We start from the raw sequence: 127,764 nt of genomic DNA on the forward strand, positions 1-127,764 counted from the left end.
GGTCACTAGTTACCATGGTTTCACCTCAGTACCTCGATGACCTTTAAAACCAAAGGTCGGTCAAAGGAAAAAAATGTTTTGGCAAGATAACTCATATAGACAGACACCAAAGTGAGTCAGACAAGTGCTGAGAGGGTGAACTACCAATGATTTTCCAAAAAAACTGTTCTGAATTCCCTTTACTTGTTTAGGATTATAATAGATCTGATCCGATGCATCTGTTGCTGGATTTAACTGGATTAACTGTCTAATCATTTTAATTGAATTTCAAAGTCTTTCAGATGGTTTGGGCAGGAAACCAAATTATCAGTGTTAATCAAAGCAAAATCCTGTGAAAAGAAATGTCCATTCTTCTTCAATAAAGAAGCAACAACTAAAGAGACAGAATAATGACTATGCAACAATGTTTTAGTACCGTCACTTCTTCTTTTTCAACAGTGTTTCTATGTCTGTAACAATCACAAAGTGCATGTTCATCACACAGCTATCTGAAACTGGAACAACATGTAAACTACAAAAAAAGGGTTATAAAGCGGTGTTGAGCAAATACTGCAAAACGTATGTCCCTTGTGTTTTATAAAGTGTGACGCAAGTTCTACTCACTTTACGTCACATTCTTTAGAAAGTGAATTGTCACATGTGATTGACAAACACTGGAGATTTGCACTGTCCCTCACAAATCAGGCAACAGCAGTGGAAAAGGTGACAAAGCCATTTACCCAAACCATCTGGGTGATAAAATATATAATGACAACTGGGTCACAAGAAGTTTTCTGAAGCGATAACATTACCCCAAAAAACCTTACAATGTAAGAAATAAGCAGAAGATTACTCTAGAAATGTGTTGTACTGTATGTGACTCAGTCAGACAGACCTCTGCTCAAATTTGACTTTTTGTGTTTGTCTCCATGTGACATTTCCCCCAAGTAGCAGCCATGCAGTAGTAGAATGAGCAGAAGCAGGTGAAGGTCAATCTCTAATGCTGATTTTGTCTTCTCATAGACACAGAGACTAAAAATTATGTGCAGGGCTGACCAGCATGCATTATCATTAAAAAAAACCTTGGGACTGCATTACTATGTGCATAAAACATATTGGCCCAAACTAATCTCAGAATTGTATCAGGCGTAAACTGACAAAACAGGGGACAAGACATTGACAGCCTAGTAAGCTAAAATCCACCTAGATAGAACAAACTTTCATGGCTTTTTCTTAGTGAGATTTTTTTTAAATACTGTATATCTATATATAAAGATATCCTAAATATGTTATTTCTATGGCAACGCAAGGCAGGGCAAGGCAAGTTTATTTGTATAGCCCATTTTTACAAACAGTTTGTCTCAAAGGGCTTTACACAGCATCATACTGTAACAACATCCTCTGCCTTTAGACCTTTACATCAACTGAGGGAGAAACCTCAGGGTGAGCAACAGAGGAGGGATCCCTCACCCAGGATGGGCAGACGTGCAATAGATGTTGTGTACAGAAAAGAAAACAGTTTGCAACATGGCATCTTACATTATTTTTTAGCCGACATAGACAGATATCCACATTCAGTGCGTGCAATATCAACCTATGACATCAAGTGATTAAGAAGCCTATAGGTCTTGTATATTTTTCTAATATTACTCAAGCAACTTATTAGCAAGTCTTGAAATTGAAATTGTTCAATTATTCAATTAGTTTATCAGCAAATCAAATCTGCACAAAAAGTTTTTGACAACAACGCAATCCAATGCAATCCGGCAGTGATCCACAGTTACAAAGTGAAATGCAACACCTCTCTAACAGAGCCTCAAGCTTCTCCAGTAATTTCCACTTCCTGCCTCTTGTGCCTTGCACACAGGCTGCCAGCAGGTCTCTGTGTCTGCTCTGACAGAACATAAAGCCTGAGACATCCTCTCCTAATGCATGCTGCGATTTTTCCACACTACGTGTCTTATTAGTGAGAGCTACAGATTGCATCCATCCATTGCCACCCACCATAAGACACATCTGTCCCAGTGTCTCAGCTCAGGTACATTGGCGTACAGAAAATAAACCATGAGTGAGAGATTTGTGGTGGCCTCCCAGGCTGTTAAACCCACTGCCCCAACTGCCGCTTGGCGAGTACATTGAAATAGTGAAGAGCTCTCAGCTTAACGTTTGAATCTGTGGAGGAAATAATGTAAACCAATGACATGTGCGTGGGGGAGACAAAAAGGAAAAGAGGTTAAAAGAGAGACAGGAATAGACCTGAGTTCAGAGAATAAAACAGAGTGACAAAGACAGTAAATGACAGAGGACTAACAGTAACATTAACATATACAAAACCACACGTATATACACATACTGTACACACACCTCTTTCCAGCAGCTATATGTGGTCCTGGGCAAATAATCCAATCTGGGGGGGCACCAACCAGCCACTTTCTTCAGGACCTTTCAACTCTCCCTGAACTCGGCCAGAGCCTGGGATGAACTCCCAGTGAAATATAAACCGTCTCCAAACAATCCCAACATCAACATCTGCTGCACTTTGACTCACGGGTTGCATAGCTCATTAAATAGGCATTTCCATTTTGTGTCTAGCAACAAGGACAAATTAACAGTGATTAAAATTCCTCAGAAGATTTAGGAGATTTCTTGAGACAGTAGTGTACTGTGGAGTTGCATGAGAATGAAAGCCAATATTTAACAATCTAAAAAAAAATAATATTTGGACCAAAGGAAATGCTTTGTTAGCCATGTTGAACTATTCAAGTTATTTGAGTTTCCTTTGAAAGAACACTCATCAAACACGCTGCAGTCCCTGCTGCTTAAACTATTTGATTTACTTCACGTTCCTGAAGCACACACTTGAAAACACAACACAGAAACGTGTCAATGAATTTGAATTCCTTGTGATATGCCTAGATACATAATACAGAGCATGTTTCCTCTAAATTACCTCTGTGTTCAGTTTCATAATTTCTATGAAGCAATAAAGACATGTGATGTAGTACATAATTGCCAGAGACAAATAGCAATCGCTTCCTGTAATTACATCATTTACTAACAGTGAATTCATTGTTAAAAAGCCAGATTTTCTATTTACTTCATAATTGTTTGGATCCAGACTAGTCCCAGATTACTTTCATCATCTGTTGTTAGATTCTAAACAGTCAAGTAATTGTTAACATATCAACACAGTGTTAGGAATTATATGTATATATACTGTATATGTGTGTATACAGTATACTAATAAATATGAGGAAGAAGAGTATGAAAACAGAAAAAAAAACACTTCATACAACACAGATAACTAAATTACTTTCAGATCATAACAATGTGATTTACTTGATCTGTGTTCATTCCTTCCTGAACCGAAAACATGTCAGCAAACAAGGACTACATGAATGACTGTACTCAGAGTGCCAAATTCAACAGTGAATGTCTAAACTTTATAGTTCTCAGAAATCCTCAAAGGGACTTTGTCTAAACTAATGAATAATTAATTATACTGCATCAAACTCCTAAAGAAAATCACTAAAAGTGAATTTGGGATCTGAAACTTTAATGTATAAAAGTATAATATTGACCCTAAACAAAAAGTAAAGATACAACTTTAATATCTGCAACAGATAGGCTATATGAAAATACAGGTTTCTAGATGTGGACAGAACAACATGACACATGGCAAGGCACACAGAAGATGTTGAACCCTCAAACTGCAGTGCCACACACATTGTTGACCGCAAATGTTTGCTGCAAAATGTTGTTGGACTGTCCTTGTAGACTCTGAGCCAATCATGGTGAGTTCTCTAAGGCGGCATCGGGTGTGTGGCCTCACCACATGGCAAAGGACTTGAAGCCATTCAGCAGAGTCCGATGCCAAGAGCCAGCAGGCCGACAGACTAACTGTTAGTTAAAGGCTTTCACTGTGTGATCCGTCTTTGTTTTGAAAGGACTGTGTCAAACCTCAATATAAAGTGGTGCTGAAACATTTCCTACCACTGGAAGAGGAGGTGCATTTTCAGGGAAGGCAAAGGATGAGTGTGACAATAACACAAAGTGTAAAATCTCAACAAAGTGGTGCAACCACAGAGCCATTCTAGACAGACCCCCTCTGGACAAAGAAAGACTAACAAGCATGCACACACAATGCACTGCCACTCAACCTCCCTCCCACGCTGTCCCCTGTAGAAAGTTTTTCCATCTCTCTTTGAGGAGCCAGTTACTTCTCTTCCGCTCATGTCCATCTCAGTCCCTCTGTCTGTCTTCTCTACACTCCTACAGTGGAAATATTTCACAGATACTGTGAATGTGCGTATGCAGACTTCCCACCTTGTTCAGGGGGATATCACACTTTGCCATACTGTGACAAGCTGTCAAACAGCAGGTACTGTAAGTCTATATGATGTCATGTATTCCAGGATAGGTTTATGTTTTCAGTTTTTTGCAAATCTCAGTATCGACATTCAGATCACCATTCAAACAGGCTGCAAAATAGAGAGTTCCAAGTATTTTTTGGGGAAAACAGCATATCAGCCATTAAGCTAAATCCATCTGTAATTATGAAATAAGCATGTCTTGTAGGCTATAGCATCTCCTTGATAGTCTTGCTTTGTAGAGATGGAATTTGCCACAAAAAAAGCCATAAAGGTGGAAGAAAACAGAAATCCACACGGTCTGCAAACACGCAGCCATTCTGTGAAGTTTGACATTCTTCAACTTCCACATGCAAACTGTTTGAACAACAGTGAATCAAGATTTTGGCAGCGCTATCTACGTCCAACTGGAATCACAGGTCATTTACAAAGCTCATCTTAACTTCACTTCACTCGATGAGGGGCCACATAGATAGATGTGGTTGGACCAAGAATTCTTAAAGGTGTTTTGAGGTGAGATATTTTTTATTAATAAAGCAAGAAAATGTTACTAAAAACAGCTGGTGTGATGTGGGAGTTTTAGAGAGTTTCTTTCTAGGTCACATATTTTAGATGTCTGACTTTGTAGTCAAGAAAACTGCTATAGCAACAAATAACAGATACAGTCATAAATAGAGCAGATGCACTGAGTGTAACCAACTGGCACATGCAAAGTATTAAGAATAGTAACTATGGCACACAACTCAGCCCACCCAGTATCACCATAACTACGTAAATTAGCCAGATTTTAGTTGAACTTCAAGTTAGTGTACTGGATTTCTCCACCTAGTGTCTTTATTTATTTTGGCTAATTTCACCTCCTCTGGCATGTCCACACAACCGGCTGCTCTAATCAGCATTAATAAAACAAAATAAATGAGAGAGAGCTTGAATATCTTTAAACATGATCAAGTGAGCTGCATTTGGATAGCAAAGGAGACACAGCAACTAGCAAATACATGCACACCACATTATCACTGCAATCAAAAATGCTAATACCCATCTATTATATTAGATTATCACACAATTAGCAAGGCAAACCTTATGCAGTCTAGCTTCATGCTCTGGTCATGGTCATGAATATGTCAGGTCCCTTGCTCATTTCTACCAACTTCGGCTTGCCCCAGTTTCTTCTTCTTCTTTCGTTAGCCAGCCATCTAAAACCTGGCCACCCAAGTGAGCGCTGTGGACGACGAAAGTGAAAAGCACAAGTGAGCAGTAGCCTATTTAGACATACAACCATAATATGTGTACATGTTTATATATTTCTATCTGATAGCATTTTAAAGTTAATCGATAGTTCATCTTATTTTGATAATTCAGATAACTACCAATAGGGGGCACCAAAGTGGAATAAATTCTCCACACACACATCACTGAGTTTTATCATTGCATTGTTTGCTTGTGTTTGTAAATAAAACAATATTGCCTTATTAACCTTACTGCTAAAAGACACATTCACATGAATTGGCCTGAGAAAGCCTCATCTGCCATTCAAGAATTGCTATCATGTTTTCCAAGTCCAAAAATTTTGAGCTTGGATTAGGAGTTGAATATTTGACTTTCATGCAGCAGATGATCTATTCTTTGATGTCTGATAATGTTTGTAGCTTTTTTTATGGCCTTGAAATTCAAACTTACTTGAAGGACTGAAATGAAACTATGCAGTCAGCTTCACCCCGAAATTGGTCCAACTGCCTCTGCTCTGAAGAAACCGTAATATGCCAGATACCACTGTGACACCCCCCCACTGATCCAAGCTGCTGACGAACCAAAGTTTCCACTGTGTTGCTATTTTAGGAATCAGAAACGATTCTATGGGGAATAAGAGGGTTTTCCATTGTGACCTCCCAGGTGGCATTTGGGGAGAGAGGTCAGGGGGTCACCACCCCGTTTCAGTGGGAAAAAACACAAGGGAACCCCCAGGTGCTATGTGATAACGTAAATGCCACGGCCTCCTAAGTATCATTTAGTAAGAAATAATGAAGTGTGTGAAAGACAGAAAGCTGATTATTGACTATTTAACTAATCTACAAATATATAATTTTCAGTGATTTATATAAAAGGGATAGAATGTATTATATGCATATAAAAAGAGACGTAATATTAGCAGAATGTTAAATTACAGAATCTGAGGTCTCTCGGTGTGTTTGTGGTTCTCTCTTTGACAGGATCTCACAATAAAATGTGACTCTCGTCTTCTTCCAACACTCTGGGCGATCTCTCCAACATTCCTTCTTGTTTGTCGTCATGGTGCCAGCAGGAAAGCCCCGCTATATAAGGTCCTCCTCTCCGGGGTCCTGAGCCAGAACGACAAAGAGAGTACAACCTTCTGCAAGCTACGCCACAGCACAACGGAGAGGAGGGAACATTCAACCCTGAACCAAAGGACTGAATTCAGCTCCTGAAAAGACAACTCAACACGTCCTTGACTGCAGATATTTTTTACTCTGCTCTACTTAACATGAACATGTCCAATTTTTCAGAGAAAGCTCTATTTGTCCTTCTTTTTACAGCACAGGTAAGAATCATAACCTTAACTGAGGATCATTGTATCACTTTCATTTAGACAATTTTTATATTGTATCAAAAGGTTTTATTTAATGGCAGCTAAACAACAAATATCTTTCAGCAAATAATTGTTCAGATTGGAAGACATAAGGACAAAGTTTCATGAATTATGACCATCTGTAATCATACAGTAAAGCTTTAAAATGTATCCTTATTCAGTAGAAACATAATTTCTATACATTCTAGTCTTTTTGTCCTCATTGAACATTAACAAGTAAATATTTTTTATTAGTTTAAGTTTAAGTTTTTGTTTGTTATTCTGCTAATTCTAAATCTTATTTCACAAAATAAATGTATGTAATATGAAACTACTTTACTAAGCCAGTTGTCAATAATCATTACCATGTATTGCTTTACTGAGGATGACATCCAAGGTCTATAGTAAAACATTGATATTGATTTTCTTCCCCACCCAGGTGTTTACAGCAGTCTGGTCCCAGATGTGCCCTCGGAGATGCCAGTGCCCCAAAGAGCCCCCCATATGTCTCCCTGGGGTGCCTCTGATCCTGGACGACTGTGCCTGCTGCTTGGTGTGCGCCCGTCAGAAAGGACAGGTCTGCTCTGAACTGAACCCCTGTGACACACGGAAAGGGCTAAAGTGTGACTACACAGCCGACGTCCACAAAAGGACTGGTACCTGTGCAGGTGAGTGTCTCTGTCCTGGTCACTAACGACAACAGTGATTGATATTTTAATAAGAAACCATTCTGAAAAAGATAAAAACATTCTCCCGTCTTTTTCTATTTCCTCCAGCTCGTGCGGGAGATGTGTGTGTTTTAGATGGCACTGTCTATCAGGACGGCCAGACCTTTTTCCCCAGCTGTAAGTACCAGTGTTTTTGCCGTGATGGACAGATCGCCTGTTTGCCGCGCTGCAACGTGGATGTGATGCTGCCGGGGCCAGACTGCCCGATGCCAAGAAGGGTCCAGTTACCTGGAGAGTGCTGCGAGAAGTGGGTGTGTGAGCCCCAAGCAGAGTCCAGCGCACTGGGAGGATTTGCCATGGCAGGTGAGAAGACTGGAGATAAGATGATGATGATGATAAGATATGAGATATGAGACCATAAAGACAGATATACACACAATTGTGTATTCATCTTTGATGTTGGTGTCACTCCAGTGTGAGGCATAAAGTTAAAAGGTTGTGTACACTTCTCTGACCTTCAGGCTGAGGGAGCAGGACTCTGAGTGAGGCAAAAGGAAAACAGATAAGGCATGATAAGAGGAGAGGAGGAAACACAGAGGAAAGAACCAGTGTTGTCACTTAAGTTTGTGATATGAAAAAAATGTTGCACTTAGGTTAATGCAAACACCAGTATGTCAGAGATCATGATGTCTTCAGGTTTTCTCAGAACAGCTTAAGAGAGGGTTTGTCTTTCGAGGGAAAGGGAAAGTAACAAACACTTTACTGATATGAGCATGTGAATTACCCTAAATATCATATTATTATAACAATTGTAGATTAATTCTTGGCCACTTTCACGCTTTTTTTTTACTTTACTTTTCTTCACTTTTTTACTTATTTGAGTTATGTGAGCTGATTTCTTTCTCCAGTCTAACCCATATTCCTCTCTCCCTCTGTGTGTTCCTCTAGCTTATCGCCAGGAGGAGACAGTGGGCTTTGACAACTGGGACCCCAGTCTGAACTGCATTGAGCAGACCACCGAGTGGGGCGCCTGTTCTCGAACCTGCGGCGTGGGGGTGTCCACCAGAGTGACCAATAAAAACCGTCGGTGTGAGATGGTGAAGCAGAGCCGGCTGTGTATGATCAGACCCTGTGATGACCAGCAGGATCAGAGACAGATGACACTGCTCTCACCAAAGGTACTTTTTGGGATGTTTTTTTTTTGGTTACTGTATTATTTATGTATATATTACACTTTTTTACTCAGGCTAATGTAGTTTTTGTTAAGTACCAGGGCCAGAATAACTGCACCTAGTGTCATTCCTTTTTCAGAGATATTGATATTGAGTCAGTAAATAAATCTTTCTCTCCTCACAGAGAGGCAGCAAGTGTCAGAGGATGGTAAGAAGTGACACAGCCATCCACCTCTCCTATAAAAACTGCACCAGCGTCCAGGCGTACAAGCCTCGCTACTGTGGCACCTGCATAGACGGCCGCTGCTGTACCCCCCACAGAACCAAGACCGCCCTGGTGGATTTTCAGTGTACCAATGGTAAAACTGCCAAGAGGCCTGTCATGGTGATCCTGACCTGCGCTTGCCACAGTAACTGCCCCCGGGACAACGCTGTGTGGCAGCCGTCAGAGCTGGGATACAGTGGCATGAGGTCATAGGTCAGAGAGTCAGTGTGTAAATTCAGGGATTCCTTGAGTTGGGATGAAGGACGGGACGGGACGATCCTCTTCTTCATAATTATGAGTTGCATTGACTCTAAACTTTACATTAAAACAAGACAACAACATAATATATCAGCATGATCAGTCCTAAAACTGCACAGTATATCATCATATAATTTATAACATGTCCACATTGCAATAAGTTCTGATTATTATAATCAGAAACAAGATAGTCATCTTGTATTAATACAATGAACATCTTCTTTTAAGGAGGAGATAATGGAGAGGTAATAATCTCTCTATTGACAGAGGGATTTAATTGTGTAACATCCTGTGGACAAATTAGTGTCATTCATTCGTTAAGTAAAGCACTTAAACCTTGAAATAAATTGACTCTCTCCGCTTCTGGAGATAAAGTAGAATAAACCATGAGCCACTCAGAACAGACTTTGTTTGGACAGTGGTTTGTAGGGGTTCATCTTTCTGTATTTACGGGAGATTGTGGGAGTTTAGCTCATAAAGTTGAAATTGGATGAAGGTGCACAGGAACTGGAGACATGCAGCATCACAACCCAATGGTGTGAAATGCATTTGAATTGGCCACTCAGCCAGAAATGTTTTTTTTTTTAGACAAAACACATTAAACCGCATTTTGTCAGAATTTTGCTGAGCTTTAACACTTTGTCAAACAAACTAATCCTCTTTTTTGCATGAATAAAGTAGAGGGCAGAAGAAAATTGAGGATTATAAGGTGAGCTGTTACCTTCTACTGCCGTGGAAAAGTTCCAGCTATTGGACACATTTTTGAAATAAGTGGCCTGTGTATTTTGACCTGGTCTGAACCAAGGACTCAAGCTATGAAAGAGAGGTCACTTTGATGACTTGGTGTAATTTCTAACATGTACCTGACATCTCCCTCCTGGTGCGAAATGTGTAATGTCTAGATTCCTTCAATAAATGCAAATGTATGTTGTTTCTTTGTTGCTCTAGAAATGACAATAGTTCTCTGTCTGTTAGTGGTAGTGCACATAAGAATGGCTATTTTATAATGACAAAGGTTTTGTAAATACTTGCTGTATAGCTTATTTGATTGAGTGTGTATCAAATACACAGCGATAATCGGTAACAATGTAAACATGAATTGTATATATTGGTTTTTTTTCTTACTTATTTTAATTACGTATATACTTAAACTTCACACTGCTTGTGTTGAAACAATGCTGTAAAAGTCACGTTTGAAAATAAATGTATATGTTTTTTTCTATCAAAGGTTGAATCTCTTTATTGACATAAACTATTTTTTTCATTTATGATAGTGATGGTACTTTAAAGTGGTATCAAGCAAGAAGTGCATATATCATGTTACAGTCCATTGGGCTGATAAAAGGGGGTTGATGATTTGTATGTAAATGAGTGGTAGCTACAGACTGAGTTTATGAAGTGAATCAATAAGGAAATACCACTTAGATTTTCCACAGGATAATAGGAAAATTAAAAAATAACATAGCTTTAATGAAGATTTAACTTTTGTTTGCTTGGTGGCTGATCATACATCACACTGCTATGTTACAAATGTAGTTCTCATGGATGTGTTATGTAGGTTTTAGGTCAGTCAAATGTATGACAAGTGTTACCTAACACTAACAACATGGCTGCTCTACATTTATCAGTGCTGGAGACTTGTCACCTTTCTTAGACTTTGTGTGGCCAATGTCTTTGGTCCAAGAACTGCTATCATATTGTTGTCCTTTCTAATATAATAATAGATATATAATCCCTTTCACTATAAATGAATGCACATCTTGTGAGTTTTTCACATCTGCATTTGGAGTAGACCTCTTCCTGTGGTTTTGCTTTTAACAGTCTGGGATGGTCATGTCTTCAAATGGGACCCAGGAGCTATGAAGCCCACAAGGCCTCACTGAGAGTGGGTGGTCACCTTTGACCTCTCTCAGTGAACCCCACCTAAAGGGTCACAGAGGAAAACTCGTCAATCCCCAGTAGAATTGCTCCTGCTCCCTAAAATAGATCCTCAGTGGAAAGATTTAACTCATCAGAAGCTTTGAATCAGTGGGAGACTGACACTGTGGTCCACACATCTGGTCTGTTATGGTTTCATGCTAAGCACAGGTGTGTGGTCACGTTACATTATGGTTATGTTTGTGGATCTAGGATTTGAAGCTTGTTCTCATGTTGCACTTACTGTTAAGATAATACGTTAAGATTACAGAGTCAGCTATAGTATGTTGAAAACATGAGAAAGACAGACACTTGTGGCGCGGCCTCTGGCAGTGATGGTCTGTCTAACACACTGGTCTAAACTGAAATATCCAAACAATGGGTGGAATGCAATGGAATTTTGTACAGACGTCAAACATTATCTTTGAAACACCGGCATGGTAGCACCACCACTATAAGCTCTTAACATGCTGACATGAAGACCTTTGTCTTCAAATTTGACCATCTCATTAACTACTTAAAACGTCATACTGTGGTGAGGTATATCTGAGATAGTATTGTATAATGCATCATTTGTTTAAATAATCACTGATTTTTGGAGACACTGGATTAAAGAGTTTCAGTCAAACCACCCGTATGATTATGTTAAAAGTGTATGTGTGTGTGATACGTTTCATTTTCCTTAACTGTAGAGCTGAGTATCAATCCGGCTCAGTGAGGCTCAGTTAGGAGCCACACTGTGGATTTTTCCAACTGCCGGACTGAGAAATGAAATGATCTGAATGAGCTGCAGTTTAAACTTACCAACTGTTGTGTTTCTAGGCCATGTTTTCTTTGACGCCTCCCTGTCTGAATTACGGGCTGCTGATTGAAGCTGAGACAGAATACTGTGCAGAGACATTTTATAACTCTCAGTTTGTCTGTTGAATTACTGAGGAGGAATGTTAAAACTGTTTTTTTGGTATGAGTGGGATGACAGATGTGCACAGATGCTGGCACTGGTCTGAAAAAACCTGACAGCAGGTTTGTCAGTTAAACCACAGACAACGTGGTATTGGAATTTTTTTCAAAGATTATTATGTTCAGCAAGTAATATCATACGGTATATCCTCACAATGCAGAGTTGATACCAACAAGTTGAGCAAACAAGATTTTAAACTCCATCAGATTCCAGGTTCAAATAATTCTATTATATAACACATGTGACCAGCTGGTGGTGTTTACTTGGTATTTAGTCTATTTACATATGAGCACTAATTAGCATTGATAGGAATGTGTTCACAGGGATTTATTCGGGAACAAAAGATAAAAGTGTAATTCTGATGGTGACTGATAAAAAGTAATTTACATAGACTTTGCATTGATGTAAATGCTTACAGTAAATCATAAGAGGGGCATGACTCCAATGCGTGATTGTGACACAGTAGCTATACGGGTTAATTTATCCAAGATGTTTTTATCTTATTATAACACTTTAAAGTCTGATATCATGTCCTCCTGCAGCAAAATATATGTTTTTGTGTGCACAGTGCCTGTCTGTCTGTCTGTCTGTCTGATTCAAACACTAAAAGCGACTTAAATGTGAAATTGTCTGTAAAGTCTCAGTTCTGGGTTAATGGGTTAACCTTAATGGGTTAAGATGGTATCAAAGAGTGCCTAAGAGTTGGCACATATAAATGTTTACTTTTTGTAATCTCTGTCTGTATTGACTGGGGAGTGAACGCTTTTTGTATGAGATGAATAGATTGCTCCCTCTAGTGGTGCATTTCAATAGAGCCTCCGACACCATCCTCACTACATTGATTCTCTGTAACAAAATAGTGAAATCTCACTCTGAACACTTCAGCAGACAGAAATAAATTAGATCTTCTAATTGTTTGAATGCACTTCAGAAATGACACAACACAATCTTTCTATTGAAGCAAAACTTTATGTAAATCCATACTGTGTCTCATACACAGAAAATTTAGCAGTGGCAAAACAAGCACACAGAGTTATAATAAATGATTAAATATTGTCATTTTGCTACACACAATAACATATTGTAAATGGAAGGAATCACTGGTTTTAACCATCCCTGTTTCTATAAGTACTGTACATCCACCACTGTACCAATCTTTTTAGTCAAGTCAAAAGTGTTTATTGTCATTTGTACAGTGGAAAGGTGAGTTTCCCTGATAATGACATTTTTACTTTGCTATCCACATCACAAAACGCCAGCAATTATAAAAACTAGGTATAAAAACAGACATTTAAAAAGCAACAATAATACTGTATAACAACAACAAGATGTGATGAAACATTTTTTTTAAACTTACTTTTCTGCAAGGCTTTTGTTAAATACAAAATAAGTGCACTTACAAAAATAAATGCTAAGACAGGTATAAAAATAAACATGCAATTTCAAATATCATGTCCAAAAAATCACTTTAAAAGAAGGTAATTATCTCCAGTTGAACTGAGCTCTTACTCTGTAGGTCATTTATGGGTCTGTAGGCTGATAGCTGTACATGCTGTGGTTTTCTAAAATATCCCAAAACTGGACTTATCATAATCAGATCTTACAGACCTCATCTGTTTCAACTCTGGACAGTGTGACAATCATTTTTAAAATACCCATATCAGAAACAGAGCAATGAGAGTAAAAATCAGGCTAAAAAACTCGCGAAATTTTTCCCACTTGGTTGAGTCTTTGGCAGGTGAGAGGACCAGAGGGGCACAGTTCACACCACCCTCAGGGAGGCCAGGGCTGAAAAATGGGTAGATTTTCTGATTGAATAAGCAGCCGGTAAAAGAGTAGATCAGAGTCGCAGTATCCACGTCATAGAAGGAGAGCAGTCTCTTCTCATAATCTACAAACACTCCGATCCTCTCGGGTTTCTTTGTCAAGGAGAGGTTCACAGTGGAGTTATTTAAAGCCGTGAGTTTGGTGTTGTTCCTCAATCTAATGATCCAGACTCCATTCTTGGGGTTTAGTGTGAGCGTCTTCTTCCCTCGTACCGACTCTCTGACCACTCCTAAATCCCAGCCAGTTTTCCGAACGGCCTGAACCTCAAAGTAGAACCTCCCTTGAGAAAAGCCCTTCTTTCCGAGGACGTAGGCATATCTGTTGAATTTGTGTGGGACTTGATCGCAAAACCACCAAACATGAGAAGTCTGCACTTGTTTCGAATCCGCTGAAATCAGGAGCAGATCGCTTGCACTGCACGGGTCAAAGGTCACGTCCACTGTGTACTGCTGTCGGATTGCATCCAACTTAACGCCTTCAGGCAGGGCCTCCAGATCGACGTCCGTGTGCAGCGATTTCTTCACTGTGTCAGTTTCTTCATCAAGGATTTTTCTGCAGCTCAGCCTGAATTGTTGACTGGCTCTCTCCGTCTCTTTGGTGAGCGTCACCTCCAGGTTCACTATAGCTCTCTTCACATCCTCCACATGGTGCTGCTGACCACCGACACTGACGTCAGACCAGCTCTTAGTATGTGGAGAAGCAAAAGACAGGAAGTTCTTGATGAGCTGGAGGTGGTCTTCGGTTTGTGAGATCTGCTCCAGCTGACTGTTGCTCTTCTCTAGCTGATTGATTTCCCTCTCCAGCTCCTTGAGCAGCACATCAGCCTGTCTTTGTGCTGCTCTGTGCTTCTCCTCAATCGCACTCACCAGCTCAGCCATGTTTCGCTGTATCGAGGCTACCATTGTACTGAAGACCTGAACAGCATCTTCCACTGCTTCTTCCTTATCTTTCCGCTTGGTCTCCCCGACGTCTTTTATCTCCTGAACCTTCTTTCGTCGCTCTTGTATCATTGCCTGTAGTTCCAACTTTTTCAGCTCAAGTTCAGCCTTCTTGTTTTCATACTCCTCCTCCAAAGGAACGATATGATGAGTGCTATGTTCTGTACACATGTCACAAACACGCGTCATATCATCCCTACAGAAGAGCTTCATAATCCAGTTGTGTTTCTTGCATGTCTCATTCTCCAGGTTCGGCACAGGATCAGACAGTTTGTGTCTTCGTAAGGCAGCAACTCTCTGATGAGACTCGAAGTGTGTCTCACAATAAGATGCCAGACATACCAAACAAGTTTTATATGCTTTGAACTTGTTTCCAAGGCAGACGTCACATGGCACCTCTCCAGGTTTAACTGGGACATCATTTGTAGAGATGACTCGATGCTTCTTGAAATGCTCCACAACCTCTCTGAATCCCGTGTTGACACAGAGTTTGAGCCCTTTGTTGAACTTCTTGTTGCACAGGGGACAGAGACACTGGTTCTTGCCTTCCCAGTGTTTGGTGATGCATGACATGCAAAAGTTGTGGCCACATGGAATAGACACAGGCTCGGTGAAGACATCCAAGCAGACCGAGCACAGGAACTGATCTTCAGACAGGAGAGTATTGACTGAAGCCATATCTGGAGAAGAAAACATTCAATGACTTATTCCTTTTGTGTCTCCTATAGAGTTACCAGTATGAGTCACACGGAAATCGTACTGTAGTTGACACGATTCACACAGGACAGAACCTGAATAATTTTAATACACAGCATCAACAAATGCCCTATTTAAGTCTTGTTAAATTCAAGAGTCACTTCACCTTTGTAGTAGATGCTCAGCTCTGCCGCTTCTCTTCATACACGAATGCACAAACAAAATGTGTTTACCAGTTGTTGTGGTTTGTGCTGTAGTACAAGTTTCACTTCTCTGTAAATGATACAACAGAGCTCCTCCTCCCTTTGATACTCCTCCCATCCTACATGACATTAACCCTTTAGCACTTGACCCTTGTACGAAATATGACTCAAAGAAATATGCAAAATAAAGCTAGCAATTCGTAATTACTTAATGCTGTGGTCCATTTAGTCAGTTTTGTGTGTTACAGTGTAAATACAGATCCACTCAACTAAAACAACATCTGTCATGCATTTGTGCCATTAACTCAAACAATCAAAGCAAAGGAAATTCATCTCTGAATCAAGTCTGCTGGTGCAAAGGAATCTGTTAGGTCTCTCAGGAAGTGAGGAAGATTCAAAGGAATGTTATCTCATTGTTTAGCTGAGACACAGTAAATGACAATTACAGGCGCTTTTACCAGAGGAGTCACCACAACAGCTTGGCCATGTTTTAATGTTCAGTCATGAAAGTTATTAAAACAGCTGAAAGCAGCTAAAGATAAAGATGGGATAATTAAATGAATAGCCTACATGTTATTCCAGAGAGAGGACGGTCAGAAGAAATCCGATGCTCAAAGTAAAATGTAGATGAAGGGATTACAAAGGACTCAAAAACTAAAGTTGTGTTTTTCCAAAGCAGCATCTGTCATAAACCTAATGGTCCAAATGTCTTTTATAAATGACATATTTTGCTGACACAGCGGTACCATCCACACATCTTGGATGACTGCAGGTCATATAAGTATGTTTAAATTAAAAGAAAGTGACAGGCCGAGGATGAGGCATTTGGAGAAAAGTTTTCCACTAGAAATGAAAGCTAAACATGGCGGAGACCTAGGCCCTGTCCTTATCAAATGCATTGATCTTGGAAAGGAATTGAAAAGGGCAAGTGCTGGTGCAGGTGGATGACTTCAGATACCTTAAAGTAGTAGATGAAGAAGACACTTTATTTATACAGCACATTTCCTGTCAGAGAAAACTCAATGTGATTTACAACATACACAAACCCAAACCCAGCAAAGCAGAATACAAAAATACAAATAAACAGAGCAATATATCAACAGAAATATGTATGTTGGTGAGTCGACACTCCTTTCTGAACAGTGACTTGGTGTACAATAGTACCCAGCGGCGCCTCTCTCTCAAACTCATCAATCACTTTCATTTCATGACCAGCTGGAACTTTCTCTTAAAAAGAAACAAAATTTTTCTTGGAGCATAGAGCCATATAATCATGCAAGTAAGATAACGGACACAGCCCAGCCCTCATATCAGAAGTGTGCAGGCAATACAGGACTCTTCACACACCCTCCATAACTCATTGCAGCTCCCACCATCAGGCTGCTGTTTATATTTACATTCATACTTTTGGCAGACACTTCCATCCAAACCAACCTACAAGCGATCACTTCAGCTTTAGTGCAGTAGGAACCCTTGCTTTAACAAAGTAGAAGTGCAAGGAGATCAGATAAAGAAGAGCATCGAAGGTGTTGTTATCAAAACCCACCAAACAGATGTATTGAGAAAAGAAAATCTAACATAAACTGCATTAAACACGATGAAAAAGCTTTGAGGGAGTTGGCACCTAATGACTCTCTACAGCAAAACTGTTCTTAACTATAGATTTTCATCTGATACAGTTACACAGTACAGTACAAATTTCAATGACCTTGTGACAGATATGGTTCTTTTTTTTCTCTCACTCTAAACCACACAAGATAAAGCTTGTCTCTAATAAATGAAACAGGCTGTAAGCTTCTGCAACACAACACTTACTGTTTCACATTCAAACTAAAAGGAGTTAAGTAATTAATTTACCAGATGTGACCAGGTGTTGACTAATAGAGTTCCTCTCTCCTGACCCTCTCTGAATCATATTTGTATAAAAAGTGAGTGAATTGCTCCCTCTAGTGGTGTATTTGAATAGAGCCTCGGTCACCATCGCCACTATAGTGATCTCAGTTAAATCTTCTTAAACCAGTAACATCCTAGTAAAATCCCACTCTGCACTTGGGTGTAAGTAAGTAAGGGTGAGAACACACTGATACCACTTCAGCAGGCTGAGGCAATGCAGATCTGTGAATTTTTCATTTCAGAAATGATTAACTAATATAAAGGAATGAGGAAATGTAACTCACTGTGTCAGCTGGGATTAGAGAAACCACAGGTGGCTTCAGGGGCAAAACTCTGTCCATGGTGCTGGAACAGGACAGACACAGTAAACCATCACACACATGAAATTCACTGGTAAGTGTAACCTCCTCTTATCATCTGACAGAGCATCTACTGTAGTAGCTGTCTTCATAAACAAGAAAAACCACATATTAGCAAACATCCTGCTTCTATCCTTTGACCAACAAACCAGCTTTAACCAAATTACTATGAAAACATGATTGACATTATGAGTCAAATGATTACAAAAGATTATCCCAATGAACAAACATTAAACTCATTGATCACTTTAAAAAAAAATAAAATTATGCAGCAATATGGCAATGCATATTTGAGTTAAAGATCTCCCAAAAATCATGTATCATGCTGGAAGCATTTGCTACTTTAATACACAAATTGTCCTTACAGTATATGTAGTGGGGGAAAGTATGCACTAGTAGCACAAGTATAAGTCTGCTTGTGTGTCTGTTGGGTGTATTACTTTCTAGCTTTGTGTTGCTGTTTGTGCAGTTACCAGAGTTTGGATTTCTGCCTTGTTGTGTGTGTGCATTTGGGTCCTAAAATCCTCTGAAACAGTAGCAGATTGTTTGTAGTGCATGGGTCAAAAGTCATGTCCACTGCGTACTGCTGCCGGATCAGGTCCAACCTTCAGGCAGGGTCTCTAGATTGAGGTCTGTGTGGGGTGTTTTCTACTTTAGCTCTGTCTTCAAGGATTTTTCCACAGCTCACCCCGAGTTCTTGACTTGCTCTCTCTCCGTCTCTTGGGTAAACACCGCCTCCAGCTTCAGGATACCTCTCTTCACATCCTCCACACAGTGCTGACCACTGGTACTGGTGTCAGATCAGTTCCTGTGAGAGGGAGGTGAAGGACAGGAAGCTCTTGATGAGCTGATGGTCTTTGGTGTGTGACATCTGCTCCAGCCTAGTGCTGCTCCTCTGGAGCCCACTGACTTGGCAGGCACCAAACTTTGTCTTCGTGCTGCTTTCTGCTTCTACTCAGTCACACTCACCAGCCCAAGCCATGCTTCTTTATGTCAGTTCTAGCAAAGTACTGTTTGACCTTGACACTAACTGCTAATGCTCCAGTCGTGTCTTTTCTTTTGGTCTCGACTTTCCCTGAATCTTCCTTTGTTGTTTTTGTATCATATCCTGCTCCCACTGGGCTGACTGCTGGGACACATTGAACACAGCGGCCCAGGTGCGTCCCATCCTGCAAACTACCTGGTCTGCAGCCCTAGAGATGGAGAGCACAGCAACAGCAGATTGAACCAATCAGAGGGACCATCAAAATATCAAGAGGAGACATGTTAAAGCTAAAAAAACAAAAACCCTTTGATGTGTTGCTTTTCTCTGTGCAACAGTTGTTGCTATGAGTCTGACAAAGAAACCAGTAATGATTTTCACATAGATTTCAATGGAATTTGATTGTTTAGTCAAATTACATGAATCATTATTTTTATTTTTCTTCCTTTAACTCTATAAATGTTTGTTCGTGTTTTCTTGGATTTTAAATCAGCTACAAACTGAATGCCAGATTTAGATCAGGGATGTAATCTGGTTGTTTTTTGTTATATGTTATGTAATGTTAAGCATTTCAACCACTTTCTTACTGCTATACTCTCAAAAAGGTGACTGCAGATAGTGTAGACCTGCAAATATTGCTAATAATACTTTTGTGCATTATTTTTGTAAGACAGAATCAGTGTCCTAAACAAAGCTGGTTAATCTTTTCCTATGTTTCACTTCATGCAGATCAGTTGTTGAAACCACAACAAAAAGAACAGGAAAGCATTAATGAAGAGTGAGAAGGGACAAGGAAACAAAGAATTGTGGAGGTAGAGAAAGAAGCCAAAAGAGCAAAGATAGAATAAAGAGGATGACTGAAGGTGGAGCGGAGTGGGTGAGGAGACAATATTACTAAGGGGGAATAAAGTTTCTCCTATTTTTCTTTACACAGAAATAAATTGGGTCATGATATTCATTAGTAAAGCAATCTCATATGAAAACCATGTAGAAAGGAAGCCTGAATCCCCTCCTTCAGCAGCATCGAAGTGCTCTTGAGCAGGACACTTGACTCTCTTAATTACTCCAGAGAGCCTGTTCATGCACTAACAACACAAACATGTGTGTGACTGTGTGTTTCTGTGTTAGCACTGCCTGTCTGTGCAGCTGCTCCCTGTTGCAATGAACAAAAAATGTGTAATCAACAACACGCTGGCTGACTGAGGATTTAAAAAAGATTCATTAACAACCTTTAAATACCATCACCTTTAATAAGATTACATTCTTTGTTTGTTTGTTTGTTTGTTGTGAAGGTCATTACCACAACAAAGAATGTGCATTAAATCCAATTGCTCATTTCCATATAAAAGTAAAAAAAAAAATCAATTGTAGCTCCTACACCTCATTAAACCAAAAACATTTTTCCTATTTCTGTTTCTCTCTCAAAATAAATAAGCTAATCCCCTCTTCAGTGTAATTCACCAGTAATGATTCAGTGGTTTACAGGGCAGGCATGTGGCTCATTGCACTGAGATCCTGTATTAGCCTCTTTTCCCTTGATTACATAATTTGATTAATTATGACACATGCACTGGCATACACATATAAATATATAAATGTACAGTAAATGTACAGTAAATATATTATGTACAATCCCTTTATATCTCAAAATAATTACATGCATCATTTGATATAGGATCAAACTTAGACCAATCTTGCACTTTGTTGTTGATGTTGTTGCAGAAGCTGTAGCTACATGATTTATTTAATTTCAGCATGTTTGTTTGAGCCTTTTCTTCTTTTCTTTTTTTTTTTTATCAAAATACAATAATACACTACTGCACATCTAAATACATCCCAAAACCTTTTGGTAAACAGATTAATAGAAGACTGATAATATTTAGATTATTACAGTAATTTGATGGAAAAACTTTATTTCCCCCACGACAAGACATTAGCTACATCACTGCAGACATTAATGTGCAATATGTGATAGACACTAATAACACGCCTAGCATTTGCTTGTGTATCTAGAGAATGGGCTCTTCTTGGCTTCAGTGCTATGCCAGACAGATAAACATCCATTTAGTGTCACCAGTAGGTGTCGTAGCTACATTTCTAACAGATCAGTGTGCAGCGTGGTTTATCTCAGACGTTTGCTCAGTGAGGATCATGCCATGAGTCAAAGTGAAAGCTGTTGGAAGAAAACTCAAATGTAGAGCCAAGTGTTGCTGCATGCAAAATACTGAAGCCATACTTGAAGTCCCAGCAGCTGCTTGACGAGGTTTTTCCTCTAATATGACCAGCTACATGTCTCCTCTCAGCCACTGACGCACACACACACACACACACACACACACACACACACACACACACACACACACACACACACTGAAGGTGTCCTTATCATTATACAGTACACTAAATTACAGTACAGTACAGTACAGTACACTGTCACACTCTGAGTTCACTTGCGATCCAGTAGGACTGACACAGGATAATGATGTCCTTTGTAATAATAATAATAATGGCCTACTTATAATTATAATAATACAGAGAAAATATTTAGATATTCCATGTCAGTGCACCCCAACATTACAGACTTATCTGTGCTATCCTCTCTCTCTCTCTCTCTCTCTCTCTCTCTCTCTCTCTCTCTCTCTCTCTCTCTCTCTCTCTCTCTGAAACATCAAAACCGGCACAGGCGCATTCCTGTACGCGCGTAGCCGTTCTTACTTCTACAACGTGAACGCGAGCAGCAGAGAGGGGACTCGATGGGCATTTGACGACTAGAAAGTCAGCAGCTGTAGTGTCATCTTAAATTTGTCTATTTTGTATATTTAGCATGTTTTAGAACAGGAGCCCTTGTGAAGAGGTGTGGTTTTCTTTCACATCTCCAGCTCCAAAGAATGCACATTTCAAATTCTTTAAAAAAAAAATCTTTATATCCATGAAACAGATTTCCTTTTATGGCAGGCATTCATCACTACATTTTAATATCTCATGTGGCTGTGTATCATGGAACATATTATCATCATGATGCAAGTGAAAGTGATGATTTATTTTTTTATTTTTATTTAACCTTTATTTAACCAGGAATAATCCCATTGAGATTCAGAATCTCTTTTGCAAGGGGGTCCTGGCCAAGAAAGCAGCACAGTACATCCACATTTAAACATCAACAAAACAAACATAAAAACAGCTAAAACAATAACAGCAAATCGCATCAATACATTATAATCACCAGCTGCGTTCGGTGAGAGAACATGTGCATTCAGTAGTTAAATAGTCCTTGATCCTAGCTTTAAAATCTTCCATACTTGGGAGATAATCCAATTTAAGATGACTCTGTAATTTATACCAGGACGAGGGTGCAAATGCTTTGAAGGCACTTTCCCCAAAGACAGTCCGTGTACGAGGAATAGTATACATTATCAATCTATCGTGCCTGAGACGTGCTGGATTTCTGGCGCTTATTGTTACCTCTGCATCACTTGTCACGTCTCATAGTTGTGGGGAAATGATGAAGACTCTGTGTGCATGCAGGATCTGATGGGATCGGCTGACAGCGGGGGGAGCAAACTCCACCCAGCAGATAGGATCTCAAGCAGGCGGAGCGGAGGGCAGCCTGTGCCCAAAGGGCTCGGGCTGGTTGGTCCGGACGCTTGACAAGTCCCGCAGAAAACTTCTGAGGGGCAAAGTCCAGCCTGAGCGCGAGGGAGACGGGGTGGAAGTTAGTGTGTGTGAGTGTGTGTGAGTGAGCTGCGAACTAAGTCGCGTGTTATTTTAAAGACATGCTCAAAAGATGGCGGTGGTAATAGCGACGGGAGTTTCGGGCGCCTCTGGAGTGCAAAAAAGTGGATTTGTGGAGGTTTTGGTGCGGGAGCGGTGGCACAAAGTTTTGGTTAACTTGAACGAGGAAGCGCTCACGTTAAGCTGCGAGGAGAGCGGAGTTAACGACAGCGTGACCGACAGTGTCAACTCTAACGGCGTGGCCAATGGATCTTACCTGGACAACAACAACACCAACTCCAACAACGGACCCCAAACTGTGCGCTCCGCGTTCACGGAGCTCCCGGAGCGAGTGCCCGAGGCGATCGCCAACAGAAAGCGGTGCGTTAAGGTGACCAAGCAGGAGATCGGGGGGCTCGGCATCAGCATCAAAGGGGGGAAGGAGAATAAAATGCCCATCCTCATCAGTAAGATATTCAAGGGGCTCGCAGCGGATCAGACCCAGGCTCTGTACGTCGGGGACGCCATCCTGTCAGTGAACGGCATGAACCTGCGAGACGCGACCCACGACGAGGCTGTGCAGGCGCTGAAACGGGCCGGGAAAGAGGTGACTCTGGAAGGTATGGAGACTGAACAGGCTGGGTGTGTGTCTGTGTATGTGTGTGTGAGAGTGTGAAAGAGAGAGAGAGTGAGAGAGGGTGGCAGAAAAGAGATGAGAGTGTGTGTTTATAGGGAATCCCACACTTTTTCCATCCCATAGGCATGCTTTCATTCATCTACCCTAGTGAACTTCCACGGCATGAGGTGCTTTATCAGGAAGCCCCCATGTGACTGTCAGTCGATATGTTTTGGTGAAGGATTGTCCTGCATACCTGTGGAGATAAGAGCTCAATCTCAGTTCAGCTAAGCACACACTGTGTTTGGGAGATAGGTAGAAATGCTGGTGGATTGCATTTCATTTACTTTCTTTTTTTTATGGAGACCTCTGGCAGAGATCCCCAAGATCCCCTTACTAAGCCCGGAAATCTCAGTCTTAAGAGAAGGAGTGTTGTGAGTTTTCACCCTACATGGCAGCCTGTTTCAGAGACTGCTGTTGGGGCTTTTAATTCATATTCTCCAGCAGGTCAGTGGCTCTCAATCCTGGTTCTCAGGGCATAAAGTAAGCTACTGCAAGTTGTTCTATCCTACCTGCCAGATGATTGGATCCACTTAGCCTCCCAGGTATGGGTCGCCCCCTGATTAGACAAACAATGAAAAGTAGCACGACTGTGGGAATGAAACTCTCTACAGAGCGATGCAATTTATTTTCTATTATAGAGAGAAGCTACTGATTATTAACAAAAGCTAAGAAAATACATTTTGCATTTTTTCCCCACTAGCTTTTACTGTTCATATCTCATTTCATGAAATCTGTTTTCTTTTTATATTGATTAAGTCACAGTTGGTTGACCTCAAGCAGCCATACAGTCCCAGGGAACCAAATTGAAAGAGAAGTGAAACTGTTTTTCTCAGCAAAATGCACTCAATTCTCAGCAGAAGAGGTGAAGACACTGTATTTAAATTGTGTATGTGATGCAACTTTGCTGTCAGGACACACTTGCTTTTTTGCCATAGTTGGTAAACAGGAGGCTGACTGGCTGCATTTTGCACAAAAGAATAGTTTGGATTTCTAAGGAAACAGTTATTATGCAATCAGAGGTGCCATGGGAGAAACATGCGAGATCAAACCCATATCATCTCCCTTTACCTCCTCACGCACCCCCCTCAGCAAGGCCAACAAATACAGCCCAACATTTCCTCAAGCGTCTCTCTCTCTGTCTCATACACACACACACACACACACACAGGCAGTTGCATACACTCTACTTTTAACCCATTCACTAGAGCAGTTTGTCTTTTGCAGTTGTTTTTAGCCAATTGGAGATGAAAATGAGTGATTGCAGGCAGATTCCTTACTGAAGGTCGGACAGCAGTTTAGCCCCTTAGCACATACACATGCACACACACGTGCACACATTTGCACACAAACACACACGCCTTTACACATAGAAAAACATGCCCACTTCCAAGTTTTTAATTTGTGTTCCTGAGAGGACTCTTAGACCCAAGATAGCAAGAACAAAGTGCCCCTCACTTTCTCTCTCTCTCTCTGGCTCTCTCTCTCTCTCATATAAATACACACACATACAAACACGGTGATGGGTCTTCCCTAGGGGGGTACAGGGGCTATACTACAGAAGGGAAAACAGGTCCCAGCTAAAAACTTACCAAGATAAGAAAATGAGGGAGGAGAGAATGAAGCAGGCATGGAGGAACAGAGAGAGAGAGAGAGAAATGGGAGGGGGTTGAGATGAAATGTGAATTTAATGGGGAAAGAGCCGAGAGGGAGGGAGATACGGTAGCATGAGACTGGAGCAGACGGAGAGCTAACGAGGGAGGCTGTGAGGCTGATGTACAGATGACAGTATGGGTTAACTTAAGGGTAGCACAGTTGTTCAGCACAACTGCACTCTGCCTCCCCAAATGCAAATGATCTCAGTCAGTGAAACATAAAGGAGGAAAACAAAGTGCATATCCAATGCGCATTTACAGATCTTGCGGAGCATGAAAGGTGCTTTACATGTAACCAAGCATGAGAAATTTCAAATAAAAAGACATAAGCAGTGAGATGTAAAGCTTAAAAAACTCATCGTTTTATTCCTGCGTGTAAGCCACTCTCTAAAGATGTGAGAGATGCAGACTGTTACACGAGGAGAGAGATCAGGAGGAAACATCTGATCCAACTGTTAGGAGATGGTACAGGTCTCGTGGGAGAGTGAGTGTGCGTTTGTTTGCACAGAGTGCACTGAGTTTTTCTGCATTTTCTGTAAGTGGGTCTGCAGATTTTGCACGTGCATGTTTGTTGTCAGCGTGTTTTACTGTAGCACTGACAAGCCATATTGAAGCTCATTAGGTAGATGAAGGACGAAGATGGTGCCCACTCACTCCCACCTGATGCAGGAGGTAAAAGCAGATTGACCCACTGGGTAGAAAACAGCCCCCGAGCTGGGCACTATATGGTTCCTATATAAGTCTGGGCAATGAGTCTCAAAACCACTATTACAACTAGTTACCTCAACTATGACTAATGAATGATTGCATTGTTGAGAGGTTGAGCATCTGTGTGACCCTCTGACTCTCTGCTGGTTCTGTTGAGTGGCTCAGGGTGCAGCCTGACAAACCAAAAGTGAAATTTCCTTTGGGGATCAATCACAGCTCTGCATTTATGTCCAGTGCACAAATGATGACTTGAATTACGTAGGCTACTGATGGAAAATAATAAACACCACGGTTAGAAGTTTGTACTTGACAGATTGTTCAGTGCATTGTAATTTCACATTCTCACTAAAGATTCTTAGGTGAGCTAACAAAGACAACAAGCCAGTCACAAGATAAGGAGGACTTTGAGGCACTTCAGCAACAAAAGCAACAATAAAGCAGAGGATTTTCATCTGGCAAATATCCGCTTGAAAACAACAAAGGTGTAACTTATAGTCAGTCAGTCAGGGACAGACATGCACGTTGTCGAAGATGGCCTACTGCCAAAAATAAGGAACAATAGCTTGAGGAAAGAAATGAAGGCACAAGATCCAAGCTCCCTTTGAAGAGCTGTAATTCCCAACCCTAATACCACGGCCCTGAACTCAAATCACAAACAGAATTCAGTCGTTATTTTTCCATCAGTGGTTTTGCTACTGTGACATGTCAAAATGTCCTCTAAAGGCAGGACTCACAGAGGTGAGAAAGAAGACTGTTCCTTTTTTTCCACACAACTATTTTCCATCACTTGTTACAACACTGCAAATGATGGAGCACCACGGATGCCTCAAAGCAGAGATTGTCCCATTTTTATGATTCATTTTTGTCAAGACAAAGACATTAAAAAAACACACACAGTTCTTAGAGAGTTCTTGAAAGAGATCAGGAAGCAGTGTAAGCCAAGAGGAACAGACTTGGAGAGATGAGCTGAAGAAGCTGAAGAATCTTTTACTGAAGAAAACACACACGTAGCATCAAAATAATTTGCAATGATAATTAAGTATACACCCTCTGTGTCATTATTTATGAGGTTAACTTAATACTCGAAATATCGATAGAGTAACTGTATGAGGCATCAGAACAGTTTCCCCTTATGGTCAGACAACAAGTATCAGTCAGTTTGTCAAATATACTGAAACCTTATGTGTCTCAGAAGACATCATACTTCCTTCTCCTGCTTCCTTTCCTTAATATGAAGCACATATAAAGAACCTGTCAGGAGACACAACCCCTTTGCCTGTCGGTAGTCAACAACAGGTAGTGAACTTTACAGGTGCCAGTCCTGGCTGTGATGCTCACAGCTGTTATTGTTTTTCTGTCCCCCAGTTGCTCTGTTTGGTTTTCCTCCCATTGTTTTCATTTTTCTATTGTTGTTATATGAAGTGATGATTGAAATATCACGTCCACCAAGGGACACTGACAATGTTAAGGTTATTCTCTCTTATAGCATAAATAGTCATTTGGACAAGATAAAGAGAGATGAGAACAATTCCCATGGATAACTGCCCAGTTCAATTCACTTGTGTTTTATAAATAAACATGATCCGTATAATGTGAAAAAACTGATTCTGGGTGTTTAACAGCATGACAGAGAAACAGATGTGGTCCACTCACGCAAGAAAATTGAGATTATTTATGTAGAATATTTGTATGGTAGGATAGGATAACAATAGCTGAATGATTATTCATCAAGCCAATTGTTGGCTGAACATAGACTTCCCAGGGTGCAGCTAAAATACAATATTTAGTACTGTCATGGCACACATTTTGTGGCCTCTAGATATCTTATTTTGTTGAAATCTGTCATAAAAGAGACTATGTTGTTAAGTGTTTTTCTATTGGTCAGTTAAGGTCATGTGACCATAAGTTACAGGAAGTGCAGCCATTCTTTCTCCATGCGGTCAGGCAGACAGCTCCTCTCCTCTTTTCTTCTACGTGAGTGCCTTGGAGAGCCTTTGCTTGTAAGTTTTGTTAGTTTTCTGTGTTTCTGTTCAACAGAGCATATAAATAATTTAAAAATGCTTAAGTTGGATTTAAAAACGATTGTTTTGGAACAAACAATGACGGTGATAATATAGTTCGCTAAATGCTAAGCTAAGCTAAATGTTAGCTTATTGTTATGGCTTGTGCATTGAGACTGTAATCAATGTAAATTCATTCTGGATTGTATTTTGTGAGTTACTAAAGTACTGTAACTTTATATTCATTTCAGTTTTACAAAAAAGGATGGAAAGAAGAGTAAAAAGGATTCAGTAAACATACTCCTGCGTCCGACTTTCTCTAAATCCTGCTGTTAGCTATCTGTCAGTTTGTGCGTATATGATACACGCCTCAGGGACAGAATAAGTACAGCATGTAACACTGGAAAAGGTAAATAGGCCTTCAGCCAGGGGTCATAAGCTACTTTAACGTGTGTTGGACTTGTTAGCTGGACACGATATAGAGTAAACAAACACACTCTTCATCCTGTTGTGTTATGGGAAGGAAAATTAAAGAAAACACAAGCCTCTAAACTCATTAGATGCAAAGTATTAATACTAGAACCCAGAGCACAACACTTCCACACCTTGACAGCCTTGCTGTGCCTAGTTACGGTTGCTAAGGTATGTGAATTAACGTAATTTCAGGACACCAAAAATAAAATAATGGAGATGATTTTGGTCAGAATGGATAAATGGGATGTGGCATGGGGAGAAAACAGCCCAGTTTGAAACTGGGATCCTAAGGGAAGTATTACACCAGATGGATTTCAGGGTATACACAGCATCAAACTGTGTAATTTATAAGCATCAAGTCCAAATAGTCTAAATGTGATGAAAAGTATAAAAGAACATTGCAAAAATACAGCAGACAGGAAATGAGTCAATGCCCCAAAAGCTCCTTTGTTGAACCCTTGACAAGCTGTACTGTACCTGTCATCAGCTGACATCTGGATGGCTGAGCATGTGCGCGTGTCAGCATGTGCCTGCTTGAATATATTGACATATGTCATCAAGTTTAGTCAGTGGAGTAGTCTAGACTGATACTACAATCAATATGTGCTTTGTGTGTGTGTGTGTGTGTGTGTGTGTGTGTGTGTGTGTGTGTGTGTGTGTGTGTGTGTGTGTGTGTGTGTGTGTGTGTGTGTGTGTGTGTGTGTGTGTGTCTACCAGCTGACTGTTTATGTCATTAGAGAAGCTATCATCTCTGCTACTGTTTGTGGAGACTGACTCAGAGCGGATGATGGCGATGAGAATAACAACAACTGTGGAGTTGCAGTAGTGATTGTTGTGGCAAGGATAATAGATTGAATCATTCATTCCCCTCCTCTGTGGATGTTTACACAACCAAAACAAAAGCCGAGACGGCGAGCTTAGGCTCATCTGTTTTTCCTGTCAGCTTTGTTTGAAGGAGACAAAAACTTCTTTCCCCCTCCAGGTGTAATCATTGTGTTTTTGTAAACTGTGTTTGTGTCCTAGTTTTTCTTATGATGGCCATCATTAAAAGCACGCTCGTCTACTTTGGAGAAACTCCTCAGTTTCCCGCTGCAATTAAGAATTTCACAGCTATTTAATAGGGTGACCGCAGATGACCCAAAATATGGCGTCTGTTAAACTCCTCTGTTGCTTCACTGCTCTCTCCGCTGAAACCATGACACTGCCTGTGAGTCAACAGTGTACTGTAAAAACTGCCATCTGCTCATACTTTCTGTGGTTGTGGTTTTGAGTAAGTGTGGTGGGTTTTGTCAGCATTTATGGAAATAATGGAACATGTAACACATAACTCCATGGTTTGATGATGATGGTGATTATGAAAATAAGTTTTATGCTGTTCACTTTTTCCAAATTTTTTGTGTTCCCTTTTTGCAAATCAGTCTTTGTGCAAACATCTTTTCAGCATTAGGAAGAGTTGCCTTGATGATGTATAGTTTAATTCGGATGAGCAAGATGGAGGAATATAATTTTTGCTTTAAAGATGATGTACTTGCAGTTTTTGGTCTCTTATTCAAATTTTTGTATAAGAAAAATAGAAATGTCACGTCTAACATTTCCTTCTGTTTTCATTTCCTGTAAATCTTCTCATCTTTCCGTGTCCATAATTCAGTTGTATACTTTTTTACTGGATTAACTTTGCACCACATATGCTACCACACTCACATTATCATGTCCCTTTTTATAGCCTCAACACTTTATAAAGAAGCGCCACTATTAATTTACTTTAATCTACAGTTTCCTCAAATAGGATGTCAGGCAGCTCAGTCTTACTGTCTTCAATCCAACACGTTGAAATGTTAAGAAGAGTGAAAAGCAGCTTGAGGCTTTTCTAAAATATGATATCAAACTTCTTCATCAGATCCAACTGTTCTCTTATGAAAACACATTATTCACACCTCCTCTTATCTACTTGTTGAGAGTTGCGTGCCTTCAGAGAGTTAGTCACTGTTTGACATAAAGTTCAAAGCTCACTGGGAGTAATTGTGCCTAGTATGCACACTTGAAATTTCTTTGTCAACTTCCCGCTGTAAAAATGTACTTACTGTTCAGTCGATTGAGATGATATTTGAATTATTTGAGGTATTGGTCCAAACTTTACAAAACATGTTGCCTGAAGCTGGAATTTTAAAGGCTTGTTTTGATGCTGTAGTACTTACCTGTGCAGTGAAAGTTTTCATTCTCCTCTAGGAGCCTTTTTCTTTCTTTTTCTTGGTCTGTTCTTTTTCCAACTTTAACCAATGTTAAACCATCTAATCTTCTCACTCTGGCTTAATGAGAGGACGTTTAATTTTGGTGCATTTTCTCACCAAACAAACAAAACCGGCCTCATTCGTAACATGTGACAGAAAGTGCAGTCATTTCAGACCTTATTTAATATCGTTGAGACCATTTAGAAACTGATACAGTAATTACAACTGATGGTAGGCTATAGAGCAGTGTGTTTGTTTGTGTATGCAACGCAGGGTTGGTGCTGTGCAAACACACTTTGAGGAATATGACTGAACAAGTGTGTGTTTGTCTACATTCATTGCAAATGTGTGGTCGATACAGTTGAAATCCACGGGCCGCTGATTTCTCCGTCAACACAACCGACTCAAACACTTGTTAGGAAACAAATTGCCTCATTGGTGAATTGTGTAAGTAACTAGAGGTTGAGTGCAGTTTGGAAATAAGTCAACAGCTTTCAAGGGAAGTGAATTGGGTTTTCATTGGGGAGTTAAGCAGCTGGTCTTTGGTGATAGTGAGATTCATGCACCTGCATCACAATTGCTGTAATGATAACCTCTAAATGGAAAAAAAAAAAAAATTGTTGCGTATGTATGTGCATGCACTTACTTTCTCTTAGTGTGAGCCAAGAAAATAAAATCAGACAGATGGTGGAGGGCAGCCCCTCATTTGGGCATTTTGGTTTAACTAATGCAACGGCAAACCAGCTTGAAACTTGGATTCAAATGAAGACTCAAATAGCAGGAGACATACCCTCTCCAAGTTCTTATCGTGCTATCGAGGTTATTGTACGCAGTTGGCTGCTGTAATGGAATAAAAACATCACCCAGGGGAATGCACACACAATTTTACACACTTCCAGTGTAATGATCACATGGACTCCACCCCATTTATTTTCCCCTCTGCTGGAAACACTTACAGCTCTATTTCTGGGCACAGTGACGCTTGTCAATGAGTTTACATTTCCTCTGTCCAGGCTGTCTTCATGAATGTTAGCGGAGGCAAATTACCGGCTAAACATTATATTTATGTAAAATGTGCATTATTGCTTTTTTCAATTGAGTTAGCTCAGTAACTTCGGAAAATAGATGTGAAATTGTGGCAACATACTGTAGCTAAGCTGCAGTATCATTTGATATCAATCTTGTCAAAGGTAATTTCCCCCTTATCTCTTTCTCAATCAGGCTGCAACTGTTTGAAGAAAAGTGAATGTCTATCAGACCATCAAAGACCTCCAAGAAGACAACTTCAAACAGCTGACTTTTGTATGATCAACAGTGAAATGCTAAAAATATTCCATTTTTAATAACAAAAGGAAAACAACAGCCTCACTTATAAATGCTATTCATAGTGAATATTCAATATTATTGCTCGATGATCAGTTATGGCATCAGTTTTAATTGTGATTAATAGACATATGTCTTCTTTGTCACTTTTTTTTTTTTTTTTTATAAATGTGGCCATGTTGTCTGGAACCAGACTTGTGGTTGATGCAAGAGGTTAATAAGTCATAGATTGTGATTTATAATTAATCTGATTTCTCCTGTTGATTCGAGCCCTGCAATGCTATATGGATGTATTATACCTGATTGGGTCTTATCGTGCTTTAATTACACTGCCTACAGGAGGCCAAGTATGTTTACATGGTTTCATTGCTTTTCCGATTAGGACTGACTGTGGGTGTATTCATCTCGTTTCATTTCTGAATAGGGGGCTCTTCCATACAACTGCTCTGTTTACTTTGCATTGTCTCTGTATTTACATTGATAGTGAGCAGGGATCTCAGTGAGCAGAAGGTTTACAGAGGACATGGCTTTGCTAAACATGTGTTACTGCAAAGGAGATAACTACTGACGTCACAAAACACAGGCAGCTGTGGTGGCCAGTCACAGTTTGACTCAAGAAGAGGATGTTATACATTATTGTGCAAACCAAGACTAACGTAATACAAACAAGTGCAGGATGGGAGTTCACAGATTGAAGACTGTTTTTCTCTTTTCAAATCTGAAATCAAAGCTCATCCTCATTTACTCCTTACTTACTTCTTATCTGTGCAGCACCTAACCACAACCTACAGTAATCTGAGCCCTAACCCCAACCACAGAAGGTGGGAGAGACACTAAGGGGAACACCAGCACGTGTTTTGTAGCACAGAAGATGAGGTGTGGGTGTGTCAAAGTTGGATCGTTACGTTTTTCTTTTGAAATGTGGATCCTACATGTTGCTTTTTTTTTTCTTTGTGTAATGAAAGACAAGGTTGTCACCAGACTGTCTTGGACGCCCCAATGAATTTGCTTTTGCTGTTCTTTGTGATGATGCGTTATAACAAACATCAGCATCAACATTTTCAGCTCTTTAATTTGATCTGACTGTGTGGGCTTTTCTACTGTGCAACTGGATCATGTCGTCTGTGTGGGTCCATTGAGGACACTCTCACATCACCCCCGTCTTCTTCTCCTGTGTTATGTGTCAGCCTGTCATCTCTCCTCCACAGGTTGGCGGTTAGGCTTGTTACGCCGTCTCATAGGGGTCTATAGCTCTTCTCCCAAGAATAGTTCACATGCTGCATTACAAATGCCACCAGCCATATTCCAATTATACGCGGCTTGTACAGTGGGATATGCCAATTAAACATCCAGGGCATACCAGGAATTCAGAGCATTCAGGACATAGAGCGGGTGCTAAGCGCCCATTTTATCTCTGCCTCTCTATTTCTGTCTTCCATTGAAACATGTGTCCTGTCTTCACTTTTCTTCTCCCCTTTTCAAACCTTAAAACACTTTGTGTTTGAAATAGTTCTTAAAGCCTCCAGTGATTCAGGGTTTGACTTTTACAAGTGAAGGTTTCTGTTTTCACTGCCCGGAAAGTTCCTCAGGTGGCATCAGTTGTGACCACGCTATCTGGAAATGTACCCACCGCTCTGGGGGTAGATACTGTGTTTTTGGTACCTTAACTCTCTTCTTTATCCTGCTCGCCTGTAGCAGCAGAGACGAGGTTTGAATCATCACAAAGAATACTTTCATTTTAACACATTAACTGAGAAGCAGAGAAGAGCCCCTTGAGTCTGTTTTGGCTATTGGCACGACATTTGCTGTGATCGTTTCGAGTTGACAGCAGCAACGGCTACTTCATTTGCATACTATTCAATGATAAGGTAATAGATTGTACATTTATTCGTTTTTACTATGAAACTCAAAGCCAAGAATACCCATTCACTTTTTCATGTAAACCTGAACTAGGAGGATGACGCTGGTATTGAGCCGTAATCAAAAGTTTTGTTTCTGAAGAAGGAAACGACACGCTGTCAAGTTTCCATTGACTACCCACACATCCTCATGGGTCTTTGCAGCAGAGTTCAAGCATCATTAATACAGTACACACAGCAGTTGCTAAAACGTATCTTGCTGTCTGCAGCCACATGTAATACTCACAAATGCGTCAGTGGTGGTATGATTTCACATTTAGGATTTCTGCTGTGTATCTGAACATCTGTGGTATCGCCACATCCTTCCTCTTACCTTCAACAACAAAGTAACCGAAATTTCAAAACAGCAAGTTACCCGTGCTGAAATGCGTGTGAAAAGTTCCCACAGTTTGAAATATACAGTAGATTCTACTTATTATAGATGTATCTTGTATGATATATTTAGTATGTTGTGAGAAAGAGTACAATGAGCATTCACATTGCCAAACTGGCCTTGATTTGAACTCGATTCATTTTTTTCACCAAGCTTTTCTTTTATCTATACTCCTCTGTGTAAAAAGTGGGAATTGGCCTAAACCTTCTATTTACTGAGACCTGTGATAAACTGGACAGATTTTCTCTACCTAAAAAAAAGTGGATGATTTTGACCTTCATATTTTGCCAATTATTGATTTAAAATCTCTTCAGAACATTTGGATCTCAAAAGATGCTGTTGAACCTACACTGTGTCTTCAAGTATACTGACACTCCCTCTTTCTTACTTTCCTACTTAGTCAAATACATGCGCGAGGCCACGCCATACGTCAAAAAGGGCTCCCCCGTGTCAGAGATCGGCTGGGAAACTCCCCCTCCTGAATCTCCCCGCATTGGCAGCCCCCCCATCTCCTTCTCCTTGACATCAGACCCTCCAAGCCCCCAGCCCCAGCCATCCCTGTCGCTGCAAGGCGACAGAAGATGCATACCACTCAAGATGTGTTATGTAACCCGAGCCATGACCACGCCAGACCCTGAAAACAGGTAGGTGACACACACATACACACACGCTCATTGTCACGGTCTGCTGCTCTTGTGCTTATTGCTTTTCTTTGACAGACTAATATCATTGTTTCACTGATTAACCACTCACATAATTCAGTCAGCCAATTCACGTATAATAGTTTTTAGGGATTCACATTTTTTGTCAGAACAAATTGGCTCCACAGACAGGGTCAGGATGTTGTAAAACTACTAAAGCCCCTTTGACAATGACCAAAAACCCCCACTAATACCTGATATTTGTATCCAGTGGGAAAGGGTACAATCAGCATTCATTCCTGGCCACACTGACCCTGCTCTAGTCATGAGTATATATTGGCTCCAGCTCTGACTGACGGTCATGACAAAATGGGTGGACTCAGCCACAAATTCCATCGCTCTCCATTCAAGCAGCACTTGAACATTGTTCAACTGGCAGTGAAGTTAAGTGAAGTGAGTGAAGTAAAAGCTTTAAAAAAGTAAAGGTAAAACAAAGTCGCTGGCTTCCATGCTGCTTTTTCCACTGTTACCAACTGAGTTTGTGATGTCAAACAAGATGTGAACATGATGTAACAGGTTGTTTGATTTGGTGTTTTGATAAGGTTACGGAAAATAACAAGTTGAACTAAAAATTGAAACAAAAATTGTTCTATGATTTGTCACTTGGCAGCATCGGTCAACTGCACAAGGAAAAACATTGTGATTTTATATTTCCTTACATAGCTGAGCTGAAACTCATGCACACCGGCACGGACGGACAGGTGCGTCGGAGACGACCTACGTGGTCAAGAAACATGAAGAAAGGCTCCCGCACACTGTCTTCACTCGCATAGGTTTATTAAACAACATTTCGGTCCTGAGAAGGTCTGGCCGAAACGTAAGTGAAGATAGTGTGCGGGAGCCTTTGTTCATATTTCCTTACATTAAAAAAAGTGAAAAGGAGGGCGTCGTGTAGCTCAGTGGGTAGAGCAGGTGCCCCATATACAGAGATTATCGTCGTCACCACAGTGGCCCTGGTTCGACTCCACTGGTGGCCCTCTGCTGAGTGTCATTCCCCCTCTCTCTATCTCCCTCATTTCCTGTCTCTACTGTCCTATCCATTTAAGGCCTGAAAAGCCCCAAAAATATTTAAAAAGAAAAGAAAAAAAAGTGAAAAAGTGAAAAAGTCCAATTCCAGTCAAACTTTAAACACAACAACATTATGAAAAGGAAGCACTGGATATGTGTTACAGAGAGTGTACAGTAGCAAACCCCAGAAATGGTTATCTTAATTAGCCAAAGGTTAACTGATGCTCCTCTGCTCCTCAACTCAACACTGTGAGACAATAGAGAAGTCAACCCTGTGGGTCTGCAGCTCCTTCTCATATCCTCTAGGGATTACTCTGTCGTGTTTCTCAGAATTTTTTTTAGGGCATTTCCACATTTTTCTTAAAGACAGACGTTTGAAGTAGCGCAGAGATAATTCTCAGTCAGCGGGGGGCGGTCTTTTAGGAGGTGTCGTCAAGTTAATTGGTTGGTAATATGACAATGGCCCGAATCAAACAGAACGGGGTAAGAAAGCGATTTACTCTTTCAACTTTTTTTTTTGGTGTCACAGACTGTGGATGTGTGCTTTCTGTCCTACTTGTCTCTCCCTCTGTTTCTCTCTCTCTCACCACGTTGTTTGCCTTCCCACTCGTCATACTTTTTTTTTCATTTTGTCTTTGCTTTTTTCTGTCTTGTGTTTTTCAATCACTTGTTTGTGTTTTGCTGTGCCTCTTGTGTCTCCCACTCCTCTCACTTTCTTTTCTTTTATGATCTCTCTCTCTCTCTTTTTCCTCTGTGTTCCCAGCTTTCTCTGTTGTCTGTCTGAATCAATTCTCTTCCATCTCCATCCTCCTCTCCCATCACTTTCTCCCTCTCTTGATTCATTTATTTTCTATTTCACTACAATTCCCTGTATATCTCTATACTGACATCCCTCCATCCATATGTGCACCCTCCGTATATGTATATGATTTTAGAAGTTTGAGATAGCTGAACCTCGAGAACCTTCAAAGCTTCAGTCGATGGAAAAAACATCAAAGTCAAGTGGTGAGAGTGAGTAGGGACTTCAAAGTTTCCTCTGTTGAGTATAGATGTTGTCAGCTGTCTCCATGTTGAGACTGTCAAATATAAATGCTAACACTCACAAACAATCACAACAGCAAAACAAAAAATGAAAATAGAAGAATGTCTGACAAGCACAGGACCAGATGGCTCTCTGTTGTTATTCTACAGCAAAACTTATTTAATTTACCAGTGAAAAAAAAAAAGATTAAAAAGTACATTTCTCTTAATGTAGTTAGAATGTGTCGAGGGATGTGTACAGTCTTTGTAGAACAAGTCACTGACAGTGTTTGTCTGTGTTGTGCTACATGACTATCGAGAGTTTTGTCCAGCTCCTTCTGAGGATCTGGAGAAATATTGGAAAGCTCCTTGGTGAGAAACAGCTTTTAAAAATGAATCTGCACAAGTGAGTTTGGGCAGAAGACATTTGACATTTAGAGGTTTTGATACATTCAAAGCTTTTGCAGATATTCATGAGGACATGACCGGAGTTTCACTTTACAAAGCATAAGGCCTTTGTTCCACTGGTCAATTCCTTCTAGAAATATCACATTTATCACATTTAAACTGAACTTGAGCTGCACATTCACACATCTCGGATGATGTATTAAACTATTTAAATGCACAATAAGGTTGAACATTTACTTCGTTTGCCATAACTTTATTGGTCAGCCAGTTGCATAAGTCTCATCTCATGACGAGGTGAGGTTGTGCTTCACACAGATAACAAAGTCCTAGGAGAGATTCACGGGCGCGATGTCCTCTGTCAAATTTACCGTAACAAGCATGTTTTTTTATGGAGTTCCTTCCTTACTGTTGCAGCCAGGACAAATTCCCCCTTTGACTCACTAGTAAATATTTAGTAAATGTTTGAACAGGAGGACACCCAAGTTGAAATCTATGTTTAATACATGTCCGTGAAACGTAAAAAGTCACATCACCACATAGTCGAAAGTTAAAGGTCACAGGTTGAGACTAAACCTTCTCCCAATTCGGTTTCAGGAATGAAATGCCTTAAAAGGCTCTAGAAAAAGTGAAAGTGAAATCCTGCTTATTTTTTTTTAGATTAAACTCAAGGCAGTGATGCATCCCTCTGAGGTTTTCTCTGTTCATTTCAGCAGATGTTGTTTAAACTCTGTGTAAGCCTGTGAGGACAGAACAATATGAGGGAAGGCGGGACACGTAGAGTGATGAAAGATGATGATAAAAGACAAGGAAGTAGAGTGGACCTGAGGAAGAAGTTTTCCTCACATTAGCATAAACTGTGTATGAGGACATAGGAGACATTTGATGACAGATGAAATTAAAAAAGGCAATATAGTCATAGCCTTACTAGATACAGTGTACTGTAGATGTTATGAGGAGGTGTGGAGAGACGGGGTAAGAGGACGTTAGAACAAGGGGTGGAGGAGAAAAAGGGAAAGACAGACAGAGATTGCAAAAGAACAGGAAACGCTTAGATGAGCAAAGATAAGGAGAAGAGGAATATACAGAGACAAGAGATGAGAAAAGATTTAGCTAAAATGAATGAAATACATGTATGTCTCTTTCCTTCTTTACCATTAATCAGTGTCATTACTGAAGCAACAAACTCAAAACCCTGGGTGTGAATGTGTGAGATATGAGGATGTCCATAGAAAACATATATATATATATACGTATAGCTGTGTAAAAAGGAAGAGATGACTACAGGCAGAACCAGCATGGTTCCTCACAGTAAGACGTTTTATACAGCACTGTACTCACTGTCTAACCTTGACAAGTTTCTAAATGCAAGAAATAAAAATTTTTTTGGTAAAACTTTTTCACCCAGGTAAATGTGGCCCTTGAACTTAAAATGACACAACCTCTTATGTAGTATCTTGTGACAGCTCGAGGCAGTCCAACTGTTGGCTGAAGATCCTCCAAGACAAATATTTACACACCACTCAGTGTAGGAGGCAGTTTCAGACTTTGTGTTGGAGGCAGAGCTGTAGACCTTAGCCCTGACAGTTGGACTAAAACTCTTAAAGACTTGACTTGACATGGGACTACTAGACGCTGAAAGGAAATAATTCAAAGGGGCACTGCAACAGTCGATTTTACATGTCAACTAGGAGCTCTGCAGCCACGGAAACAGTTGTTAAATGTTGTTTGTGGGTCAGTGTTAGCACCAGTGTTATCTCTGCTTGCTCTTGGAGACTTCTTCCAAACCTCAAACTCGTTTAAACATTACTGAGTGAGTGTCAATATGCAAAGTGTAGGATCCATCTAGGCAAAACATGAGGATGGCCCAGAACAGTGCAGGCATGTGTCTGCACAGTGACAGCCACATACCTCCAATAGTTAATCATTAGGCTTTTGTTGTGAAAGGACTCAGCCACCTCCAAAAATCCTATTACCCAGCTTTCAGAGGAAATGTTTAAACGTCATTTGTCATCAGAGTTCAGACACCTGAGAGACCTGCAGCCGACTTGTAGTTTTCATATGAAGTTTTAGGGACTTCACTTGGATCTTGATTTAACTCAAGGCTTCTAACTTGACGTCAGTAAGGACTTAAAAACAGCTTTGGCTTTGCTTTGGTGTCACAACAATTAATCTATGATGAGTCATCTCTGGATTTAAGCAGGGATGGGAGAGGTGGCCAAAACAAATAATTGAACTGTTGTGAAATCTAACTATGTTATTCTCTGTGACACATATTTAATAGCTTAATTCCAGTAGGCTTATATTTAGATTTTTTTTTAAGTGAAGACATGAGAATTCCCAGTGTTGTAACCTCTATTATTGCTTTACAATTGTTTCTTCTCTCAGAGCTGTTAGCTCATGGATGAATATTTACAGTAGAATGCAGTTATTGCATATGTGCATATTGGAACGCACCTACCGAGCTTGGATAATATTGTATAATCCTGTGAGCTCTACTACCCTTTAATCAAGCCTGTCCTTCATGCAAGCAGGACCAGACTAATGACATTCATTCAAATCCACCTACAGCTCCTCCAGTTCATGTGCGGTTCCCCCAGTGATTCTCTGTGTTCCCTATGTCTGCGTCACACTCTCAAGAGATGAGATAACTTCAAAGTAAAACTCCACATCTTGGCCAGAAAATGGCAGATAAGGTCTAGTGGAGTCAGAATGACACCATCCTTAAGGAACGTCCTCAAACAAACTCACATCTGGTCTTGGAGCACCTCCCACCCCCACCCCCTTCCCCTTCTGCCCACCCCTGTCCTATATTCAATCAACTCGCCTTTTACAGGCTTCAAGTCCTATTTTTAAACCCAGAGTAACACACCTGGAGCTGATCTAGACGGTCTGTCCCGCCTGCGAGGGTTTGATAGCAGAGAAGATTTATTACGTTCACTGGGGCTTTTCCTGGTCTCCAGTGTGTGTGTGTGTGTGTGTGTGTGTGTGTGTGTGTGTGTGTGTGTGTGTGTGTGTGTGTGTGTGTGTGTGTGTGTGTGTGTGTGTGTGTGTGTGTGTGTGTGTGTGTGTGTGTGTGTGTGTGTGTGTGTGTGTGTGTGTGTGTGTGTGTGTGTGTGTGAAGGAAAAAGCTGCTAGGAAAGCATGTTTTCTGAGTAGTTTCTCTTTTTTTCACCTGGACAGTGGAAAACTGTCAACACAAATGCAGGATTTTTTCATACTTGGTAGCAAACTCACTGAATCAAGAATGCATTTCCATTTATGTTTTGAGTTGAAACTGAACCTATACTACCAGAAAATTGCCCCCGGTGCTTCCTGTAGGAAGTTTTACTCACTGTACCGTTGCCCCATCTCATTCATCCCAGCACAACGGCATGCTGATGCGGTTTAACATTTTATATCTTTATTTTCTGCCTTACATTAAGGGATTCTTATGTATACAATTGTAATCGGGTTTTTTTGTTGCCTTCTTCAGGAAGGAACATTTAAGCTTCTTTTTTATCCTTTAGCTGTTCAGAATATTTTTGTTTCTGGTTTTACTCCACATATATGGATGCAACAACAACACGTGGCATTACGCACTGTAAAGGCTGCCACATGTACCTTCTTAAAATTCATATTCACTGAACACACAATCAAAGAGCCGTTCAGTAAGATGGAGAGGCGGCCTACAGATGCATTTCTCTCGAGGCCAGAAATCCTCCCATATGATATAAGCAGATTAGTTATGGAAATTTAGTGGGAGACAGCATTGTATCTTATGGCCCTCTGAAGATGCACAAGCAAAGACTGTTCTGTGATTTAAAATGACTTGAATAAACTTAAATTTCATTGCACTTCATTAGGTTGCTCTGTCCGGATGCCCATTCTCAAGTGAATGAGACAAGTGAGTGTTTTGTGAAGCTAAATATTTGGCTGCTAAAACTATGAATGAGGACTAAATTGAGTTGAATTGGGTCTGCTAGATAAGGCTAGCAATTTCAAAATTCAAGGATTTTTTTCATCTAATGTTGCAAACAAGTTTTAAAGCCCCCCGAATGATAACAGAGAGGTTAAAGCTGTTTGAACTTTTCTTATCTTCTCTTCCAGACAACTGGAGCTACACTCCCCTGACGCCAGGCACACTGTAGTGCTGCGTTGCCCAGACCAACCATCTGCCCTGTCCTGGTTCTCTGCCATGCACTCTGTCACCTCCATGCTGGCACAGGTCTGTCTTTGATTACACTGCTGTCACAGGTGACTCTCATCATCAGAGTGACCATTAGAATTAGATATTTCAATGGCTGTGATGCAGCTGCTGCAGAGAGCTGCTTTGAATCTAATGTGTCCTGAGCCATCATCTATCCAAAAAACTGTCATCCCACCACAGCGGGCGCTCGCAGAGGTCATCCAGAACACAGTCAGGACCGGGGTGGCTGGCAGCAAGGAGATACGACACCTGGGATGGCTGGCGGCTAAGGTAGGAGTATGTGTGTGTGTGTGAGAGACACCACTACTTTTTTCATTTCTCACATTTTTAATGGGGTACCTTATCACTTTTTATTTGGTGACTATCTTGTGAAGATGCATGTGTGAATGTGTGTGTGAGGTACAATATTAGTTTTACATCTTAAAAGTGTGGACATTGGATATTGAGGGCATATTAGCTGATTCTCTTGTGCTCAAAGAGTAACCTTTAAAAAAAGGATGTGTTTCTGTCCACACTCATTAGTCATACTGTGTTTCCATAACTCTTGAACTTCCATTTCTTTTGTATTGACTCTTTAGACACAGTTTGAGTTGTTGGTGTGTTGTATACACAAATTGTCAGAGGCACTTCACCTATTAATGGTGATGTCCAACAAGCAGTATGCTTTTCATATGTTCTTTACGCTGTCTTTCATGTGTTGTCTTCTGTGCTCTGTCTGGCTTGTGTTGTTTGTTGTGTGTGAGGTGTCAAAACTAGTGTCCACTTTGGTGAAGAATGTTTTCTAATAATAATAATAATAATAGTCAGCCTTTGGGGTGAGGCTTGGAGTTTGACATGTGGTTGTGACTGCTCAGGTTACAAGCTCAGGAATACATTACGACAAAGAGGGTCTTGTGTGTGTGTTTGTGCACAAGCCAGTGTGTGTATGATGCATATTTTTGCTTTGTGCGTATCTGCTGTGCACACACGTGCATACATTTTTGAAATTCACACAAGCGAGTACACAGCTAAAGCGTTCCTCTCTATTCCACATACAATCACACACCTGTGCAAACACACACACTCACTCACACACATACCTGTCTAATTTAGTACCCATGAATTTGCCAATATTTGATCCTTCAAATGCAGTACAATACTGTTACTTAGCAACATATTCTCATTATGTTAAAAAGATGACCCTTGACCCTCCAAATCCCATGGTATGATTGGCTGAGGCACAACTTCAAAGAGCAGCTTAGGATTCCATGGCGGGGCTACAGATAAGCTCTCATAATGAGAATAGTTATAGAGCATTGTAAAATGAAATACAGAGCGCGCCTGTGTGCCTGTGTGCATGTGTGTGTGTGTGTGTGTGTGTGTGTGCTCTAAGTTAAGAGATTAACAGTGTGTGTTTCTAAAGGGAAAGCGAGGTTTTTGCTCATTAGGAATGATGCGTGGGTGAGGGGGCACACAATGTGCTGAAAGTGTACCTGTACCTGTACACCTGCCACCTTTATCATTTGCTATTTTTTCATTCAAAAACATTTAGTCGACATTTGGTGTTTAAACACTGACAGAAACAAAAAGACTGAGAGTGAAAAATAATGCATCCACGAAGTGAGAGGTGAAATCTGGTTGACACCACACACTGCTAAGTGTACATATTAAACACCATTCGTCTCTCAGACACATCACATAAAGCAGCTCAGTGGCACATTACCATTGATATCTCTGATGGAGTACCTGCTTTATTTAAAAACCTGAGGACGCTTTCAGCGTTGGCGATAAATTTGAGAGGGCATGGGCACACCGAATCCTCCAGCATCAAATAAATCAAGGTTGTGCTTGATTCAAATTCAGGTTTAGCAACCTTTGTGATTTACTGAAATGATATTGCGGTTTTAAGAATCGGTTGACGATCATTTGATGTTATTGTAGAAATGAGCACATAATACTTTGTAATCACTTTAAAGTTATTACTCCAGACTGTGGTAATTTGTACACTTAGCAAAACAGTGCAGTAATCCATGAAGAAAATAACTTCTTTTCTTTTCTATTTTCATTTTAATAGCACAGTCCCCTGTGACCTCAAACAGTGCAAGTGGGTATAGAAAATGGATAGACGGGGACAGTCATCCATATCTCATTGTTTATCTGTTTGTGCTGCAGACAGAGAGCGAGAAGCAGTGCTGGAGGCCGGTGCTGGTGGTCCTGACAGAGAAAGACCTGCTGCTCTATGACAGTCTACCACGAGGCAAGGAGGCCTGGCAGAGCCCTGCACACATTTACCCACTTTTAGCCACACGGTACGGCATCATCAAAGCTGCAGACATTTTTGTTGTTAAAGTAATTGAATGCATTTTGATATTAACACCACTGCTTAATTTATGTCTATCAAAACTGATATTGGTGACAAACAATAGGATAGGATAGTGCTATAACCTTTTGCAAATGTTAGCATATGCAGTTTCAACACTGCCAAGGATTAGAAATACTTAGAACTGCAACTGTTTTATCCATGTAAATGGTGGAGCCTCACAGAGCTGCTATGGTAGTGGCAGACTTTTAGACTCATAGCTGCTGACTTGACAGCTTTTGGCTTGGCAAACAAATATTGTTCTACTTGCTAACACTTTTGATATCCAGGTTTTGTGAAACTATGGAAAAAGCACAATGAGAGCACAACACAAGAATGTTTTAGAAAGATAGAAGTTTCTTTTCCTGTGACAAAATAATTTTTCATAACAACTTACTTTCTTAGTGATAATCATGTGTTCCTTTGATATACTATATGAAACTACATCAGCGTCTGTGTTTATTCAGTCTGGTCCACTCTGGTCCTGACCGGGGGTCCCCTCACTCTGGCACGGAGCTGTTCTTTGCCACTCGGACTGGCACGCGACTCGGCATCGAGACTCACTTGTTCCGGGCCGAGACCACCAAGGATCTGTCCCTGTGGACCAGACACATAGTCAACGGATGTCACTCCTCAGCTGAGATGATCAAAGAAGTCACTACAAGTGAGTGAAGTTGCATAACACAAACATATATTCAGATTGAGTAACGCACGTGCCTTTTTAAAAGGGGGGGAAAGCATGGGTGAAACATTCACACGCAGACTCCAGAGACACATCAAGGTGTAGCTGTGGATAGAGTGGAGTGAGCTGTACAGGTCACTAAACTGGATTCACTGATGCCTCATCAGTCGTGCTCCAACACGCTGCAGCAAACACATCCATAGGGATTGAAAAGGCTTCAAGGGTAAGTGCTGCCTTAAGTCTCACAAGCCTAAAATAAAGTCTCAATCCAGCACATAAAGAAAAAATGTATACAACCACAGCCTAGTGAGATAGAGGAGAGGGCTGTGATATAATTTGACAGCCATATGGAAGATGTGAACAAAGACCTTGCTATTTATAGTCAGGAATGCTTTTCCAGTGTGTGTGTGTGTGTGTGTGTGTGTGTGTGTGTGTGTGTGTGTGTGTGTGTGTGTGTGTGTGTGTGTATGTGTGTGTGTGCGCATGTGCACTGTTTAACATTAGGTATTGGTCATCCAGGGAATTCCCCCCCTCCTCCCCCCTCCCCGCTCTAGCTCCCTCTTTGCCTCCTTCCCTCTCCAAGCTCATAATGTCCTGGGAATAACACTTCTCCCATGGGTCCCCTCCTGCCCGCCCCCTCCACATCTCTCTATCTCTGATAGCACCGTGCCAAATTAAGTTTCACTTCAAACTCCACACGTTTATGAAACAGCATGCATCCAGCAGAATTATGCTACACTACACCCTTCTCTGTCAGCTTTTTTCACCACCAAACTCTTAAAAATCATGTCTGCACCCATTGATCCAGGTTTAAATGTCACGCTGTGATTAGCATAGAAAGGCTTGGTTCACGTCTGCAGAGCACGATTTACATTCAACACTCAACGGTGTGTGATAATCGCCGGATATTGTATGTCAGAGAAGTTTGCTGGGAAATGTGAACATTAGAAGGATATCTTATTTAATCCCATGACAAAACGCTGTCTAGACTGAAACAAGCTGCTCCACATCAGTGTGTCCTAGCTGGGAAGTAGCAGCTGAGCCAACAGATACAGTTTAAATCTGCATTAATAGACTTTTTTGGGGCAATTTTAGAACATGGAAAGACTTTGACATGACAAATGATAGTGAACAGTTTATAATCTATTCACCAAGGAGATACAGAACAGTGTTAGCATTAATGTGGAGTAGTTTCTGGCAACCTCATGAATGTTCTCCTACAAATAGATCAAATGTTGACCAAAAGGGTTTACCAAAGTGATCACAATACATCCTAATGAGGACATGGGTGTCTCTACCTAATTTACTGGAAATCCATCCCAAAGCTGAGTTATAGCAGTTCAATGAAACATTACAAATCAACCTTGTGGTGATTCTCAAAGTCAGGATCTACATATTATTAGGATTCATCCTGTAGGAACCATGAATCTACACAATTTTATCTCAATTCATCCACAAGTTCTGACATTCATAGTGCCCTACCACTTTGATGGCTAAGATTGTTTGTTACAGCAGCTTTAATTCTGTACTGTAAAGCTGATTTATGACACAGGTCAGTGACACAGGCAAAAGGAATGAGAAAAATGACAATGGTTTTGAATCTCTACTGCTTACTATTGAATTTCTGTCTCAAATGAAGGCCATAACTTCTCTGAAACAGATTGATGTTAGCACCAAGTCCTTCCTTTTATATGGAAGTAGGAAAGTAATTTACACTTCCATGAGAAGGAGTGTGATAATGCATACAAAGTGCATTCATTCATTTTTCAGCAGTTGCCACTAGAGGAGTTGTTGCGTTGACCTTGTCAGCTTTTCATCTGTGTAACATCCGGATAAATCATTACAGTGGTTTATTCACTATCAAGGCCCGTGGTAAAGATTAGCTCTGAAGATGGATGAACTCTCAATCACTCACCGGGTAGCAGGACATTCTTAATGGGATGTTAAAGGGGAAAGTCATTTGTCCGGATATGAAATCAAATTTCAGCCACACTTGGCCAACTGTCATTTTTGTTATTAATATGTCCAAAGTAATTTAAACTTTTCAGAGGTTATGTTGATACTTTGAGCAATTAGCAAACTCCAATAGCTTAGGGAATTTAACAGAAATGAATAACTTAAATTGATCCTTTGCAGTGTGCCTAAAATAATCCAATTTATTTATAGAAACAGCCTCACTACAGGGTCCATTTGGTAGCTATACAATCCTCTCACTATATCTTCATCAGCTGGTCTCATGTTTGGGAACTCACTGACAACTACTGCTAATTGGTGATCAACCTCATTAGACTCCTCTTTGCAGGAGTGTTTGTAACTATGAATAAGTTATTTCACAATCACATTTTTTCCCTGCTTTTACTTTGTAAGCTTGTTTGCATTCATGCCAAGAGTTGGATTAAAAGACTGATAACGCTGTGTGGCTGCGCTACATACAAGGCCACAGCCAGAAACAGTTAGTTCAGTTTAGTACACAGTACACACTTGAAACAAGGGGGAAACGGCCTGGTACTACCCAAAGATAACAAAATCCAGATCCTAGCTCAACACGTGTTCTATCAAAACGAAAACAAGTTTTTTTTCCTGGTTTTGTTTTGGGATTCATTTGTTTTGTACAGATCCAGACTAGATGTTTCCCCCAGTTTACAGTGGATATTGAAAGATAAGCCAAGCTACAGTAGCTAACTCGGCTGCTGAAAAACACCAGAGCAGCTATCTTGTTTTCTCACATGCTCCCTACAGGGTCATGAATTAACTTTTTCCATTCAAAATATCACTTTTATCAATTTAAAGTCAACAATCATCCTTCTCCTGGTTTCTTTACATCTACAATGTTGTTAATGTTGCTGTATGATGCTGTAAAACATTTTTAAGTGGAGTCCCTTAATGATCAGGTAAACAGTTTATTGCTTGCAGCACAAATGAAGTTATTTTACCTCAGTGGTTGTGGAAAATTAAACTATTAACCTGCTGTGACACTTGAAATTGAGCACAGTGGGATGTTGACTCACACTATGAAACTGCTTTTAATGATATGATCTACAAGTTTAAAACAAATGACAGTGAAAACTGATTTTCTGTCCTGTAATAACTTTTGTGTTTCCACTTGTCGTTATGGTAACTGAGCTGTTGTCTCCCTCCTCTCCCACTCTCGCTCTCTCTCTCTCTTGCCCTCATTCATTCAGTTCCTCTCTGTCTCTCAGTTATCACTCTCTGCCCCTCCTTCCCTCCTTCTGTCTTGTCCACTCACCGTCAGGCAGAAAGCAGGGCTTTTGTTGGAGCCTGAAAAGCCCCTTTCTCTGTGTGTGTGTGTGCGTGTATGTGTGTGTCCGTATGTTTGTGTGCGTGTGTACTCTGGTGGGAAACCCTGGTTGCCCCATAGATCAAGCCTCTCAGGTGGAAGAGTAGAGTTTCAGGTCTAATTTGCACTCCTGAACACAACAAAGACCCCACACTCTTTGCCCCATTTACCCTAACTGTTATGCCATTAGGGAGACATTCGTCCTGCCACATTGTTTATACATCATTAGAATGATATTACACATTATGAGACTCATTTTTCATCATGAATGAAATGTCTTTAGGGTTATGTGAATATTAAATTGTATATTTGACTGAGCGTGTGCCTCATTTTTCTTCTGATTCACACTTTTATTCTTATCAGCATGACCTCCTGAAATTGTAATCAAAACACCTCTGTTGTTTTAGTGTATCTCACAGTTGATAAGGAGTGGATAGATTACTGTAATATGCTGCTTTACTCCACATGCAACACCTCATTTGATCAGCATGGTTTATGACCAGCATTGCCTCTATGGTATCACTACTGAAAATATGTAAAATACTGTATATTACAATAACTAAAAAAATATTACAATAACTAAAAAAAAAAGTCAGCTCCTGAGAAAAACATCACATGCATAATGAGGGACAGACTATGATAAACCCTTAAACACTTACAGTAAGTCAGCATTGCAAACACTGCCACATGCAGTTTACCTGCAAAGACATGTTAGTCAGACAGGGACACATTTACAGCAAATAGTTGTACAATTACAGTTGCAATCATTTATACTACAAAGGCAGCACTCAGAGAGAGATCCAATGACTTTCATTGGACATCTGGAGGAATTTGATTGGATAATATGAGTCAAGTGTGTTGCCAAACAGCTGATGGTGAAGTGTAATTGAAAAAACAACTTCAATAGTCTGTTTTTCGAGCTTCATTCATAATGTTTAAGGGTTGCTCCCTCTAGCATACTGTCTATCTGCAGTGTTATTTAACGCTTGCACCTGTAATTTTGGCTCTGACTTTGTCTCATGTTGCTTTGTACACTCTCTCATTTAAGTGCTAATTACCCTGCCTCCTCTACAGCTGACAACTGCTGCTAATTGATAATCAAACTAATTAGAGTCACCTTTGTTGCAGTGTTTCTAATTGTAAAAAGGTTATTTCAATATGAGAGTTTCCCCTCTGCTGAACCATAAAGTTAGTGATCTATGTCACACTTTCACACACAGCAAAAATGTGCTAAAAAGATGGCCAAAAAAAGGACAAAATAATCACTGCAAATAAAATTTTATTTGACTTGATGATGTGGCGCAGTACAACCAGTCCATCTGCCGCTCTGTGCGGGATGAATTTGACTCGGGAATTATTTGCATGCAGTGTTTTACCATAGACATATATCACCTATGGATAAAGAGCTTTAGCTGTGTGTAGGATGGTTAGAGTGGTTTGACTGATGATGTGGTTAAACATGAAGAAACAGCCTGTTGATAGTCAGATAAAACAGAATGACGCTAGCCACAGGCAGCAACAACACACACACACACACACACACACACACACACACACACACACACACACACACACACACACACACACACACACACACACACACACACACACACACACACGGATATGGTGGATACGGTATGGATGACGCCTACTGTACAGTATATACATCTCCATTTCTCTTTCACATGTCTACAAAAATGAAAAATACAATCACAATGCAAGCCAGTAATGAAGCATTACACACACTCTCACTGCCATATGTAAACACATCCAACACTCTGCCCTCCATGCATGTTACACATATGCACACACATCCTGTTCAGGCTGTCAGCAAACAATGGAAAGATAACAATGCTCTTCTCGCTCGCTGTCTCTTTGTCACACAAACACACTTCCTGGTGGATCAGATGTTGTCGAGAGAGGAGCTCATGGTCTAGATGAAGATTTCAGTGTGCAGTCTTAATGTCTGCTGGGATGGTGGGGATAGAGGGGCACCTCTGCTGTCAAGGTACTGGGGAAAAAAGGGGGAAATGCGTTCAGTTCACACTGTGTGGAGACAAGACAGGTTCTTCATTAAAGCAGAGGAAAGTGATGCGTAAATTGGGGGAGTAGTTAAAGATAGTACACTCTGCTTTCAGCGGGACACATGCTGTGAAGAGTGAGGGGAGAGAGCGGGAAAGAAGGTGCTTAGAAATGCAGCAGAACAGATAAATTACATTCTCTCCTTTCAGCGGGATGGTCTCCACGTGAAGAGAAGAGGCTGTCATTGAAACTATAATGTGTTCTGTGAGTGAAGAGACATGGGACACAGATAGAAATCTAGTGTATCAACAGGGTGTCAGTGGCAGCATTGCAGATGAGCACGACGTTTTAATACATTAAGCATAATTCGGAGAACATAAAATTGTACCATGCTTCCCTCTAGTTTATTATACTGTACATGTAGCCAACACTGATGTTGCCTGTTTCACATTGATACCAATGAGAAAAACCTCTGAACATTATAATATGTGGTAAATGACAGGAAGGCATTATACAGTATAATCTATGCTTTTCCTATTAAAACGTATGTTACCATTTTGTTGTCAGTCACTGTCTTCTGAACAGAAAACCAGGAAAACGGAGCCATGAATGTCATTACAATATCAGAGCTATAAAAAAAAAGGCCAAAGATTAAACATTGTTGTCCATGTTATAAGTGTTTTCTATTATGAAACCATAATAAACTCAGGTCCACAGAGTTAATTGGAACCAGTAGTATAGTATGATATAAGGCTGGATATTAACTCATTCATTCAATACTCAATACATTCAAAGCTTTGTTGACTTAGCGATGAATGCTTCTGGGCAAATTGTAATTAAAAACTAATAAAACTAGTTAATGATGTTTTTCTTTCACATGTTTCAAGAGCTATCTCATGTAATGCACCACACATATAGAAGTTTGTTTGTTTCATCCAGCCATATGATCACCTCTGTCACTAAAACCATGCAGCTGAAATAGGAACTGTATCAATGTCATACGTCTTTTTTATGTTCACAACAAAGAAAGTGAAATAACTTTGTAGAAAAATCCAACCTTCTTACATAACACATTAATCACACTGAATGTCCCTGGCTGCCCCTCTAATTGAAGCCAAAACTTGGCACTAAAGCCATTAGACAATACAAGATGTACTGTGTATCCCTAAAAAAGTAAGCAGTGTTTTCCAAGCCACAATATGCATTTAAAACTGCACTGCAACTGAGATTAACATCACACTCTTATTTCTGTCATTCTTGTTATTACTCCAAGGAGCATATATGAATTAGAAGAGGAAGACTTATTAACAATCAAAACTGATCAATGCCCTCTGTTTGCCGTCCAGGTTGTCTGTACCAGGGTCAGGAGTGCCGGCTGGTGATTCATTACGAACAGGGCTTCTCTGTGCTGGCTGACCCCAAACTGGCAGACGGGGAGAACGGGGAGGAGAGAGGAACTCACACCCCCTCAAGGCCCAAAGTGCTCCTTTCATACCCCTATGAAAAACTAAAGATGTCTTCAGACGACGGAGTTCGCATGCTGTTCCTCGACTTTGGAGGGAAGGAGGGGGAGATAGTGAGTATCTTCTATCTCTAAAGTGTTATGTTTTGTCACACAAAATGCAATGTTCACATGCTCTGACAAGCTCTGTTGTGCAGAGTCGTGCATGGTACACTGAAATTAAACAAGGTGAAAAATATGTTGCTGTTCCAAATAAACATGCACCTCAGAATATTGTGACTTCTGCTGCTAAAACAAGCTGCAAGTGATGTTCAATCTTTTTTTTCGTTTCACCTTTATTTATTCAGGGATGGTCGATTGAGAGCGAGCTCTCTTTTTCAATGACGCCCTGATTACAAAAACACAGTTATACAATATACAAATACATCAAGATCATAGTCCACAATTACATACTGGCTGTAGAACATTTGATAGCAAGTTTTTAAAACTATTCAAAGAAATAAGACGGTCCAGTTTCAGACAGCTTTGTAGGTTATTCCACTTTTGGGCGGCATAGAATTGAAAGGCAGTCTTCCCTAATTCTGTCCTGATACTGGGAATTTGTAAAACCAAGGTGTCCTGTGAATGAGTGTGAAAGTTACAAATTCTAAGTGAGATTAAACTGGTAAGATATACAGGTAAAATTTCAAGCAAAGCTTTGTAAATAAAAACCATGCAATGTTGTTCCCTCCTTACACTTAGCCCCATTATTATAATTACAATATCATAACAGTACACATCATCTCAATGCACTACTCTTAGGTCAACCTAACAGCCATGAAGCCTGATCAACAATTTCTCAGTGAGGAAGAAGATGTAGATGTGCTTACACAGTTTATGACACTTTAAAACCATGTTAAATTAGATATTAATTATAGAAGAATGTCTAACATAGTTTAACTAAAAGTAATACTGTATGAGAAGCAGAATTCACATTTGACATTTAGCAATGTTAAAAAGGCACACAGGTAGAAAACCTTCTGTACAAGATGGTGTTTTTTACCCAAGTAATACCAGTATGCATTTTTTACATTTTGCAGATGTGGCACAGGGCATGTAATTTGTTTGGAAGAATTTTCCCACAAAGGAACAGTAGCTCAAATGTCAAATAAATAGTGACAGCCCTCTTATGTTTTCATTTCAAGTTACACTGAGTCAAAATGGCTTTCTTTCATCTTTTTGAAATACACGAACAACTGAGCTTTCAAAGTTATAGTGATGGATAAAGAAATATATATTTAGCTTCCTTGGCTGTGGTCATGTGCAGCTCACAGTAAACAGAACAAGTTCATATGCTCTCTCATGGGGTTTGAGAAAGCCTTGTGGGAAATGAAGCAAAACACTAACTGGACTATATAGAAGACGGGCAGGGGGAAAGTGGTACAGCAGAAAGTAAATTACAGCACTTCATCACAAAATAACTCTTGTAATAAAAGGAACTGCACACATAATACAGGTCTCGCAAGGTAAGAGCATTGGAGAGTGGAGTTTTCTATAAAAATAGCCTGTCACTTACTGTAAGAGTTTTAATCTTTTTACACCACTCAACAGCTCAGTGTATGGACATCTAGGTGGCTCGAGGTTTCAGGGGCCACTTGATACACAATCGGGACCAATTGGATGTTTATACCTGAAAACAAGTACAAGCACTCCCACTGCCCAATATGTTCATCATTTCATCAAAGTTTCATATTTTGCCTCTTGGATCTTATGGACAATGCTGATGTGAATAAAAACGTGGGTGTCAGGAGAATGAGCTCTAGCAGTTCCTGTATTATCTTCCCCTGGCACTAATACAAACAGTTTCCACCCAGAAAAACAACACTGATGTTTTGTCATTCATCATAAAACCATGGCAGTGTCATTTACTGTATGCTGGTACAATAAGTACAGTGGCAGTTAAGACTAGAATATTTACTCTTTAGGCTTTTGGGATTCACAAACTGGAAACTGAACTGCTTTATATGTGTCATCATCTGGATCCGTCTGTATGATAGTACACATTCAGCTCAGTATAAAGACATCCATGTCTGACTGCTCAGTTTATGCTGTAGGCAAATAAGCAAAGACTTGGGAGCTTTGATTCAAACCCCTCTGTTGGCTACCTCAGCGCAACAGATTTTCGCGTCAGCAGAGTTTCTGAATCCCAGAACAGTCGTAGATAAGGCTTCATAAAAGATCCCAAAACACTTGTGGATGTGGCTGATGGCTCATTAGCTTAACATTTGAAAGCAGAATCAGCTGTAGCTATATTTTTCCACAGTGTTGACTCTCCTGTCACCACTTGGCAGGAATGATGTCTGATTTTGTCACCGTGATTGATACTTTAAGCCAGACCATTGATTGTGGCTTGAAAAACAAGAATTATATACACACTTCAGCTCTGATTGATCAGAAAAGCAAAGACAAGAGCAAGACTATGAGTCTTCAGTAATGCTGGTGTCACTGTGACATAGTGAGCTGAATGCTAACATACTCATAATGGCAATGCTGACATGCTACAGTGAAGCAGATAATAAAGTGTGCTAGCATAACAAAATTTGCTAATGAGCATAAAACACAAACTACAGGTGAGACTGATGGGAACACTAGATATTTGGCCAAAAGACAAATCAGTCGACACATTTAATTACTAAAAGTTAAGGGATCAAGTTATTACAGTTCATCCAGAGGATGTTAATGTCTATTCCAAATTTCATATTTAGACTTTTCACTCAGAAACATAAACACTGAGCTGCTTCATAGGGAAAAGTCAGGGGATTACTAAAGCTGCTGGGATTCATTAGGCACCAGGAATGTCTGTACAAAAAAAGTCAATGCAATCCATCCAATAATTCTGAGATATTTTAGTCTGGATCACTGGCCGACATCACCATCCCCTGAGCCGCAAGACGCCAGCGTAGCAACAAAACACAAAAAAAGCATCTATTTCAACTCTTGAAAACACAGATTTGAAAAAAAAAAAAAAATCATGTGTGGACCAGTTATGGTGCATTAGTCTACTCATATTTCATTGTGCAGGGTTTCCTGGAGTTGAGGTAGCCTTAAAACTTCCCCTGTGTTAAAATTGACTGACTAAACAGTAGTTTAAGTGTGAATTTATGGGTTGAATCTCCCTATAGGCCCTAGGAACAGGATATGAGTCATAGTACCGGTGAAATCACCCGCTGTTGATTCAGGCTATGAACAGAGCTTTGTTCACAGTGATGTGGTGTTTGTGTGTGTATAGTGCTTAGCTCCAGATAGGACCGTCTAATCCTCGCCTCATGGGGAACTGTTGACTGTGGAGTTAGTTTTGAATATATTTTTATGGTTTTATGTGCTTTAAAAACCCTCTGTCTCCCCCCCACCTCTTCTTCTCTCTTCCACCCCTTCTGCTTATGCTTTAACGAGTTCTCACATCGTTTAATCTTTTTCTCTCTTTATCCCCATCATGTTTATTCCATCTTGTTCTACTTTTTTAATTCGGTTGTTTTCCATTCCTCCCGCAGCAACTGGACCTCCACTCTTGTCCAAAGCCAATTGTTTTCATCCTCCACTCCTTCCTGTCAGCCAAGATCTCCCGCCTGGGTCTGGTGGCCTGACAGCGTCTCTAAATGGACGGTTCACCTGCTTGGACAACAGAAATCCACCTTGTTTCTACACCTACATCTGCAGCCCGCATGCAGTACACAGTGTCAAAACTCCTTCAGTCGGGGACCCAAGATGAGTGAATGTAGCTTCTTTCTGGAAATTGACCTTTTATATCGGTCGCCAACACTAAATAAAAAATAAAAAAAACACTGGAGAAAACAATCCCCATTGGTTGGTGAAATGGACTGACATTGGGGACAAGCCGTTCATTTAAGGGCTGCATGGACCGAAGTGTTGACTGAAGAACCACAGAAGAAAACATGAACTGTACGAGATGCAGAGGGATGATCTATACATATATTTAGAGGGACACAACGAAAAGAGTAGATTGGGCATTACTGTCACGTCCAGGATTAGAAGGACTGGACACATGCCGCAGGGGTTGTGATGAATTTACTTTTAATTCAGTCAAAATGTAATGGCAAACTGCCTTCCATTTACCATTTATATAATTTATTCGCCATTAGCTCTGAAAGGACATTTTGAATTTCACTTGTAATTTTTCTTATACAAACACTTGGCACACTGCAGAAAAACATTTGTCATACATTTGTCTTTGTTAGCATCCCCTGAGATGTCTTGTTAGCCGTGTCAGCATTCATCATTGAAAGTGGGAGCCACAATCAGTAGCACCGATGCCCACAATGTGACAGCCGCCTCAAATTCAAATAGTCTCAGTATTCTTCAAGTGGGTTGCACATGGGGACCATCTGGTGGTATTTCAGCATTTGACTGATTTGACAGTGATCTGACATTTCTATAATGACTTCATATATATAAGCTATATATATATACAAAAAAGATTGGCTTCAGATACATGAATTATGACTTACTCAAATATTCAGTATTTTTTTTCCGTCACATTTAAATATAGTGTCCCATTTATCATTTAAAAACAGAAAAAAACCTCATATCCAAGTTATGAAAAAATGTGAATAATAGCCTGTTATGACAACTGTGTCCTCAACACTGGGCAACCAGGTGGCATTAGATGTTGTTTTTGTACTTTCACTTTTATTTTCCACAATAACACTAGTATTGCATATTCACAGGTGTTTATGATAAAGACATGAACCTCTGTATGATTAATTTATCCTTTATAGTGTCATCGCTGAATAATAAGGTAATATTCAGAATACACAGGTAAACATATTCTTGTCAGATCATTTCAAGGTAAAGGTTTGATCCCACACTTTCTTGCTGAGACTTAGATGACTTATGAAGCTACACTAACACCGACACCGAGCCAATAGCTACTTCCATATAAAGAGCTAGCCTGTAAACAGATACCACTGAACATAATCATTAATCATTCCTCTTCATTCTTAACCTGTGGAGAAAAAAAGTTTATCTTAGCATAAAGACTCACCGCCATTGGCAAAAAAAAAACCCAGATCTGATCTTCTCACCTAAATCTCAACAAGAAAGCAGCTAGACCTGCATGGATTTCCCAGAATGTTGGACTTATCCTTTAAATGTGATTAGATATGATGGTGATGATGGTGTTCGCTCCTTTGACCTCCGTTTCAGGGTGGACTTCACTCTTCATCATTGTAAATGTCATTTACCAGCTGAAATCCTCTCAAGAGCTGCTAATGTTGTATGCGGTTAGTGGACAAACTACAGTTATGTTATGCATCTAGCAAATGTCTGCCATTTGGTATTTCTGGTAAATCTTTGTAATTCATATTGAAAACTTAAACTCAATCAAATGGTGCCACAATCAATCAATTATTTATATTTCATCTTAGCAAGGTAGCCATCGTAGGAGTCTTCAGTCCTGCTTTTCATGCCTGCAGCAGCCGGTGTGGCTCATTATTGTTTTTGGATGTTGTGCAGCAGACCACATCAGTACACATGGCCTGCTGCCCGGCCCTTCCCTGTGCCTTCAGATGATTGAGAAGAAAATAAATATTTGAATTGTGAATGAAATGGATCGTACAGATCGGACGATGAGGGTGGAGCAACAGTGTGACTTCCATGACGGCTACATTAGTCTTGACTCGACCAGCAGAAGCTTTCTGTCTGCTCTCTCCTTTACATCATAATACACATTTGCAATGACCATTTTTACACATGCACTGTGAACAATGATTTACACATTGTAATCCTATCGCACTGTAGAGGGAACATCATCTGTTGTGTTCATACTAAATGATAGTGGAGGTATTATAACAAACGAACTGATACCTGATTCCTGATAACCTCAAGTGGAGAGAAGCTTTGACAAGTAGATTACTCCGATGCCTTCGGCAGCTACTGTACTGCCACTCAGAATGATAAAGCTTAGTTTTTAACTCCATGCACATAAATCATGTATTTAACAAAAAGTGACACGATTAGTCTGGTTTTTTTTATTGTCTTCACTTTTGATTTATTCATTTCTCATCAAGAGCAAATACAGATCCACAGAAGCGATGGGAGGGAAGAGCTTCACTTTCTTTTAAGTTATATTAAAATGTAAATGACATGCACAACTTGTTTGCTAATGATACTGGTTCTTAATTAATTGACGATGTGATATAATTAGTGGGATATGATACTATTTACCTCTTTCACTCTCAGAGCTGAAGTGCACTCATCCCTGCTGTAAACACACAGCAACAAAGAGGTAGTATTTCATTCAGAGGACAGTTGAGATGAAAGGTTGTGAACTAATTTACTGCATATTAGTGACACTTCAGCTTGATTTGGGAAGTGTTTTACTGAACAGCTCAGCAAAAAGGATTCATGTGTCTTTAGCTGAAGAGCAGGAGAGTAATTGGGTTGTAGGCAGCATTCTCCACTATCATAACTCTTGACATTGTTTACTTGGCTCATAGGTACTGTAATGAGCCGGCACCTCCAACACACTCACAAACAGATGCATGGATGGATCGACACATTCATGTTAGTGAGAGGATGTTTAGACCTCAAACACATTCATAAGTCTTTGACACTATTGAATTAGTTGACAGTGTTTACCAGTTGGTTTTCCCACCTTTTCTCACCTCTTTGTGTTTTCATTGCCGGTTCCCTTCTGTTCAGGCTGTTATTGAAAGAAAAAAAAAACTGTAGGCCAGCGCTGTTACTGCTGTCATTTGAACACACACACAGAACCACACGAACATGCACGCTCTCTAATAACCAGCGAGACAGAGAGAGGGAGAGAGAGTGATGGCCATTTTGACTGAAACTGTCAGCTTTTCATTTCAAGGGGTTGGAAAAGAGCCAGATCAATTAGCAATCAGCTGTGTGTGTGTGTGTGTGTGTGTGTGTGTGTGTGTGTGTGTGTGTGTGTGTGTGTGTGTGTGTGTGTGTCAAAGAGTGAGTGAGAGAGAGACAGAGAGAGAGATAGAGCAAATACAAGTCCACAATACACACTACTTCTCTGCTGGAGAGACTTTCCGTCAAAGTATTTTGTTTGTTTGTGTGTGTGCATTAGTGTGTGCGTATGTGTGTTTGTGTGTGAGAAGGGGAGTCTGAATGAGCAGCTTTTGTCCAGGCTCCGTCTCTTGTTGCATTCTTTCCTGTGGCAGGTCCTGACAGGCTCTATGTGTGTGTGTGTGTGTGTGTCCTGGAACCAAAATTGCGTAGGTAATGGAGAGCAGGGCAATGAAAAGAGAGTGGGGGAGAAGCAGTCAGCAAGAGAAGTGTCTGCACTAAACACTGTGGGGAAAGGTAGTTAATTTTCCAAATGTTAATTAATCAAGTTCAGGCGGCATCTTTCTCTACACCATTTATCATCCCATTACAAAAAGGAGCCAAGATGCCAGCACACTATATATAAAACCAAACTGAAACTGCACTATACTTGACCCATATTAACTCTATAAACTGTACATTCATAATTTAATTTCTACAAAACTTATCAGCTGTTACAAGATGTTAGTGTGCTGTTTTCCAAATAACTGGTGGCGATGGCACCATGTGTTCCGGGTTATGGGTGGTTTCTTGTTACATGACTTTTGGTTCAGTGTGTGTGCATGTATGTACGTAGGTGTGTGTGTCTGCACAGGTGGTACTCGCTCTACCTCTCAAGCATCATGCACAAATTCCTGAGACTGTGCACTTGGACTCATTTAAATGATCATAATCATCTTCCTCAGTGTGGCCAAGTTTCTTGAGGGCTACTACAAAGTTTTCAGTCAAACTGTACTAAACTTTTCTTTTGTTGCAGTTTGATGTGACCTATGAATCTCATAATTCAGTAACCAGGTTTGAAGTGTCACTGCTGCATGGTGTGTGTATGTGTGTGTAGTTGGACTCGGTATGTAGGCTAAGAATGAGCATTAAAAACATAAAAGAAGTCTCTCACTTTGCTACTTGAGCACCTATACTGTAGCTACTATCACTTAACTGTCGCTACACAATGTTTTGCATGACGAGTAGCCTGCTTTTGCAACTTGTGGTCAGTTATACAGTAAACACAAAAGCAGAAGAGCAACACTTCGCCCACTCAACAAATGTAAGTCTTATATTCGCTCTGTTTTGTTCTCGTATCTGGCTCTTTAGTGCCTAGATTATGTTTGTTGCCAACATTATTTGTGCAGCATTTGGCGGTGGCGGCTCTTAAGAGCTATTTTAATGACAAAAAAACATTGATAAGTAGATTACAGACTAAACAAAAAATTTGGCAATTCAGGTTTATAACTCAGGTTATAATCCTTTCCAATTATCTGCCACAAAGAAAACAATGAATCAATATCGGATGCTGGACTGTGACAAATCAGCAAATTCGCCACAAGATTCTTAAAACTTGAGAGGTGAACAACACCTCACTTTTTTAAATCCCTTTATCACAAAACATAACTTGCACTTGACCATGATTTTTTTCTGATTCTCTCATTTTTATTCCAAATGCTGTTTCTCCTCAGCCTGATTCCACCATGATCTGTAACTGTGAAATGTGTTTTAAAGGAATAGCTAAGACATTTTGGGAAATAAGCCTATTCTGGCACAGACTTAGATGAGAGGATATTCCTCATTCACTTTGATGTAGCAAAATTTAGACTCATAAAATCTTCTATGCTACAACCAGTGGATGGATTGACAGTTATTAAAACTACCTGTGTACCATTATTTTAAATTTAATTAGGATACTGTGAAATGTCAGAGAAATAATTTATTTGTGAAATATGGCATTTGCTGTTATCTCATAATCTGTGAGAAAGATATTTGCCCATTTATGTTGAAAATAAAGTTGGTTGTTGATTTGGGTTCCTGTGCTAAACACTCACATAACACGCATTCGGACACATGGAACCTCTTCAATCCACTAAGTAATAGGCTACAGATACATTATCAATATTCCTGCCTGCAGGCAGAAGCATTCAATGCCCTTAATCAGACTGTGAAAATCATGACAGTGGATCATGTTCAGGGTGAAATTAATCGACTAATCGATTTCAGTTTGATGATTTTCAGGTGTGAAGCCAAGCCGTGCAGAGTTTTACCAAACTCCTCACTGCAGGTAAGAAGCTCTAATCATTTCAGAAACTGAAGACCTCTTGAATTCAGGGCTGCGTAAATCTCATCTGCTGTTATTCAGTGTGTAGTTATGTGTGAACTTTTCCTTTAATTATTAAAATATGAAAATGTTCTTCGTTTCATTTCATCCACATTCATGGCTCTTGAAATGGTGTGTGGTCTCCCATTTTCCGAGGACATCTGGTCTCAGGGCTGCGTGACGGTGATCATGGTCTTTGGCTTCATGCTCTTTCCCACGAGAGTATGACACAGTCATTTGACTATAAAAGGACTCCTCTCTGCTTGTTTTCCACTTCATTCTTTATATATTGTTGTATTTATGAACTGTCCCTGAATAAACAGACTTTTGGTTTGGGCCTTTAAGGAAAATTATGTTAGTCTGTTAAAAAAAAGCCACTAGTGAAGGTTCCTGTTGTGTTCTAACTCATTAAACGCAAGGTTTAAATCTCTCTGTCAGATTGTCCTTGCTGTTGAACGTTTGGCAGAATATTTTTGAAAAGCTTTGAGAAGCTTCATGACCCAGTCCAAATATATTATCACAAAGCAATTAAGATTGATGAGGGGTTGCTCTCTGAGAGCCCAGCACAGTAAGTGCACATGCAAGTTGTAAGCTGCCTACTGCCACACACTGGATTTAGGGGAACTATTTTCCAAGTGTTCTCCAGGTGTCTGAAAAACTTTATTTAATTATACATTCCACAAGAGCAATTAAATTAATGATGTACAATTGTGTTTTTACTCATAATAGAACTGTTGTGTGGTAGTTTTGATAACTGCCACACAGCAGCTTTTTCTTTTTTACGCATGTTCTGAGAAATTCTGAGACATATTACACAACTCACTTAGCCTGTTTAAACAAAACTCATACCTACACAATAAATCTGAATTAGAGACTGAGGCTGAGAGAAAGAAGTGAGTAAGCAGAGCAGCAGATGATATCAACTGTCTGACCTTCCTTTAGGCTGATGTGTAACTGAGATCGTTAATTCTGTCCGTCAGAGATGACACAGTGCCTGATGTGTTCATAGTGATTAAGCACTCACAATCTGTCAGTACAAAGTAAAACGGAAACTAAACCAACACATCTTTATCGCTTCAGTTGTCACCGATGCCTGAAGAATTCCTTTGAATCTCGCAATCATAAATGAACAGTATAGATCTGTCAACATGGTTAGTTACATGGAAACCTGCTACAGTGGAAATGTTTGATTTGGGTGCATATCTTGTTGGCGTTTTTGAAAAGACTTGTGAACAAAGAGTCATGTCATGAATAACACAGCATAATAGCATTTTTGTTATGGTGAGGTTTATCTGCTTTTCACAAATATTTTTGCCCTCATCCATTTGAATGAACCAAACTGAAAAAGTAAAACCAAAGGGGAAATATTAAAATTGCATTAGTGCTCCGAGTTGTTTTTGGTGTCCAGTTCATGAAGACTTACAAACTATAATCTCTATTATTTGGAAATGTGTTGGTGAACTCACTGGATCTGTATTGTTACTGTATTTTTCCAAAACACTGACACAGTGAGACACATTATCTGCTACACTTTGCTGTTGTTAATGGATCAGTGATAGGGGGTCTGAGATTCACTCTCACAGACCCGATCTGTTTCAATCTTTGCAAACAGCTGCGGCTTATATGCTGAAGACTAAACATTAAGACCGTCAAAGCAAGGACTCACTCACCAATCAGTTTTAGGAGTTTTACCTGATGGAGGAGTTTGTGTTATCTTTCATTACTCTATGTGGTATTGTATCCAGAGTGCACCTACAGCACTGATCCAGAGATGTGTCATGACTGCATCACATCAGTCATCACAGCTTCATAGACACCAAGTCATAATTAGGACCTCCCATTGGGCACTGTATCCAAGCAGCAGAGGATCTTACGCATTTCTCTTCCAGTAATGCTGACGAAACACACTGATTCTCCAATGTGTATCATGAGAGATTTAATATTTAGAAGATTATTCATATAATTTCTGAATTAATTCAATGAAGATAAAGAAAGGATTTTTGCTGAAACTCATCTAGAGATCCTGTGAAATGTTTGTATGTCCACGATCCACAGTATTTACCAAGCGGAAAATCTATGTTAAACCTGATAATTGAAACAATCCACTACAGATGTTAGACACCTGAAACTGATCCAGTATAAGAAGCTTCATGCTAAAATCACTGAGGAAAGTGATCTCACACAACACAGTAACATTTCAGATGTGATGATTTTAATGAACTCATTATCAAAACAATCTCACAAAGAAAGTGCTGCAATAGTACCTATTACAAACTCAACAAAATGAATGGACAATTTTTTTCCTAATGTTTCTTTTAGCCTGATTATTTTTTATTACATTTTTATTTATTTATCTGTTTATCAATTAAATTTATCAATATTATTTTTAAATATTAAGAATTATTTGCATATTGTCTTACATATAATACCTTATGTACATAAAGCAGTAAATACATAACTATCAAAGACATAATCTCTAAGAGTTCTGTATCTCTTTCTTGATTATCTTGATTTTCGAGCGACATGTGGTGAAAGCTTCCTGTGTGTGTGTGAGAAGCTTCCCAAACCCACCAGCACAGAGGAAGCACATTGAGACAAGCTCCTCTGTGCAGGTTCAGGTCGGGATGCTCCTCCCCGTCTGGATGGCCAACTGAAGAACTGAAGAGGGGGATGCTGGGGTGGAGGGTCTGGGGGTTGCAGTGGTACTCACTCACTGGGTCTTCAGACTGGGTTTGGTGCCTGTAGTGCTGCTGAGAGTGGCTCACTGCTCTGCTGCAGTGCTGGGTCTTTCTGGGATGATTGATTCCACTCTCAACTGCTCCAGGAGCCAACGACACAGAACAAGTCCTGTCAAATAGTCAAACAGGTAATGAGTAAGTAGTTAGAAATTCCGCCTTTGCTTTGATTGATAAAGGTAATGTGACAATTTTTAGTCCGAGAGAGGATCACTTACATTGCATAGTGAAAAACAGGCAACCGCCCCTTTCCAGTTTGTCCTGTGGTCATCCATCCTCCTCATCTGGTCAGTCTCTTCCTCCATGGTGTGGGCGCTGATGCAGTATTTATCCTCCTGAAGCCTGGAGAGAACAGCTGCCTCTTAAGTGCTCCATCCTTCACAGCTCCACCTGCCACAAAGAGAAAAAAATGTTGGTAACAGAAAAACTTGTTGGAGACATTTGTTAATGTTTGTTAATGTTGTTGAGCATCGACTTACCTTTGTTTCTGTTAAAGCAAAATTAACTTTTCATTTTTCCACAGAACAAAACATTATCTAAATGAATCAAAATAACACAAGTAAAACCAGACACAGATATTTACACCAGAGGGGGTATTTGCAGCAATACAATATCCTCGAAGAGGAACACAGTTGCACTTCTGTTCAAAAGTGTCCATTTGCAGTTTCCAGATTTATAGTCATTCGTTCCATTATGTAGACCCTTTTCAGTCTCATTACCCACTGAGTTGTGGTTGGGCGGTTTTGCATCCTTCCAGCTCACAGTTATCATTTTCTTGGCCATCAGTAAAAGTATCTGTAGAATTTATCTTTGATCTGACAAACTCATATGCCTCCTTAGGTATAGCTTCTAGCAAGAATATCACTGGGTCCAGTGGGACATTAACTTGAAAGATTTTGTCAATTTTGTCTTTCAAATTCTTCCAGAATCCTTGAATTGCTGTGCAACCCCCCAAAATAAGTGAGAATAAGGTCTCAAAGTTTCTTAATGTTGTTGATACTTACCATACTCTGATTACCTCAGAATGGGATTCTCGAGTTTAAGTTGGAAATTAAAAACAATAGCAAAGTAAATAGCATATCTATCTTACTTAGCTTTTATCCCATACTAAATCATATGACACAGAGGCTCATGTGGTTGAACATTTCATACATTACCTGTGGCTAAGGGGGTAAAGCCAGTGTTGGTTTGATCCCTGCCTCCTCTTGTCCATATGTCAAAAGAAGCTACAAGGACTTTGCCAGCCAAGGGCTACTGTTGATTTTCCAGCCCTCCAATCTCTTTATGGACCATTATGTACAAAGAAGCCCTGGTGCAAGATGCTTCCTACTAGGGAACTGCTACCTTTGTCAGACACAAAGGCTACCCACAGCATCACCATCTCTGTCAAGTCAGAATATAGCTATACAGATATAGCTAATGGATGGAAGGTTGAACCTCAACAGACTCAGAGAGAGATCAGAGTTGCTGTCTTCAGCCCATTAGAGGGCCCAGTGTCTCCTGCCTGTGGAGGCTTTAAAGCCTGAAGTGAAGGTAGCTGAGTTCCTGTAGTGCTCTTCCCTGCCGAGGCCTCAGATAGAAGGAACAGGTACCTGTGGCTCCCTGTCTGGGTTTTCCTCTCTGTCCCAACGTGGCCGCTCTTAGAACTTACCTGGGCAGCATTGGACTCCTTAATCTTCCTGATCCAACCCCCGAGTCTGTGAGAGACCAAGTCAAGATCTTCCTATTGCTGCTCCGGGAGCCGCAGAAGCTGGGGAATCCGTGCAAGCCAGACCATGGGCTGCTGAGGGGCAGCAGAAGGAACATCCCTGGGCAGAAGCTGGTGCACACGAGGGAGCTGCTCAGGGAGCCAAAGAAGCTGAGGTACCTGTGCGGGCCAGACCATGGGCTGCTGAGGGGTAGCAGCAAGAGGGGGGTGAGGTCCATCGTCGTCCTCAAGGTCCGACCAGTCTTCTTCCTGCAAAACGAAGACCTCACCTTCCTCCAGGTAGCTGTCCTCTTCATCAGATGCGTCGTCGGCAGGGGGGTCCTCTTCAGGAAGACGTCCAACGAAGAGGTCCACAGCGACTGAAATGAAAGGAAGCCAATTATATATAAAATATAACCACATGTATATAAATAACACTACCTTTACACGTTCAACATACAACGTACAACATAACAACATGTGTCAATAAGTGATATCAAATACCATGCAGTTTTTTCAAAGCAATTAAAAGATAAATTGAGGCTGGAAATATTTTCTCACAAAGATATAAATGTTTATTATAAGATTTAAAACTTAAATAAATTCAATAGGTTTAAAAAGTCAGTGCAAATAGACAACTTCATACAGAGTTATTTAAAGGCCTGAAAAATTTAAACACAGCCAAACTAAACAATTTAATAGGTAGCCTATTCAATATGCCAACGGACCCACAGTGCATGGACCAAAAGGGCAGAAAACGGGAAATTTGGGCAACATTAAAAATGAAAACAATCATGTGTGCTTACTGACAGAGGAAAATAACATCACTATCAGACAAGAAATGTGACGATCCTGTCAGCGGCCACATGCACACATGCAGACCAGCTTCTCAACACCCCACTCCAAAATATAAATGACATTTATAAATGGACCCCAAAACATAGCAAAAAAATTCAGAGTTATTAAAGCAGGCTAACAATATATCACCTACAAACTGTGAGGGGCGAACACAACAGTTAACTCGAAGGTACAAAATAACTCGGTAGTATCAGCTGTGGATATTACAATAGAACCAAAACAGCTGTCACAACTACAATCCTGCAGTGTTTACGTCCGTACGTCCTGTACGCTGACGTCATGACGTTCGGAGCTAATCGTTCCATCGTCTCCATGGTGAACAAGCAAAGCAAATTTTTTGGCATTTTATGAAATTTGGTCCAGTCCCCATACTTTTACAATAATAATAATTTTGATTAAATATTTGTACAATTTCATGCCCTCAAACCAAAATAGCAGTATTTTCAAATCACTACATTAATTATTAATGAATTCCACGCATTTCCCGGGATATTTCATGAATTATTTCCAACAAATATCCGTTTTACAGAGAAAAATCATCGGTCTGTTTTCACCAAATCTTTGATTTTCCATCGGGTTAATTGACAAGCTGTAAACTACAGCTATCCAAGTCTATTTGAAAAGTTATGTGCTTTATACAGTGATGTTTAATGAGTTTAGATGAATCAATAGGTCAGTTAAATCATTCCAATAACAAAGCTTCATAACTTTAAAAGTTGTCCTACCTGGCAGACCGACGTCCATCCAGGCGACGCCCAGCAGCTGCTCCAGGAACAGGCCCATCCTTATTTTTCCAGATGCAGTAGTCTCTCCAAAAGGATCCGGTCCGAGTTTTGAGTAGTTTCTCTCTTCTCTCAAGGTATTCACCTCTCCAATGGTTCGCTTCCCACAGCGCAGGTTTTGCCTCAGGTTGGTCAGTGTCCAAGTCCAAGTGCAAAGGGGGAGAGCTAATTGAGAGAGGCCCTTATATACCCTTGGTTCGAGCGTCATTACGCTTCAATTAATGACGCACACACGCACGCACGCACGCACGCACGTGCCTGAAGAAGACAAGTGTTTTAATTTAATTTAAAACAAAAAACATAAAAAGCACATGTGAATAGCCTTTATTTTTAGCATGCTCATATTTAATAAATTAATAAATAAATAAATACATCTATCTAAGCTCTTTATTTTTTTCTTCTTTGTTTATCATTTCTTTTTCAGTGTGGGGGGGGGAGGTTGAGATGAAAAAATTGGTATATCTCGGCACATCTTATAATATAGCAATTTTGTGCAAGACAAAGGAAAAGGGTCACTTCTCAACTCCTTTCCAGTTATTATCTGTAAATACAAAGAGCAACATACAGTACAGTACAGTACACACTGACTGGCACGCTTTATCAGTGATCATATTTATCCCCAGTTTAATTTATGCTGGAAAAATGTTTTGTTTGGCTACACTGAATATGATAAAAAACTAAATTCTCAGTTTTATGATTAATTTGTTAATTATTTTATCCAAATTGTATATACATAAGTCTAAATTTTCTGGTAAGAAGCCAAACTTCTTGGAACTGTCTGCATATGTTGGTCAATATATCTCCTCCCTCTGTGATTGTGAGAATAAAAAAGCTGTTAAAACGTATGATCTTTGTAAGCTTTACAAAATATTGATTTAAGTTTATGTTTTTTCTGTCTTGCTGTCATCCCCTGGCGTATTTATGATTGTTTGGTTGTGTGTACACTTATTTCATCAACTGTATTCAGTCCTGTGTATACTCTTGTTGTCAATAAAGTAAAAAAAAAAGAAAGAAGACAAGTGTTAATAACAAAAAACAAAAAAAGAACATGTAAATAGCCTTTATTTTTAGCATGCTCATATTTAATAAATTAGTAAATAAATAAATACATCTATCTAAGCTCTTTATTTTTTTCTTCTTTGTTTATAATTTCTTTTTCAATGGGGGTGGGAAGGTTGACATGAAAAAATTGCTATATCTCGGCACATCTTATAATATAGCAATTTTGTGCAAGACAAAGAAAAGGGGTCACTTCTCAACTCCTTTCCAGTTATTATCTGTAAATACAAAGAGCAACATACAGTACAGTGCAGTACACACACACTTTACACAAACACACATGGAAGGATACACATGTGTTACATTACTATAAGACAGACGGTTGGTTATGTGATGTCTCTGCCCCGACCCTCCTACTTAACAAGGGTTGTACGTCTGGTTCTGTCAGGCAGGAGCACACTCTCAACAACTACCGCCCACACGTAACCTACAGTATACACACATGAAGCCTCAAATCATGAAACCGTGTTCTCCCAGTGCCCGTACACAACCTACCCTTTCATTGTCTTTGACACTGAGGGGGAAACACTGCCACAACACTCCCCTGTTTTTTCTCCCTAACATACAGAAATACAAAGTACCAGGGAACCTGATGACAAAAGAGATGTGGGGTAAGGAAGGGTGTGTGCGTGAGAAAAATGAATGTGTCAGGATGCAACTGCCAATTCTTCCCCCGAATGCACCCCCATCTCTCTCTCTCTCTCTCTCTCTCTCTCTCTCTCTCTCTCTCTCTCTCTCTCTCTCTCTCTCTCTCTCTCTCACACACACACACACACAGTACAACTGTTCTTTGTGTTACTGTATCTTCAGTCCTGTGAACCTTTTAACAGATAGGCCTAGGTAAATGTGTGCTGAAAGTGTGTGTCCTTTGCTTTCTTGTGCATGCGAGTAGATCCCATATGGCCTGCTGTCATGAAAGTAGTACCAATGGGAGTTGAGGCGGTGATTACTCTGTGTAGTTTGAACACCACAGTAACACTGTGTCATTACAAGATTATTTGATCAGCAGAGAGGGATTTCAAAAGGAACTCAGGGCTTGTTACAGGATACCAACTGACAAACAGGGACCAGGACCATGTGCATGGTTCATATAAAATCCAGAGTATTCTCCTGTGTGACGGACTCCAAAGAGATATTCTTCTCTATTTTACGCTTTAATGATAAGTATCATGTTCAAATTTTGTATGCTAACAAGAAACACATCACTGAAATCTTATGCCGACAATGGGAGGATGCAGTGCAGTGATACAGTATGTTTCAAAAGGAGCTTTGAGGCGTATTTAAGCTCATAAAGAGTGTGGAAAGCCCCAAAAGAAAGTCCAATGATTATTAATAAAAAAGAAAAGAAAAGAACAATTTTATAAGTAAAAGTTGCACTAATTAGTCTTTTTATATTAAGAATACATCAATGACTGTGTGATGCGAGCAAGTTTGTTTGTAGTGACACATTTACTAAAAAAATGATCACCAACTCTTACATTCCCTCAGCTCAGCAGCAGGTTTTAATGTTGTTTAGCTCATTGTTTTGGTTGTGGCAGACAGACACAGTGGAGCACATAGCAGTTTAAAAAGACAGATATTTCCTTCAGGAGTTGGTGAGGACCAAAACACAGTTTCATGAAGTCCGGATTTTCATAGAAGATCAAAAACTTCACTTGAAATTACTGTAATAATAATGTTGTTCAGTTGGATATGTCATCAGCTATGTTCATCATATTGACTTTACACAGTGGTAAATTATTACATTTGATCCTTGAGCACCATGGGTTTTGATTGATATGAAGCATTTTTTTTTTTTAATTATTCTAAAGTCTATTTCATTTAACATACACATTTAATTTGAGATCACATGCCTGTATACGTTTGCCCTGTGATAGACTGGCAAACTGTCCATGGTGTACCACACCTTCACCATATGTCAGCTGGGATTGGCTCCAGCTACCCCATGACTCTTCACACGTAAGCGCTAGGCCTAATGGAGGCATGGATCAATCCAAACTTGATTTTATGTCCAACTTTGGAAAGGCCATCCTGGACAACAGTCTCTGACCATTCCTTGTTGCTCTGTCAACCTCCTGACCCTTATTGTGTCACTTTTAGTATCACCCAGTTTGTGTGTGTGTGTGTGTGTGTGTGTGTGTGTGTGTGTGTGTGTGTGTGTGTGTGAACCTGCTCACTGCAGCTGCAACACTGGTTTCTGATCTGACACATCTGCTATGTCAGATAATTTCAAATCTCAAGTGGCACCAGGCAGTTCTTGTAACAGTTCTTGTAATCAGCTTTAACTGCTCTTGGTGTTGGGTTAGTGATGGCCCTGGATCCTTCCACTGCAGGAATGAACCCTGGTGAAACTTGCATCATTGATTTAACAAAACACCCTTTGTTTCATGTCGTGATGACATCACTGCTGCTTAGTACTAAATTCCTATTATGTAGTTCTTCTCCGGCTCCTTTTGTAGAACCAGTTGATTAAATACCTTGGTTAAAGTTTTTGTTAACCTTTGATACTAAGTAGTTATTTTAGAGACCATACCACCTACCTCCTTAATGCTTGACCATCTTTGACTTTCCAAAAATCTCTTACAAAACAAAATACTGTTAATCTGTCACTTACAACTGTCTGTGTTGGTACAAGCTTTAAAACCACTGTGGTTGACTTAAGAAACCACAACTTGATCCAGGGTCTCTTGACAATTATTGACAAGTGTCTTTCCTTCCTTTCTTTTCAAAAGTACTAGAAAGAGCTGAAAGTCAGCAGCTTTCAGTCCTATATCTATCAGTAATCCTTTTTTGAACCATTCCAGTTTGCCTTCAGGGCCTCTCACTCCACTGAAACTACACCCTCTGAAGTGTTAAATGATCTTAAGCATATGGATTCAGAGTTCACCTCTGTGCCTCTCTTCCTCAACCTCAGTGTGGCTTGTGATACCAGCAGACTGTTGTACACCATGACATAGACTGCAAACTAACTACTAATTAAGGCATGGCGTGTAAATTAAACATCTAATAAATATGAATATGCCCATGTTACCTATTGAGACCAGCGCTACAGCTAGGCAACACGTAGCTGATTAAGACTTGAGTTTTCTAGATGTTGGCAGGCAGATTTTATGACTCACAGACAGAGCTGCCATGCTACACTAAGCTGAATTTATCTTGTTTTTTAGAAGAAATGAAAAGCATATGAGCTAATTTACCAAAAATAAATAAAAACATTTTTAAAGCAAATTTCCCTTCAGGTGTGTGTCAGAGGTTTCTGGTCACAATCAGGCTGGTCCAGTATCATCCTTTAAAGAAGTAGACGGTGTCTGGCTGTTTAGGCTGGAAGAAAAAAAATCACAGTTCTAATTTTGCCTTGATGGCTCCTTGTTTTCATTAAATCTCATAAAATGTTTGTTGATATGTATTTTTGCTTTATTGCCTTTGTCACTTAAATGAGCACCGTCACACACTGATGCGCCTGTATAAAATCAGCCGTACCGATAGTGACACAAAATTAAATACACAAATGTGCACACTGTGGCTTCCTATAGTCTGTTCGGTACTAATTACTGTTCTATAAAATGTACAAGCGCAGCGGTCCGTGTCAGCCTGTTTCCCTCGGGACTTCAGTTTCTTTAAACTTCTTGCTCATTACTGTACCAGTACAGGGATTGAGTATCTATCAGGCTAAAAGTGTTTTTTATACACGAGGTCAAAAATCAACATGCCTGCCTAAAAACTGCAGCCAGCCCTTCTGATTAGTGTGAAGCATCAGCATCTGTCTTTTCAGTCTGAGTGTCACAAGACAGGCAAGTATTTTAACTAAAATTACGCATAATTATATGTACAGCTCCAATCTTCCCGAAGGCCTAGGCAACCACTGCACTTATGGTGTGAAAAACACATTAAGAAGAGCACAATAAATATGACCACAGTCAGACTAAACCACCAGGATTACTTGTGAAGAAGACTTTCAAAGAAGAGTACTAAGGTGAGATACAATTTACTGAAAACTTAATGGGGAGATTAGATAATTAAAAAGATGTGGAAAAACTCTCATCAAAAAATTCTCTCTTTTTTTGCTGAGCTTGAACATGATATGAATTTCAGGGGCAGCACATGTACAGCAAAGTCCAACTAAGGCAAGAGTGATCTGAATGTTAACTGACATAATCAATGTAAAATCAGTTAAAGTGTGAAAAGAGTCAATCCAAGTGACCTCACATCATCTCATAACTGTGTGGACACAAGAGAGAAAATGAGAAAGCCAAAGCAGTTAAAGAAATTGTATCTTTTTTTGCTGCCTAGATGAATCTGTTTTAGCTTTACATTTGGTCCCAAACCATTCCTTTGACTTTTAAGCTGCGTATTGCTTTACTATGTTCAGCAGCTAAATGCAATAAGCAGATTGTATAATTTAGTTTTTCACTGAGAGCAGCGGCCTGCTACGGCACACAGTGAAGTTGGGGGTCAGTCAGGTAATAATCAGTGAGCTAAAACCCACTCTCAAACTCCATAGAGCATTATGGAAGTGTAAATTCAGGTAATGATTCTGTGTACTGTAGGTTCATTACTACAAGTGATCAATATGACATTTACACACACATTTAATACATTATTGTCGTAAAATATTGGTTATAGCTGCTCTAAGTCCTAACTACAGCCCTCATAACTGGAAATAAGTATAAATGTAAATTAAACAAGATATTGGACAGAAAGATGACATTTAACACACTTGGCATTCAGGATAAAGATGTTTTGTTCACAAACCACAGCCCATTGTACATTTGCTTGTTTTATCACTTTAATTTTTTTCATCCAAGTTTTTTTATGGTCAAACATATCAAAGGTTATTATGTTAAAATCAGAGATATTATTTGTTGTCATCATAAAAGGGAAGACATTTATCATTTTATTTTCTAATAAAAAGAACAATTGCAATGGAAGCACATTGGAGCTTTTATTGCTGATTTCATGGTTGAGATGACACATAGTAATAGAGTTACATTATCAGGGAGCTACTTCAGCTATGACAAGGTGGTGCATTCTGTACGAATGAGCTCTTCTGTGCACAGGGCTGATCTGAGGAACTACACTCACACGCTGAATTAGCCTCTTATACCTGCTGTTCTTCACTCACACAAAGATTGAATCGTTTCCCTGGCAAATAAGTGACCGACTGAGTGGTAACTGGGCTCAAACAGTCGACGCATTGAGTTCTTATAATGAAACAGCTCAGAGATAAGACAGAAGACTTAGTTTTGATCTCTCACCTCTCTTCCCTCCTTGCTTGTATAAAGCTGCTGCCAGTGCAACAGCCTGTTTTTCACGTTATGCACCTCTCTTCTTTCATCATCCCTCATCTCTCTCATCCCTCTATCAGCAAAGAGACAAATCTCAAGTCCCTGGAACAAGAACCTCCCCTGGCCATTAATAACATTTATTTTATATACAGAGAGCAGCGACAACAGATGGCCAGCTCATTTAATCTTTGCTGTCTTCATTTAATGGGCCCACAGAACATATCTGTAAATCATTTAGGGTCCAGAGATTAAAACGGATAAGATAAAAAGAAACTGTCTCTGCAGATTTTGATGGAGGGTTTGTTGTTCTACAAAAATCCTTCGGCTCTAGTTTTGTGTTTCTGTCTTTCTTTGAAAGTAAGAAATATCTTACCTTGTGATGATTGTGTACAAATCGTGGAGCGTGAACATAATCGGCATGTGATGAAGCCCAAACAAAAACTGTCAATTCTCAGCTTAAGCTGCTGTGAGATAAGTAGCTGAACAACAGTGTTTTGATGAATTAAACTGAGTCTGTAGAATATATCGGGTCCAGATTTAACACCTAAACTCTCCATTTTAGATTTACACACCACATAAACAGAATACAGTTAGGAAAGATATTGCTGACACTGACCTTTGTTTACTGCTTGCAATGCGAGTCTACTCCCTTGGGAGACCAATAAACCAAAATTCATTAATTTGATTAAAGAATTGTCCATAATTTTCCCCCCAGCAAAAACAAGGTTTGGGGACCTTTTATGTAAAAATATTGAGGGTGTGGATGGAAGTGATGTGATGGATGTTGCGGACAAAGTATAATCCTAAATGTTCGGTCCTTATTGTATTGTTCCCTATGAACAATGTCTTTGAGCAATGACATACAAATAATACAATTAAGTTTTGAATAGAATAAAGAAGCTAATTTTAGTTTTTATTCTTGAGTTTTTTCTTATGTATTGATTCATTTTGTATAATTGTCCAAGTATTCATATTGGATATTTATGTGCTTGCCTTGGACAGTATCACTCCTGTTTGATGAGAATAATTTGTTTCTTTGTTCTCAAGAACAATCTGAAAATGTTAACAAAGATACTGCTGTAAAAAAAAAACCTCACCCTTATGTTATTATACCAAGGACAAGTGATAAGTGGCACCATGTGGCCACAGTGTGTTTTTTTCCTTTTGCGGTCATTTTCTGTGGTCAGGCTTCTGTGTGTGAGCCAGAGTAACTGTATTATCTCTTCTGTTGCTCTACTGAGATCCAACACATGCAGATAATACATTTTCATTATCTCACTCTAACGCTCCGTGGTGCTCCCACACACTGATGGATACACAGGCTCAGTCGATTCCCATAAAAGCAAGCACACAAAAAGTGTCAGGTTATGTCGGACACTGAGTATCTCTGCTATGAAAAACACAAACAGACAATGACTGGAAAGCCCAATGTTGTTGATACCATCAACCATCAGCTGACGAGAAATCAGTGGTAAATGTTCAAAAAGTGTCACTTGATTACACTTTTCTGTTTAGTTACATTGGGCAGTCCTGCCTTTGACAATTTTCATAGACCTGTTTTTAAAGTATCCTGAGAACTACTCGCTGACAAAGTGTGTGACAATGGATTGGATTGGTATAGGTATACAATTGAAGGTTACTAATTTTTTTCTACAACTAATTCAATACATTTTCATACCAACTTGCAATGATCAGTTTAAAACTGATTAGTAACCACGGTTTACTCAATGAACAGAAGATCAGCTGCAAATCCTATCTCCCCCTAATTTTGACCAAATTCCACAGATGTTCCCAGCAACACTTCCTAAAAAACTAATAAGATATTTAGATGTTCGGAGATGGTCTGTAAAATACACTCCAGTTCAAATCAAATATTAATAGACAAGCGAGTTATTTCTGTTTATAGAACAGTGGGCCAGATATTCTGCCCCACAAAAAGATGATCATCAGTGGTAAGTTGGCAGTCTCTTAGAGAAAAGCTGTCGTGGTGCCATGAGAAAACAACTGGCTGTGAGTGTTGTTTCTCATCGTGGGCATGAAATCAGTCTGCGCCGAAGAGAAACTAGTACAAACAGGACAAATCTGACTGTCAGCGATAATCAGCGCTGCATAATGTGCTGCACCGCTCATTGCTTTGTTTTCACTGTCTGAATAACAGCTACCATCTAGACTGGGCTGTTAGCTGTCACTGCTGATAATGTTTTACATATTTCTTAGAGAAAACAAACACACGCACACGTACACACTGCTACACACACAGACACACACACACACACACACACACACACACACACACACAAGCGCGCCCAAGCTTTCCCACCGGCTCAGGTTGTAATCAGAAAGCTACAATGGGCACAAAATAAGATTGAAGAACACTTTATTGTGTTACAAAGACTAAAATATGAAAAACAAAGATAAAATATGTACATCCATAAAGCAATAAAATTATTATTATATTTAAAACAAAGTGAACAAGTGTGGAAGGATTTAAAATCATGTTTGAAAACAGCTACAAAGAGACAAATGAAACCTGATGCCAACATCCAAACCCATGTGGCCTCTCAGTGACTGCAGTCAGAGCAGAGTGTACTATGTCGCTGTGTCTCTGTTTCAAGGCTCAGGAGCAGTGGGAGTAGATTGAGGTGGATGAGCGTAAACAATTTCAGAAATTCGAGAAAATAAATTCACACGGTTTTGGTCAAAAAGTGTTGAAAGTCTTTCCGCTTATTGTTAAAGATCATCTTCTTTTTTCAGAGGTCTTCTCCAGCACCCAGTCAATAACCTTTAGTGACAGAAAATATGATTTAAAAAGTGAGACTTTACAAAAGTTCACTTTTAGGACGCTTAAATCAGGCGGAGACCCCCCGGTGTTTGGTGGCATTACCTGTTTGACGTTGCTGCTGGCTGCCTTCTTCATCTCATCATGCAGGCCCCGAGATGTCTTAAGATCCTGGGATCAAACAGAAGGAATCACTCACACTGAAACAGTGAGGTACATTCACATGAGCTCCACATCAAACATTTTAGGTCACAAATGAACTCATTTTGACTGGAGAGAGGATTTAAATTGCAGGCAGGTGCATAGTATGTGAGATGGAAATTACACATTACTTACAACTGTGGTGGAAAATGCATTTACTCTTCTGTACTTCAGTTGCTATGTATTTTAATTTCCTGTCTACTTAAGAACATTTCAGAGGAGGGACTGTACTTTTTACTCTCCTACAATTGTCTGATTAAACAATTTTTACAGGCTATTTGTTCAAAACAAACAAACAAAAAATTGAAATCAAGTGGCCACTGATGCAGGAAAGAGCTGAACGCAGGCAAGTGAAGTCAAATATCTTTGTGTTTTTCTGTACAGTAGGTTTATTTTTATCCTTGGCGAGCAAACAAAACCATATGTACTCCCAGATGCATGCTGGTCCTGAAGTGCCTGTGGTTCTGCCCAGTTCTTACAAAACAACAGAAAGAGTAAGCAAAACATAACTTACCCAAATAAAGAAAATAACTGAACATATTATAAATTGTTCCAACGCTACTCTCCGCCGCTCTATGCTCTACTTTAAGTTGCTATACAGTAACATTAAAATACATGTAAATGCATCAAACAGAATAACACTGAAACTACATTTAACTACTAATACTGACATACTTTTACTTTTACTTAACAACACAGAAAGACTTTTACTTGCAAAAACTATTTTTCATTTAGACAATGCTACTTTTACTGACTGTGTATAGAACATTGGAGTGTTTTTCCACCACTGCAGTCAATTTAGGTCAGTGTTTATAATTATATATTTTATCAAATAAATAACATCGGATGGGGATTCAGCAGGATGCAAAAGATAAATCAGATAAAACAGTTGCTATTGGAGAAACTGTCTCTTCCTATCATTGAGTTAATCTGGTGAGGATTAATAACCAAATATTCAATACCTCAGCACATGTCCTGGACGCACATGGACTCATACAAACAAAGAAAAGTGTCAAATAAAAGAAAAGCACTGACTGTGTGTGGGCAGTAAAAAGACTAACCTTGAGATAGAATTTGGAGATATCAAACAGTCTTTTCCTGCAGGCCTCAAAGCACTGATGCTCGGCAGCGATCCCATGATGTTTGAGTGTTTTAACTACAACCTCCTGCAACATCTGAGGACACAAAATGACAGACACACACATACTTTTGTATTTGCACAATTGTGAAAACATTAACACCACCTAATGCTAATTCAGAGAAACTAATTTTAGCATGGATCTCTTTTTTTTTTTTAAGGAAAGGATGTCAAAATGTCTTGACTTTCGGGGGACATCCGTGCACAGAACCTTTACATCACAAGGCGAGCGCGCAGGAAAAAACATACAAATATCTCACTGGTAGCGTCAAGAGGGAAAACACATCCCTGAAATAAATAGATCCGCCTTTAATCTTGTCACAGCAACTGTTCTGAGGAAACACTATAAATTATTGTGAGGAATCACTGGTGCCACTCAGTCTCACGAGGAGTAGAAAGGCAGCTTTTAATCTCTGTCCTGAATAAACTGCTATCATTATTTCTGAATAGGGCCAACTGTTCTTTCTCATACTTGGGTTTGGATGATAAGCCTGTTTGCATAGTAATCGCAAATCAGAACAAGTCAAGGTCAGGATGCAGATTGTGAGCTGGAGACAATGTGAAACAGCATGAAGGGTGGGTTGTATGTTTGTGTGTGTTTGTGCATGTGTCCAAGTATGTGTGTGTGCAGGTTCATCCACTTGCATGTGACGTGAAAAATGAGAAAGAAGTGTGTGTGTGTGTGTGTGTGTGTGTCTGTGGAGGCAGCAGGTAATATGGTAATAGTGTAGTTGTTAATGCATTTCTACCACAACATTATGATGCAACCCACACATTCACAGTGATCCCATGCAAAACAGTTATCTCTGGTGGAGCTCCTGGAAAAATTCTCATCTGTCACAGAGGGGCTGTGTGTGTGTGTGTGTGTGTGTGTGTGTGTGTGTGTGTGTGTGTGTGTGTGTGTGTGTGTGTGTGTGTGTTAGTGTGTGTTAGTGTTTGTGTGTGTGTGTGTGTGTGTGTGTGTGTGTGTGTGTGTGTGTGTGTGTGTGTGTGTGTGTGTGTGTGTGTGTGTGTGTGTGTGTGTGTGTGTGTGTGTGTGTGTGTGTGTGTGTGGTGGTGAGAGTGGCAATTACACATTTAGCTGTTTTCATATTATAGCGTAAAAAGTGAAAGAATTATTTTTTGAAAGGTTGTGCTTATACTGAAAAACTGTGGTTTACTGCTTGAGCCTTTTACTTGAGCTTGAAATTTTTGTAACTCCAGCCTCCAGTTATTACAACATTGTACTTGACAAAATAATTGTTAAGATCTTGGTTGCATACAGAACCACCAGGACTGTTGTGGTAGGGGGAATATAATTACAAAATATAACAAATAACGGGATGTTCGGTATACTGTGGTGAATCATACCCTTCCAGCAAACTCTATTTCCATCATCAGTAGTTTACCAACTAGTATTAGTAACTACTGCTGTTTTCAGAGGGCACCTTGAACAAAGAGCTCCTGCCTTCATTAGCAGATTTATTTTGCCCTCGCCACTAGGGAGCAACTTCAGCCTGTCAAACAGAGGCAAAGTGCCCACAGCAGGCAAACAAACCAGGCTCCTTGTCTATTTGACTTAAGATACTGTGGAGATGGTGACCCCTGCTAGTTGACCTACTGCAGTTCACTTAATTTATGTGTGCTGAGATGTGCTGCTAGGAGAAAGGCAGAGAACAAGAGCTTAGCATGTAGTACCAGTGGCCAGAGTTTTCAAATTAAAACAAAATATGTAATACATTTTAATTTCTCGACACTTACATAACTTTCTATGTGAAATTACTAACCTACATCTAAATTAACGCTCGCTAGAATATGATTTTGTGCCTTTAAGCTCTGTGAGAGATGTAAAACGTAGCATAACTCTGTACAAATACTGTACAATGTGTAATCATGTATAATGTGTTGTTGTTTAGTTACTGATCATGTGAAGTGAAATATGACAAAAACCCTTGCAACTCTATTCCTTAGAGGTTCATATGAAGTGCTTTTAATTCCTCCTGTAAACCTTTACCAGAATGTTAATGTACTTGAAATCCACAAAGATTTGAGCTTGGCATGCTGTGATGAGAACTTGTTCCCATGGTTACAATTATTCCACAAGTTATTTCTGAAGCATAAATGGTTTACAAACAACAACAATAACAACAAAACACATAATAATTGTATCTTTGATAATTAAACAAAAAACAGACCTCACAAAGTACAAGACACAAACACACTCACCCTGTTGTGCTTCTGGGAGCGTGACTCTTTGGCAGCTTTGTCCTCTGTTTGCACATGATGAGTCTGCTGTTGAGGTTTAGGTTTGTCAGCAGAGGGAAGAGCTGCCAATCCTGGAGATTAGTGTCAGGAAAATGTACAAGGCATTACTATCATGGCAACAACAGAAAATTGTTGTATTAACAAATTAAGAGCTCAAAATTAAGGCAAACTCACATATAAAACAATGCGGTGCCGAATTAAAAATAAAACGTCTCTAAAATGAGATTCCACTAATTCATTAGAGCTCACATAGGTGTTTTCACTTATTGTGCATAATTAGACCTCCTCTCAGGTCTAACTGAGTTTAAGTGACGTTTCCATGGTGCTCGGTGACCTCATGAAAATCCCTCCGCCCAACACTCTTCCTCTTTTGAGCGCATATTGTTTTGAGAAGAAGTAACTGCTATGTCATACAGCTTTGTGTCAAAAGATACGAAATATTCCTTTAAACAGAGGTTTTATCAGCCAGAATAAAAAAACACCTGTGTGAAAGAGCAGGGCCTTTAAGTCTTAACAAACGTTCAACAGTTTTATGCCTCATAAATTTCATGGTCAAGCAGTAAAACTGGAACTGCCTTTTTCTTTTTTACTACAGCAGACATTTTGACTTGTTCTCTAGCAAAAAGCATATGTTAGTAATAACATTAACAATGGCTCCATTCTGTTCAAGAGTCTCAGTAAGCACAATGTGGTAATCGAGTGATTTCATTGTTAGCTTTTTTTTTTTTTTTTTAAGTATATTTTTTGGCGTTTTTGCCTTTATTTGATAGCACATAGTGAGATAGACAGGAAATGGGGGAGGCAGAGAGAGGGGGAATGACATCCAGGAAAGGTCTGCCCGACACGGGATTCGAACCGGGGACGCCTGCGTTGAGGACTGTAGCCTCTACATGGGGCGGCTGCTCTAACCACTGCGCCACGCACCACCCCGTGGATCTCTTTTTTAAAGGACAGGATGTCAAAATGTCTTGACTTTCAGGGGACATCCTTGCACAGAAACTATAATGAAACTTAAATCTGTATGTTGTCACAAAAGGTTTGGAATTACTTCACTGTTTGTAAATTGATACTGTCTGACATGTAGCGCACAAACAAGTTATATTTTTCATATTTCAAATGTCATTTGGCAGGAATCCATTTGAAATAAGCCCATGGGCAGAAACTGTAGAAGAATAAAGGAGAAGAAATTATAGGCTCTTTCCATGCTAGGATGAGTGTTTTTTTTTTTACCTGAGGATGTCCGTTTCGTGGCTGAGGAGGAAGAAGAGCTAATGGAGGAAGACGTGGACTGGGATCTGCTCGGCTGCTGTCTCAGAGACCTGATGACAGGATGTGTCCCACTGCTGCCGCTGCTCTGAGAACAGAGGGAGTCGCTGCTCTCCGACTTCACCAACCTGGTTCATTCAGACAAACAGAAGGTTTGACACAAAGACAGTAAACATTACCAACACTAAAGTTTCCCAGACCTTGGTTCAAACCAGGGGAATATATTGTCACACCTTTTGCGAGGATAACCTCCAATAATGTCCATGTCCCAGGACCTGCGCTTGAGTCGAGCTACATCTGCGTTCTGCAGAGTCTCTCCGTCGGGCACACTTCCTGGTTCTGACATCACAGCAGGCGAGGGAGCTGGACTGAGAGCGAAGGGAAGGGCACATGGCTCTTTGGAGCAGGTGGTTTGAGTCTCGTGGCGAATCAGACGAGACTGGAGCCGCACAAAGGCCTGGTCCCGATCCAAGGAGCGCTGATTGTCCAGGCAGAAACTATACGGAAAAATAAAAAGAATACAAAGTGTAAATGTCAATAATATACATAAATATTAAATAGACCGATTTGGTTTGATGACAGGCGAATGCTTGGATTCTTACTCTATGCCGTGGAAATGTGATGCTGAGGCCTTGCTGAAGGGCATCTGGCTGACTCTCCGAGGAGAGAGGTCTGGTGACATCTGAAACACATTAATCCTGAACAGACAGAGAGTGCAGAAGGACAGACAGAGTGGAGGTGGGGAATAAAAGAAGAAAGGGGGAGAAAAAAAATGAAAACTTGTCATAGAAAACGTTTTGTCTCGCTTCTCAATTCAATATAGCTTTTCATTCAACTACAGACTAATTTTACTAATCAAAATACATAATTTAGTCTGACAGGACTGTTAGTGCAACTGGATGACTGATTTTTTTCACCCAAGTCAATAATTCTCCCGAGAAGGTTTTAAGAAACTGTTAAAGGCTTATGATCATAATCAAATCATTATAGCCTCATTAAATTTATGTCACTCAGAGCCATCTTAGAAACAAACACATAAACCACACCGTTTATACTGTTTATCTGACTGCAGTTTGTGTGTATTTATGAGAAAATGTAGTGAACATCTTCCTGCACCGACTCCATTCATTCATTTCCATCTTTGCTTATGACACTGTCAATGACTGTCTATGCTCCTGTCTGTTTGTGGGGGTGGCTGCTCCTGTGCATATATTTCTAGGGTTATGTTTGTGAAGTGATGCTTAGATATATAAAATTTAATTCAGATAACACAGCCATCTGATCATCTTTGATCTGATGTCAAGGTGCTGCTCAGCATGGAGCCAGAGGAGACTGAACGTACCCTCTATTGATAGTCAGTAGCTGTAGCTCTGCAGTAGGCAAACCATCAGATGTAAAGTGTTTCAGAAGCTCTTTGGCATCTAGTGGAGCAGAGGAGGCCTTTTGACTGTCTTTAGGACCCAGCAGGCTGTCACTGGAGCCTGGACCTAACAGTCCAAATCTGAGACAAAAAAAAAATAGTGTTATGATTAGACACAGTACAATAAAAATTAAGGTTTTACTTGGGGCAGAATTGGCCAAACAAAGACACTACCCCCAGAAGGGCTGCGCAATATTGGTGCGATTGACTATCTAATATTCCATTCACTGTTCATATAGTCTAGATGATATAAAGTTGTGTGCTGAAAACAAAGCCCAGAATCTGATCTGAACTGAAAGCCATATGCATAAACATACACAAAAGACTGTTATTACATCTGCAAAGTCATATCAAATCTTACATTTAACTTTACAGAAAATATGCTGCATTATAACATGCATTGTTGACTGCATATGATATGCGTTTATCCTTATCATAATATGACATTTTGGCCATATGGCTCAACCCAAACCCAAAATATAACTACTTACCTCCTCTTCTGCTGTCTCCTCTGCAGGTTTTCTATGTTGTGGAGGACGCCTCTCTCAGGCCAATCAGACGGCTGTAGGGAAGGCGTCTGAAAACCTACAACAACAAAACAACAGGGATCACACTTAACACATGACACACTGAACACAGAATTATAAAGGTCTGTTGACAGTGCTTAACCTGGAAATTCCCATTGACAAGATTGTGTCTTAAAAACAATTATAACAGCATTAAACATTTTTGTATGAGTGCAATGCAGTGATTGAAAATATGACTGGTATTTCAAAAAATGTACACAATGTCTCCGGCTCCTCAATTTAGCTGATCTCCATTAAAACTGCAGTCACAGGGTGCTTCATATTATAAATTTTAGAAAACAAAAAGTACACTGCGCACCCAGTCGGTTTAATACTAAATGAGCCTTCAACTTGTCAAGTCCTGTTGGCTTTAGTTGTCTCACGTGGACATGTTTAAAAATACAAAGTAATTGTTCAGCCTCAGTTGCTTTTATATGGTTTGATGCTGCTTGAACAATAAGCTGGAGCTCACAGTAGCTGATGTGATGAAAGAGCAGAGGACCGAGTTATAAATTATTTTAAACACACCTTAACACAACACCTTAAGGGAAATTAAATGCAGTACTGCGGGGAAAAATCAGTAAGACTTTATACATTTTAGAACAGAGGAGAAACTACACAGCCGATTTTCAGCATTTTCTACCAGCATCAGTCGACTCGAGTGTGGCGCAAGCATTCACAAACAAACCTAACAGTGCCCTTTCTATCAGTTCACCCTACAGAATAGGTGCCATGTACTGTGTGATGGATTGTAAGTGTTATCCCAGTTTTCACTAGAGCCAGGTCGGCACACACTGAACTCTTGGCAGATGAGACTGGGAACACATTAAATATCAACAGTGGAGCTACCAGTATATCAGCAGCCCCGCACTTTCTTTATGTTTGGGCAGGAGGAGTGCATGTTATCTCCAGGATGACAGAACTGTGATAAATCTATACAAAACAGGTTCACTGGTGAAACAAAGGTGTTGATGATGGCCGGAGGCCCAAAGTATATCATACGAAGAGACTGAAGGTCTCCGGCAGTTTGACAGCCTACACAGTCATTGTACCCTGAGGGGCTGCAGTCACATATGCAAGACATTCTTTATGAATGGTTGAAGCTATTTATTGCTGTAAATGACGTCTCTGGACCCGAGGGTGTGCATGTGTACCTGTGTCATGTTTACACCTATCATTACTTCTGTTTTTGAAGCCCACTGCCCCTGTCAGACTTCAAGCGTATCCTTTGAGGCTGTGGGCAGCTGAAGCGTACAACCAGCATACAACATAGACCAGGAGGATGCACACAAAGGCGATAATGTGAACAAATGGCAGGTTGCTGGCAAACACATCGGTCTACTCTATTCTAAGGCTGTTACACACTGGCTGGGGCAACGCCTGAATCTAGCAGCGTAGATAATTACACAATAAACATTATGATGGACAGTATTGTGCTGAGAGACTCAAAACGTAATTGGCAAACAATGTCACAGCATTTATGACATGAAAACTGCAGCTCTATTAGCCCTGCAGCTGCTCTTTTAAAAGTAATATCGCCCTCGCCGAGCACATGTAGCACTAGCTGCAGGCCTGGGCCTTGTTTTATTGCCAACTATTTATTTGCTCATTATTAGCTGGCACTGTTTCCTAAGACTGTCATTGTAGGAATGAGCCACGTAGTGAATACTGATGCTCTGCTGCACATAAATACGAATACAAACACGAATACGAATTACTTCATTAATCCCCAAAGGGAAATTCATTTGTCTGTCAGCTCTTCCACCATTTGCAGAAGAATCAAAAAGCCCGATGGCTAAGGCTACATAGGATCCTATATATTTCTCCGTCCTGTCACGGGCAAGTCAGAATACTGTTTTGATAAACATGTGAGCTGACATCAGTTGTTGATATCAGCTGTGGACTTGAACACAGTATTGTGAGATTTAAATTTTAGTGTTCACTCTGGCAATTATCTGGAATAATAATAAGGACCACTTCACATCTACAGATCCCATAATTTGAGTACAATGAGCTTTATTTGACTATGTCTTTTCAATGCTTTTGCTGCATTCAAGTCATCACTCAGACAGACGATAATTACAAGGAGCCAAGTCAGAGAACAAACATAAACAAATAAAAGTCACGTCTGCAGCCCGGCTGTAAACCAGAGAAATGAGAAAATTCAAACAAGGACATTTTCCACATGCAGTAAAGAACGTAACGCTTATGGTAAAATAATTAGAAGAGCCACAAACACAGGAAATTAGCTCTAGGTGATAATTATTAATGTATAATAATTATCACCATATATATAAATTCACCTGATATGCATATTCTAATAAAACCGCTCTAAAAGAAAAACTCCAAAAAATCTTAGAATAATATGTGGTAAGTAAGGGTGTCCCTGACTAAAGAACTTTCATAGTCCAATGAGATTTGTCAGATTTTGCCTTTAGTCGACTAATCATCGAATCAAGTTGTTTTTTCCCTCATTGATTCATCATCTCATTTGCGTCTTTTTCCGCTGCAGGGAAAAGAGATAAAACATCAATATAAACTAATTTAATTCTTCAGTTGGCATAAGATAACAATAACTGGTCATTCTCCATCCATCCTTTACCTTATCTCACTCATTAAGCTTGCATGCACGTCATCACCGTCTCTCTTTTGGGGAAAGTGTAGCAATGAGTATATAGAGAGAGTTTTTGCTGTGAATAATTGAGTGTGTATGGTGAATGAAAACGTGTAAGTCCCATCGTTTTGTGGGCATGATATGTGTATCAGTGCTTGTATAGCCGGTTTAGGGGTCTAGTGTCACAGCACCATGGACAGTGTGTGTATACAGGTGCTTCGATCGATAAGCAGAGAACGCTCTCTTAGTTTGATCTTATGAATAAAACCTTCTGCCTGAATTCAATTTTTCCCCACACAAGGGGAAACGATGCGAAGTGAGGAGAGACAGAGAGAGAGAGAGAGAGAGAGAGAGAGCGACAGGTAGGGTTGGGCATCGTTTAGATTTTAGCGATTCCGATTCTCTATATCGATTCCGGTTCTAAACGATTCTCGATTCCGATTCTTTGAGGTGCAGGTCAACAGGTCACAACTTACTTCACAGGATATTTTTTTATTTGACAAACTCTTCACACAGGCCATTTTTGCATGCATGCTTGGACTTCAAACATACATCTTACACGGCTTGTAAGACCTCCAAAAGGCCTCCAAAAATAGATTTTGCCAACTATGGTATTCAATTAAAAGGGAGGGTCCCTAACTGTAACTGAAACTTGGCAAGCAGTCTAACATACAAAGAGCTGCAGAACAGGTGACTGTATATGCAACAAAATAAAACAAACACTGGAGCAGTCATGATGATAAATCAAAAACTGTTTTTGTTTAAGAAGATAATCATGTCTGCCTTCTCAGGCTGAGGAGGTCTGTACACTAGTGACGCGCGGTGCGGGTCAAGAAATGTTTACTTTATTTGTGGTGCGGGGCTCGGTGGGGCGGGTCATTAAAAACACTGATGATGAAGTCCAGAGTGTGTTATCAGGGGCGCGCTGATGTTGACGGGAAAGCCGGCGGAGGTGTGAGGGAACCGGGTGAGACGGCGGCTGGGCGCATCAGCAGAGCGGGGTTGGCTTCACTGAGAGCATCAGCAGAGCGAGGGGTCTGCTCTCTGCTCTCTCCCTCTCGCAGACCGGGGAGAGAGAGAGGCTGCGGCCGCGGCTGCTGCACTCGCTGCACTGTGACTCTCTCACTCCTCACAAGCTCCACACTGACAAGCTACCGGCAACACAGCGCCTCTGTCTGCCCTTTCAAAGTAAAAAGCCGCTGTCTGACGTTTAATAGCGGCGGGGATGGTTGTGAAAATAGATGCGGTGGTGCGGGGCGGGTCAAAATACTTCAAACTAGTGCGAGCGGAGTAAAACAAACAAACTAGTGCGGACATTTAGGAACCGATAAAAAGGATCGAAATGCAAACGGCTTCTTAACGATTCCGGAACCGGACGTTAGGAACCGGTTCCTATTTGGAACCGTTTTTCGGTGCCCAACCCTAGCGACAGGTGGCTCCTTCCCGACCCAAGACCTTTTCTCTCCCTCTGACCCTGCCGGCACAGAACAGCAACCTCTCAGCGAAGTAAAGTGAGATGTTCAGCAGCAGTGGGCACCCCCACATTGTCAGAATGGTACGACCTTTTATCCATAGCCACATTTTGCTAGGATTTGACGGAAAGGTTGGCAGTTGAATCAGACTTCTCCGAATCTAATTAACGAATCGTCAACTATTTCGGATCACCACCAGTGTAAAGTATTGAGTTAAAATAAAAACATAATTAGATAAATAGAGCTTTGATGTAACTGTGTTTTTTCTGTGAATTTGAGAAATTTAAAACTTTCACTAATAACTTTTTTTTAATTGTCATTAATTCAAAACAAAGAGTGTTAAAAAGTACATTTTTACTGGATTTAATGACAGTGGTGTGATGTAAGGTGTAGGTGTTTCATTGTGTCTACGTGACAAAAACTGACCATCCTACTATTGCATCTAGTGTACCTTTGAACAGATGTGGGGGGAAAAACTGTTGGATTGTTGTATTTTGTTTTTGGGCTCTGTCTCCTTCCATACCTGAGTTCGTGACAGGCTCCTGCTCGCGTGTCAGACAGGTGGCAGCAGAGGGCAGAGTGGAGTCGATCATCTTCAGATACTGCTCCCTGGCCAGGTTCAGAATGACCTTCAGGTCGTTGATGGGTATTGAGGTCGAGCCAGATGTTTCTTCTTTCTGTCCTGGACACACAAGCAGAGGGATGGTGGTTATTTTGCAGACGTTTCAGAATAAGCTTATGTCTCACTGGCAAACGGACAGCTGGTAGACGATTTTGGCATCACTGTTAATGTTAGATAATAAGTGGGTTTATGATTGATCCTCCTCCAAACCAGGAGTATATTCTTTTAATTAGCTTGAGGGTTTTTTAAACTGCACTTGGTAATTACACTTTGCTCACCTCAGTTAAAAGAAATGCACAGAGCTGGTGAGGTGGACGTGGATATTTTTATGGGTTCTTTTCTATAAAGCAACAATTTGGCCAAATGACAGTGTCATGTAAAAACTTTACTAAGTGTACAATTTTGTTACCTCCAATATAAATATACATATGTATATGCTGAATTGAATTTTAGTCAAAATAAATGTATATATTATCAGTTCGATTAAGACATACTGATTATCCTGAACAGCTGCAGCACATCAACAAAACCTGCAGAGTGCCGTGTACAATGGAGCCGTGGTTTTCATTCCAACAGTTGAGAATTAGATATCTATGGAAATGGAAACTGAGAAAAATGATAACTCAAATCCTTGGTATACACATGCATCAGCTTGTGTGCTTAGGCAGTGGACACACAAACCGGTTACAGTCTATGAGATGAGGACACTTGTGATTGTGCTGTCCCTCTCTCTGTCTCTCTCTCACACACACACACACACACACGCACGCACACACACACACACTTTAATACTTCTAACTTTTGAAACTTATAAGGATGTGCCTTTTCCCGAGTTAATGCCAAGTCAGGATATATTGCGATGAATTTCATTAAGGCCTGTGGACTGTCAGGCCTCTTCATTCTGCTCGTGGCCTTTTCAAAGAATAGTCCTCACGCTTTTCTTAAGTCTGAAGAATTTCACTGCATTTCCTTTAATCTGGCTCCACTCCACTGGTGTTTCACTATCTTTGCCTGCCAAGGAGACATTATGTGGGTCTGTAAAATAATTATATTTCAACAGAGTCTTCCAATGCACCAGCTTGTGCTGAGGGACGAAGAGAGCCAAGTGTTGACACTGACGACAGATCAAGACGTCTCAAATATCTTGAAGACAGTTGATCTCAACATAATTTATGTTAAACAAGCAACCGCGAGAACCCCGGGCAAATATTTTTTTCTGCCTGTGGGTGAGTGAATAAAACATGTATAGTTAGCGGCACAAGCACAGCAGTACATGGTCATACTTCACTAGTTTTGGAGAATATATTTTTTCAATTACAAATTTCAAGGCTGTGACTAAAGATAAGTTTCATTGTTGATTAATCCACAGATTATGTCTCAATTGGTATGATGTCGTATCAATATGTTCAAATACTTTTTAAGAATCAAATATATATATATAAAAAAAGATATCATTATACTTCTTTGATCCTCTAAGAAAAGGGTTCAGAATTAATATTAGCCCAGAGTGGTCCTGTTATGCTGCAGAAAGTGAATAAGATGAGAGGGTGGACAGGTGCTAATTAAAGAGGGGTGTGACTCATGTCTAAGGCAGGAGCCATGTTAAGGGTCAGGAAAGGGTTAACAACAAGAGGCCAACACATCTCTATTTAATGATCCCTGTAAAAATGAACATCCCTTGTGTGGCTGTTTTTCAATGATTTTTTAATTGGCAATCAATGATCCTGATAAAGACACACCACAGTAATTAGGTGAGAGAGAAAAAATCTGTCTGTCTGTGTTGTAATAATTCTGTTCAGATAAAACTCCCAAATCAGTAATCTCCTCTACTGAGCTGTGAGGGGGTCATTGCCCACTCCTGCTTGGGGGAATAATATTTTGACTGACGTAGCATAATGAGCTTAAGGTGCTGCACCGAGGGCTTGTCGGCAGTTTTATGATACGTCAACATGCAAGCAGTTAATTAAAGCACAGTTGCACCTCTAAAATATAACAAACACTGCGTCTCTCTGGCAGTGCGTGCAATCATTTGTCTGCATAATTCTCAGCTCTACACCGTTCACTGGGTGCTTCTTTTTCTCCAAAACTACTGTATATTGTATGTGATTTTGCAGCAGCTATTTAAATGTTGTACTGTACTTACTGAGATATTCTTTGAGTACCAGAGTCTGAACCTGGGTCACCTTCCTCTCTCTCTTCAGCAGGCTGTCTCCTTGGATACAGGGCAGAGGGCGGAGGATGTCGCCTACAGCTCCTCCTGATCGAAGAGGGACACATGGTAAAAAGGAAAAAAAAAATAGAGATAAATTGTAAATATCAATCTTACTGCTGTTGAATATGACTCAGTAATTCATTTTAGCATCGTTCTGGTGGGATCAGGGGCAACACAGAGGTTTTTTGGGAACTCGGCCCATAGGACAGTTTAGTTTAACTTGAATATACATGGAGAGCCTGCATTAAATACTGAGGGCAACACGAATGAAAGATATCATGAAGGGAGCTAACAGGCAGATGGTTCTCTGAAAATCACTCTCTGACGGCTGAGGGATCCAGTGTTTTGGTACAGAGTATGTGGCACCCGATAAGAATCAATGTAAAAACAACAGTGAGAGTTTTATGTTCTCATACACACAAAAGGAAAGGTGAGTTGGCGACAGGAATGGCCTACAAATCAATACTGATTGTGTGGACAAAGGTTTGTGTGATTGATATGACAGAGATGTTCACTGCCAGAATAATGAGTAGATGATTGGATATTTCTATTTACTGTCAGCTCCAGGTGTGGAGGTTTTTTTTGTGGTGGTAATTGCTATTGTTCAATAGCAATAGCAGATGAAACAGGAAACTAACTCGCATTGATTCATGTGGTAGGCTGTGTTTACACAATGTTTTTCTTTATATATATGAAAAAATGCTTTTCCAAACTGCGGAACCCTTTGTTACCATTGCCTTTATCAACATAGTTAATGTTGCATGACAAGCCAGTTTTGCTTATGACTGAAATGAACCCAAACATGAACCAGAAACTCTTTGGACCTCACAAGTTTTACACCACAAATAATTATAGTTTTGATCATATTTTTTTACTTTACTGATTCAAACCTCTAGCTTTTCCAACATTGCCATTGCTATGGGACATGACAGTTCACTGTGCAGTTCGAGTGATTAGATCAGATATACTTTACAAACTATTCAAATTCACATTTACAATGAGTGTACTGAGTGTGTAAGAAATTATAAAATTCCCTTTGAATTACATTAAATCCTTCGATCCAGACTGCACATAAGTCCTTGAAAAACCTCGGGAAAACCCTGTGACTGATCTTAGCCTCTTGTTGTCATTGACCATCTTTTGCTAAATCCCAAAACTTAAAGAGAAATACATAACTGGATTAACTTCTAAAAAGGCAACATTTGCAAAAATGTGGTTTGGGGATGATCCCGAAGTTAAATCCCTTACACTGAGAAAAGTAATGGCATAACAAGCTTGAAGCTGAAGCTTTGCCTTTGTTATTGGTTTCACATGACTGACAAGAATTGATATTCTGCTACCTTGTTGAATTTTGCTCTTTAACATAAAAATACAGTATTCATCCTTACATATAAATACAATCCATTAGAAATCACTCTGGTAGAATAACTCACAACCTACTGAGATATGCAACATGTGATTAGGTTTTACTAAGGTCACTATGGTACACTATGTCTCATTTCAAGGTCTTACTATAGCTATTACTCCAATATGTAAATGCTGGATGATGAATTACATCTGTAACTTCAAACACACACAGAAAGCGTGTGCTGCATGATGCAAAGGTGTATTAATGTGCTTATGTTCGGGTGCATCAACCATCAAGTGAGCATTTTAAGGATTTCAGTTTGTACTGAAAACTCTACCGTGACATTGCAGCAGTTACCTTTCAGAGTCCTGCTCTGCCTTTAAAAATATTTCAAATATGTCTCCTGAAGGTTGCATGAAATGTTAACAGCAGGGAGTCTCAGGAGGAAGCTCCACAATAGGTCTCTTGAATATCATATAAACCCAAAGAACATTAAAGGACTTTCATCACAAAAGACGCTTTAAGTTTAGAGAACAAACATACCAACAGTGAGAGATTTCCACTCCCACAGATGTCCATCAGTTCATCTACTCCCCATCGAACGGGGAAGTCCATATCACACTTCAAATTTTTGTTTAATCGTGTAACATCCATCACACAGCCATCCATACATTCACTCTACTTTCTCCTCCTATCCCCTTAATATCCCTTTCTTTCTCTATTTTAACTTAATGTGATCGCTCTTATTTTAGTGACGAAGAGGAGAGAAATGTGCAACAGTACAGTCATAACTTTATGTAGCTGTGAGATGCGAGGGAGGAGAAAAAGTGAGGAGGATCTCTTGAGTCAGAAATGGCCAGTGGCATTGAAGACACTATTTTTTGTAACACAGGTTAGCCTGATGAACAAGGACAGCCCTTCAACCTGTCAGTGAAGCCAGACTTCAACCAAGCTGAGGGTTAAGAGAAGAGAGAGGATGTGTGAAAGCTGTTTTTCTTTACAATGTGACAGAGAACAAAATTACTGCCACATGTTCAAAGGCTTCCTAAATCTGATTGAACAGAAGTTTTCAAACTGTGAGACACGTTACAAAGACACGCTTTGAGGTGAGAGGCATGCTGGTCCTATATAAACAAGAGGAAGTTAGTCATTGTAAAGGTGCGCCGCTGATTTAGCCTGCTCACTACTGTGGAGCGGCTGTGACACAAAGCTCGTGGCGGCAATTAAGGTAGTTAGTGTGAAATGCGTTCTCTTCCTATGTCTTCTCAAATCTGAACGCACAGACACAATGCATTGATTTTTTAGATTCAGTGTGACTCAGACTTTCCAAGGATACCGTTATCTCTGACAAGTTTAACAAATCCACTTATAGATAACATAGAAAAGTTGCTCAGGAAGCTTGAGAATAAGTCACTTTCAGAAAAGCAGTAAAATAAAGCAGTCCTGTGATAGTGTACTGGTATAGGCACCAACAGCTATTTCAGCATACTTTTCATAATGACAATTTGCCACAGTGTAAACAAATACAAGCGAAAAATTGAGGTATACATAAGGTAATATAAAGATGTCCTGACATTTGGCAGCACTGCCCTTTGAAAACTCCTGCAGTACAACATTTGGACAAAGGGGAGTTGTATAAACTTTTTTTTGTCAAGTGATCCCTCAGTTTAACAGATTCTGTTAGAACATGGTATAAAACCCACAGGTAATAAATGAAAGGCAACCGAAAACATTGGCAGTGTCAGACACACACCTCTTATTATGACAACATAATATATACTGTATACCTGATGATGACAGCCACTTCTCTCCCAGCAACCTGGTGATAGTTGCCATGGCAGCTGCCCCGTTATTTTGACTGTCTGAGTGCAACATCCTGACAGTGCAGGCTCCACACCTGACATCGTCTGAGCCCTGGACCAGCAGGAAGTAGTGAGCGTTTTCACCTTTCACCTCCACGGTCGGCGCTACTGTATAAAGCAGAAGGGGGGCAAGGTTACATCAGAAGTTAATGGACAAAAAAAAAAATATGCATCAGTTTTTTGTAAAATACAATGCTACTCCCTCTGTACAGCTTTTGTCTAATTTTGTCGTCACCTTTGCTCCATATAATTCTTCTCATTAAATTGTTCTTGTCAAGTGTATGATTATATACTTTACCTACTCCCTGATCCTTTTCAGCAATCCAAGTATGGCATATAAATTATACCTTTTTTTCCTGATTCTTCCAGCAGTGTTCAAAATTAATTCAATTGCACTTCAGCCTCTCTTCAACAGAAAACTTTATTATAATGAATATCAGTGTGAAGGAAGAGATAGAGATGGATATTTTATTTATCCACCAGGGCAAATCCAAGTGTCCAGTAGCTCATTAATGGTAATAATAGTAGTTAATAAAAATAGTTCAATAGTCCAGGTCATAAGCCACTGCCTCTGAGGTGTTACAGCCTAATGGCAGTGGGGATCTCCTGAACCGCCCTGTTCTGCTGTAGTTATCCCTACAGAGGACGATACAGCTCCTCTCACCCGTTTAATGAGGAAATGAAAATGGCTTGAAAGAGAATGTCTTACCTTGTAAGGACTTTGGTCTCCTGGCTATAGACTCCCTCCAGCTCTGGGAGCTGAGTTGGCTGGCTGCGGGCTGGGCGATAGGAGTCACTATACATGACAAGCTGAACAATGCTCCAACCTGGACACAGGGACACAGTCAATACACCGGACTACACAGTCCCTCAGCCCCATGAATCACAAACAAGATTAATCTTGTATCCATCTCCTATGTCTGATATATGTTTGACATTGGATCAAAGAAAACAGATTTCCTTCTCAGGGAGAAACCTTTAGAAAACTAACTCGACTAGGAATTACAGCCTTTCACAGTTGTGTGTATAAGAGCACGACTCAGGGGTATATACCTCTCCACGCAGTGACCTCAGCTGATCCAACAGAAGTTTAGCCTTCGCTGACTTCCCACAAAGCCCTCTGTTTGTTCGATGTTAAGAATAATCAAATATTATGGAGCAGTAGAGAAAGGAAAGATGCATCTAAAAAGATCAAACGAATAATAGATATTAACAATCAACTATCAAACAGTTTACATGTGACATGTAATACGTTGTAGTGTAGCTGCTTAACATGAGATGGTTCATTTAAATGCGGTTTGAAGTAAAAAATTATGTTGCTTTAGTTTCCTTTGTTAAGTGTCCACACAGACATACACACATACACAATTTCTCCACTTTAAAAGAGGATACAGTTCAAAGCAGGTGCTGGACATCAGAAAGTTGGGCAGGCCGGAAAGATTAACCAGCTGAACCAAGTCCAAAACTGGTGCGTAGTAATGACAGACCTGCAAACGCACGACAGAGAGAAGATGGGTGAGAATTTAAAAAAGGAAGAAGAATGAAATCAGGATAGAAAGACGCACAGAGAAGACAAAGACAAAACAACAATGGTGATTTCAAAGAACAGTATTTTAAATTAAAGCTGTTTGAAGGATGGAGGGGGGGGGGTTGACAAAAATGAAAACAAGATAGCAACTTAAATCGACAGGTACTGGCATCAATAAATACAGCATTTATGTTTTTGACTAATTGCTTTCTTGATAAAATGTCAGAAAGACTTCCAGCAGCCTAAGGTTAAGTGTTCAAATGTTGTGTTTTTTGTGTGAAATTTTGTCACTACTATATGAGCCCCAGAGTAATGGCTAAAAAGTGTTTTCTGGACCCGTAAATGCAGGAAATCTTGTTTTCTGACAGTAGCCAGTCATGATAAGGTCCTTAACACACTCTAGCTCACATTAAAAACAACAGACCTACATTTCACCGGTCTGCCCTACTTATCTAATGAGCTTGCCATAAGGAAATCAATAATATATAAATCATTTGTTACATGGAAAAACAGGTCATTTGCATATACAGAAATTTACAGGAATACATGGCAAAGCCTGAAATTTCAATCTCATAATTTATTGAACTGGAACAAGAATGAATTTGTGACCTATTTCCGAGAGAGTCCTATAGATTAAGAGCAGATGAAGATTTTAATGAATACTGGTCGAAATTCTGCTTTTACTGGCAAGACGGGGAAGTTTATTACCCCCCTTGTCCAACCCTAGTGAAAAGTTTGACTAATGCAGTGGCCTGCAGAGATGAGCCAACAGATCATTAGAAACTCTAATATTTAATTGTCCTCATTACTTCTAACCACACGAAATGATCCTTTGTAATAGTTGAAAATTGCATGTGCCTGTGGTTTCAATGTTTTTGTTTAAACACAAATCAGTATGCAATTACTGTAAAAGTGGCTTCCTACAGATTACTGTGGTGTTTTCTTTCCTTGGCAGGAGCATTACCTATTATCCTCACTCGTTTGCTTTACATAGATTGTTGTAATCTAGTCTTTGGCACTTGCAGACTAACACTGACTTTATTTCACAACAGATATCTTATAGTCTGTACGACTTCCATGTCCATTGAACATCAGTAAAATACTGTAAAATTGTTGAGCATCAAATGATTAAAATCACATGGGTAAAACACATTAAGCCCTTCATGTAATTGCAATTGCTGCCAACCAAAAAGAAAAATATAGAATATAGAATATTTAAATCCCCAAAGAAAGAGTAACATGACGCTCTTTCCCTCCTTATCAAACAGAGTTAAGGCGCTATTATAAAGGACACTCCAAGGGAATACATGTCACCATTTGAAGAAGCTGTAGAGCCCTTTAATCTGTGGGAGAACATTCATTAGAGGATAACCTTAGAAGAATAATAAGGGCGACAGTGACAAGATTCAGAAGAATTTCCATCATATAAGGCTTGAAAATGTCTAGAATAGATGTACATTTTATCGCCTTTTAAGCAACATTTCCATCACTATCCATTTTCACCACTTCTTTTGTACTCTTAGAGAAATGAAATCGTTGGCCTTTTAATTGATCCCTCTCATTGTGGGCAGTGCTGAGGCTCAACGAACAGAACTGTACTATGCCAACATTAACTAATAGGCTCAATATAAAGACGTACTTTGATTTAAGTATTTAATTAACTACCGTACATTAGGTACAACACAATAATATATATATATATATATATATATATATATATATATATTTTTTTTTTAAACGGATAAACCACTTTCACACTGTCAGACAGGTTTGCCAATTGCCTCTCTGTGAGGACACAGACACAAAACTTCTGAGAGCAATGTCAGCACTTGCACTTACAGAGGGCAACAAAGAGGTGTAACCAAAACGTTTTTTGGGGTCAACAAGAGCTTGCAGGGCAGCTGACAGGTCTGTCCTACAGCGTTTATGTGCCCTGAAAGGCTTCATAGTGCGGCGGAGATAGGGCATAAATTACTGTACCATGTTCAACCCCAATGTCATGTTTGCATCAAAGCCTATAAGAGCTGGAGGAGCCATTATACAGTATACACCTGCTGTGACTCTTTTCAGTGTGGTTTCAATGTTTATTGAACCTTTTCACACCAAAGACAAAAGCCAGATGTTAGCAGGTGTCCAATGAAATCACAACATCATATTTCATTACAACTACTACTAAAACTAACATTTAATATCATTACTGAATATCTTTTATCATTAGTAGACATATAAGAAGTACTGTAGTAGTGGTAGTAGGAGCAGCAGCAGCAGTAGCAGTAGATGTGGTAGTAGTAGTAGTAGTAGTAGTAGGAATAATAATGATAATACAAAACAACCAAATTAGAAGTATGTGACTAAAGCATGGTTTGCAGGTTTCCTCTAACGTGCAGCAGATTTCATTAATCTTACTAAACAACTCTCGTTTGGTGGCCACAGTGTGTCTGCCCAATGTGGTGTGTGTGTGTAATAATCACTATGGTCCCTCCTGACAGTGAAGAGTCTGTGTATAGTTTAGGTTGTTTATGTGTGTAAATGTGTGTGCATGTTGAGTGCGAGTCATTATGGAGCCAGTTATCCCAGCAGTGCGGAGTTGTGATAGTTTTGTTGTCCTCAGAGTTTTTTTTTTTTTTTTAATGTGTGCCAAGACAATCATCGCCATCTGCTTCTCTGTACAGGGATCTGATTAGATCACACAACACACACATACACTGTCTCTCCATGGACACATTAATGAGTAGCACACAAACCTACACACACCTTAACTAAGGAAAGCTGCTGTGTTAACTGAATAATGAGCACACACGGCAACAACACATACTATCTGTTGGCAGAGACACACAAAGCAGACAATGGTTAACATAAACACAACACACAGGTAACACGGCTGTTGCCTGAGGAGGAAATTATTCTTTTCAGTGTTTTCCTAATGTGAACAACCGCATGCTTTCAACCAAGTATCTTTAATGCTAATCTAATTAATGCTAATAAAGCCTGGTGTTATGTGTGGTGTGTTTGTGTGTGTGTGTGTACTGTGTGTATCTTGCCATAATTTCTTGGGTACGGCTCTGAAGTGGTTTTATCGTTATTTATATTAATCTCTATAAGAAAACTCATTACAGAAACATAATAACTGTCAAAAAGACCCGCTCTGCACACAAATACACAGCTCTGACAAAGTGCACACCTACCGCCATACACACACATACACACATCTTCTCCACATGCACGCAGATTTTAATTGTTACATGTCAATAGAGTAAGCCGTGGGTTTCATTACTTTTGCTGTACAGATGTCATTTATTTCTCGAAAAATAAAATTGCCTTGTCTAATGTTTAGCAGGGGTTTTTTTTTTTGGTTTTTTTACCATTAATAAGCACTACAACTGAGGTGGATGGGGATGCAAATAGGCTTGCTAAATATTTGGCAAAAATCTAAATACAAGAAATGTTGAGATATGTCAGTCTGGACCAAAGTGGTGTACTGACAGAGTCATGCCACTAGCTTTTCCGGGTTTCAGGTCCTCCACTGTGAGGATTTGCAGATTTTCTAAGTTTCTTTTTATTGTAAACTAAATATCAATATAGACTGAGTCTATTCTCTGACATTTTAGGGAGAAAATATTAACTTATTCATTTTGGAAAACTAATATTAAGTTAAAGTAGAGTTTAGTTAAAGAGGAACTAAGAAAGTCTGGTCTCTTTTCCGCTGTTTTGCTAACCCTCCTCTCGGCCATGTGCATTTGTTTACAACGAAGCCGGTGAGAAATCAATCAATAGAGCGGTACATAATGTTATATATCATATACGATGTATGTATTTGTGTAGTTAAATCTGTCATAAACAAGAGATTACGTTTTTTTTTTAATGGGGCGCGTTTGTGTCACGGTGCGGCGCGCAGAGGCGAGAGCTACAAGGTTGTTTTCAGCCCAGAGACGCAACAAGTGACACACATGGAAGGCAGAGACTAGAGCCTTCATTCTCCCTCGTAACAAGTTAAGCCATTTATAAACCATCACAATTACTCCAAAGCTGTTTAATTAAGGTAAAATTGTAGCATAGATAAGCTATAAATCCTACATAGTTCCTCTTTAAGGTTGGGTTTAACATAACATTGAAGTGTTAAAACATGGATTGCAAGCTAAATATCTGACAGTGTCATTCTGTCTTGAAGAGTGATAACTTAAAGGAGTAGTTCTGACATAAGGTCACCTGAGTCGCTTACTGTCAATAATAGTGTTGATATATGGACATTGATTGAAGTTAGACAATGCTCAGGAAGATGATCAGAGCGAGCTGTCGGCTCACTCTAGTTTCTCAGCACCACTGAGTGACCCGTGTTACCTTAGCACTAACAGCTCTGAACCACTATCAAAAATGAGGTATAAAAAATTTGACGGAAGGAAAAGCTGATGATTCAATAAAACGGATCTTGGCTTAAAACTTTCTGCCAAATGGAAGGTGAGGATTGTCCTATTAAGTCAATGTCAACGGTGAAACATGATGAGTGCAAATCCCATGTAAGTAAAGTATGACTACAGGCTCCAGATCTCCTTCCTTTGAAACCCTGGGCAGTGGCCTTGGTTGATGATCTGTTAAATCTATATCCTTATTCCGTTTTCTGGCTATGAGGGCCAACAGAGTTACCAGGGGTCGACTCTCATTTGGCAGATGAAATAGATTTGATTTATCCAGCTGATGGTCCTTCTGTCACGGGTTCCTCAACGCGATTAAAGGGCAACAAGGAAGTGACCCTTTTGAACTCATCTCCGTCTAGCCAGCAGAAATCATTAGAGGATGAAGTGTCTGCAGCTCATTCAGCTCTTTAGCTAGGAGGTAAGATGTGGGTTGGACTAAGGGTTAAAAGGTACACTTCTACCCTAAATGAAAATTCAGTCATTATCTACTTGTCCTGTCAATCAAACGTCCCCTATAGTTTGTAGGAATATGAGTAGGGCTGGGCAATTAACTGACAGACTGTCGAAAACATTATTTAGGAGTCAGACCTCTCACAGATTTATATCAGTTAATGCTTTCTTCAAAGTGTGTGTTCATAAACAGTAACTTAAAAAAAAAAATACTATCACGTGTTCATTCACATACCTCCACACTGTCCACATAGCGTAGTCGACTCTACTTTATAGTCACTATAAGCGAAACTGGTGATATGAATTTAACAAAGACTGAGCCTCAGGCTACGGCCACACTAATACATTTTCATTTTAACATGCAGCCTCACTGTTGCTGTTTTTTCATGCTGTCCACATTGGTCACTGGTGCTGGGCCTGTTTTGAAAATCAAAGCTCAGGGGTTATATTGTAGCCTGGATGAGTAGAGCAGAGATTTTTTTTGTAAAGGATGACACCAACTCCCGCCTAACCTCCCGATCGTGTCTTATCCATCACAACCACAGGGCAGTTAGTGAACGCAACCAAAAGTAACATCACTACTTTCTTTAATCTCTTGGAACAGTCATGTTGCAGCGTATGAAGAGGGCATGACTAAAAAAAAAGGGGGAGAGACAGTTAAAGGTCTGAGATCTGATTCATTGATTTGAGGTCAAATTGCCAAGACTAAATACACGTTTTCAGCATAGTTTTCTCTCAAGCTGCAGGAATTAACTTATCCAAACACATTACATTTCTTCTGAACAAGATTTCTTCCCTGACAATGTTTGGATCATGTGCAGGCCCCGCAGCACTCTGGCAGCAGACTGTGCTTGCTACTGTCCTTGTCAGAGAGGAAGAAACAAGAAATAATGAGGCAAACAATTGGACCTTTGAAACAACCATGCAATTGTGTGGCAATAAAAAATGACATGAAATGTGCTGCCTGAGGCGTTTGGAGAAGTTAAATGAGATGCAGCTATGACAAAGCCTGGTTCCAGACCTCTAAATCGCTGCTCACATCAATGATTAGCTCAGTGATTCATATAAGTCTGTTGTTGTTCCCGCTGACAGCTTTTATCCCCAGCTGGAGAAAACATTGGACCAATCAAGGCGTTGTAGGCGGGACAGAGAATGGGAACATCGTCTTCCTACATACTTTTCACACCGGCTACGCAAAGAAACTCTATGGATCTTTCAGAACCTGTGAAACCAATGATTCAAAGGCTGACAACAGCACCACTGCAAAATAACATAATTTAAACATCTTGGCATTCACATCAGCTGCTACCCAATTCACAGTCATAATTAGTTGCCCTGTTGAGGCTGCCGATCTACGTTACTGTTGTGCTGGTGATGTGTGGTGTATTGGATGGTTGTGTTATTGTGATTCTGCTTTGCAGTTATGTTGTGCTACTTGCCCAAGATGAATTTCCCTCTCAGGACAATTAAAGTTTATATCTTATCTCACCTTAATTCATGAGTACCAGTATCAGAGTTAAAAGTCCTACCAGTGCTTCCCTATTACCTAAAAAACATGAAAATGACTAAATTTAGCAACAGCAACAACATGCGATGAGTGGTCTTATAATTAAGCAATACATAAAAAAAAAACACACACACACACACACACCCACACGTGTCTGCATGAGCGTGTGGGTGTGTGTGTGTGTTTGTACGCACACACACACCCAGTACTGAACAAATCCATATCCTCTATGTAAAATCACATTGAAAAAGCATAGAAATATATGCTCTGTTTCCATAGGCCTGGTTACTAGGTAAATGGCGCCATTTGGTGATGGACAGTAAAATCTTCAAATCTGACCTCTTCTGAAGAGGAGAAGCCACTGAGATTGCAAATTTTTTTTTTTTTTTTTTACTTTTACAGCCCTGCAACGCCCTGCGATGAAAAATGTGGTTTCAATGGAAGTCAATGGCCTCTAGGGGGTGCAATTTTGGAAAAACTGAACCTACAAAAAAACTAATAATGCATCAAAATCAGTTTTGTTACTAATCTTTGACATATCCAAGGGTCTGATACCACGTAAAAAATCGTTCACCTCCGATCATTTTTTATATTGAAAATCAGCAATTTTCGGTCAGTTTTTTTCAAAAATCCAGCGCACGCTTCATTCAATAGCTAATAAAAATGTTAAAAACCAAAAAGAACATACAATATTTAGTATTTTTGGAAAGAACAGAAGTTGACTGAAAAATATGTAAAAAAAAATTTGAAAAAAATATTTATCTGACACATTTTTAGAGCAGTTGTTTATAGTGGACGTTTTTGTCCTCGAGTGTCATAAGTGTGATTATTTTTGCAACTTTTGAATTATTGACCTTAGAAAAAAATTTCAAAAAAAATTTGGAACGTTACAAAAAAAAAAAGCTTATTAGGAACGAATCATGCCATTTCAAGTCATACAGTGAAAGTTATGGCCAAGAAACTAGTAAAAAATGCCCCTAGTGGACGTTTTTGTCCTGAATGTGACAAGAAAGACGACTGTAAGATGCCATTTGGTACATTGTATCTATTCAAACAACAGCTACTGTATCTTGGAAACAGGAGGTTTCACATTTAAAGATGTGAGAAGCCGTGCCCGTGAGGAGCTCAGGACTCACCTCGGACTGTAGTTTGTGGTCTGTAGTGACGTAGGGATGCTGTAGGAGACTGGATCCTGATGTGTGATGCACTGGAGAGCGCAGAGAGAAGCCGTCGAATCGGAGCTCCGACACATACTACAACACATACACACACACAGGACAAGAGACGGTCACACAACAGTAAAGTGACCTTGCTATCAGAAAATCTCCTCTAGTCATTATTAGTACAGTGTCTGTGCTACATATCACAGACTTACACAGTTTGGCCCCATAAGAACACAATAATATACAGTATCATGCAGCTTGAGTGTTTTTTCTCACATAGACTCAAAAAAGGTTGTGGTTTGCTTCTATACATGGCTTTGCAATTAGTGCCAAGTGTGCAGTTGTGCACATACACACGCACTCACACATTAGAAGTTATGCTGTGAATTACAGGGCTGGTGGTTGCTCTCAGACAGGCTTTTATACCTGTGGGAATGCTCCTTTGTTCCACTGCTCTCCAACTGTGAAGGCTTTATTGACTGACTGACTGACTGACTGACTGACTGACTGACTGACTGCTGGCGCCCCACACTTCTGACGGCAGCAACTTAACAAAGGTCACTACAGTGAAGGAGAGGCTGTATGCTTGCATCAGCATAGTTAAGCAGACAGGGGAGACTTGATTGTAAAAAACTTTCCCCAAAAGAATAAGAGTTCATATCACTGTTTTACCAGTACTAAACATTGAAGGATGATACCAATATCTAATAAATATATATTTGCTTTTATTGATTCCATTAAAGACGTGTACTGATCAGGAACCTTGTCAATGTGCTGCATCCTATACTGTGGTTTGGTATATATGTATAATGGCTGATAAAGGATAAGGAAATGAATGGGGTGGCAACAACATCACTGTAGGTTCAGCTAAATGTAGATCAAAGTGAAAACCGTGGCCATATGTGGCCTTTGTTACAGAAGTGCATGTTTTATTAGCTTCTGCTCTTCACTTGCACAAGAAATATCAAAAGGTCTCCATCAACGAAACAACCCTCCACATATATTAGCTTGAACGGAAATATATCAATGCGGAGAGGTGACGTTCATGTTTTCAGTTTCAGCGACTCTAGTGTTTTGATCTCAGTGGAGAGACAGAAACAGAATACTGTTGCTCAAGGTCATGACCATGACCAAAACCCACAATTTTCCGAAAGTAATGGGGACCAACCAACCAACCTGACAGCAACAGAATGCACTCATTTGCCATTTTTTGCAAAAATAAATACTTAATATCAAGTGTGTAACTGTATATTTTTAGATAAAGGCTGCCGCTGATACATTTTTGAAATGATCTTTAAGTGCCAACTAAAAGTCTCCAGATTAAAGAACACCAACAGCACAAGACATAAAAGGAAACGCGACAGCGAAACAGATTGCTGATTCTCTCTAGAGGACCTTGGAAGAATAGTACAAATTTGGCCAATTCTGTCCAGAGACAGAAAACTGCTGCACCTGCCAGAGCTTTCCTGTAATGAGAAAGAAGTACAAGTGGGTGTGAAGTAATCTCCAGAGTGGCAACAAAAAAAAAAGAAGAAAAAAATGCTGTCAACGCAGTTCAGCCTGTTCACTTTGACACCCAAATGCAGCTACTAGTACGAAAGCGGTAAAGAAAAGGACAAAACATGGCCAAAAATATGTGGACCAGCATTCAGCCACCACACCTAAATAATTTCTTCATGGATCTTACTTTGTGCACAGGAAAGAGCCTCCCCTTGCTTTTACCAGCCACAGCATTAGCATTTCTCTTGACTGAAGGTAAAGGCCTGAGAGACAAGTGCCCAAGACAGAATACGAGGACAGCAGGTGTCTCCTTCCTATAGTTTTTATCATCTATATGGCCTTTTACACTTTAAACTTATACTGTGAAGAACAGCACTGTACCTGCATGTCAATAAGACCAGCACTGTCCTTTAAACGCGGACAGAAAGTGCCCAGAGGCGTTCTCTAACATTTGTCCTTTGCCCAAGCCTGGACCAATCATTAATTGCAGCTGACTCCTTGGGGAGCGAGGTCGAGTGAGAGCGGAGCCAGGCAGGGCCGGGTTGCCTCTGCCAGGGCAATACCAGCAAGTCGGAGCAATTTCCCATGACCCCTCAGTGACATCCAGTGATTCCTCTAGATTCAGTCGGCGGTGGGGAGAGACTTATCCCCCACTGACTCAAAAAGTCACTCAATTCAAAAAGGAAATACATGAAAATTTACCCCATGGCATTGTGCACTGTGCAGTGCATGAGCAATTTCACATGAAAAAGATAGAGGAACATACACAGTAGCGTGAATCAGGTCTCTGAATTACAATTAACCCCGGTGTAACTGTTTTCTCACTCAGCCCCAGCTAGCTGAGTACCCCCATCCACAGAGCAACACTGTTCAAAATAAAAAAAGCCCCTCGGCAAACAAGCTGCTGGGTTTAAAAGGACACCGCTTTTTCTCATGCAATCTACAGTTCTTGTCCAGAGCACAAAAACTCACAGAGACAGATGATGAGACAAAAGAAGTCTTTTCTCTCAACAGCCAGGACCTTACTGACTCACGTCTTAGCTGCTCTTAATGATCAGTCACTCCTTCAGTTCTTCCAAACCTTTGTTTTTTATGTATATACATTCATACAAATGAATTACTCTTAACAGCTGTCAGTGTACTCATTTCCTTAACATCTTCTTGTTACTGACAGTTTAGAGCACTGCGTCATGATCACATTGTAAATATACAGACATGCAATTGTCATGAAAATTGGCTTCCAATAGTCCTGGATAACCAAAAACAACCTTACTGCGTTTTGTAACAATTTCATTAGAAAAACTAACACAGCTGGGCTTTTTTCATTGTTTACTGTAGAGGTTCAAGTGAGATCCGTGTTTTCTCCACCTCCTTCTCAAGTTTCTACACCAACAAGAAAAATGTGAAATAAATTATGCAAAAAGAACTCCATCCCCAATGATTCATAGGCAAGGCAAATTTATTAGTATAGCACATTATCATACCCAGAGGTCATTCAATGTGCCTAACGGAAATAATGGAAGCATAAAAACAGAAGTAAAAAAGCATAATAAGAAAACAATATAACAGACTATTATAAAATAGATAATATCTCATTAAAGTGTAAGATTAAAAGATTAGATGCGGGCAGGAGAATAAATCAGTGTTTAACTTCTTTTTAATGCCAGTTTGTGGTTCAGGAATATAACGATCCGCATTGGGAGCTGGTTCCAGCAGGTGGCAGCACAATGGCAAAACAAAACACAACTCCGCCCACGAACGAGAGGTCAGGGCTCCATGAAGCTGCCTAACTAACAAGCGAGCGCATCCTCCCTTTACATGTTGTTTACAGTCCAGAGTGTGTGTCCCGGCCGGTCAGTCGGCACCTTCAGATGCTGCTGTACTGTGTCACCTTCTGCGCCCGATGTTACGTCTCACTCATAGACTGTATGGATCTCACTCTGAAGTGAGAGTGAGACGATGTCGGCAGCAGACGGTGACAGTATGTAGACATGACGTGTGTCTGTGTCTGGTCAGTCAGCACCTCAGGCTGTCTACTGTCGCCGTCTCTCTCTGGATCGGATCGAGGTCGGGCTGCGGGGTGGTCTCAAGCTGGACCGAGACCCCGTCACCCCACGCGGCCGTTTTGGTGTTAATTACATACGTCGTGTAATTAAAATGTTCCGACCGTGATCATAACGGCCGGTAACGGCGATCTATGGCCGTTTTGGTGGCAGCACAGTTGAGCCAGGCCGACCTGCTGGACGCTGCCCGTGTGAAAACACTTGGTCTGTTCATTAAATGTTTTTAATTTGTTCCAAATTGCTGCTGAACCACCCGTGCTGTGCTTTGGTCCATGCTGGACAGACTCTTGCCCACACATCTCTGTGTATCATTGATGGCAAAAATGAATTTTTACCTATAGCCTACTTTGAAATTACATTTCAGAGCCTGTACTTTCTTACTTTTATTTGAGTAAAGGAGTTGAATCAGCAGCTACTTCTACCAGATTTATTTTTTATTTTTTGTTTTTTACACAAGTATCTGTACGCTACTGTACAGAATGACACCTCTGCACTCTGCAATGGCATTTATTTTTCGCTAGCCCTTTGTCTTCGGTAAATTTTATTTTAGGCTATTATTTATTTTTATTTTACGTTTTATTTTGAACTGAAAGCCTTGTTCACATAGCCTATTGTTTGTTTCAAATAGAAAGTGCAATAAAAACATGTTTTATCTAACATAATGAATAATCGTGATTAATAATCGTGATTTCAATATCGACAAAAATAATCGTGATTATCATTTTGGCCATAATCGTGCAGCCCTACTGTACAGTACACCATATCTATACAGCATGAAGACAGGGAGCACGGTAAGAAGGGAAATTATCTCCAGAAATAAGACGGATCTGGCTCTAGCACCCTTATCCCTCCAACACACGCGTAGCTCGACTCCTTTATTCACAGGAGCTATGTCACCATGTTCAGTTTTAACTTTGGACATCATTAACTGACCAAGTTGCAAATATTACATACCTATTACTGAGCTTATACACTGAACATGACACATTTCAGAAAAGTAATTAGGAAGGAATGAAACTTTGAATTAGGCTCTGACTGGAATAACATTCAGACTAAATTCTACCTGACTGGTGTCATTTGCTAGAGTGCTGCAATAATTGCCTCTGGAAGATATCAAGGCAAGGACGAGTTTGTCTAAACTTGATTAGAAACAAAGTGTATTGCCTTAGCTGTGTTTCTGGAATGCCAAAATGCAGATTGTGTTAAAGTTTTAATGTGGTGATTAAAACTGAGATCCCCATCTACAATTACGTCTCGATGTTTAACATGAGGCCAGGACTTCAGTGCTAGACTCCAGGTAGGAACTAGTTGCAAGTTTCTGTCCCAACAGAGAGGAGACACAATGGGACTGAAATCATTGGGTGAAAAAGCTAAATAAACCTGTGTATTGTCTGCACACAGCACAGCTATGATAAGCCACCCTGTGCTTTTGGAGGACATGTCCAATAAGGAGAATATATAGATTGAACACAAGGGGCCTGTGAATGGATCCTTTGTATGGCATAGTGGGTTTTTCACTGATTAATGAATAATGATTAGAGATGCACCGATCCGATACCCGGATTGGTGCATCTCTAATAACGATCGGGCACTTTCAGTATTGTTTATGATAACCTGGTTGGAATTTGTCATAGCAGCCATTTGTGTTCAAGTCGTTACTGACTTGGTCAGCAACCTAGGTTCTCAATTGCTTTCCTCTGAATGGGAGGTGAGGTACCGTAGGGCTGAAAGTACCACATTCAGCCGTGTGTCCAGATTTCACTTTTTCAGGAGATGTTTGATAAATGCAGCCTTAAGTGATGTGGTCAAAGTGCCTGAAAGAAGTGAACCATTCAACCATTCACAATTTGCAAAAGTCCACAAGTTCTAAACATCTAAGAAGATTTAAAAGGCAGCAGTATTTCTTCAAGAGTTTTACCATCAATGGCGTCTTTGTTGGTATAGGCTATGTTATGTTATTGCTCAACTGGGTGGAGCTAAAACTTTATCTAATGTTTTTCTTTTTTCTGATGGAAAAAAAGAAGCAAACAACTTATTGCACCTTTTAGCCAGAATAACTCTAGAGTAGGGGTCTTCCAAACTGATGGAGAGATGAAGCAGGGACCACCTACTATATATATTGTATAAAATTGTGTTTTATATTAACCATACCTTGTTATTGTGCATTCAATACTAGGCTATACAAATAATACATTTGTACAGGTACAGTGAATAGGGTGGCCACTGGCTGTGCCACTACTATTTATAAACAGACCTTGTTAACTGATACCAATGCCAATATCAACAACCCCCCTGTTGAGGACCTCTGCTCTAGAGCGAACAGGGGTGGGGGATTTGTTGTATCCACAGTGGCAAATACAGCACAAGTGTTAATATTCCCATCACTGATGTTAGGGAAGTAAGACTGTCTAAATCTGCATAACAAAGAGTTATAGATACAGAGCAAGTCATGCTCACTCCATTTGCCAGAAACCCTTACCTTTCTCTCTCTGATGACGAGGCCGCCCCTCCACAGCTCCTTGTGGTCGACACAGCTATCTAGGTGGGTAGGCTCCACCAGACCTGCACTCAGGTAAGATGCAACTTTCTGCCACCTACATATTAAAAAAAAAAAAAGACCAGTGAATGATCAGCAGCACAGAGAAACTTAAGTTGCTTATTCCTGTAAATCAGGAATAAAAATCATGAATGATGTCAATTCTGCTATTTAGGGAAATAATGTAGAAAATGTTGAGAATCTAATACAGCTACTCTGCCAGTACGTAATACCTCTGTGAAAATGTTCCTCTGTTACATCCATTACTGTAAGTCAACAAACATTGTAGTATATCTTTACTCATCTAACTCCCTCTAGTGGTGAACTGGCAGCATCTCACAAATAATCACACCTGCAAACTCATACAATATATTGCACCTTTTCATGCACTTTGAACCTCCCTTGGAAACTTCTCATCACTCATGTGTGCCATCCATGACAACAATTATCTATTGGTCCATTTAGATCCTAAATGCATTGCATGTGTATTTTCTGTCTCCTTACCCAGTCTTGTGCTCTGTGACTACATTTATCTTAGCACCATGCCAGCAGGACATGTGTTTGAGGGCTCCAAGCAGAGGCAGCAGGTCTTTAATAGGAGGGGATTGCTCAGCAGAGCCCAACATCAGCACATCCAGCAGGGCTTTACCTGAGGGGGAAAATAGGACAAGCCAAAGAGGAATTCATTAGATAATTCTTTTCCTTGTCTTATTTTTCCTACTTCTTACAGATGTGTCACTACAGGATTTCATGAGGGGACAGTGACCCAAGCAAGTCACTCTACTGACACCATCCACCTCTAAACATCAAGACTAGTGGAAGAATAAAGTTAGACGCCAGCAGTGACTCCAGCTCCTCAGGGCAACTAACAGCAGAGGGTGACTGCTCCTGAACTCCTGTGGAGGTGGTGCATGCCAAGCAGTGCTCTTCAAAAAGTGAATGATCACTTCGGGAGGCAGACCTACTTAGAAAAAGTCAGGGTAAAAGTATCCTATCATTCCCAGAGGTAAGCGCATATGTAAAAAGTACGATAAGGCACTATTTCCACACGGCTGGAGCAGATTTAAAAAATGTAATAAACTTTAAACTGGACTGTATTCTTGTCTCACAGCTTATGGGTTTGGCTCCAGTGAAGACATTTTAATTCCTAACTATTGGCATTTTTCAGCTGAGATCAAATGATGTAACTCTAAACATTGTTTTATCGAGTAAACTAACATCCCGCTCAGGAAACTATATGATTGTTGTTCTCCTTGTTTAGGCAAAATATGTGAAGAGCCCTGGCCAGCCATGCTGTAAAGATAACTACATCAAACCAAAAGCATCGGAGAAGTTATATTATGTGGAAACATTTGGATTCAAAACAATGGATGGATAAATTGTGTAAACTGGAATATATTTAATGTTATGCCTTGTTATATTTAAACCATATAAGTGACAGTCCTGCACAGCACACAGTCAATCAATACAAATAACAGACAGGAAATACATAAAATACATTAACTCCAGCCACTATGGGCTGGATCACTGTACCTGGAGGTGGTAGCTTGTCCGACAGTTGATGCAGTCCTTCTGCAGCCTCTTCTAACAACCTGTTCAACAGAGTCATTCAGACCAGATGAGAAAGACTGGGGGGTCTAGTGGTCAAAATGTAACACCAGGATTATGTTGAACAAAATTCAGATAACATCAGTTATATGACTGCTCAACGTTGTTGTATTTGGCAGAATCCTTAAACACAAAGCAATGGGCATCATCATCCATCACTCACTCTGTCAGTGTTGGCTGATCAGCCTTTTGATCCAGCGCCTCCTGGTTACTCAGAGAACTGAGACATGACTCCACAGCAGTGGGCTTCTCCTCTTCACTGTCAGGTTTCTGCTGGCCTGTGCCCAGCTCTTCCCACTCCAAGCTGCAAAACTACAAAATAACACAACATACAGGGATTATAAATATTTCAGCTCTTGTTCCATTGTCAATATTTCAGTTTCCTTTTTGGTTTGATTCATGTACACATTTTGTGTGCATATATACACAAAGATGTGATATGCACAACTGATTCATGATTCAAATGTAAAATAATTATATATTATCAGTTGATTTGTTGCTGTTCTGAGAGTTTAGAGCCAAAACCATCATCTATATTTTATATTTTTTATGACATGAGTTAAAGTATCAGAATTACTGAGGACTGAATACACTGAGGACACTATCCACCACAAAACAAGCAGTAGTATACATTGGACAGTAAACTTGATACTGTGTAGGAAAGATCATTCAGCAGCATTGCACATTGTCATTGTGTTTTGCATTTCTAAATAGCAAATTTCTTTAAATCGCTGTAAAAAAATATATATTCTTGAGTTGCAGGGGCAGATCAGACATCTTATGTCTGGGCAAAGGCTTTTTCCTGTCTCACAATCAGAAAATAAACACATATATGCACTTGTGCCCAATTCCTTAAAATATAAACAGCTGTTTCAACATATGTTTTTGGATGGATCTCTGCATATATCTTACTTGTGTTACTCCATGGCAAGCCTGAACGGCGAAGTACCACTTCTGAGCTGATGGGCTGCCATTTAGAGAACAAGCTAAAAAAAAAGAAAAAAAAGTTAAGTGAGATTTGGAGCATTCAAACCAGACAGGACAAAAGAAACACATGGTTATATTGCACCTGGAAACACGGAGATCCCTCTCCCAGACTCCTGGGTTGAAATGTCCACCAGCCTGTTGTATGTGTGTTTCACTGGCTCCAGACCTGTGAACAATGAATGACAACAGGGATTTCAGGCTTTGTGACAGTCAGACTCAGCTTTAAAAACATAAAAGCATGAAATCATCTAGATAGTGTAATCCCACAATAAAAAAAAACACTTATATGCATTCTCCAAAGTCCTCATTTGAAAAGGTTTTGACTGGCTAACTACAGTGTTTACAAGCCAAATGTACAACGCTTAACTTTCTCCCTAAAGTAAACGTAGGTTATATGAACAAAGGTTTTAGCAGTGTGGCTCAGATATTAACCACTGCACCAGTCAAACCAGCACGTTGTTTACTGGTTTGTTCAGTAGTTATTTATCCACACACAGCCTGAGCCTGCAGCTAACTTCTTCACGGAGCTAAGTTAACATGAACACTGTGTTTGACTTGTTTCACACTCACGTGTATCGTCCTCTGGCGCGTCGTCAGCAGTCTGACAGAAGGAAATGACCAACACAAAGCGGTCCATTTCGTCTAAACATGAGTAAATGTAACTGTTCCGAGTTTGTTTAGATAACTTGTTGGGTTATGAACAACACTGTTGTTTCCCGCACTGTCAAATTTCCCACCACTTCGTCTTCTTCTGCAAAATGTACCAGCGGCTGACGTCAGGACACAAAGCGCTACCGCCACCTACTGGACGGAAACTGAAACCGCAGACTAACACGCCAAAAAAAAGTTTTATATATATATATGTTTTTATTATTATTATTATACAGGGGCTAAAAATGCTAAAAAAAAAAATAAAAATTAAAATAAATAAAAAGATTTCTTTTTTTTTTTTTTTAGCATTTTTTTAGCCCCTGTATAAAAAAATTTATACTGGGGCAAAATGCTAAAAAAACAAACAAAAGATATTTACGACATATGAACGCCTGCCTGCCTACCAGAAGCTGCCTTCAGCTCTTGTTCACTGTCCAATTCCATTTCCATGTTGCAAACTATTTTTTCTACATCTATGTACTGCATCATGTCTGGGTGACGGATCCCTCCTCTGTTGTTCACCCTGAGGTTTATCTCCCTTTTTCCCCCTCCTTGTTAAGGATTTTCTTGGGAGATTTTCCTCAGTCAATGTGAGGGTATAAGGGCAGAGGATGTTGTAATAAAGCTATGTAAAGCCCTTTGCATGTGCACCTAATAAAAATACCCTAAATTATTCAAAATTGAACACATGTATTTTCAGACTTTACATGCTTCACATTTTAGATTCACATCTAAAAAGAAATGACTGAAATGGTGGAACAAATAATGTTTGACAAATATATTTCTGACTCCATGTTCCATCTCTGGTCTCCTCCACTATGATGTGAGCCTCTATGTCGTGATTTATGGTGGCATGGTATGAGTTGCATACGGGAAAAAAAAACAACACTTTTGTGTCCCCCCCAATCCTGACATCGGCTCTGCACCCTGGCCCTTTGAGACAATCTGTAAAAAAAAAAAAAAAAAAAAAAAAAATGGCACCATACAAATAAAATTGCCATGTTTTGCCTTGCCTTTTTAAGACTGATGGCAGTGTGTTTGTGTTAAAACTGCTCATACATAAATTGATACTATCTATGCCAAAATGTTGTTCTCTGTTCTTCTTTGTTGGTTTTCAAACAATAAAATGCTAAATAGAGCTATGTTTAGATCATAATCTGTGGGTCTGTTTCTCCAAAAGTTTCTCCTGTGATGTTATGTTCAGCTGTTTCTTTTCTGGTAGACTATTGCTGATAACTAAGAAGTATTTGGCACTTAATCTGTGTTGTTATATCAAAGTGCTTTATCACATGTTAAATGTTTATGTCATAGAAATGTTCATAAAAACATTTGAGTTTCAAGACAAGACATTTAGCACAATCCACTCCAGAGCATCACATAGTGCAAGACTGGGGTTTTATTCAAATATACTTTAGAAGTACAAAATATGTCACATAGTCACAAAAGAAAGCATTGCACTTATTGTTCTGATTATTATCAAGTGACTGAAGAATAAAACTGATGTAGAATATTCATGATGATGATTAGGAAACATTCAGCAAATCCTGATTTTATTGCTTACTGGGGCATTTTATGTTGTAAACTGGTCTAATACTCACTGATATACTCAGCACTGATGAATCACCAATCTTATGCTAAATTACAGGCATCACTAGTTGATTTCTACAGTGTGTTCCTGAACGTAGACAATATAGTGGTGAGTGTTGTCTCCCTGAGTAAGGACTGTCAGAGCCTCCAGGCCGTGTGCGTCCTCCACCACCATCACCTGGTCACCGGTCAGACCCCCGTCTGCGTTCACCACCATCAGCTGGTTGCCCACTTCCTGTTCGTCGGCCACCTGCAACTTCGGCAACAACTTAACATCAACATTTTGTTGTAAACATTCGTGGTTTCGTTCGTTAGTGAGCGATAACATGATGTTTACCTGCTGTACTACAGTAACAGTGCCTGGAGCCATGGCAACCATGGAGGCGACGGCATCTTGAGTCTCTGAACTGAACTCGGTGATCTGCTGGATATTGACTAGACACAGAAAACAATGTGTTAAATAGGAAACACACTACAGAATATTAAAAACAAGGATAAACAGGAATGGAAACAAACAGCCCTTTACTGACTGTCACACTGCAAAAACTCAAAATCTTTCCAAGAATATTTGTCTTATTTCTTGTCAAAATGTCTCATTTCTAGTCAAAACTAATCTATTTCCACTTAAAATAAGACTCATCACCTAAAGATTAACTTGTTTTTAGATAATTTTCACTTGTTTCAAAATTAATTTTCAATTGAAGTAAGTAAGTTTTTTGTGCTTGTAATAAGAAAGAAAAACTTGCTACACTATCAGATTTTATGAATTTTATTTCAAGTGGAGAATATGCTTGAAAAAAGTAAAAAGTGTCTAAAAACAAGCTACTTTTTAAATGTGATGAGTCTTATTTTAAGTATAATTAGATTTGTTTTGACTAGAAATGACATTTTGACAAATATTCTTGGTAAGACTTTGAGTTTTTGCAGTGCAGTGTCTGGCTGAATCACTCATCTACCACACTGTTATTGTTCTCACCATTGTCATGCAGGGCTGCTACAGGTGCGTCTGTCAGCTGCTCTTCATCCTCCACAGAAACATACTGGGTCTCTACTGTTTCACCCACCTGGATATTTATACATAGGGCAGATACTGTATGATCCTCAAAAATGGTTGGCACAAATACATGTATGATAATGGTCAAGTTAAGTCGACTTCTACGCTGTTCTTGATTGTGTGTGTGTGTGTGTGTTTGTGTGTGTGTGTGTTTGTGTGTGTGTGTGTTTGTGTGTGTGTGTGTGTGTGTGTGTGTGTGTGTGTGTGTGTGTGTGTGTGTGTGTGTGTGTGTGTGTGTGTGTGTGTGTGTGTGTGTGTGTGTGTGTGTGTGTACTGTACCATTACCTCCCAGGACTCTTCCACCACTTTCAGGCTGTGCTTGCTCTTCAAGTGGCGGTTCAGCTCCCACTTAGTGCCATAAACAAATTCGCATTCAGGACACTTCATTCCACCTAAACACCAGAACACACAAAGGCTGAACACACTTTTTTTGCTTTGTTAATGCCTCTTGTGAAATAAACTGGTAGAAATCGCACCTTGTTGTTTCATAGCATCAACGTTGGGAAGTCCGGGTCCAGCGTTCTCATATTTCTGATCTGGGTGTTTCGAGTTGTAGTGACGCTTCAGCGGACCAGCGATGTTACAGGAGTAGTGGCAGTGGGCACAGCGAAATGGCTACGGGGACAGACACAAACACATCCAGGTAAATGCAAATGAAACAAAAGTACAACACGAGTGATTCTAAAACATTCATTGATATTTCTGAACAACTGATCAACTACTTTGTTACAAACAAAATCACATGGGGCATGAATTAACGTTATGACCCATTCCTACTGTTGTTTAATTTTGACAAAGTGGCAATACAGTGACACATGGTTGAATAGTCTTTAGTTTCCAGAACAAAGAATACTGCAAGTGAGGTTTAATCATTCATAGATAAAGGTAAAGATTAAATACTGTTGTTGGATTTATTTATTTATTTATTTTTAATTAGGTTTTCAAACAATTTCTTACCCTATCTGATTTATATGATGTTATTTTTACATTTTTAAGTTACAAGAGTGATTCTGTGTGTGTCTTCTAGTGTTGCTCATACCTTGAATTCAGCATGTTGCTCCATGTGTCTGAGTAAGGACGGTTTAGAGGCCGACGTAAAGTCACACTCCGAACACTGAAACCGTTTCCCTGAACAAAGAGAACTATGTTTCACTTTCTACTTTCTCACACCAAATAATCAACTATAAAACCAAGTGACAACTATGACATTTCAAAACAAACAATCATCACCAGGGACATAGCAGAGTGTGTATGTGTGTATGTACAGTATGTACCTTCATTGGTGTGGCTCAGCCTGTGGCTTTTCAGCGTGACTTTAGATTTGAACTTTTTACCACACAGGTCACAGAGGTGACGTTTCTCTGTGTTGTGTCTGTTCATGTGGGTCTTCAGGTTGCTCTTACTGCGGCCTGCGTAGTCACACACTGTGCAGACGTACGGCTTCAGACCTGCGCACATGGACACAGGTTTAGAGACGGATCGGCAGCAGCTCAGCACCAACCATGGAACGAGAACACAGGACGACAGGAAACAGGGATGTGAAAGTGGCGAGGACATTGGCAGCAAAAAGACAATGAGCATATGCACTGCAGTAAATTGGCTGTATTCACTAACCACCTTAATGAACACCTGCTCTGGATGTACAGTATGTCTGCCACAGCTTCATGACAGATGCAACTTCAAGGTAAACAGCTCATTGAGTTAAGCAAGTGTTAAAGCAGGAACTGAGGAGAGAAGGACTCGGGCTAACATTTGCTCAGAGGTGGATAGTAACGAAGTAGATGTACTTTGTTAGACTACTTACAGTAAGTAGTTTTTTTGAGGATCTGTACTTTACTTTAGTTTTTTTTTTTAAATCGGGACTTTTACTTTTACTCTACTACATTTAAAAGTTAAACAATGTACTTTTACTCCATTACTTTGACATTTGCCACCTCGTTACTCGTTACTCGTTACAAATTAAAGCAGAAATCTAATTAAGTACATTTGAGCTCCTTTCAGACTTTTATTCAAGTGATTTTCTTAAGGGTGACTTTAACTTTTACCAAAGTCATTTTCAGTTACGGTATTTGTACATTTACTTACCGTAGTTTATACACCTCTTCATTTGGCTGATGTAGCCATGGTTTTTGTATTTTTGTATTTAGCAAACCAAATTGATATGTGTTTTGTAGAAACTAATACACACTGCAAGGCCAAAACAACAGGTCTTGTAACCTTTGTTTGACTTCATTACTACGCTTCTTATTTGTTTGTATCTTTAAGATAAAGCTAGTGGCACACAAGGATCATTTTGTTTGTTTGTGTTCAGATCATTTCACAGACTGACCCACAGGCCAATTTCCTCCTGCAACATCTGCGGTGTGTTTTCAGTCTAGTCCATCCCCCTGGAGCGCGGCCAGGAGGAAGAGAAGTAAATGGAAGCTCAAACAGTAATCAAATACTGCAGATGGACAATTACAGGCCAGATGTGTTGGTCCAGACTGTGGGTGTGTGCTTGTCTGTGTAAAAGGTTGAGGGATATCACACCTTGGTGAGCCCAGATGTGCTGCTGAAAGTCACTGCTGTTCTTCAGGAAGTAGGAGTCACAGTAAGGACACTTCTCTGCACGCTGCACCATCAGTCCTTTTCCCTGCACAGGCAACGTATCTGCACGTCACACACAAAACCAAAAATTATTTGTGACCTTCAATAGCATCTGGTTGAACAGCTGAACATGTTATTTCCACACCTAAAAACATGAAACAGGGGATTTTCCAGGTTGCAGTAAACAGGCAATAAATTGTAAGTTGATAATTACAATGAGTTACCTTAAACTATAAGTAGGAAATGACACACTGAAATATTGGCAGTGATCTTTAGACAACAAGGTAAATGAGTGAAAATAGTTGAGCTGTCAGTGTCTGGCTCCATGAAAGGCTCCATCCTGGAGTCTGGATTTGGCCGAGTGGGCACATGTGAATACTCACACTGATCTTATTAGGCACAAGTTTGAAACTGTTTCACACTGAGGCACTGACAGGTCATTGTGTGTTTGTCTGCCCATGTGTGTAGAATAGATATGTTTGTGTGTTCTTTACCAGGGTGGGAAGTTTTGATGTGGTGTTTAAGTTTGTGCTCTGGATAGCTGTGCTGACAGACAGGACAGGCGGCACTCTTCCCCTGTAATGCAACAGCAAGACAAAGTTCATCAAGAGTTCATCGCAGAATACATTTATTACAAATACAGTAGATCCAAATGCTGATCAATTGAGATTGTGATTATCTATAAAATGACACATAATCAGACTTGGCATATTCTCCTACAGTGGTTTGCCATGTGTAACCGTAGCAACAGAAGTGGAGGGTAGGTCAAGCGGCTTCATAAACTTCAAACAATAAACATGCCACTTCTTGACTGTCTCAGTGCATCACAATAAATCTAAATGTCACGAAGACCAAGTGCATTAACTTGAAATTATACTGGCAATATATTAAAAAACTATCCTTCTCTGCTGATTACCTGTTCCTGGTGCATCCTCAGGTGGGCTTGTAGTTTGTATTTGTCAGGTGTGGTATATTTACAGCCGGGATTAGAACAAGGCAGCAGCAGGCCGCTGTGCTTCTGGATCTGGTGCCGCTTTAAAGAGCTTTTGGTGATGGATGAGTAGCTGCACTTTGTGCAGTAATGAGAGTGCTCCTTGGTGTGTGTGCGTACATGGACATTATAGTGGACTTTGTACCAGAACAGTTTACCTGTGCAGTAGAAATAAAAGATGATTAGAAGCGACAGAAGCTGTTCGATACTCACACCTGATAGAGAACAGGTTAAGCAATAAACAATAAGATGGAGTACAAAGTAAAATGAATAATGAATAAATACAATGAGATAAAAGAACAAAACCAGGATACTCAGGGGAGTTTCATCATCTTACCACAGTATTGGCATTCCAGCTCTCCGTAAATTTTCCTGAGCCGTTGGTAAGTCTCCATATTGAGCCGAGTCTTCTGAAGAGATGAAAACACCTGCTGAAAGGCACTCTGATGAAAAACCTCTGACTCCTGCCAGCAGGAAACAAAGAAGGAGTCAGAAGGAAGTCTGCCTCAGGGGAGCATGAGCTGATGTTTGAAAGGAGACAACTTCTGAGAAAAGTTAGTTAATTTAGACACATAAATGAACGACTGAATGAGGTGAAGTCTAATCAAATAATTTAAACAGCATTACTGATGCAGCAGGATAGAGATAAATAGATCTTAAAAAACAGATCAAAACCACCTAATTTTCAAACTGCAGAGATAAGAAACCTTTTAAAGAAGTTAATTAGAAATACTAGACACTAGACCAATAGTAGAAATATTAATTCCACAAAATGATGTCATCCAGTAACTGGAGTATAATCATATTGAAAACATTTACTGTCGATTGTCACCTTTTCTATATACTTTACAGAAGTATGTTAAGTATGTGTTATCAATAATAAAGATGTATCCATCTGCTTTTGTTTCAAATTGTTGAAAATTCTGTTATAATTTTGTGGAATTACATTTTTATATTATATTTATTAAATCCCAAACTTGCTCTTGTTTTGGCCTACCTTCTCAGAAAGTGGAGTTTGTCCCTCTTCCCCTGAGGGTGCTGATGATGAGGCTGTGTTTACGCCCAAATCAGCTAAACTTGCGTTTCCTGATGATGACGTCTGATGTGTGTTTTTGGCTGAAGGGCTGTGAATGCTCTCAGACAATGAAAAGGTCTGTGTGCTTTGTTCATCTCTGCCTGTATGTTCAGCTGCAGGGGTGCACGGGTCCGCTGCGTTGGCCTCTGCTTGGTCACGTCTGTCAGGGGGTGTTGTGGTTTTGATGGAGACCGCTTCTTGGGAACCTTGCTCTACATCTCCATTTTTGACTTCTTCTTTTCCTGTCTCTCTTTCCGTCTTCTGTACATCTTGTGCACTGTCACCCTGAGCTTCATCTTCTTTCCTCTCTTGCTCTCCTTGCTCTGTCCCTGGCGCCTCCAGCTGCTCCACTCCCCCAGCCGGCCACTCCTCTACTCCAACACCGTTTCTTCCCTCGTCCTCTGTCGTCCTGTCATCTTCCCCCTCCCGCTCTACCCTGTGCTCTCCCTTCTTCCCTGTCTCTGTGTCCTCCCTCTCCTCCTCCCCCCACATGTCTCCACCAGGCTGTATAAGGTAGTAGCTGTTATTGATGCAGTCGGTGAAGGCCTGCTCCTGGTCCAGCTCGGAGTGAGACTCTTCCAGATGACTCTTCAGTATCTGAGAACTGACAAACTTCCCATCGCACACACAGCACATGTACAGGAAGAGGTGTTTCCTGACATGAGCGGCCAGGGTGTCCATCTTGGTTGCGGCGTGGTCGCAGAGCTGGCAGGCAAAAGGACGTTGAGGCCCGTGGACCAACAGGTGGCGCTCCCGCTCCAGATGGTTCTTGAAGCGTCGGTTACAGGTGGGACAGTGGTACAGGAGCTGTCTGAGACCCTGACGAGTCTTTAACCTGGAAAAGATAGATCAATTGAAAGGCTTTTAGCTGGTTGAACAGTCACGGGTGAATTTAATTCTGAGACAATGTGTATCACACCTCAGTTGCTGGTAGCTCTGGTGGACTTCAGGGTCTTTCAGGTTATGCCGTTTCTCTATGTGTTTCAGCAAGTTCTTTACATCTGAGTATTTCTTCTCACAGAAGCTGCAGTGCTGCTTCACCTTCAGATGGACCCGCTCTATGTGGACCTGAAGTATCAGAAACACAGAGTTACACCTGCAACCAGAGAACCAGTGCAGCTTTGTGCTCAGCATTAGAAACCCAAGCAATCTGAATGCAGGAATTAGAATCGAAGAATCACCACACGAAACCACATGACTGAAAATACATCCACCAATGAACCACAATGAGATTCAAGCCAGTGGACTGCTACATTACAGTATGAAGATAAGTTATAATGGCAACCTAACATAAGTTAGGTATCAAGTTTGCGTGTTAACTCACCTTGAGGTGTCCGGGGCTGAGGCAGTTGAAAGGACAGTGATGACAGCTGAACTTCTCCCCTGTGTGCTTCCTCAGGTGAACATTCAGGTTGGCTTTGAAAAGTAAGTAAGGAAATAAAGAGTTACCCTAAGCAATGTTCTACAGATTTATGAGTCATTTTGGATGTACCTTTGATGGCTGATGCATAGTCACAGTGTGAACACTGGAACGGTTTCTCCTGGGTGTGGGTCCTGAGGTGGGCGATCAGTGAATGTCTGAACTTAAAGATCTTATTACAGAACTCGCAGGCGAAGATCTTCAGCTGGCTCTGAGGTAAACTGGGAGACAGAGAGTAAAAATAAGTAAGGTTTATTTATATTGCACCAAAAGCCAATACATTTACCAAATATAACTGGTAAATAATACATTTACCAGTTTATCAATGTTACTGTTGCTCTGTCTACAACTAGACCACACAGATAGCAACATGCCAATAAAAAACACAAAGTAACATTTAATTCCTTATAAATATGAAAACATTTCTTTTTACCTATTCACAGGCCTGTCATAATCATTACATAATCACCTGTTCATGATCATTTGAGCTGACCGCAATTATTTACCTATGGTTAAATGACACATGAGTGGAGTCCCACAAACTGTTCCCAATATTTGATGAGCATCAATTGACATTAACATCATGGATTTAGTTGCAAAGCCAATAAATGTCTCTTCTTCTTCCTCATAAGGTGTACTTTTATTACTAACATATGTTTATGCTTACTATAATAGTGGCATAAAATGATCAGAAAAAGACAATTACATCATTAATCGCAATTATGGCAATTAATCATCAACTAAAATTTCATGATTTTGACAGGCCTCCCTATTCATATCAATATTTAGTTTGTAGTTGCAGATGCCTTCAGCTATACTTGACCTCTGAATTACTACAGAATAATATTGTTGTTCATACACTCAACAAAAAGTATTCATATAGTACTTGGTAGCATCTTGCTTGATAGAATATTCCTGGAAGCCTTTGCTGGCCGCCGCCGCCGCTGCTGCTGCTGTTGTTGTTGTGGAGGCTGGATCAGAACTATGAGTGGAAAACAAAAGGATTAGACTGCTCTGTGCAGATAACATTAAGTGGTAAACTGATGTAAGTTTGTTAAGTCTGTATCATAAACAATGAGATTCTATACATATATTATTGTCAGATTTTCACCAAACAGTTTGTTAGTTTTGTGTTACAATCTAAGAACTACAGGAGAGATAGACATTTTCCATTAAATCACCTCTGCTCCTGGTCCATTGTAGTCTTACCCTCACAGACAGCAGCTTCATTTGCAAGGCCTTGTGACTGACTGTGAAAGACTGCAGACTGTTGAATGAACAAAAAATGTCATAAATAAACTCATCATATTCAAACCCATCCTTTAATGTTTGGGTGCTCCTGTTTTTACCTGAGGCTGAGCCTTCATGGCTGTTGACTCTTGTTCTGCTAAACCATCCTCTACTGGAACCATTTTAGAAACACCTGTTGAAATAAAGAAAACCCGGTACTCATAACACACACAGCTGATAGGATAGCAGTGGAGTCATTTGTTGGCCAATGTGTAAAAACTAGGAAAAAAGAAAACAAAAAAAAACACTGACCTGGAAGTGTTTCATCTTCCTTCAGAACAACACTAATGACTGACTTTTTGCTTCCTGCTGCTGGGCCTCCTTCTTTGGAGACACGGCTTCGGTTGGTTCTCGGGGGTCTAGAGCTGCCCACGTCTATAAGCACAAAGCAAGGCTATGTATATGACTATACAATTAAAACAGAATCCTACTTAAACAATCCCAGCAATTACTGATATCATAGTTAAGTAGACCATGAGATGATGAGCTAACAGATATTTTGTCTTCATACTGTATGTAATACAGTATATGCTCATCACCTCAATCGTCTCCTATGCTTTCAGACAGAAGTATTAATTAATCCTGATTTTAAACAAACCTTTTTCAGACCTCGCTGGATTTTGGTTCGTCTGTTTTGGATCAGCTTTCGCAGGGCCCAAACTCCCAGAACCCACAACTCCTGCTCCGACATGGTTGCTCCCTGAAAATGATTGTTGCATAGCTACTATCACCTGAACAGCCAAGTTCACTTATGTGAATATTTTCCGTAGTTTCCCCCAACATCTGCACACATCTGCACATGACGAAAACGTTTTTATTGATAATAACCGAAGTAAGAATAATTCCAAAAATTCTCCATCACATCAAACTTATAACTTCCTAACAATTAAATCTTAATGTTTCATTCCTCACCACTCTCCCCTTCATCCTCCTCCTCTTCCTCCTCTCTCAGACAAATATGTTTGAGGATCTGTCGTCTGTTTCTGAATGAGCGATGGCAGTTTCTACACCGAAGTCCCAAAATCCCATCATGGCTTTCACCTAGTGGAAGGACACGAAAAAAGAGACAGAATGGAGAGTGGAGGTGAGGAGATCACCTGGGTCAGGTTGGATCGACTCTAACCTGGCTTATTGCAGGTGCTTGTCCTGTCTTCAATGTGAAAAGGAAATGATTATGAGCTATGCATAAGTGGCAACAGGATTACCTTCTATTATGTTACTTTGCTGGTCTCCTTCCTTCTTATTCCTTTCTTCTTTTCTTTGAAAAGTATCCCCTGGAGAATGAGTGGATGCAGCCTTGCCCTCTGTCAAGTCTGTGCGAGTCTTCTTCGTAGAGCCTTTTGGTCGTCCTCGCTTTCGCTTCACTGGACTCTCTGTTGGTCCACAAGACAGCAAGAGGTTTCTCTCATCTATTCTTGTTAATCAGCAGAGTTAAAGTTTAGTGACACTATTAATTCTACACATTTGTATTTGGTTTGAATATTAATTACTGTATCTTGCTAATTTCTTCCTACAAATAATTTTAACAGGGAGTTGACCCCAGATGTGGGACTGAACCCTGTATTAATGTTCTAGGACAGACAATCAAGTCCATAGTCCAGTTCATCCTTAAATTAGAGAATGTGACAATTATGACACAAAATACCTTTGACATATTCCTGTATTCCTGTACTACTAGTACACTTATCTGACCTGCCAGTGTCTCCACAGGCTCCTCTACAAGGGGCTGCAGTGCAATGATGATGTCATCAGGAGCCTCCTGCTGGGGATGCAGTTGAGAACAATGGGCCAGCAGTGGAGAGCGACTGGGAGAGAAGAGGTTGCACAGCCGACACATGAACATCGTACCAGCTAGAAAGACAGTGAGGGGTAAAGTGCCACAGAGAAAACAGAGGGTTAATTGGGAATGAGAAAACACATCACATCCGTGATTGGAAGAATTAGGTCAGAGACAAGGACTTTGATTAGGTATAAACAGGACTGTGATAATATACTTGATTAATTTATCAATTGTTTGGTCTAGCCTATAAAATGTCATTAAATATAAATAGATATCAGTCTATCCACCAATTTCTCAGAAGAGAAGTTGATAATGTCATATCAACATCCCATAGTACTAAGATGCAATATAAAGTCAGATTCCAAATAATTTTCTGTCAATTCAATAATCAATTTACTGTTACAGTTCTGATAATAGGAATCTATTTTTCGCAGTTTTGTAAACAGCTTGTTTCTGATTATGTCACTATTAACGGGAATTGATACAATGAGATCAGCCTCATTCACTGAACAATAAGTGCAGCTCCCCCCAGCACTTCAAGTTTAAAATGAATCACCATTTTCTAAAACGTGAAATAAACCACAATCACACAACAAATTGGAAAACCTGGATATGAAATGATAGCAAGTTATTTCTAAGTGCTTAACGATGTGTTCTCTCTCTCTCTCTCTCTCTCTCTCTCTCCAGTCTCATCCTCTCATCTCATCTAATGGTCTCAGACCCAGGGACACTTTGCTCCTGTGCAGCCCACAAACAGCTGTCCACAGAGTCTGACCAAACTCTACACACCAAGTGCATTCAAATGTACTTGAATGATTACTAAAGCATTTTCTGTCAATTCAATAATCATTTTATAGTTACAGTTCTGATAATGAGTATCCTTTTTTTTCGCAGTGAGTGTAAACAGCTTGTTCACATCGGATTGTGTCATGAGAACTGTACAATGAGATCTGCCTCATTATTGAACAGTAGCCTATGTGAATGAAAAAAAAGTGCAGCTCCTCAGTACATCAAAAATGTTAAGAGTTACTATTTTCTAAGACGTGTTATCTTCTTGGTGATCTCACAGTACATATGAAATCGTGGCTATGAACTGAAAGCAAGTTATTTTTAAGTGATTAAGGTTGTGTTTTGTCTTTGAATGGGACTGATGATTGTAGCGTTGTCAGGCAAAAAGGAACGCTACCGTTGCCGGGGAACAGTGTTAACTGCCAGCTCATGTGTGTTTACGTTCGGAGTCTGTCAGGTATGTGATCGCCAGTTGACATCAAACTAGAAAGCACGTTGTGCTTTAACCGTACATCCTGTAGTTGATGAATTGACAACAGGACATGATGAAACATGGTGGCATCTCTCGCTCTCTCTCTCCAGTCTGATGCTGTGACAGCCTACAAACAGCTGCCCACAGAGTCAGACCAAACTCTACAGACCTCAGTGTACCTTTACTACACAAGAAACAGTCGTAAACATCTTCTTTTTTTTTAACAATGCGAACATAAATTACAAAACTACAAATCTGCGTGGGGACCATATTTCAAGCGTAGACGTGTTTGTTTGTTTTTGGCCAAAGCTAAAAAAAAAAAAAATGAAGACCCGACAAACATATTCGAGTTGAAGCTAGCCCAAACTCTTACCCGCTTTTCGTCCCTCCATTCCTCCCGCGCAGAAAACTGCAAAACAACACTAATTAATCAATAGACCTAAGCCATGGTGTAACTAAATATAATCTTTGAATCTGGCTATAGAGCATAATTTCATATTGCGTATTAACACATTTCTGTCGAATCTGCGACACAAGTCCTCCCAACCAGCGGAAGCGGACGGGACCGGACGGGACGTAGTGACGGTGTAGCAGGCAGCGCCCTCTGTGGCAGGAAGACTGAATGAACTGCAGCAGCCAGCAGGGGTATTCAATGAAATGAGGTCCAGTAAAAGACTACTAAAATTGTGTCCAAATAAAAAGTCCGAACCTCAGAAAGTCCAAATTTTGTCTTATAGCCTACCCCTATGTCGATTAAATAAAATCAACAATGTTCATATGGTTTCAACAGGAAACGTTTGACATTGCACATTGCACTAGTAGCCTTATCAAGTAGGCTACCTATTTTACCATAAATAAAAGTAAACCCAGGCAAATAAATTAAATGCCTGCATTTCAAGTTAAAGAAAACAAGACAGAACCCCCAGAATAAAAGACATGTTTTCCCCTCTTTTAGAAAACAGAGCTTTGAACAACCTGCTTTTTTAAAATAGCCTACATGTTTTAAACTTTATTTCTTAGGGTAGAATTTTCCAACCCCCCACCAGAATCTGGCTCCCCTAGTTGGATTTTATTGGATCAAAACGGGAGTAGTCCACCAATATTATTTTGTAGGCTATTACACTTGTCCCAAGTTGTCCTCTTGACCCAGGGGTCATTACACCTCTTTTTTAAATCACAAAACTTCAGCACAGTGCAATAAAATAATGAAAACCGGAACAACATAACAACATAGCATAACCAGGTTGTAAATTTGTTTATTTGCCTGTTTACAATGACTGAAATTAAGGCTGTTAAGAGAACAAATAAGGAGTCCATTTATTGAATATCTTTGGTTACACATAAGACAGGAAATACAGCTGGGCTTGATTGGGAAAACTCAGCACACACATTACTCCTATATGCCAGTTGGTCAGGACAGTCCGCTGGGACATTCTCTGGCTCGTGCCACGGTTGAATGTTGACCTCCAGACTGCGTGTTGGAGATGGTGTAGTGGAACAAACAGGAGTCATCACGGCTTCTCATTTTACAGTATCCTCCTCTCTCTTGTGGCAGATCATGTCTGGTCTCCACCATCGTCACGCTGAGGTAGCCACACTCTCTGTCACATCTGATCCGAATGAGAGGACACAATCAATTCAAGGATTGTAAATGAATTTCAGACAAACTGTTGTATTATCTTTCTGTGTTTCTACACACACAACACATCCTCTATTTAAAGGTTTTGTCCTAAATGAATCATTTTCGCCTTTTAATAGTAGTTCATAGCTTCAGGTAATATTTAGAATATAATTAGAGAGCACTTAACATCGCCCTCCAGCTAAAGAAAAATAATTAATTTGCCATCTCATTCCACCATAACAGGTTATATTAAAAACAACCATCTCTCACCCGTCTTTCATCTTTCCCATCCCGAATGCCCGACAAACGGACTGTCCTCACAGGTCAGGCCTTGGTATGGTGGCGGACATTTACATGTTCCACACTGACACATCCCTTTACCGTTACACAGCTGCTGGTTTGTTGCCATACAGGAGGCTGTTTCCATGGAGCAGCTGCAGTCTTCACCAGTCCAGTCATCATCACAAATGCAGTGTCCGCACATACACTTCCCATGGCCTCCACATATTCTGTTGGACAGACATTGTAGTTTTTTGAATTTCAGTCTGAAGACAGTGCTACATTGCAAATGCAAATATAAAATATCTCATATCATACAGCCTATTGGAGAAAGGACAGTCAAAGTTGCTGCACTCGCAGTATTGCCCGCTGTATCTTTCTTCTGGGTTTTCTCGTAGGTTGCACTCACAGAAGCCCTCCACACACTGACCCCTGCCACTGCAAACAGGGGCATGCGGGCGGGAGCGGCAGCGGTCATCGCTGGTTGAAGAAAATGAATCACCAGTGCCCCTCTGGCAGAGTCGTCCAGTGTAAGGCTTGTGGCACTCACACTGGCCACACACCAAGTCTCCGTGACCACTGCACGCAGGGCTGCTCTCTTCACGGTTTCTCATGCAGTCACACTGACCTGAGGAGACAGTTTGTATGTAGCCTATTTATTTTTTACACAACACATTTGTCATATTAAGGTGCAATCTTGTCATCTAAATCGTATTCTTTAATACCATATTAGCTGTAGCTCTACAGTTTTACTCACATTCCAGAGTTATTTCCAGCTTCACACTTGATGAAAATCCTCTGGGTGTGATGTGAGCGGCCCAGGGCCCAGTCCCATTCTGCGGACACTGGGCGACCTTCACACTCACCTACAGAACAGAGGATCCGCTATTATAATAATTTCTGTTTTCTGAGGTTTTTGTGAGATTTTCTCCTACTTTTCCTGACCTCAACAAGTAGGGGGTTTCCAGTTGTGACACTACTGAATGTGATGTTGACTCCCTCTGGCACATTGCTGGTGTCCATCGTCAGCTCTGGGACAGGCTGGCCTTCTGGCATGGTGAAATTAAGAGGGAAACTCTGGCTCACACCCGGCCTCAAACGGAGCGACATCTCCTGGGGCTGGAAGAACAGAGCCCTGGCATCTGCTGCTTCTGTGCTTCAGACATTTAATAGTTAACAATAAATAAATACCGAAATAATTATGGCTTTGAACAAATCAGAATGTACTCTAGTGTTATGGTAGTTGGGGATAGATGCTTGCTTATCTGTATTGCCCTCTCAGCTGATGAGACTGCTAGTTTTTATCTGACAGCCTTACTAGTGTTGTTTTTTTTTCTTTAAGCTGGTACACTTACCTTCTGTCATTCCTGACAACCTCCACCCTGCCCTGGGGATTATATACATAACTTTTGTGACAGCCTGCTCTCTGCAGCCCTCTGACGTTATGACAGCGAACGGTAGAATCAAGGGCAGTGCACCAAGCGCACTCCGGGCCAGACTGGATACACTCATCACAGCTGGAGGCAGATGTGAGACATTTGTGTTTGCCGGCCCAGCTGGGACACAACAGAGCCAGCAGCAGAAAGAGACAAAGCAGCTTCACAGCCATCCTGTTAAGTCACAATAAAACATGAGGGTCATGCCGCTGAAACCAATTTAGTCATCACATAAGATAATAATATAATTATATGATAAACGGGCTGCTATCTGTCTTTCTTATTTATTTTCCTGCTGCATCAGGAATGGGTCATATTTAAAATTGAGATGAAAAAATAAATAAGAAAAATAAGACAAATGCTTTTATTTTATTACCCTGCTGTACAATGAACATGCAGGCC

The 127,764-nt window shown here is 40.1% G+C and overlaps 5 protein-coding genes across 7 annotated transcripts; 2 read left to right on the forward strand and 3 right to left on the reverse strand.

The window, feature by feature from the left end:
• The first annotated feature begins 6,705 nt into the window (after nt 1-6,705).
• On the forward strand, nt 6,706-9,941 carry LOC310999269 (CCN family member 3-like). The gene is made up of 5 exons (XM_083989601.1): nt 6,706-6,909; nt 7,376-7,604; nt 7,713-7,967; nt 8,553-8,782; nt 8,961-9,941. The coding sequence occupies exons 1-5, from the start codon at nt 6,853-6,855 to the stop codon at nt 9,252-9,254; spliced, it is 1,065 nt and encodes a 354-aa protein (XP_083845727.1). The 5' UTR covers nt 6,706-6,852; the 3' UTR covers nt 9,255-9,941.
• Nucleotides 9,942-13,248: 3,307 nt separating this feature from the next.
• Nucleotides 13,249-18,031, reverse strand: LOC310999307 (E3 ubiquitin-protein ligase TRIM21-like). The gene is made up of 2 exons (XM_083989651.1): nt 18,019-18,031; nt 13,249-15,622 (listed from the first exon to the last, which is right to left on the reverse strand). The coding sequence occupies exon 2, from the start codon at nt 15,618-15,620 to the stop codon at nt 13,824-13,826; it is 1,797 nt and encodes a 598-aa protein (XP_083845777.1). The 5' UTR covers nt 15,621-15,622; nt 18,019-18,031; the 3' UTR covers nt 13,249-13,823.
• A 4,656-nt stretch (nt 18,032-22,687) lies between these two features.
• sntb1 (syntrophin, basic 1) lies at nt 22,688-57,273 on the forward strand. The gene is made up of 8 exons (XM_083990195.1): nt 22,688-23,406; nt 34,543-34,786; nt 41,366-41,483; nt 41,646-41,735; nt 43,617-43,753; nt 44,271-44,467; nt 51,152-51,381; nt 54,798-57,273. Exons 1-8 carry the CDS (start codon nt 22,860-22,862, stop codon nt 54,888-54,890), a joined length of 1,656 nt encoding a protein of 551 aa, XP_083846321.1. The 5' UTR covers nt 22,688-22,859; the 3' UTR covers nt 54,891-57,273.
• An 18,210-nt stretch (nt 57,274-75,483) lies between these two features.
• mtbp (MDM2 binding protein) lies at nt 75,484-111,065 on the reverse strand. Its single transcript, XM_083988935.1, has 23 exons — nt 110,902-111,065; nt 110,414-110,497; nt 110,257-110,330; nt 109,508-109,656; nt 109,270-109,328; nt 108,241-108,385; nt 107,680-107,794; nt 101,611-101,727; nt 93,970-94,064; nt 93,631-93,697; nt 93,287-93,404; nt 92,503-92,682; nt 89,299-89,412; nt 87,057-87,215; nt 82,373-82,466; nt 81,804-81,962; nt 81,064-81,159; nt 80,695-80,958; nt 80,426-80,589; nt 79,157-79,266; nt 76,875-76,988; nt 75,718-75,783; nt 75,484-75,615 (listed from the first exon to the last, which is right to left on the reverse strand). Exons 1-23 carry the CDS (start codon nt 110,966-110,968, stop codon nt 75,571-75,573), a joined length of 2,655 nt encoding a protein of 884 aa, XP_083845061.1. The 5' UTR covers nt 110,969-111,065; the 3' UTR covers nt 75,484-75,570.
• Nucleotides 111,066-112,389: 1,324 nt separating this feature from the next.
• Nucleotides 112,390-124,565, reverse strand: zfat (zinc finger and AT hook domain containing). 3 transcript variants are annotated; one of them, XM_083989625.1, is made up of 24 exons: nt 124,400-124,565; nt 122,678-122,836; nt 122,191-122,358; nt 121,898-122,026; nt 121,584-121,685; nt 121,238-121,360; nt 121,045-121,118; nt 120,877-120,962; nt 120,582-120,677; nt 119,768-119,916; nt 119,600-119,691; nt 119,195-119,343; nt 118,198-119,110; nt 117,538-117,664; nt 117,126-117,358; nt 116,704-116,785; nt 116,153-116,272; nt 114,898-115,071; nt 114,663-114,751; nt 114,100-114,238; nt 113,909-114,015; nt 113,546-113,633; nt 112,907-113,004; nt 112,390-112,819 (listed from the first exon to the last, which is right to left on the reverse strand). In XM_083989625.1, exons 1-24 carry the CDS (start codon nt 124,416-124,418, stop codon nt 112,634-112,636), a joined length of 3,702 nt encoding a protein of 1,233 aa, XP_083845751.1. In that variant the 5' UTR covers nt 124,419-124,565; the 3' UTR covers nt 112,390-112,633. The 3 variants fall into 3 exon arrangements, with proteins under 3 accessions (XP_083845751.1, XP_083845750.1, XP_083845749.1); XM_083989624.1 differs by having other exon boundaries at nt 112,390-112,825; XM_083989623.1 differs by having other exon boundaries at nt 112,390-113,004.
• Between the last annotated feature and the right edge of the window lie 3,199 nt (nt 124,566-127,764).

Source organism: Trachurus trachurus (assembly GCF_905171665.1).
Source record: "Trachurus trachurus genome assembly, chromosome: 16".
Classification (NCBI taxonomy): domain Eukaryota; kingdom Metazoa; phylum Chordata; class Actinopteri; order Carangiformes; family Carangidae; genus Trachurus; species Trachurus trachurus.

Coding starts and splice junctions, on each gene's coding strand:
- LOC310999269 (XM_083989601.1), top strand. CDS start 6,853: ATGAACATGTCCAATTTTTCAGAGAAAGCTCTATTTGTCCTTCTTTTT. Junction 7,968..8,552: donor GGGAGGATTTGCCATGGCAG/GTGAGAAGACTG, acceptor GTGTTCCTCTAG/CTTATCGCCAGGAGGAGACA. Junction 8,783..8,960: donor TGACACTGCTCTCACCAAAG/GTACTTTTTGGG, acceptor CTCTCCTCACAG/AGAGGCAGCAAGTGTCAGAG.
- LOC310999307 (XM_083989651.1), bottom strand. CDS start 15,620: ATGGCTTCAGTCAATACTCTCCTGTCTGAAGATCAGTTCCTGTGCTCG.
- sntb1 (XM_083990195.1), top strand. CDS start 22,860: ATGGCGGTGGTAATAGCGACGGGAGTTTCGGGCGCCTCTGGAGTGCAA. Junction 34,787..41,365: donor ACGCCAGACCCTGAAAACAG/GTAGGTGACACA, acceptor CTTCTCTTCCAG/ACAACTGGAGCTACACTCCC. Junction 44,468..51,151: donor GATCAAAGAAGTCACTACAA/GTGAGTGAAGTT, acceptor TTTGCCGTCCAG/GTTGTCTGTACCAGGGTCAG.
- mtbp (XM_083988935.1), bottom strand. CDS start 110,968: ATGGACCGCTTTGTGTTGGTCATTTCCTTCTGTCAGACTGCTGACGAC. Junction 110,498..110,901: donor CGCGCCAGAGGACGATACAC/GTGAGTGTGAAA, acceptor CATTGTTCACAG/GTCTGGAGCCAGTGAAACAC. Junction 109,657..110,256: donor CTTGCCATGGAGTAACACAA/GTAAGATATATG, acceptor GTTATTTTGTAG/TTTTGCAGCTTGGAGTGGGA.
- zfat (XM_083989623.1), bottom strand. Junction 122,359..122,677: donor GCCTGTGGAGACACTGGCAG/GTCAGATAAGTG, acceptor GTGGACCAACAG/AGAGTCCAGTGAAGCGAAAG. Junction 120,963..121,044: donor CCATGAAGGCTCAGCCTCAG/GTAAAAACAGGA, acceptor TTCATTCAACAG/TCTGCAGTCTTTCACAGTCA.